General features: G+C 38.9%; 4 protein-coding genes and 2 long non-coding RNA genes across 11 annotated transcripts in view; 2 read left to right on the top strand and 4 right to left on the bottom strand.

Moving 5' to 3' along the window:
• The window catches only part of PKN2 (protein kinase N2), a 53,286-nt gene extending 3,670 nt beyond the window's left edge, over positions 1-49,616 (top strand). For all 3 annotated transcript variants that reach the window (XM_035332663.1, XM_035332665.1, XM_035332664.1), the window contains exons 2-22: positions 20,463-20,763; positions 28,583-28,734; positions 31,835-31,952; positions 33,638-33,783; positions 33,879-34,092; positions 36,738-36,923; positions 37,233-37,342; positions 38,750-38,893; positions 39,031-39,106; positions 39,440-39,614; positions 39,834-39,963; positions 40,390-40,526; positions 40,622-40,697; positions 40,785-40,876; positions 41,856-42,032; positions 42,702-42,764; positions 42,851-42,927; positions 44,219-44,361; positions 45,348-45,455; positions 47,023-47,103; positions 47,184-49,616. In XM_035332663.1, the coding sequence (XP_035188554.1) occupies positions 20,463-20,763; positions 28,583-28,734; positions 31,835-31,952; positions 33,638-33,783; positions 33,879-34,092; positions 36,738-36,923; positions 37,233-37,342; positions 38,750-38,893; positions 39,031-39,106; positions 39,440-39,614; positions 39,834-39,963; positions 40,390-40,526; positions 40,622-40,697; positions 40,785-40,876; positions 41,856-42,032; positions 42,702-42,764; positions 42,851-42,927; positions 44,219-44,361; positions 45,348-45,455; positions 47,023-47,103; positions 47,184-47,387 (2,910 nt within the window). In that variant the 3' untranslated portion in view covers positions 47,388-49,616. The remainder of the gene's footprint in view (positions 1-20,462; positions 20,764-28,582; positions 28,735-31,834; positions 31,953-33,637; positions 33,784-33,878; positions 34,093-36,737; positions 36,924-37,232; positions 37,343-38,749; positions 38,894-39,030; positions 39,107-39,439; positions 39,615-39,833; positions 39,964-40,389; positions 40,527-40,621; positions 40,698-40,784; positions 40,877-41,855; positions 42,033-42,701; positions 42,765-42,850; positions 42,928-44,218; positions 44,362-45,347; positions 45,456-47,022; positions 47,104-47,183) is intronic.
• A 3,804-nt stretch (positions 49,617-53,420) lies between these two features.
• Positions 53,421-74,136, bottom strand: GTF2B (general transcription factor IIB). Its single transcript, XM_035332669.1, has 7 exons — positions 74,007-74,136; positions 71,909-72,015; positions 62,872-63,005; positions 56,607-56,753; positions 56,341-56,470; positions 55,462-55,743; positions 53,421-53,909 (listed from the first exon to the last, which is right to left on the bottom strand). The coding sequence occupies exons 1-7, from the start codon at positions 74,021-74,023 to the stop codon at positions 53,776-53,778; spliced, it is 951 nt and encodes a 316-aa protein (XP_035188560.1). The 5' UTR covers positions 74,024-74,136; the 3' UTR covers positions 53,421-53,775.
• On the bottom strand, positions 58,703-61,397 carry LOC118170439. The gene is made up of 2 exons (XR_004752717.1): positions 61,226-61,397; positions 58,703-61,179 (listed from the first exon to the last, which is right to left on the bottom strand). It is a non-coding gene; the product is annotated as an uncharacterized LOC118170439 (long non-coding RNA).
• On the bottom strand, positions 66,121-71,899 carry LOC118170438. Its single transcript, XR_004752716.1, has 2 exons — positions 70,035-71,899; positions 66,121-68,318 (listed from the first exon to the last, which is right to left on the bottom strand). It is a non-coding gene; the product is annotated as an uncharacterized LOC118170438 (long non-coding RNA).
• A 2,887-nt stretch (positions 74,137-77,023) lies between the features above and the next one.
• KYAT3 (kynurenine aminotransferase 3) lies at positions 77,024-99,567 on the bottom strand. Of its 3 annotated transcripts, none has more exons than XM_035332666.1 (15): positions 99,485-99,567; positions 96,034-96,078; positions 95,069-95,169; positions 91,793-91,851; positions 90,437-90,581; positions 87,321-87,470; positions 86,627-86,713; positions 85,351-85,473; positions 85,141-85,261; positions 82,211-82,287; positions 81,207-81,296; positions 80,507-80,693; positions 79,928-80,001; positions 79,429-79,515; positions 77,024-78,008 (listed from the first exon to the last, which is right to left on the bottom strand). In XM_035332666.1, exons 3-15 carry the CDS (start codon positions 95,165-95,167, stop codon positions 77,946-77,948), a joined length of 1,362 nt encoding a protein of 453 aa, XP_035188557.1. In that variant the 5' UTR covers positions 95,168-95,169; positions 96,034-96,078; positions 99,485-99,567; the 3' UTR covers positions 77,024-77,945. The 3 variants fall into 3 exon arrangements, with proteins under 3 accessions (XP_035188557.1, XP_035188558.1, XP_035188559.1); XM_035332667.1 differs by lacking the exon at positions 99,485-99,567 and adding an exon at positions 94,730-94,839; XM_035332668.1 differs by lacking the exons at positions 95,069-95,169; positions 99,485-99,567.
• A 10,432-nt stretch (positions 99,568-109,999) lies between these two features.
• LRRC8B (leucine rich repeat containing 8 VRAC subunit B) lies at positions 110,000-131,164 on the top strand. Of its 2 annotated transcripts, none has more exons than XM_035333007.1 (5): positions 110,000-110,144; positions 123,406-123,460; positions 124,135-124,230; positions 124,901-127,059; positions 128,053-131,164. In XM_035333007.1, exons 4-5 carry the CDS (start codon positions 124,924-124,926, stop codon positions 128,323-128,325), a joined length of 2,409 nt encoding a protein of 802 aa, XP_035188898.1. In that variant the 5' UTR covers positions 110,000-110,144; positions 123,406-123,460; positions 124,135-124,230; positions 124,901-124,923; the 3' UTR covers positions 128,326-131,164. The 2 variants fall into 2 exon arrangements, with proteins under 2 accessions (XP_035188898.1, XP_035188900.1); XM_035333009.1 differs by lacking the exon at positions 110,000-110,144 and adding an exon at positions 110,501-110,623.
• The last annotated feature ends 13,015 nt before the right edge of the window (positions 131,165-144,179 follow it).

The raw sequence follows: 144,179 nt of genomic DNA, 5'->3' as shown, positions 1-144,179 counted from the left end.
ACTCAGTCAAAATCAGGTATTTCTAAAGTTACAAGACACTTACAAAAATGTCTTTATTTCTGGACTGGTCAGAATAAAGGGATTTTATTTTTTCCTCGTTGATATTTTGTTTTAATGGAAGCCCTAGTCATCTAATCCACTCACTATGATGCCATAGCCAGAGCTCTTTGAACTATAAATGTCACAACAGTTGTGTTTAAGGGCCATTGCTAACTTGTTTTATGTCTAAAGGAGTGATAACAATACCATGACTGAAATAAAGGTAAAATGAAGTTTACACTTGCTTGGATGGCACATCCTGTATAGTTTTTACTGTTTGCTTTTATTTTTCTATTTCATATCTGTGACAAAAATATCCATAAAATGAATGTGTTTGAAAAATACTTGGTATTTTGTTAGCCTATTTGAAATAAATTGGACAGTTGAGCTTCAGAGTACACAGCTATGTTTTACGTAGAAATGTGCACAAAATGAGACACTTGTACCTTGCCATGTAGGACTAAACTACAAGATGTAACTGAAGACCTGCATTTCCTTCCAGGTTGCTCTAGTCTCTGCTAGGTGACATTAGGCAGATGACTTTGCTTGCTCATGTCTCAATTTCACCATCTTTGGAATAGAGATAATGATGCTTGCTTTTTTAGAGATAAAAATGTACTGGGTATTTATTATTAGCTGTGGTCAAGTGCCTAAGGACACTTTAAAAAGGTACAAGTAACCTAATTAATTTGTTTTGAACAGACATTGTAATTAGGCTGGATATTCAGCAGTAAGACTACCTTCAAATACTGTTCAGCTACGACAGATTAGCCTCAGATAATTTTGAATTACTCTTGTTTCTTCAGAACAAGAAAATGTCACATTCAGGTGAAATTATCCTAAACCATTCTATAGCAGTTTAGACATGAAAATGTGTGTACAGCTGCTTGGACTTCTCAGCTCCCTACAAATGCTTCCAGAACTGGTGGATTTAGGGAAGCACTTCAGTTTTTTTCCATTTGTGGATATATATTACTCTTTAAACAGTACTCTGTTCAAAACTTGTATTAGTAAAATATACATCCTGTCCTCAGTGGAACATAAACAGTCCTTAAAATACCTTTAGGTAGGTGCATGGGTAGGGCTTTTGGTTTGGTTTTTGTTTTGTGTTGCCTTTTTTTTTAATCCTTCCACATCTGAATCCTGTCAGTCTGCCTGTTAACGTTACAGGTTTATGTATGATGTGGACTTGTATACATTTGACTTAATTTTCTTTGTCAGAGCAGATGTCTTTCTAGGACCCTGATCTGTTATTTTAACTGAAAATAAATCATTAGTGACGGGTAGTAGAAAAGTAGATTTAGTTACAGTATGCTTAATAGCTCTGCTGGAAAAGTTTACACGCTGAATGGTCATTCATTATAACGTAACCTAAAATCTGTAGCAGAATAACTAGATAAACATGTCCTTTACATTGGGGAATGGTGGTTTAAGGGCTTAATAATGGGATTAGGAATCTCTTCCTTCACTGTCTCAGTGCTTTGCCGAATTAGAGGCTCAGACATTACATGGCCTCTGCTTAGATTCAGAGGAATAAAGCCTTATGGTGGGTTACATGCAGCACAAGGGGCTCTGCCTGCTTTTTCTTTTTTGCTTTTTCCAGGATCACTTGTACAACCGGTACAAATTGGTTGGTGGTAGTTTTTTTTTTTATTTTAAATATGTATGTATAATATTTCCCTTCATGGATCTAGTAAGTAAATGAGTTCAGGAACAGACTGAGCTGAAGTTTCTCTCATGAAGTAGTTTCTGTGTAGCACAAGCAAGGCATTTATATAACATTTTGAAGCAAGCTTTAATTATTGGTATGTTGGTTTGTATTTCTGTATTATTTTGTTGTTGTTGTTTAGTTTTTTGAAAACTAAGTCTGCAGTTCCTACCGTAAGGAAAATAACTTTTTTGCTAGTAATATGTTTTTTTTTGTTTGTTTCCTTTTCCCCCACAACAGAAATGAGATTTATGTTGTAGGGTCCAAAACTTCTGCTGTCTTGAGATACAATTCAGAAGTACTACATGGGAACAGGAACTAATAGCACCATTAGTCAAAATGCATTGGGCATGTCCTTACAGTAATGTTATATCTGATTAGTTTGTTTATTTGGAGTGCAGCAATATAATTCTGTCAGACTGACACAAGTCTCTGCCATTTCTTGTTACTGCCATTTTGCGGTTCCTTGTTGCTTACTACGTTTGACAGTTCACCAGTGCTTTGAATTATTTGCATGGCAGTCTCATCATGCATCCTATGAAGCAATGTTCTGCTCTGAGGGTTTTCTCGCAGTGCTTTTTGGGATGCTTTCGAGAACCTTCAGGAATCCTGTGACTGTGTCAGACCAGTGCAGTTTTGTGGCATTGACTTTGCCAGCCCAACTTCTGGCAGCTGGCATGGGGGATGTGGCTGAGCTCTGTGGTGAGCGGACACTAATCTGAACAGGACAGCGTGCAGCTGCGGAGTTCTGTTCCCCTGTGTGGATCAGCTGTGCTGGGAGCGATGCTGCTGGTGACAGAAGAGGCGCTAAGCGAGCTGCTCCAGCTAGGCACTTACCTTCACAGAGAGGGCAAGTGATCAGTTGCTGTGGCTAACTTGTTGGACCCTGAAGTAGTTGTAGTTTGATTGCGTTTAAGAATGTGGCCACAACGTCTACTTTGTTGATGCTAGGTACAGATGCAGGTTCCTGTGCTGGGCGTGAAAGACATGGCTGCCTCGGTCGTGGTTCCTGAGTGCTGCTGCAGCGGCGCACAGAGCACTTCTGGCATGGGTGCACTGTGATGGCAAACTGTGCTCTTGTCACGGTACTCTTTGACTTGACTCTTCCTGGCTGCCCAGGGAGAAAACAGGAACATGAGCATAAGTGTAATTCTGCTAGGACAACTGTCTCTATACTAAAGGCCTTTGTTACACCATTATAGACAGTTATTTGTGTTACTGTGGTGTCTGGGAGCTCATTCTGGGTCAGGATCTAGGCATTGCTTAACACACAGCGAGTAAGAGTCTGTCCTCAAAGAGGTTACACAAAAAGCATGCAAAAAATGGGTGATGTAAATTCAGGGAGGAAAAGAAAGCGCTGATACAGGTGGTAGTGCCTGAGCATCTCAGCCATTCGTTTGGGGACATGTTGTAGCAAGGAATTGCTTGAAGGAGTGTTGGAGGGAAGTGGCTTCATAGGTGTTGGACTGGAAATCTCTTCCAAGGAGTGAGAGATGTGAGCATGTGTTGTGGGCGGTGGAGAATGGCAGTGCAGCCTGATCAGAAGGAGAAATAACCCGAAGGTACCAAATAAGAAATGACTGGGAAAAGGCTGAGCTACGGAAGATTAATAATCTTTCCCTGTTCAGGGTGTTTTTGTTGTTATTGTGGAGGAGGGTTGTTTGTTTGGGGGTGTTGTTTGTCTGGGTTTTGCTATAAAGAAAGGCTGGTGTGTGGCAGGACACAGAAAGTGTGTACTCTGGCCTGTTAAGTAAATCCAGAAAACTGGGCTGTGTTGTTTTTCTTCTTTAAAAGAAAAGAAACGCAGACATGGGTAAATTAGCTAGATTTTTCTGCCTCCAGTTCTTGTGGGTTTCTGTAAGCCTTCCTACATCATTGGAGACGTGTCGGGTTTTAAATGACAGAGAATTCCTCCTTCGTTCTCTACATAAATACAGATCAGAGAGCTTGAATTGAAGGCCTATCTGTTTCATGGCTGCAGTGTCATGAGTGGTAGTGAGTGCTGAAGCAAACTAGGCTTTCTGCTGAGGGTTTTCAAATGGCTGCAGTCCTACAGCATGGTACAAAGACTCAGAGATACTTAAATTGTGTTAAACAGAAGAACCTGATAATGAAATTATCAGAACCAATGGCTGTTTTTTTTATATATATGTTGAGAGGAACCAGGCAATAGCTTTTTACTGAGTTCCAGGACAAATCTTAAGGATGATGCTGTTAACATGACAGGAATACTTAAAAGCAGATCAGGTCAGACAGGAGAACTTCTTATGTGGATTATAAGTCCACTAGACAGCAGGAGTAGTTTTCTGAATTAGTGCTGGGCGTTAAACATGGAAAATCTTGTTCAGGTCCCAGAATGTAAGAGCTTTATTGATGTCTTTTAAAAGTTAATACTCAGAGCATGTAAAGATCCCCATAGTGTGCGATATACTTATGTATGTATATTTTTTTTTAAATGTGAACTTCTAGTAATTTGAGGAGAAATTGGGAGTTGGTGGCTGAAAGAAGCAGAAAAAAGGTTTTTGTCTTTGTTTCTGTTTTGAGGTCCCAAACACAAACAGCTTTATTAAGCAAGAAGTAATGTTAATGATATGGTTTAGTGTGTCACTGGCACTGTAGTTTGCTTTTGAACTTAGGAACTGAAAGATACGGATATCTGAAAACTGTAAAAAGGTCGATTCAGTTTGTTTTATTGTTGTAGATTGCTAAGACACAAGGCAAATCTGTGATAAATTTAGGATGGAAAAGTTCTAGTTGGTTCATTGTCCTCACTGTCTGCTATAACTGGAAGTTTTGCCCATGCAGACTTAAGGCTGTTCAAAGAACGCGTCAGACTTTGTCAGCTGGTGCTGCTGCTAAAAGCGGTTCTGTGCCATGCTGTGTTGCTTTGCATTTGCACAAACAGCTATACAGTGAACAGATTTTGTTGTTGGTTTTGATTTGGTGTTCATTTGGTGGTTTGGTTTTGTTTTTCCTAACTTGGTTTTCAGCCAGATCGGTTTCACAGTCCAATCCACTATGTGGCCCTATAAAGGTTTGCACTGGTGTTTGTCAGGGGCAGGAACAAGCCTCTAGGAGAGGTTAGGACTGCTGGTTCTTAAGTGTTGGGTTTCTGTTGTGTGCTTTTTTTGGTGTGTTTTTCTTTTTTTTTTTTTTTTTTTCTTCCCAGCAATGCTGGTTTATGCAGTAAAATGTTTATCAGGTTACAGGCCTGGTGCAGACAGGTTTACTCTGTGTATGTGGCTTTTGCTAGGCACTATGAAGACAGTCCAATTCTCCTGCAGATGGATAGGCAGATAATGAACATCCGTGCCCTGTCAGTGGCAATTCTTTTCTAGCTTCACATTCTTCAAGCAGAAGGTCTCGTGGTATGCTGCATGGGAGTGTAAGAACCTCTTTGTCTGAGAGAGCCTTGAAAATAGGATTGATTTGTGCATCATGCATGGATGGAAGGTGTAGTTTCAGCTAGCTTGATGTCAAAGGCTGAGAACAGTGTTAAGGTTTTGTAGCAGTATGCTAGGTGTATGTGGGGATATTACCACGACTTTATTTCCTGGCCTTCAGTAGTTCATGTTAAAGCTTTTACATGCCCAGGGCAAAGAGTAGTTTTGAAAAATCATGACTTCTTTTGTTATTTCTGTAACTAAGTGAAACAAAAAGCAAGTATACAATTAAAACAGTTGGGATCAAATTTTGGAGTGAAGAAAAGTTACTCTGCAAATAAATAACATTACTTATCCATAAAGAAAGTGAAGCATGTGTTACAGTTAGGTATGGATGTGTTTGTTATTAAATAGCTCAATAACTGTGAGGCATTTGAATATTTAGTAGGAGAAAAAAATGATTGCAATAACAATACCTCTGAACGGTCATACGAGCATCAATTACAACAGCCTTAGAGGACTTTGAAATCCTGAGTATAAGACTGATGCTGTGCATCAGAGGTGTAGTCAAATTTAGGGGGGGAAGGCCTGAATATATGGTACAGAAATAACAAATTTGAGGTAGCAAAATAAATGTTTTTCAAGTTCTTACGGTGTCAAATTCACTTGTAAAATTATCAGTTCTTTCTTCTCTGCCTTGTACACATTGGCAAACTCAGTTTGTTTGTTTGTTTTTGTCATAACTCAGCAGTGCCATTAGAATTTAGGACATGATTTTTTTTTGAGCTGTGCTGTTGGGGTGAGCAGTATCTTCAGAACAAACACGGAGAGATTTTGGTTTTTCAAATCTTCTAAAGTGCTCTACTAGCAACTGGCTTATCTGTGTAATGTGGGCAAGAAACTTGCTGCCAGTCCAAAAATAAAGCAGAAGAAAAATTGCTTAGTTCTGTTCTCCTGCCCACCTTTATTATTTATCTTTCTATGTAAGCAAAGCATAGCCCCGGTTATGGTAGATCTATGACTCAAACTGTTCACATCAGATTATTAGGTGTGTGATTGAAATTGCTCTTTCATCATTGTGCTGCATATTATCACTTGGATTCTTAAGTAACACAAATCAGAAGCCTCCCAAACTGAGAACTTAAACTTTGTGGCCTGGCTTTTTTTTTTTCCTTTTTCCTTTTTTTTTTTTTTTTTTTTTTTAACAAGCATGGTGTGTAAAGCCATCCATTGCTTTTCAACTTCATATGTTTATTTTTGTGGTAAAACTTTGCAAAACAATGAAGTAGAATGCATTGTAGGAGAATGTTCCCTGCACAGATAAGCCTGCACGTGACATGACAGGACTGTTTCTTCCCTAATTCTTGCATTGCGTAGGCTACACTTAGAAGAGAAATGATGACAAAGAAGTGTCAGCTTCTTTTAAATACAAAAGACAAAAGTACATCAGTTCTCTGCATTAGTGATGAGGTATCCTACTGACAGCCCATTCGGAGTACATGAGTAACTGCCTGGGCGTGATGGCGTGGGGGGAGAACACGGTACGCTAGCTCCTAGCAAAAGGTTATGGAAGACGGTCGGGCTGAAGGCAAGGTCTCAAAGGCCTGTATTGAAAGTACTAAAATAAGTGTACTACAGATCTGCAGAGCACTTTAAAATCAGCAAGGCCTTTTTGTAGGGCATGTTCTAAACTTAGTGGCAGCAGTAGAAAAGTAAAAGTACTGTAAATCGTACATGCCTGACTACTAGTGTAGCATTCTTGAACTGCTGCCCATTTAGGACTCGGCAATCTCCTTTAATGGAAGCATGTTTTCTTCGATATTTGACTTTGTTTATTGCTTATAAATAAGCTCATATGAAGCTGGTGTTTTAGGCTGAGAATGACTGGATGTTGAAAGTTATCATTTGCAAATTCTAATTATCTGTATAATTAGAGAACCTCAGGAAGATTATTTAAATTTTGTTCTTGAAACTTAACCCATTATTTAATGATTTTCTCTTGAAGAAATGGAAACATGAAACTTTGTTAAAGGAACATTTTAAATTTCAAAGTAATGTAATGTTAGTATAGTTGTTTTTTTTTTTTATTCTTGTTCTCTACTTCCTAACTTATACCAGTTAGCCAGACTCCAACTATTTATCAGTTGGGAGAAAAATTTAATCAATTTTAATTCTTTGTCTTTATCAAGTTAGTTCAAATATGATCCCACAAACTAACTAATATTTAAACAGCTTCACAAACTACTATCTAAATCTGGCTTTTTTCCTTTTCATTTTGTATGTGCACTTTTCATATAAAATGAGTATCTGTGACAAAGTGCATGCCATTCAACAAAAGCTAATTTTTGTTTTAGGGGGCAAACTCCTTTCCTGAATTCTGTCTTTGTTTCTGCATTTTACAGTATGTTACAACAAATTTGATAGTTAGCCTAGATTCCTTCAAAACTGATGTTCACCTACACTGGAATCCTGTACAAAAGAGGGAATGTGTTATCAAGCTTTAATTAAACTACTTTAACAAATATTTTTAAAAAATCCTTAGAAATGTAAGTGTAAAAGGAAAAAGAATGTGGGTCTGCTGCAAAGTAGCATTCAGTATCATCTTCTATTTTGCAGGCTAACAGCCAGCACTAATATTAAAGTGCTCTTTCTGAAGAGTTTCTTCTTGATGGGAGTAACGCAGTGACATAGGCAGGGCAGCAGCTGCCACACACATGGGAATTGGTTTCTTTAACTCCAATTTGAGTCTTGAACCAGATGACCTTGGGTATGAAAGAAAGGCAAGGGAGATGCAAGTGCTGTAAGTGGCCTCCCATTTTTGTAACTCTTTCCTTTCTGTAGTAGATAATACTGCTTATGGATTTGAAAGTAAGATTTTCATTTCTTCAGCATTTGCCTGCCTTCCTGTCTGTTGCATTTACTTGAAGTAATTTACTGTCAGTTTAAAGTTTATGCAGTTGTTCAAATAAGTACACTTTAAACTGAACTACTGGCATCTAGCACATAGTATTATCTGCAAATTTCCGTCTCTAATTTGTCTTGCACTTTGCTAACCATATATGTTGAAAACGTCAGATGTTCTAATTACTTTTATGAGTTTTTCCATTGTTATAAATTAAGCTGTCTACTGTCCCAAAGTATTTAAGTGTTTCTTTATTGCAATGAATATACTTGAAGCTTAGTACATAGTCAAGTATGTGTACTGGAGGTTCCTGCAAATCTGAGTTAGAGCAGCAAGAAGCCTATCAGTGGCATGTACTGATATGATGGGGACGATTGCCAGTCTTAAGGGAGCAAGGGCAGAAGGAGTGGGCTGGTGTGGTTCTGGCACACTCAGGAAATGGGGAGAACCTGTGCGCTCAAGCACTAGCTGTACCCCCAGAATATTTATTTAACATCTGTTTATTGCATACTGTCTAGGTAAAGCAGTGGGAACGGTGTGAAAAAGAAACCAGTAATGTTCAGAGAGGTCAGAAAAATGTACACTTAAGAGAGTGACAGTGTGAGCTAAATAGCATATGTTATTTTAGATGATGATATAGACAGATTAAGACCAACATCTATTGTCATATTTTTTTATTATTATCATTGGGACTGATCTTTATGTTTCTCTTGTGTCTTAGCATTTTGACATCTTTATTAGAATGCTTGAGAGAGCCTCGGTGCACGCCCATGGTCCCCCTTCTTTCGAATACAGCAGGGAGATGCAGCCTCCTGAAACCATGTGTTGAGTCAGAATATGTTGCTCTGATCGAGTAGAAGTCATCTTCCTGATGGTATTTCAGTCAAAAGTTAGTTTGTATATTTCTGTCTGCTAACGAAGGCATGCTTCAAATTAGATAGCTCATTATAGGGAAATGCACAGTAGATACTCAGGGGAATGCAGCAGGTTAAACTTCAACCATAAATAGATTTCCTTCTTTAGCTTGAAGGACTTCTTGAAGGTTTTGCTGAATGTCATATCTAGAGTAGTCTTTGTAGCTTCTGGTTGTTAATAAGCATAATATTCCCCTACATGCTACAGTTTGGATTGCTAACTGAAGGTTTTCTCGGAATGCTAACTAAAATGCTTCTGAACTGGAACGAAGTGGAAATCCTTAAAAAGTTATGAGCATGTCAAAATCTGTTAGACCGAAATATTGGCAAGAAATATGCCTAGAATATATTTTTTTTTTTTAAGTGTGAAATAGGATGAGGCTTGAATATTTAAAAAGAGATGAATTTAGGGTGAGAAGAGGTTAAATATCATATGAATGGAGTCTTGAATATGATTGATACTGGAAAGCACACAAAAATGTATGTATGTTAGCATCCAGTCTGAAAAAGGAAGTGTGTTGAAGTCACAAGCAAGTATACCTCATTGTGGGCTTTCTGAATACTAAACGGTGTAAAAACAATATATAATTCCCCAAGTTTAATGCAGGTGTAAGGTGATTTATTATTTTTTTTGCCATCATTACTTAAACTTAGCTTTATAGCATACCCAGGAAGATCTACTTTTATGGTCACATGTATACATGATGCACGTAAAAGCTGTTGTTTTATGCTGTTTTATAACGCTACGTTAGAGGTCTCATTGGTGAATTGGTTATTTGGAAACTGATACTTCCCATTTTCATTTTAGCTGATATTGAGACTTGGTAACAAGAGCTGCTGGAAGAGCCCTACACAAGTGTATATGCAAAGTGGAGAACAGCTTGTTTGAGAGATGATTTGGATCACTGTGCTGTAGGTCAGGAGGGGGATCGGGGCTCCTAAAAACTACAGAAAATGTAGAAAGCTTTAAAAACAAAACCCATAAGCAGATTTGTATTTTGAAATGTAAATGTATTAAGACTTTGTGTAGTCCACGTAATCAGTAAGTGAAATCACCTGCCTCTTTCTCACAGCTTTTGCATACGAAGCAATTGTCAAAAAATTTTCTTCTTGCTTGTATTGTAGGTTACAAGAAGTTTCCGGTTCTTTGGGACTTCCATAATACCTAGGGAATTCTTAAATACAAACTGGACATTGGGAGCTAGTGAGAAATTTCATACCATGTTTCAAAGGTCAGAGAAAGAAGGATTGCAAAAACACTATTCAAATGTATCACAGCATACATCAGTGATGCTCTGTAGAAGTCTCAGACAAATGGGGATGTGAAGTAATGCTTCTATAAATAACTCACTGTTCATCCATAAACTTTTACTGGAAAGGCATGGAATGAGATGCCTGCATCTCTGGAAATGGAATTTTGGGTGTGGCAACAATACTTACCCTGATACCGAAATGTGAGAGGTTTTGGTTTGTGTGTGTTGGGGGTTTTGTTTGTTTGTTTGTTTTCCCACTGGCCACCTGAAAAGATGAGGAAAGGATTTAAGGAGGCTTTTCCATCTTTTACTGCTGGGGATTAACAGCAGCAGCTTTTTCAGCTGGTTGGAGTGGAGGATGTGAGCTTTCTCTTAACTAACTTCAGAGATAATAACTAAAACTACTGTGAAAGAGTTTGTAATCCTACAGCATTGGTCCTTGGTACAAATCAAAGTATACATGCCATTCCTGTTTCAAAATAAGAAAAAAGAGATTCAGCTACCAAGATGAGGAGCCCACAAGCTGTGGTGAAAGCACTGCTAAACAGTCCTAGAAAGCAAAAAAATCTGGTCCCTTCACCAAGATCTTGTATATAGCCACCTGGCTTGTTGCCTCCTAAAACAGATGTTAGTATTATCTCTGATATGTATTGCTGCATTTATAATGTACAAAATAGTTGGCCGCTAAACATGATGGCTCAATTAGAGTGGAATGTAGGCTCTCAGCTCTTCCATTAGTTTTGCAATCGCTAAAAATAGCTCTGCTAAAATATAGAGAAGTTAAATGGACTAACCTATCAGTTGTCTGTGCTGGAAGCTAGAATTGCCAGAAACAAAGATATTTTTTTTTTCCAGTCAGAGTTACCAGTGTCCTGACGTTTGTATGTGTTACTGAGAAATTCCTGTTTAGTAGCTGAGGATTTCTTTTATATCATTTCAGTGACAAAATTTTTAACCTGCACTGAAAGTACAGAGACGTCCCAAATTGTACTGACTTGTGTTTGTAGTAAGGCATGATAGCATTCTTCTCCAGCAGTTTAGTTGGAACGTGGAACACTTTTATGTACTGCATCTTACAAGACATGGTAACAGCTGATACTGTGATTTGTGGATGGACAGAATGGTCAATCTGCTGAATTATCTTAGCTAGCTAATAATACATTTTAATTAAATAATAGCTACAATTATTTAATTCATTTTTACCATAATACAAGAAAACCACCTTACAAGTGGGACTAGGCCTGCTTGTCATTAAGTACTAATAACTGGGGGGGTTGATTTATTATTGTTATTTTTTTTTTGGCTTTTATACTGTGCTATTTTGATATTTCTGCTCAGTGATTGAAACTTCACAAGTAGAAATTTAAGCATACGTGTTTATCTTAGTGCTAACATTACAGCCGCCAAAAATGGGTGGTTGCAATGGTAACTTTGCCTTAAGGTGAGTATATGCTTTGGATGCGTGCCCGAGTGTATAACCTTTGTACAGCGTACATTGTATTTGAGGAGGAGTTACCAAAGTCATAAGGCATGATTATGACTCAAGTCTATTAACTGACCTTTTTACCTTTCAAAATCTCTTCCACCAAGTAAAATATATCCTGTAGCTTGTATTATATAGTATTACTATTTTTTCTTAACATCTTGACCTATATATAATGTTACTCTGCTCTGAATGTTAGACAAAATTAGATAAATATTTTCTATGAAACATCAATAAGAGTATTTATATTGGGGTAAAGTAAAACAATTATGCTAACTTTCTGTAGCAGCAGGAATGCTTTATCCTAGGTGTTTATTTCAACACCTACTTCAACAGATACTTGACTATAGTTACTGCTTGTTTGGGGAATGGGGAGAGTGGTTGTCTTCTGTGGACAGGTTACTATCTCCTGTATTACATGTACTTAGAGGCAAATGTATTTTAGAAGTCCATATTGTATATATTCAATAAATTCCAGGTCATTAGGATGAAGATGTTTATATATATATATATATATATATATACATGATAGAGAAAATTACAGATGATCCCATGAAGAAAGCAATGAATCCCTGTTTATCTGAGTGTTTTTTTTTTAAAAAAAGTAACCCTCTTTCAGTGCTTACTTTTACTATTAGTTTTAAAATGAAAAAAATATCTTTTCAAACTAGCCTCTCTGTCACACACAGAGATACTGATTTCTTTGCCATTTACCAGTCTTCACTTTATTTGTGAAATAGAAATTAAGATATTTTTACCATATTCTGTCAGAAAAGAAGATTATATTTTTCAGTTTAAATTTGGTAAATGCAAGATCAAGTTTGTGCATGGAATTCATTTGTTGTCTATAGGTGATATGACATGCATGTAAGCCCATTTTGCTTCCCAGTCCAGTATGCTAAATATCTAGCTGTAGTTCAGAATCTGTGACTAAGGGACTTCTTTTCGTCTTAAAATGCATGTGCTTCTTTGAACTTGCTTCTCTTTCATTTATCAAACTGTCATTTAATCCACCTGTTTTTCCTCATCTCTTAAACCAGACTGTGCATTTATTGAATTATCAATACATGCTATTATAATGTTACAGGAATTAGATGAAAAATCATTATTTCAGTGTTTTTACTGAATGCATCTGTGCGAGGCTGCATTTGAGGGGGAATTACTTCGGTCTCCTGGGCACAATTCTATGATACATCATTATTGGAGATACTTCCAGCATACAATATGGCATTAACAGTTCAGAAAGTCATTTTCCCTTTATCTTGAAAGATCTAGTTTATATTTTGGCATTTAATAGAGCTTCTAGTACTGCGTGTGGTCTGTTTGAAACCATATTAATTATGCTAAATGTAATTTTCCTCTGAATGTGTTCAGCTTCTTTGTCTTGTTATGCTGACTCAGTTACAGTAGCACCCCTGATACCATCAGTGTTTCACATGCACCTAAAACTGAGGAGCTAAATTAAAATTAAGACAGCAAGGTCCCATAACAGAATAGAGGAACGACATTAGTACAGGCTTAATTTCAGAACATGACCTTGTCCCTGGACACACGTAATGAAAGCTGTGACAGCAGGCTGTATTCATTGTATCCAAAGTTTGTGCTGTTTCTGCCCTCCATCTGACAGTAGGCTCGGTAAGGTTCGGTTCCACTCTGCTGTGCTCCGCTGGCACTTCTTTGTTGGGAGCTGCAAGTTACAGACAGAATTTGGGAAGCTGCTGCAGTATCTGCACCTTGCCCGTTGCCAGAATATACAGTCATGTTTCTTGGACAGTGTGGCCATCTGCTGATTTCAGATTCAGGTGCTCAGTGTTCGTGGTGTGCCAGAGCCTTTGTCAAGTCCTCATTATTGTGAGGAAGGAAGCTGGGGGTGGTTCTTTTAATGTCCTTTCTTTGCAAGCCTTCTTGCAGGTCCTTCTAGTGTAAAGCCTCCGGGAGCTGCTGCAGTGAGAAGCAGCTGAAGGCAATGTTTCTTAAAACACTTCCTTCCCCTGCCACAGAAAGGAAGCTCTCTTCTGCTGCTTGCTGTGATTGCCGTTGGCATGGCGCTGGCACAACTTCCAGCTCTGCAGGCGAACCTTTTAGGAAGTGTACTTCTTGAGTCAGTAAGCTTTGGCCTAGTTGGGCATCGCGTGTGGCTGGAAGCCTAGGTGGTGGTGAGGAACCCTGCACAAACAATTGCTGAGTGTTTAGTTTTGCTTTTGTTTTGGAAGGTTTTTTTAGACATAGAAGGGGAGGAAAAAATACCACTTGAGAAAGTAGCTTTGGGAACACCAGCAGTTGTATTTTGTCCTCCCAGTGTAGTGTTCACATGGTGAACAACAACATAGGGAATTCTAATACCTGTTTGGGTGTGATGCTGGGGCTGAGGCAGGACTGTCGGTGCAAGATGAGGCTGTTGGCTGCAGCCCTGCTGCTGCCACGCTTCCCTACTGGATGTTCATGGGGGCAACATGGGAGAGGGGCAGACAGGACCCCACTGATCAAGGGCTGTAGGTTGAACATCCCTATTTGAACAAACAGATTTCATACATATTGCATCTCTGATAGGTGCAGCCAGGCCCTTGCTGAATGCACCAAAGAATTGAACCCCATTTAATGAGTGTCCTACTTGAATTTATCCATGTGTAATGCAATGCACTGCAGTTATTTGTACCTTAAGCAGCCTCTTGTTACAAAGAAGAGAGCTGTGACTTGGATTAAATTTAAATCCTGATTTGCGACATATTAGCACAGCAAACTAATGCCAAAATCTATTAAGCCTTCAAAGTTTTTTTGTTCTTGACGTTGGGTGAGTGCTGAGATCTTGACCACAATCACATTTGCTTCTGGGCAGGAGGAAATAGTCCATGTAGTTCCAGTAATCCACACAAGCCGTCACATCTGGTTTTCTGAATGACTTCGGGGGGAGGAGGGAGGGAGGACAAGGTTTGCAATTGATTAACATTGTTCTTAAAATCAAAGACTACTGTAGTTTCAGAAACTACTCTTGGAGGGCTTCAGGGACCTTTGGCAGTTGGTTCAGAAAAACAATTCCAACCCCACCCCCAAAAAAAAGATTATTCAGAAAATTGTGCTAAGAGACCTAATAGTTCCAAATCTGTATTTTCAGCTCCTCAAAATGAAATGAAAAATGAATAAACATTTAGTCTTCCTGGATTATGGTAACTTTAAATTATACATGAGATTATTTTCATCTTTGTCTACTTGAAATGAATATGCTTGCATTAAACAACCAAACATTTTTGACTGTACTTGTCAAACAGGATTTCTTATTCTTTCAACAGACTGTAATAGACAAGAAAATGGTACCTATAATTCAAAGGTATATAGAAATGAATGGTAATACTTTTAGGAAAAATGTACTCAGTTTTACTGTGAGTTCTGACATGGCTTTTTTTTCCTGAAGGCAGACTGAGTGCATGTTAGTAGCAAGTCAACGTGAAGTGTAAATAATATTGTGCATAAGTACCCAGCAGGTGTTAAGCATGCTGTAGTTTAAGGCTCTGCTTAAGTTTCTGTAAGAATTCCTGCCAGAACTCAGCAACCTGAATTCTTACCCTGTCCGATATTCTCTCAAGTGAACACTGGATCACCCAGTGCCACTGTACGGTGCTGTTAGAAGCAAGTCTTGGGCAGTTATTAATGTCCAGGATTTTAGGGTTATTTCTTCCTAAGTTGTACAATTTGAGGATCTCCTTTTAAATTGGAAGTCGTTCAGTTTATCAGACAATCCGTTTCAGTTGCATATATTCACCTTCACGGTAATTTCTTCTGTTCAGCAGTATCAAGTTCCATCATTGAGACAAATTCAGTTTGTCAAGGCACTTGCCTCATCTGTTACTTGGTGCAGAGTTGACCTGAGGAAATGTGCAGGGACGTGATGGATTTTCATAAACAACGTTGCTGGTGTCTCTCACTGCATCAGCCAGAACAGACTTTGTGTATTAGTAGAAGACATGCCCAGACCACTACCCAGTATTTTCAGCAGCTATACTTAAAACATTTCCCAGGAGTACAGAAAGCTGACGTCTAGCATTTGTCTGTGCAAGTAGCTGGTCTTTGAGCCAGCAATCAAAGTGAGGTTGAGTCGTTAGACCATTGCAATAGGACAGCTACATATGTGGTTTCCTCGTCTGTTTCTCTCACACACACTTCCTCTTTTTGAAGCACTAATATCTAATTTGTGGTTCTTGATAGTTTATTGCATTAAACATAGCTTCAGTTTCATTACACGCCGAAATATTTCAGAAATCTCCAGTCTGGCTCTTACGCATGTATTTTCCCACTGCGAAGTATGCCTCGCTGCCTGTAACTGCGTCCCCTGCAGCAGCACGGGAGCAGGTTGTTGGGAGCAGCACGGAGCGCCGGCTGCCCTTCCTGCTGCTGGCGCAAAGCAGTGGTCCTGGGCAGGTGGTGCAGCACCGGGGGGAAGGATGCCGTGCTGTCAGGGGTGCGCTCCTGGGACCACACAGGGGGGAATGGCTGCTCCCTTCTAACCAGCAGTCAGGGAATGACCAGAAGTCCAGAAAGGAAACTGAGCATCAAAAACTGGCTGCCCATTCTTTTGTCTTAGAGCAGGTCCCACTGCTTTAAAAATCTAACCTTGATAGGCCAGCAGGAGTGGTTTATTCATTACTTGCTTCTTAAGATAGGAAATGCTCTGATGTTTCACGTTAAGTGATTCTGGGAGGGAGAGTAAAGGAAGTAGCCGTACAAAAAACGTTGACGGCTTCTTGGTGTAGAAAATGTGAATGACTTTTTTTTTCTGTCTTTGCACCCCTGCCTGCTTGAACAGTGCAAAGGAAAGGAACTGGTTCCCACCTCCAGCTGATCTTTCTTTCCAATTAGTGAATTTTCAGGCGGAGAGCGCAGAACAGCTGTCTTCTGAAAGATGTGAGGCTCAGCTGGGAGGGAGTTTATCCACATTGGGAGAAATAATTTTTCTTAAAAAAAAAAAAAAAAAAAAAAAAAAAAAACTCTAACAGGAGGCTTTTGTAACAGGTTAACTCAGGTACCATCAAATAAAACTGGAATATCTTGTGTTTTAAGTAATTTCTCAGTTTAGTAGAGTTTTCACCTGGGGGGTTGGGCAGATGCCTCTCTCAAAGGAAAAAAAAATTACTGCTCTTTCTCAACTCTGAGACGTTCTGCCCAGTGGTGTCCATCTTGGCATCAGCTCCATTTTGAGATGGAGCACTGCTGAGGGTGCTCATCCCTCTGGCACAAGGTCCTGTCTCCAGCCCTCGTTGCACCTCAGCAGCAAAACATGTCAGAGCAGCAGCTGAGTGACTTTACTTGCAGAACACCCTCTTGCTCTGTTCATGGTGTTGCTGAGTCCGTGCTTTCCTCCTCTGAAGCCTGTTTGCTTCCCAGTGACCTTTGTGCCCAGTGAGATGTCTAGATAAGTAGGTGACAGGATGCTTTCAGTTCAGAAGTGCTATTAGCTCAGGATGACGAGACAGTATCATCCATGGCTTTGCTTGGGGTTTTCTTGTAGTAGCTCTAAAAAGTTGATGGTCTTGTAGCATAGCAGGCTTGTTGGACTTGGCATAAAACACTGCATCCCGAGGCACTGGCAGCCATGTGGTGGTGGTGTCTGTGGATATGTATACAGAGAGATAAGCAATATTATATATGTGTATGTATAAATACTTAGTTCCTTATAAAATTTTGTAACAACATTGAAATAGATAGCCTCTGTTCATAAAGCATGTTGAAAGTTGGTGCTATGGGGTCAGCTCAAATGCGCAGAGGACGTTACCTGCTACCTGTGTCAGCATCCGTGCTGCTGCTGTCTCAGAAGCAGGCTAAAGCTTCTGTGTCCTGAAACTCCAAGTCTAGGAACAGAAGGTGTGCTGAGACTGCTCAAACTGAGGAAAACTTTACTTTAGGTACTAGAGATCTGGAACGTAAATTACTACTGAATGTGAATATTGAATTGAAGACTTGTTGGAGACACTAAGCATCTGGAACAGGGGCTGCATAAACCTCTTCACTGAAGAGCATAACCTCCTTTTAACAGGTGGGATGTTGGGCCAAGGAGGGATTAAAAACCTGCCCTGTAACAAAATATCTTATTGTTCGATAGATAAACAATTAACTCGAGTCACTTTGGGAAACCCTAGTCTAGAATATTTCTGAATTATTTATATTTTAATTACATTGTTCTGTTTGAGAAGTGCACGTTCTTGGCATATTCTTAGCATACTTTAGGTGCTATTATGGAAAAAAGGTTTTTTGTTTTGTCTTGCATTTACCTTTCTGCCTGTGAGCTTTGAAAAGTGGGATATCATGCTTTGAATGTGGTAAGATGATAAGTTTATATCTAGGATTCTTGCAGAGCAAGTGTAAATGGTCATGACTTAAAAATGCAGTTTTCGTATTTGCAAACAGTTTTGATTTGGGTTCGTAAAGGCTAAATAGTGGTATGCTAATCTTCAAGCTCTTTTTTTTGTTTGTTTATTTTACATCCCTAAGTTTTTATCTCTTAGAGCAAACAGGGAAATCAGAGTTAGTAATCTAATTTGGACGTACTCATTTAAACACCGACATATTATGTAACAATTCCTATTACGCATCTATTTTCAGTTTCAGTTGTTTCTCAACATGCACCATTCAACGTGTGGTTGTTGGTTTTCTTTGTGATTTGATGCGAAGCCTTATACGAGTTGCTAATTGCTATTGATTATTCTTTAAAAAAAAAAAAAATCTTTATATGCCTATATGGAAGCAATGTCACGTATTTCCCAGTACAACTATTAATAGGCTCTCTACATATGCATAATAAATTATTTATTTAAATCTGCACTAACAAAAGTGTACTTGCAGGAATCACGAGTGCCCTTTAAATATATATTTGCATGATTTTTTTCCTTTTGCATGTCTCACTCGGTTTGTCATCTCTAAATTGCTTGTTTGTTGTCTCTTTCACAAACAGACAAATCCCATGGCAAGGTGGTGATTCCAACTATTTTTAATAGTTAAGAATCTTTCAATTACTAACTTTGTATTAAAAGTGACAGCTGTAGATGGAAATGTCTTAATAACAGGGGTCTAAAGATGAGTTAGTAAGCTTTTATAACTATACTTAGAGATTAGTAGATTGGATCTTACTTACAGAAGGCATTATCAGTGGAATGTTCGCAGATTTATAGATTTTGACCAGCAATATCTGTTGACATGCATGGCCCAGGCAGAACCTTCTTGACCCACATTTCCCTAGATTCTTACAAAAGCAAACCCCGAAGTACATAACACAAAGCTGCAGGGAATTCTTTATGGTTGTTAGTCATAGAACCAGAACCTCAGAGCTTTCCCACTTTTCATTTTTTGAAATGAATATATCAGTACTTGAAGCCACAGAATACCATTCTGACTGTTTATCAATGTACAAATGTGACTTTTATAATGGCTTTTATAAATATTTCATAATTATTCATGTGGGGTTTATTTGTTTGGGATGGGATGGTTTTTGTTTGTTTTTTTGAAGAAAGATGTGCATGTCTGTAGTCTGAGCCTAAAAAAATACAAATAGCTGTAAACTATATCTAGAGGTAATGCGCTCTGACCTTATTACAGTTTATTAGACTGATGCTGTTCTTTCTGAATTCCTTTCCAAATGGTGGTATTTTGAGCAGCAAATAGTGATGACAAATAATTTACCCCAAAACTTAAAAAATTCTAATCATCCCTTCAGATATCTCACCGTCTGGCCAAGTATCTAGGCAATTTCTTTATCATGTCTAGGAAAATCTACTAGAATTTTGGTCTTTTGGTTAGTGAGCTTGCAGATCAGGCCACACATATGCTAAGTGCATCCTGAATCGACAGTGGATCACATTCTGAGTTCAGGAGAGAGACACGTTGGTCGTCACTCGCTTAACTAGCTTTCGCTATGACTGTGGGTGGGACCTAGTGTCTGCTTGTTGAACAGGGTCGTTGTAGAAGACGACACAGGAAGAATTATTACGTGTTGTTGTCTTGGTGTAGGTTCTATAACCATGCTCTTCGTACTTGTGAGGCACAAGCATGACCTCCAGCGGTACCGGGCATTTCATTCCCTGTTCCCTTATTACAGCAACTCCTACTCATCACTGGATTTATTATTATTGTTATTATTTCAGCCTAGTTTTCCTGCACAAAGAAAAGAAAATATTTTTTTGATGATTGTTTTTAAGTGAAAGGCTTTATTTGAGTGTGTAAAGAAAAAAGCTAGCAAGCTTACTTTCAAGTAACATCTTGATACATCTTTATTGTCTATAAAGATGCCAGTTGCCAGTACTTAAACATGTGTAAGCATCATGAAAGGTTTTCTTCCTTTTTCCTTTTTTACTAAAGAAATATATTCTAATGAATGTATAGAAATTCATCGTAGTTAATAATTGTTAGAATTTAGTCTTAATTCCTATATCCATTTGCTCTATTAAAGCACACAATTAAATCTAGAAAATTACAAATGTGAGTCATTAGCTCTGAGGCATATAAATGCCAGGCAGGCAGCCATGACAAATCCAGAAGTATTTAAATCTCTTGCTGTTAAAAATAAGCACACTAAATTTAAAATAAATCTGTTGTAAAACATAACTCCAGTTAACATGTAATGTCTTCTGATAATGTTGCTTTAGGGCAACATGAATGTAGACCCATGGTCAATAAATGGTCTGAACAAAGTGAGCATTTAATATACAGAGGCCAAAAGTCTTGTCACTTCAATTTTTCAGCATGTGTTATCAAGTAACCATATTTTCTGGTAGTTATATTAATGTTTTTCTTTCTAGGGGGATGCCAAAAGTCTTCTAGTCTCTGAGAATCTAAGCACTGGCCAAAAGTTGGACTTTTCAGATACAATGGTACAGCAGAAGCTGGATGAAATAAAGGACCAAATCAAGCGGGAAATAAGGAAGGAACTTAAAATCAAAGAGGGAGCTGAGAACCTCAGGAAGGTCACAACGGATAAAAAGAACTTGGCATATGTGGACAACATTTTGAAAAAATCAAATAAGAAGTTAGAAGACTTGCATCATAAGTTACAGGAGTTAAATGCACACATTGTTGTAACGGATCCAGAAGATGTTACAGGTACCGTACGTTATAGTGAAATTGGTTTTTCTTAGCTTAGATCAACTGTAGCCCATTTCACTTGAAAAAGTTCCTTTGGGAATAAGCAAATCTGTAGGTGGAGAGTTCGTTCACCAATGTATGCTTATTTATTTTGACTCACACAGAAATGTCTAGTCTCTGAATTTTAAATTGTTTTTTTGGGGAGCAGTGTTCACAGACTATCTGATGGTGTTCTAAAGACTAACTTAACATGTGCTAGTTCTTCATTTTGGTTATTACCATATTAAAGTATTTTCTGAATCTTTGTAGTAGTTTCTAGTAGCTTTTCATTATGTAATAGTAAGGTTTGGTATGAAATAACCACAGTGGGGTTGCCATTTTTCAAATATTTTGCAATTGGTTAAATTAGTATTTTCTGTGGCTTGATGATGAGCTGAGATTAATTTTGAATAGACTTTTTTTACAATACCAGTCCAAGATGGAATGTTTTAAAAGTAAACAGTCCTTTTCCAGTTTTACAGAATGACTTAGGAGGTGTTGCCAGCCTGGTGATTTCACATTACACAGACTCTTCTTGACAAAGACTTAATAAATATACACATGCCATACACATGCCATTGAAGGTGTTTGTAAAGTGAATGCCAAGCCTTAAGAAGCTTGGGCAATAGTGTAAAAAGACTGTGTGATCACTATTTTTGAAGTAAGCTTGGTTAAAGTGAGAATTTAGGAAAGTATTGGCACATAGTATCAGGAATTCATAGTATCTGGCCCTGTGACATGCTACAGAAGTGTTGAAGTGTCTATGGTAGACTTGCACAGTGTTCTCTGCAGTTGTTGCTTTTGAGGTTTGAGAGAGACAATTTAGGGGGAATGGAACTAGCGAGGCAGAGTAGTTGCTGCAGCATGAGATAGGAATCCAGATAACATGCTTCATAGGTAGCCATGTGTTTTTTTTGTTTGTTTGTTTGAAGTTGGCATGAAGCATTCTTTCATATTGGCTAAGGTTTATGAAAGTCATCTTTGGTGTTGAGAGTAGTGGGGTTTTTAAAGGAACAGGGAGAAGAAAGAAAATTGGATGCAATTTCTGTAGAAACAAATATAAAAATCTGTATGTGTGAAGTTACTGTAGCAGTGAACCTTGAAAAGCAGATGGCACAAGATGATGGCACATTGGAGCGCCCCTTCCAGTGCAGCATTTTAAAACTTGCCCCAGTGAGTTAATCAGCAATGTTGTCTGTGCGCATGGCTCAGGAAATACAATAGACCCTAAGAAAGCACTTAGTTCTAAAGAGATTGAGATCTTTGGGTGCAAATAAATAATTAAACAATGCTGTTTGGAGCCACAGTACATGGCTGAAAAAGACGGTAGTGCCCATTGCTTTTGGGAAAACAGCAGCAGCCAGGCTCGGCCAGCCTTCTGCTCAACAACCAGAGACTTCATGAAGGGCTTATGGAAGAGATCAAAGCTGATAATCTTATGTGCTTCTAAGTGCTTTTGATGCGTACTAAGCCCCTTAATGCTATGTTTTAACTTTTATTCTGTTCAAAGCATTGTTGGCAGATAGCCTTTACAACCTTAATAATTAAAATGTGCCCTGAGAAAAGTGCATTATTTCTTTACTACTTCAATTATTGCAGGTTACAAATTTATTAAAAAGAAACTTAAAACTTTGTGGAGATCTTTACATTAATTATTTAGTATCAGATCAGGTATTCCTATATAAGACCCATTTTAATACAATATACTTTACAACCTACTTTAAAAATACATATACATCTTTTTTTAGATCAATGATCTAAAACCTCTGAAGTAGAAATGATTGAGCTTTTGTGTGTTGTTTGCTTTATAATTTAATTGCCTGTCTCCTTCCTCATTCATGGTCACTAACTCATGCGGGAGGTGTGCTATCGATAAACATTTGGTCTAATTTCAAACTAATGGCTGCATGTCATCTAGGTGATATTCTGATTTTAATACTGAAGTCCTAGTTTTGACTTGAGCTATTAGTGAGATAAGCCCTGGCAAAATAAGGTTGGTAGCATAAGATTTATAATACAGATGCAGTGTTGGCTTAAGTATAAAATATTTATATAATATTCAACAAATACGTAGAGAGATGGCCCTAAACATCCCTGTCATCTGACAGTACAGCTCTGCGGAGAGGTCACAGCTCTCTGTCTGGTAATTCTTGCTTTTGCTCCAGAGTGATATAGTGAATTTAATAACCGTTTATTGCTGAATATGTGAGCTTCCCAAGTATAAGTGAGTTATTTCCAGAGGTTAGTTCTATTCTAAGTTACAGCTTTTCACTTTAGCTCGTATTTGACCTTTTTCTGATTCAGTTAAAATGGTTCTTAAAAGATAAGGATGTATATGGGAAACTTTTAGACTGTGCAAAGCATAAATACTGAAAATAAGGTAAAATGTGTTCAAGAACTGTGGGAGTCAAGGCTTGTATTCTCTTTATGTAGTTACGCTTCTGTGTGTGTGTGTGGCCCTAGGTTTTCCTAGTCTTCGGCAGTATGTTACGTAGGTTATGGAGGGCTCTAAGTAGCGAGGTCAGGACTGAGATCCAATGAGAAGTAACAGTGAGAATGTCTGTAAGATGATGATCCTTCTGACCTGTCAGGCCTGACCTTTGAAGATTCTTGGACTGTTTCTGTTGTTTCATTGAAAATTCATAGTAGCAGCTTGGAAAAGTCATTTATTCTTTTCCAGTTCCAGTATTTGAAAAGTGGGTGTGAACATATGTTTGTGAAGTGCTCCAGATTTAGAGCTGGGAAGTGTCAGACAAGCTATTGTGACTCTTACTGTTGCTTATGGTATCAGGCATCGGCCTACGTTACTTTTTTTTTAACGAACCACTAATTTGTAGTGCAGCTATTTTGTAATCAGTACAGTGTAATCAACGTGTGTTAAAACCATTAAATGTAATCTTAATGAATCTGCTGTAGAAAAATGTGTTAATATCAGCCCATTTCAAATAAGTTAAGATATTTTGGTGGTAGCTTGCCTAGAATTGAAAGCTTCCTATGTCCTAATGCCATAGGAAATTATTTTCACAACTACTTTTTGTTTAAAGTTTAATACCAATTCAAGTGTAGTATGCCAAAAAAAAAGCTATATTACTGAATGTGAGGATAGACTTGGCAGCTGATGTATGATTCAGAAACAACTATGACCATAATGTAGGCTTACTTTCCATTATGGGGTTGTTGGTAAATCTAGATTTGTTTTAGAAGCGAGTCTTTGTACCCAGGCCTGTCCTTATCATGCCGTGCATTAGTCATACTAGGATGCAGGGCTTCAGAATTTGTAGGTCAGCACTTAAAAGGGAAGCAGAGCGCAGCAATAACAGAGTAGGACAAGCCTAGTGACCACTACTACTGAATATCTGAGACTTATTTGAATATATTACATGGGGATGATTACTTCACTCTTAGACATGAAGATTTCATATCTTGAAAATGTACTTCTACAGAGTAGCACGGATTAAATTGATACTCTTTTCATGTGTCTAAAATGTAGCAGTAGAGACTGGGCTTTTTAATATGATTCAATGAGGTATAAGGTTGAACTAGCTAACCTGCAGTATGTCCCTGGTTTTATTAGGCATATAGTTGATACGCAAGTTATATAACATATATACACATATAAGTATAATATATCTACAAATTTATGTAGATATGTAAAAATTGAGAAATGAATTTGGTCCGTAGAACTAAAGTAAAGGGAGGTGAGATGATAAAGAAAGCTTTGAGAGAATTGAGGAGACTGGATAGAACATGCATAATGTGAAATCAAAAAGACTGAAGTTCGCTCTTCTTCCATTCTCCTATCTCTTAAACTGTCCATAGCATATTTGGCTGAAGAGGTAGGTCACAAAGAAAATACATTCTCAGGTTGAAGAATATGAGTAGGTGACAGAAGAGAGACTACTTTTTTTTAACCAAAAAGTCCATATAAAAGACTAGTTCTTGAAAATTGATGGGGTAGCAAGCAAGTTGGTCAGGTTAGTGACTTTTTTATACAGAAGATGCTACCTACAATGCTGATATCCATAGGAATGTCAAGGTAACTCCTGGGAACCTTAATGTGGAAATTCAGTTTGACTTTAGCAGTTTTCAGGAGTTCAGTGCTAGATGTTCTTTGTGTGTACACCATCTTGGACTTACAGACAGCTTAGTTCAAGTGTTGTTGTAACCATCTGCCTCCTTGAGACATGCCTGATGAAGATGCCTTTTTTTTGGTGGTTTGCTTGTTTCTTTGTTTTTCCCTAGCAATGCCTGAATGTACATCACAGGTATTTCTGTTGGTTAAGACATTACAATTAAAAGTCCTCAAATAAATTAAAATTAACTATTTACCAACTTGCTGCTGGTTGAATAGCGTAGCAGTGTGGTAACCAAAACTCAGACAGTTACACGGGATCCTAGATTTCACACTGATCTTGTCAAATAAAAATCATATACCTACCATGTGGGGAAGAGTCCCTAGAGTAATGAGAAGCAGTCTAGAAAAAATAGAGCTGTCACTACTCTAATAAATATAGTTTAGACGGGAATGTTGGTAAAAGGCAATTTAGAAGCAAGGAGTGTATGCTGGTAAGCGTTATGCAAAGACTCAGTCAAACTGAAGAGGTTTTCAGAAGAGCAAGATAAACATTTCAAGCTGAGAACTGCCATTATCCTGATGCTGTCCAGACACTTAAAAAAAAAAAATCCATTAAGCATCACTTTTAAGTTAAGTCTTATGAGTATATTTTCATGAAAACAGGATATCACAGGTACTGGGGAAGCAGCATCACTGCTCTTCCAGCAGCCTGGATGTGTGTTACCAGGCTACAAAAAAAACATTAGTGCTAAGCAACAATATTCATAGCTGATCAGCAAAAGTAACCTAGTTATATGAAATGAAGTCTAGTTCACTTGAAATACATGTTACTTAATATTCACAGTGTCAAGAAGAAAATGCCTAGGGGCACTAATCCATAGCCCAGCAAAGCTGTTACTGTTTTATACAAAGTTGGACTTGAATGTCACATCCAAAGTGACTAGTCTTGTACTGTCCTTATTGCCCAGCAAACTTGGCAAACTAAAGAATCTGTCATTTTCCCCAGTCCCTACATACCTGCTAGAGTGAAGTATCAATTTGGTGTAAGTACTTAGCTCTTGTTCAACTTGAAGCATGTACATAAAATCCCATTGCTTGCACTTAACCTGGATGGATGTATTGCTTGTTTGTATTAGGACGATGACTAAATGTCTCCAGATGAGATTCAAGACCCTCTGTACGGTGCTTTACACAAATAGATAATCACTTCGGTATGGCTGGTTATCTCTTACAACCTAAGTAGACATACAAATAGAGGGAAACAGATGGAGCTTGTAGTGCTGCTGCTAAGATTGTCAACACTTTCCATAATAGGACCAGTTAGACTGGCTGACTTAAACTTTAATCTGAATTCAGCCTCAGGCTGTTTATTGTAATGGGGTCGGGGAGGTGGAGGGGGGGGAGAGGAGGAGTCACTTGGAAGCCATTTCTGAAAAATTATAGTAAACAAATATACAAATTTATATATTTGTAAATAAACCATATTTTTCCATATTCAGGAGTTTGGCAAGCAGCTATTATGTCTGCAAGTGTGTTTAAAAAAATGCAGAAAAATTTCCTTTGCTGGTTACTAACAAAATATTCAGTAGCTCCATTTAAAGTAAATGGTAGAGGGGAATTTAGGTCCACAAGTGCAGACCCACTCTTTAGATGACCCAGGTAAGTGACGTGGTTAGACCTTCATGGTGCAGACAGGCAAAGGGAGATAATAACAGCTGCATGGGCAGCCTGAATCGTGGTATCTCTAATTAGTGCTTGACTTGCAACTGGGTGTTGTTTTAATGCAAAGGAAGAGGGCTGGTTTGCATCTTTAAAAGCTCTGAAAACAGACTTCAGGAGCACCACAATCTTCCACATGCATCATCAGAGGACTGGGATCTTTAAGTGGCAGAGGCCTGCATCATAAATCTGAAGTTGGTAAATATTCATTTACACAATTAATCTACTTTATAAGGAGACCTGACACTGTGACTTTCAAGTTCCATGTTTGTTTTAATTTTGAATAGATTATTAGGCGAGGATTAGTTAAATGTAAAGACACAAATGGGGGAAAAGTGTGTTGCTAATCTTTGTTTTATTAATGACACATTTAAGCTAAATCTGTGCAAGTGTAGTGTTTCACAAACCAAGCCAAAACGCAGAGGAGAGGAAAAATGAGAAAACAGATGCAGAATAGAACAGGCGGGTGTTTTTTTAAAACATCTGGTGTTTTCTGTACTACCTTTAAGTAGTGAGGGTGCAGTAAGAGTCTTAAAGTAGCTTGAACTAAAGAGTGAATTAACAGCAGAGGAAATTAAAAGTTCTCCTTACATGAAATCAGTGTTCAGCCTCGTCAAAGACTGCAATTTAAAAGAAGGAAATTACATGGCAAACTTGAAAGTAAAACGTATTCAATCTCAAAAATTAGTTATTAGAAGCTTTTGTAGAAGAAATATGAAATGGCAGATAAGACACCCCCATCCCCCTGATAACTCACCGTTAATAATTTGTAAGTTACTGGTGCAATGCCTGTGTTTTCTAATAACTGAGGATTTCAGGAACTTGATCCATCATCCTACTTTTAATTCAAAGAAAAATAATTAAAATTTAAAAGGACCATACTGTTGATGTGAGATAAATATTATCTTCCAGGAGACCAACTCATGTCCTTTGTCTGTAGAGAAAGTATTCTCTCAATTGTGAGGGTAAAAGAAATCAACAACAAAAAAAACATTATTGCAGTTGGACATAATTTATCCTCTTTTACAAAAAGTTTGAAGGAGATGCCATTGGGGCTGTTCGGAAAGATAATCAGCTATAGCTAAAAGGCTGGTTTTGTTAGAAATGACAGAATAGTTAACCACTAGGAAACAGTCCAGTGACCACGTGTTCTCGGTTCATTAACAGTTCATGATGCGAAAGCTGAAATGTGAACCAGTGATTAATAGACTTTTCTGGAGGAGGATAGCAAAGTTAAGGATTTTGAGTATGCAATTTGATTGATTGAAAACTAGCATGCATTCTGTTTAATTAATCCAGCAAGATGGAGATCTAAACATGGGGATAGTCTCAAACAAAAAAAAAAACTCTTCTTCCCGCAGATCATAGCCATTCAATTAACTGCCTGTATATCCAATTACCCCATGATCTGGTTAGGATTGCAGAGCAAAAATCGTTCAGTCCTATGTCTGCATTTTTTAAGGAAAAGAAAATACATTATTCTTAATTCTGTCGTAAGCTGTCTGCAGTGGTGCTAGCCGAAATAATGCATTCAAATCAATGAGGAAATGAATCTTTATTTAGGCCGTGTTTACTGGTACTGAATATCATTGTCTAAGTTAGTTTGTTATATATTTCAAATCAAGAGTGTAAGAAAGCTTAATGATAAACCAAATTTTTATGTGACTTGAGCCATGGCAGAAATAAATGTGTCAAGGAAGAGCAGACCTCGCAGCCATCCTGCCTGCATTACTGCTGCCGGAAGTGATTCAAGGGAATTGGGACGGGTGTGGGAGTCGCTCTGCCTTCGCCAGGCTTTTCATGCTAAGGCGCATTTGCAAAGTAGCTCAGGACAGGACGGTCAGTCTTAAGCGTGATGTTCCAGCTTTGTTTAATCTATAACTTAATAGAATAGATACGCTTTTGTTGTTGGTTTTTTTTTTGTTTGTTTGTTTTGAGCAGTGGTGGTGGTTGTTTTACTTTTTCTCCTTGCTGCACACACTACATATTGCATTTAATTCACAGATTGTCCTAGGACTCCTGATACTCCAAATAGCGATCCTCGTTTTTCTACTAACAACAGATTGATGGCCTTAAAGAAGCAATTGGATATAGAACTGAAGGTAAAACAGGGAGCAGAAAATATGATACAGATGTACTCAAATGGCTCTTCAAAGGTAAGGCTTTGGAATGCTTAAGGAACATGAAAATAATTGTGGATTTTCATATTGCTATGGTGTGAACATCCGATGTATAAAGTGTATGCAGTCTTGGTGTTTTGGGGTTGGTTTATTCTTTGTTGTTAAGTAGCACTGTAAAGTCTGCTACAAATTGTTATACTGTTTTTGTTGTCCTTTGATACCCACTCAGGATGCTTGTTAAATGTGGTTGTTTTATCAATTTGTCCACATGCAGTTCAACTTAAGTAATAAATCCGGCTTACTAAATTTAGTACATCTAGTAATCTTTGATCATGTGTGATTTACAAAGCAGAAAAGCTTGGTATGACATGGAATGGTGGCTGATGCTTTTTCTAGCTCAACTAAAAAAAAAAATCCATTAATTTAAAGCTGTAATGTGCATGACAATTATATAAAAGGTGGCATTGCCAAATATACTTCTGAAATGGTCATCTAGCTTTAGTTGGCAGTAAAAAGACTTGTACCAAAAAATTATTGTAATAAGAGATGCATAATATTCAGATAGATTTGTTATAATCACCATTAGAACACAGATGCATAAAATAGTTTGTTAAAATACTTTTTCCCTCTCCCCCCTTTTTTTTTTTTTTAACAGAAGAGGGTATTCTAGAGGTAGTGTCTGACAGCATCACACTGAAACTATAAGAGTTCTCCAGGGGGCAGGGAAGTGTACAGGGAAGGGGCGTGCTAACACCTAAATGGGTCTGACTTGTTACACAGTCTGAACTAGGTAATAAAATTCATCAGACACTAAAAAAGTCCTTTAACACTGCTCTGAAAGACTAACCAAATGGGGGCAGGAGAGGGAGACTTATTTTCTGAGTATGAGGGAGTTCTCAAATGAGTAAAACTGTATGTGTGTCAGGGGGGTCCCTACTTACAGACCCTTCTGTCTTTGTTAGTTACTCATTACCTTTGCTTTCCATTTGCTTTTATTAGATCATTAGGGAGATGAAGTGCATCCCCAAACTAAGGGGGAAAAACAAACAAGGGTATAGCAAATAATACATTGTGGCTTGGTTAGCTATTTCTGTCCAGAAGATAGCAAATACAATTGAGATTTTTGAAGTTCTTAACTGACGGGCCCAACACGTAGCTGAGTCAGTGAACTTACTCAAAATAAATGTTTAATTGGAAGAGCAGGCATCTGGAAATTGTATTGCTACCATTTGTTAATTGATACTAACCAAAAAATATTGGCAAGGAACTTCATGTTTCTGAATGAATTTCTGCCAGGCACTGGCGGAGAAGCAGATGACTTTGTACCTGCCTGCTCTGTGACTTTACCCTTCAAAAACCACATACGCTGCTGTGCTCACTCCCCAAAAAATCATTTTAGACTAGATGGATCATAAGTACCATCAAGTTCATTCTGTCCCAGCAGCACTTCTGAGCCAGCTGGTATGCTGGTAGCCTTAGCTGAAAGTGACCTGTCACCTACTAGCCTGGGGCAGGTGGAAGAAATAATCTCGAGTGCACCTTATGACTAATGGCCTGGGAATGCTGTCCTTGCACTGCAGTCCCCAGCTCCTGGAAACCCTGGAGTCTGCATCCTCTGGGGCAGTGTACTTAACATCAGGTACGCTTAAAAATAATAATCAGCTGATCCAAATGGATCAAAAGACATACATGCATTATATCCCTAATAAGCCCTCAGTACATAACCTTATAACAGCCTGAAAAAACTTAACTAAACACTCAGGCTATAACATTAGACATCATTAGCAAGCTTTGATCAGACTAGGTAGAAGAGAGAAATTCTGGCTTGCTTTATGATTGAGGTATGTAATTAAAGTTCTTGATGGAATCTAGTACTTGCAATTGGTAAATGTTTACCAATTTAACAGGCACTGTCAGTTCTTCTGTCCAAAGAAGATGCCCTGAAATATTTTTATTCAGGCCCCAGTACTAAAAGAACTGCTAAGTATAACATCCATTCTGATGGCATGGATGGGATTTTCTTTCTCTTGTGTAAGGATATCTCTAAAATCCTAATTACCTCCATTTTACACATTGAAGTTCCCTCGAGCAAGCAAATCAATTTGAGTGACAGGATGTGGGAGGTGATCAAGTGCAGCAAGATGAAAAATAAGATAAAAATGAAGACAGAGACAAGAAATGCTTACAGAGTATGTGTGCATCGGAATGATGCACAAACAAGGCTTAAAACAGTATTCCAGAGTTCTTTGTAATCTGTTAGTTAGATCCTATACTCTGCTGTAGGCAGTGTTTATTTCAAAAGTTGATATTTGTATTTGAGAAGACATTGCTTTAAGAAATTCAGTGTACTGATTAAATAATTTGATAGCTAATACAGAATCCTCAACATAAGGACTCTAAAGGCCTAAATATGAAAGCTCGCAGAGTATTATTATGAAATATTGATTAATATTAAAACCTAAAAATGAGAGTTCTGATACTACCATATGCAGTGGTGCACAACTTCTTCTAATGCAGCCAAAGCTTCTTCCCATATATCTTGTGGTGTATGTACCCTGCAGAACATAGGGTAGTGTAAAAATATCAGAGTAAAATACATTAGGTACAAGGTCATAGTGGAGTTCTGTTAAGTTAAATTGTGAGCTAACTTCATATTTCTAATTTTGAGATTGAAATTCAACTCAAGTAAATTAGTACAGTGATTTTTGTATGGATTCAGTCTAGCAAATATGTCTGTTGGAAGAATTATTAGAAGTTCTCATCATCTTCACTGTACACTTGAGTCATCCTCCATAGCATGGAGGAGGTATTTTGCACTTAGTGTCATGTTCTTTCTTTAGAATCAGCTTACAAAATATTCATCTACGCACGTGGCGTTTCTAGATCGTGTCTCCTTTATTCAGCTTTAAACAGACACAGTCTCCATAGGAGCGGTTTGTAGTCTTTAATCAATCTGAAAATGTATCTGTCCTAACTTAATTTCCTCTAGTATCTTACCGTGGTTAGCTGAATTGGTCTGCTATACCTAATGAGCTACATAGACTTAGTTCCTATTCCCTAAGCATGTGGGTTTTAAAGCTTTTGATGGGTTTTGTTACATGAAGAGTTTACAGTTTTAACTTTTTTGTTTTAATAGGATCGAAAACTTCTTGCCACAGCTCAACAGATGCTCCAAGACAGCAAGACAAAAATAGAAGTTATAAGGATGCAGATTCTTCAGGCAGTTCAGACCAATGAATTGGCTTTTGATAATGGTGATGGAGTAGAGAAAAAATACGAATCTTGTTAATGTCAAATGCCACATAGATATGTACCCATATGCACACAGAGCTATGATAAATTTGTAGTGGGAAGGTTAGACAAACCTTGCATGAACCAAAAGTAATCAGAGACTAGGCATACCAGTGTTAGGATGCTAAATGCATCAGACTTGAAGCAAAATACCTTGAAGCTAAAGGACCAGAAATACAATTTCTCTTCATCTTCTTTATACCTTACACAATCCAGTCTTGCTTTGTGGTCTTCATTCTTGCTCTATGCATGTCTTCTTTTGTCTTGACAGTAACTAGCAATTTTATTTAAAGTTTATATAATCTTTTCACTGTCCTAAAAATAAATTCTAATACAGGTATAAAGCCTGTTATACTTGAATAGGTTGACCTTCCTTCTACTAGTAGGAATGCAGTTACAGGGCAACTTTTATGATCTTTATATTAGTATTTAGGCTTGACTGAGAAACAAATCATCACCTTCTCAAAAAATCTTTTTTTAAAAAGATGTCTGATTTGAAACAGGTATAATGCATTCAAAAATAGTTTTAAAATTGCTTATATTTATTTAAAAACAAAAGCAAACAAAAACTAACCTTGAGCTATAATAGCATGAGTATACTAAAAATTGTGGGCATATTGGTACATGTCTATGTTTTGAACTTCATTTGTATGCATCTCTGAGTACTGAAGTTGTATGATGATGCTTGTAATCAGGGCCTCAATGTGTCCTAGGTACTGAAATGCTTGTGTTTGTTTTGTTTTGTGGAGTTGGCTTTGTTTTGTTTGTTTTCACACTTAAAAGGCTTCTGGCTTTTGTAACACCCCATCTTAGTACATGGACTATGCTTGTCTTTTGTTCAAGAGGAAAACAAAAAAAAATCCTCAAAATGTATAGCCCCCTTTTTAATGCGGACTTGCAAGAAAATTAGCAGCATGAGCAGGGTAAAGTGTGCATCTATGAAGCTGTATATTGTTGTATCTGTATTATGTATTAAAGCTAGAAAGAGCTTTCTAATGCCTGTTCTAAGAACAGTAGGAACGCACAAAGTAAGGGATAGGAAACCTTTTCTATTTCTGTTTTTGAATCTCAACACCACTAAAAGTGGATATTTAAGTTCTTAACCCAAACTATTTGGGGAAGGCATTGTATGAAACTTTACATCCTCCCTGCTTGCACAACCAGATACCCTGAGATTTAGTGTGAAGCAAGAGAATTATCAGAAACTGGTGTGTGTGTGTGTGTGTGTATACATATATCAGGAATATATGTAGCTACAGAGTAGTGTGAAAGATAAATCCTCAGAACATGATTTGGAAATGTTTAAGTCTCACAACCTCTTTCTTGCCAGATGAATGATGTAAGGGAGGTTTGTCTTTATACAAAGGCATTTGTCCCATAACTCCCCTAATGACACCTTCTATGTCTTGCATCTTCTAGCAATTATCTTTCAAGGAGTAGTATTTGTTTTTTGGACTGAGGCCTGATTACTTCTTTATTTCTTCAAAATGGAGATGCTTAACATTTTACTGTTGCTTTTATGACATACTTTTACTCAGTCTACCAAATCTGCATTTTTTCCTCCTCTGTGTGCATGGGGGAGGGGTTAGTATACAGAAATTAAACAAGGGTGTGGTCTTCAATGAAGTTTGTTTCTATTTCTTTTCAGCAAAACCTGTAATAAGCCCTCTTGAACTCCGAATGGAAGAATTACGGCATCATTTTAGGATAGAATATGCTGTAGCAGAAGGTGCAAAAAATGTGATGAAATTACTTGGATCTGGGAAGGTTACCGACAGAAAGGCACTTTCAGAAGTAATTTATGTCATTCCAATTTCTGAAGAATTACTTTAAATGTTCTTTTGAGAAAGGAAAAAATATATATATTTTATTTTTTGTATTTTAAAAAGGCACAAGCAAGATTTAATGAATCAAGTCAGAAGTTGGACCTCTTAAAGTATTCACTGGAACAGAGATTGAATGAACTTCCTAAAAACCATCCCAAAAGCAGTATAATCATCGAGGAACTTTCATTGGTCTCTTCACCCACATTAAGTCCCCGTCAAAGCGTAATATCTACTCAAAACCAATACAGTACACTGTCCAAACCAGCAGCTTTAACAGGTATGATTTCTGGAGCTTTTTGTTTTTGTTAGATGGTTTACAGTAAGTCTTTAGTGCCAACTTTGATGCCTTTCTGGACATTCTTCATTGTTCTTTTTCTAGACTAAGGCATTTAGAATTTTCAAGCATCTATGAACCAAAAAATGCAGAAAAGTTTCTTAGATTTATTTGTTGACTGTTTTTTAATCCTGTTGGAAAAAAGTGAAGTTCTGCCCTTAAGTTAGGTCACTAGGGAATAATATTAATAGTGTTGACTATTTTTTTTTATCTTTAGATTATCAAGGACTTTTTAAAGTGGATAAGTATCATTATCCCCATTTTACAGATGGGAAAACTGTGGTGCAAAAGGGTTAAGTGACTTGTCCCTGGTCACTAGTATGGTACCTAGTGTGGCAGAGCTGGAAATAGGTACCATATTTCCTTCCACTCCCTGGATCACACTGGCTTCCTGGAAGGTGATTTAGGCTACCAGAAATTTAGGCTACCAGAAATTTAGGCTACCAGAAATCTCCCTCTTTGGTTTATAAATATAACTAACAAAAGTGCACAGGGCCATCAACCCCCCTGTTTTGGGGTAGATTTAATTTACTGCAAAGGAACATATTTATAAGATGTAACGCAGTTTTTCATAGTTGGGTTCACCTGGAATTGCCTTCATTAGAAGTTAACTATTTTAAAAGATGAAACATACTTTAACAAAGCTTTTAAATATTTACTTTCTGATGTTCTTAAAGAAAAGCAAATACTTTTGACCACTTTGAGAGTATGTTGGTTTACTAAACTTATTTAATAAGTGTTCACATAGGAATCATTTGTACAGGTAGTGTTTTGTTTTGTGTCCTAAAAAGTTGTATATGCAACTCTTACACCAACTGCCAACAGAGAAAGTTTGCTACAATCTCTATTTCAAATGCTACTCTCTTTACATGTGTATAATTGACATCAGAACTTAGTTCTGAAGTAAGGTTATATTTTAAAAGAAAAAAGAGGAACTCTTCTGCCAAGCTGAAACAATAATACAATGGAGGAAGTCTACCTGTCTTACATTTTGGTTCAGTAAGATGAGTAACAGAGGGTAAAAAAGATCAGAACTTCAGACAAGAGCCCTTGTGAAGATGCAGAGTGGTGAGATTCCATCAAAAAAAAGAAAATCCCCTCGGATGATCAGTAACCATGGGCACAAAGTATCATGCCTTTGTTTTAAAACAGCCTTTTAGTCTTTTCCTGTAATACAAAATTATAGTAACAAATAATTCCTCTTTAAAGAGGATCAACTGATACATATTAGGATGTATATTAGCACTTCCTAATAGGAAATATCAGAACAGAGCTACATGCTTATAAAGTTCTTAATGGTTTCACTTTCTTATTAGCTACACAAAGAGCCTTTGTATTGAACTGGATTTAAATGAAGAGTGTCTTTGTATTTTGTGTCTAACATTTTGTGAAAAATAGATCAATGCTACTGTCATACTTTTTAAAATGCCCTAACAGGACTTTCTGACATGTACCCACTCCTTTCACAAGATTATGACTTTTCTGTTTATTAAATTCTTAGGAAAATAAGAGTTTTGGAATGAAGTTTTCTTTTACCTTTTAACCTGTTTGGGGAGCCAATAGCATCTCTTTTGCTATGTCTTTGATTATATTATGTCCTCGTAGTATAACATTTAGAGCTGTGGCTTACGATTGTTAGTTCCTTACAAGATGGGATTTCTTCTCGAACTGCTTTGTCAGTGTCTGTTCTGTGGGCTTTAGTGCTGCCAGGCCATTTGCAGGTCAGGTCCGACTTAAAGGTCCGACTTAAGTTTCTGTTACAAAAGAGTACTTCTAAGTTTTGCAGTTAGGTACAGCTACCACAGAAGCTGTGTTACCCTAGGAGCCATGTTTCTAGATGACTATATGATGATGAACTGACTAATTTCACCATTTTTAATAGTCAACTTTGTTCCTGTTAGTGGTGTCGTAGTTGTACAGATGCTATCTTTACAGGATGAGGTAAGCCTACCATTCTTGAAACCCTCTGTTATGTTCAGATGCTTCTGTACTGCTGGAGGAAGATCTGTCAAATTAAAACTGAGCCTCTATACCTCATCTGTTTGAAAAAGTTGAAGAGTAGCTTCCTGTCTCAGCTTTTATAAAGCCAAATTCAGTCATGTTAGAACAATTCAATGATTGGAAACTACATACTAACTCCTATTTGACCTCAGTGTCAAGCAGGCAAATTTGATTTATTTGTCTTAAACAAATGCATAGTCACAGTAATCAATATGTACATTTTAATTATCTAAGTGATTTATCCAGTATTACATGGTTATGTAAGACTCATGGAAAAACTAATACTCTCCCATCAGCAAGGAGATCCATCACTTTAACTTCTCATTTTAAAAAATGACATTACTTACAACTTGAACCCAAGTCAGTTAGATTCCTAAGAGAAGTATTTCAGAGGCTAACATTATAGGACAAAAATTTATTTTGTGGCATTGTAGTTAACATAACATAATTGTAGATATTTCTGTTATACCTAGCAGGGGTTAGAATATGAGCTATTGCTATAAAATCAATCATTAGTCATTCACTTTGTGCACTTGAGCACAGGTTTGGTTTTGGTTTTTGACAAATTATTGTTTGCCTTGTTCTAGGTACCCTGGAAGTTAGGCTAATGGGTTGCCAAGACATTTTAGAAAATGTCCCTGGTCGATCAAAAGCCACCTCAATTACACTACCTGGTTGGAGTCCGAATGAAGCCAGATCATCTTTCATGAGCAGAACCAGTAAAAGTAAAAGTGGGAGTAGTAGAAACCTTCTGAAAACTGACGACTTGTCCAGTTCAGTATACTCTTACTTCTCATATTTTTATGCTTATCTTTTATTTACACTGTAATGTGCATCCTGTATCTTTAATTAAAAATACCAAGTTGTTTTGAGACTTTGAACATAGCTGTTTCTTCAGCTGTCATGTTGTGATGGATTAAAAAAAAAAAAAGCCCACACTATTATGCCCATAAGAACCAATTAAATATGAGTACTTTTTTCTTTTTCTTTTTTTCTTTTTGAAGGAAACTTACTAAAGATTTTTTTTGTTTGTAGAAAATCCTCTTATAGTTTTAATCTGAGTTTGTGTACTTTACTTACAGATGAAGTCTGTGCTGTACTGAAGCTGGATAACACTGTGGTTGGTCAAACCAGCTGGAAACCTATTTCCAATCAGTCATGGGATCAGAAATTTACACTGGAACTAGACAGGGTAAAGATGTGGTCTTACTTCATTGACAGCTATAGTTGATTATGTAGACTAGCGTCATGTTGCTTTATATCATTTTTTTCCTGTTGTTGTGATTATGTGCAAATTTCACATGTGCAAGCATTCCTGTGCTTAACAGAAGGGTTCCCTGGAAATAAGCTGATTTACTGGGTTGCCATTCTACAATTTTTACCTCTTCTGGCATATGAAGAGACATAATGTTTTTGTCTAAGACATAACACTTAGCATCTTTTTAGTCTGTAATGAAGGTACTTAAATTTTTATTCAGATCATCAGCTTCTCTTTATTTATCAGGAAATTCTCGTATTTGATGGTGTTTAGATATTTTGGGAAAGTTCTATCATAGAATTTTTAGTATTTATCCATAATACACATGTTCTCATGTGAAGCAGTTTCCTGTTAGTACTGCAGAACAAAACCAGCAGTTGTGGAGTCCTGAAGTCTTGATTATTTTCAGATTAAGACTAGAACTAGTTAAAGTTTTTTAGCTGCTCTTACCAGCCTCATATGGGCTCTCTATCTAAGAACTCTAAATACAAAGTGGCTTTTTGGTGCCAGAAAAGAATCTTCTTGCTGGGTATGGCCACATAGCTTCCCATGGTTGAGACCCATGTTCCTAATTGCATCGTGTTTTTATCTGTTGCTTCCTTTTAACTTTTGTTTCTTTGAAACACTACACCTAGCATATAAAGATAGAAAGCTGATGCATCATGATGAAATTAAATTGTGCTAACTGAAATCAGTACTATGCAATGCTGATGTATGGTGCTGCAGGATTTCTTGCAGCTTGTAGCAGCTTTTGTAACAAGCCTATGATACCCTTAAGAACATATAATCCCACCAGCAAGATACAGAAGCAGTTCTTGTTAATTTAAAGTTGTTGGCCCCTCTTCATGGCCATGTTAAAAAAAAAAAATGCATGTGTTTGTACAGATACTGTATAATCTTACATCATGATGCATATCCAGATACAAAAGTGTCACTGTATAGCCATGAAATGCAATTTATACTTGTTAATTAAATGGAAAACTAGCAAAGTTGAGCTTTCTAAACACAGTTTAAAAACCTCTTCCTGGAGCTTAAGCTAAGATGCATTCAACTAGCACTTTTGTTTGACTGAAAAAGACTGTGTGTTTGTGACTCTCCTTCTATGTTTGGGAGTTTTACATTTACAATTCTTATTTGGACACTGGATACCACATTTGAACTGAAGCAAAATGTGATTATCCTAGCCAGAGTTTGCTCTGTACAGTTAGTTAGCCTTGACGCTTGTTTTTAAAGTAAAAACTCTGCATCTTGGTCCTTGAAGCACTAGATCTTATGACTGTGGAGAGCTAACTATTGCAGAACAATTAATAACAAGTAATTTCCTGTGTGTGTTTGTCATAGTCACGTGAACTGGAAATCTCAGTTTATTGGCGTGACTGGAGATCTCTGTGTGCAGTGAAGTTTCTGAGGTTGGAAGACTTTCTGGATAACCAACGACATGGCATGTGTCTCTATCTTGAACCCCAGGGCACTCTGTTTGCAGAGGTAAGAACGTTTCATTGAAACGCTTGGGCATGCTATAAGCTATTATCTTGCAAAATAGTTTAAGACTTTTTCTTAAATATTTAAGAACACATTTTGTTCTGAAACTTAAATTATAATGTGCATTATTTGAACTGCAGGTTACATTTTTTAATCCAGTTATTGAAAGAAGACCAAAACTCCAGAGGCAGAAGAAAATTTTTTCGAAACAGCAAGGTAATTGTTTAATATAAATACATAAAGCTTAAAAGTTGTACATACCTGTGATTTTTTTTTTTTTTAGTGAGACCTAATGTTTGTCTGTGAATAAAACAGCTGATAATCAAGTATTTGCACTTAGATTGCACTTATAAATGTTTTGGTTTAGAATTCCTTATTATGCATTAGCATTTAATAGTGAATAATTAGGAATTGCTAAGGAATATGAAAAATTCAGTTTGTTCTTCATGAACTATAAACTAATGAATATGAATTTTTGTTTTTAATTATAGCTTTTCGTAATAAGTAAGGAAATTACTTGCGCTCTTTCTTTTTTCACAATATCCACAGGCAAAACATTTCTCAGAGCTCCTCAAATGAATATTAATATAGCCACTTGGGGAAGGCTGGTGAGAAGAGCTATTCCTACAGTAAATCACTCTGGCACCTTCAGCCCTCAAGCACCAGTGCCTGCTACAGTGCCAGTGGTTGATGTACGCATTCCTGAACTAGCACTGCCAGCCAGGTAGGCATATCTGCCATTTTTAAGTACTTCTAGGAGCAAAAGTAACGGTGAAACGTTTACACACTGATGTACATAAAATATGTTTTAAAATCCATTTTATAGACATATACCCACAAGATGTGCTCTAGGAGAAATACAGGTAACATGGTTTTAAGTTAGTTTTCATATTTTTAAAACTTTCCTTGCTGTATACTGAGGAGTTACTTATTTTCTTGCCAGTGACTCTCCTGTAGCTAAATTGGACTTTGAACTTGAGCCTGAGCCTCCACCTGCTCCGCCCCGTGCATCTTCCCTTGGTGAAATATGTGAATCTTCCTCTGAGATGAAGGCTCCTGATATGCCAGCTCAGGTAAGTAAATTGAAGAATTTGGGGCTATATAGTTTAACAAGGTTGTAATATCGGTATCTTTATGATGGACTTCTTCCTGTGCACTTCAGCGTTACGCTCCCTGTTGAGACAATTCTGTATGTGTAAGTTATGGATGCCCTGATTACTTGTCTCCATGGGTGGTGTGTATAACTTGCCATGTCATTGTTTGGTTCCATCGCAGAAAAAATAAATATAAAATTCATCAGAGTATTCAGGGAAAAAGCCCTTTTTATTAACAAAGGGCAGAATAATTGGAGGAACAGGTTTCATCATTCTGTTAAAACCTTGCTTATCTATATCATCTTGAGGTATAATGTTTTAGCTTAGATAGTTCTTGAGTTAAGAATTTCTGCATCTGTTTACTTTAGCAATCTTTTAAATTCTCAGACTTATTTTTCTTTCCAGGATGAAGTAACAGCTTTCGATTTTGAAAATGGCAGAAATAGTATTGTTCCAAAACTCCAGCCTGAAATAATCTGTGAGCCTGATGTTTCACATTCAGACATAAAATATACCAGTGTCCGAGAGCCTGAAGATAGAAGGTAAAAATACAATATTGTTAGTGTTAATTATGAATGTTTGTTGAAGTTAACAAACTAGAAGAGTCTTTTTAATGCTTATTTATTTATTTATACAGAACACAACAAAGGTTTCAGTTCAGTCTGAAGGATTTCAGGTGTTGCGCTGTACTGGGTAGAGGACATTTTGGAAAGGTAAATGTCAAAAGGCTGTATCAAATGTCAAGGTTATATCAAAAACTAGATATAAGACTTAAATATTTCACTTATCTTCTGGTTTAGGTGCTGCTGGCAGAATACAAAAATACAAATGAGATGTTCGCTATTAAAGCCTTAAAGAAAGGAGATATTGTCGCTCGTGATGAAGTAGACAGGTCAGTTTGTAATATTTAATACGTGCATTACCTGAATCAATTGCTTTCTTTCTGCATGCAACACAAGTATAAGCCCTACCAAACGGTAGTTAAATTCCATGAAAGAGCAAAACAATTCATCTCCCTGCACAGTTGGCTGTTACAGACCCTTAGCCTTTGTTCTGGGGCAAGGAGAAAGCAGTACTGGTTATTTTAGTGCCCCGCTTATCATGCCTGTGTTTTTAACCTTTTTCGTCCATTCAGATTATCTTGTAATCATTACTTCTAACTACTTGTTTTATAGACTTCCATCACATTCCAGGAGGACAGTGACTATGTTTTCTTTGCTGGCAGAAATATATGATGGTATTTCTCAACCTGTGACATACTGTCATACTCTGACCATCATATTTTGCCTTAAGTCCCATGTATACGCCATGATTATGTTTTGATCTCTTTGCCCAAGAAGTACGATCTTTCTCTGTCTGGAAGTGAAATGGCAGTTAAAAAACTGTCTAGGTTCAATGCAAGAAGATGCCTTTTACAACTGTTTAATAATTACTGTTTTCATTTGAATTGCAGGAAGACAGATAACTGTATTAAGAATAAGTTACAAATTAACCAACTGGCTTACAGAGAAATAATCAGAAATGATCGTAGACATCTGTGATATCATTACTCTTTTTTGACTATATATATTATACATGGTTAAAATAAAAATGGATTAAAGCTAATGCCACATGATATTGATGCATACTATTTGGAATTTGGAAGGAGAACTAGCAGGATTTAGTCTTTGTGGAACACTGGGTTGCCTATTTCATTTGTGAAAGACAAATGCCATTTCTTGAGTAATCTAGCATCAACTTACTATGTGTGGAAATATTAAAAGTTCTCTCCTAAAAGGAAAAATATTCTTATCTTTGAGGAATAGAGGAAAAAGCGTAAGATCTGTGGTTTTGGATTCATCTTTAAATTGTACTGATTTTTCTGTTTGCAGCTTGATGTGTGAAAAGCGAATATTTGAAACTGTGAATAGTGTAAGACATCCCTTCCTGGTGAACCTTTTTGCTTGTTTCCAAACCAAAGATCACGTTTGCTTTGTAATGGAATATGCTGCTGGTGGGGATCTGATGATGCACATTCATACTGATGTCTTCTCTGAACCAAGAGCAGTGTGAGTATCCATCCCTTTTTGTGGCGTTAATGGAAGGGCATTTTGTTCTGTTTCAGTGAACAACAACTGCAATATTCATCACCACACACTGTGTTATGTCACTTCAGAAAATACTGTTCAGTTTTCAAAAGGGGAAAGATTCTAGCTGATTTTATTAGAAAGATAGGTGTACAGGTTTAGCGTACCTGAAATCTAAGTTGAATGCAAAAATGGCATACAGATACTTAATGTTTATAATACTTTTTTGGTAAAGATTAAAAATTTAAAACAATAATTAAAATAACAGGCAAGGCCAAAAAAAAGTAGTAAGATAAATTAGAAATTCTTCAGTTTTCTTCAGTTGCATGGCAGTGAACACTACAAGAAAACTTACCTTCCAGCTTGAAAGCTGCAAATTCAAATATTTTTGATATTTGACTTTAAAATCCTGACCCTCTATAAAGATAATGTAGTGGGTAATATTAGTGGTAGGGGAACAGTTGAACCAGATGATCTTGAAGGTCCTTTCCAACCTTAATGATTCTATGATTTTCTGATTCTAATCTGTAGCTGAAAAGGCAAAAAGTATAATCTTCAGAGGATGGCTAATAAAAGATAGATTATGATCTTCACATTCTGAAAAGCAGGACTAGCATCCATTAAAACTTTAAACTTCAACTTTTTCAACAGATTCTATGCTGCATGCGTTGTTCTTGGACTTCAGTACTTACACGAGCACAAAATAGTATATAGGTAAGTAGTGATTGATGCATTTCTAACAGATGACTTTCAGCTATTCTGAACAGTACTAAAAAAATCATTCTCAAATATTCATTTAGAGATCTGAAGTTGGATAACTTATTGCTGGACACAGAAGGCTTTGTGAAAATTGCTGACTTCGGTCTTTGCAAAGAAGGTAATTGCTCTTAAATTTCTTTCTTCCTTCCTAGGAAGGTTCTGTCATCTCACTTGCTCTTGACTGTTCTGTGAGATTTGTGAACTGCCAAATGTATATAGAAGGAAAAATACATCTCTGATTGTACACATGGGGAGATGGAAGGAAGTTCCTTAGTGGGAAAATACCAAGAACACCTGAGCATAGCCTTTTTTTAATCTCAGTTGTGAGGAACACCTCTTCTGACTCTTAAATCATTTTCTTCATTCTAAAGCTAAGTTGACAATGAAATCAATCCACACAACTTTTACAATGGTTTGTTTTTCTTTACTCTCAAATACTTACATATAAGTATATAGAAATAACAGGCTAAATATACTATAGCTAAAAATGAGAAAATTATCCCCAATGGGAAGCTTAAATGCTAGAAGATAACTCTGAATACACCTACTGGCAACTACCTTTCAAATAAGACAAAATAAAGGATTTTTCTGCATTGAGGAAAGTGCCTTTGTTAAACCCCATTGGAGGATATGGGGAGGGAAGATCTGACAAGGCGTATTTCCTTTTCCAGTTTGTATAGCCTGTCTCCCAAATATTCCTCTCTTAGTTAGCCTAAGGGGGAGAAGAATTTTGTAAATTTGGTAGGTGGTCAAACATGATTATTGCTTTTAATATCCGAGGGCAAGTTGTGAGACTTCAGCTCCAAATTCCGCAAATGATGAAAGGAGATGAGGACCAAGAAAGCTCTTTAGTTTACTGACTGGTTTTCTTAAATGGTTTTCTTAAGCTTTTCATAGCACCTCCACACACACAGTGGCATATCAGTGCTTGTGGTGCTGTTTCTAACTGTGCCTCTCTTGCATAGGGCTTATTCTGTTCAAGGTCGTTTCACTGTGCTCTGTGTTTTACTATGTGTAGCCTTGCCATTGCAGAAGGATCTGCAATAGGCATGTCTGACTGAACTAGAGTACCACATTTTCCTGTACAAGCTAATAAAAACATAGCGTAAGATTGTTTGTATCTTTCCAAGCAAAGATAACTGGGTGACAAAACTGTAATTGGAGGCTTGATTTGTCTCATTGTATAGGGATAGAAAAACTTACATTGAAGCACACTTAAAGCAAGGGCATGAGAAAGAAGAGTTGCGGGAAATGTTTTATTTACCTCCTTTAGACTGAGGTAACTGAGACAGACCATGGAACCTCAGTATCACTTTGCTGAAGTTGTGTTAGAGGTTTTACATGCTGAAGGAATAGTTTATGGACTTGCAGAAAATACTGCTTGCTTTTCATTAATTGTAACCTTTCAGGAATGGGATTTGGAGACAGAACAAGCACATTCTGTGGCACACCAGAATTTCTTGCTCCAGAAGTGCTGACAGAAACTTCCTATACAAGAGCTGTAGACTGGTGGGGTCTTGGTGTACTTATCTATGAGATGCTAGTGGGTGAGGTAAGTTCTAGTAAAGATACAACGCAGTCATAAGACAAATATATGTTAAAAATATTACAAAACTATCATCCTGTCAACATCTAATATGCCCCTATATACCACAGTTAGATCAATATACAGTACGCATAGGCATACCTGGTTTTACCATGAGCATTTTAGTCTCATTAAGTAGGAATAAGTTCTGAGCAGCTCTTTATCTGATATTAGCAACTATAATGCTATAGAAATCAATTAGTCGTGTCAGGGGCTTGAGTTACCAGCTGCTGTGGAAGTAAATGAGTCATAGTTGGTCCAAGAATTAACCTCTAGATTTTTTGTTTTTGTTCACTTTTGTGAAAGATTATGCCAAATGCAAAGTTACTTATGATTGGAATTGCACATACACTTAAACAGAATGCCCCCAGTTCTGTGTAAATGAGATGGTAAATAACTACTCAGTTGTTTACTATTAATGCATACATAGCCTGGCCTCCTGGTCTGTTTTCTAGAGTATCTCCGTGATATCTCCACTTTCATATTTTTGATTATAACAAAGACAGTAACTCCTTTCAGGTTTAATGGGGGGAAGGAGAAGAAGAGTGTGGGCTGCATCTTTCAAGCCACCTTATAGTAGTTTCTGTTCTTAAGCTATAACATGCTAGAGGTATTACAAAAAAAAGTCTTCCACATGTTACTTGTCTCAAGAGCTAATAGAGGCCTTCCACACTTCCTGTGTACCTCATGTCAGAGTTCAGAAAAGATACTACTTCTAGGTTTTACTACTTTTAAAAGCATGCTTTAAAGCATAGTCCTTTAATTAAAAAAGAAGCGGGGGGAGGGTAATGACTTTACTCTCTTCCTTATGGAAGGACTGTGTATTTCTGGGACAACAGGAAGTTTAATTTTAGGGAGTTTAACTCCAAATTGTCAGCTGAATCTTGTTTTAAATTGTAAATGATTTTTAAGCTTGTTTAATAGTTGTGGGATTTTTATTACTTACATTATAGTCTCCTTTCCCTGGAGATGATGAAGAAGAGGTGTTTGACAGTATTGTAAATGATGAAGTAAGATATCCACGCTTTCTATCCACAGAAGCCATCTCTATAATGAGACGGGTAAGAAAGTAATAAGATATATTACAGTATTACCCTCTTACCCCGTTTTGTCTCCTACTTTAAGAAAATTAATCACTTTTACGAAGCACAAAGTACTCTTAAGAACCTATATGCAACAATTTTTTTTTCTACAATTATATTTCTTACTTCTTTATGCTGTGCCATGCTGTCTATCACTATTTTTTTTTGCCTTAAATGTAATCTGTGCCATTTCACTTAATTATTCAGGAGCAAGTTTTTCTTTTTGAAATGTGAAACGCTAAGATCTATTTTCTCCCTGAACTAAGTTTCAATATCGTCTCTAACTAGAGAAGTTCCAGTTTCATTTTCTAGCAGAACACTGCTGCATTGACTTGCTTGGTAGATTAACGTAGTCACATGAACATTTTAATTCAAAGACTTTATAACTAACTCTTTTTGGTTTCATTCCAACTGGGGTAGGGAACTCTATACACGTGGCATCTACAGCTCTGTTCTTGGCAAAGAAAGGCTGATTTTGATTTTTATTAGTGCTATTCCTTATTGTAATGTCTCTACTAGCTTCAGACATCATCTTTAGATGTCTCAGAGGCTTATCTGAGTTGATGGAAAGGCATTTCCTGGGGAGGGGTCCAAGGCTTGGCAAGCAGTATTGCTTAAGCCACTGAATACTGTTGGTCTAGCACCCAGTTCAGCAATGTGAAGCAGCATGAAAGTTAAAGCATGTCACAGTAACTGTTGTTACTTATTATTTAAGTTAGAGCATAAACAGCTCAAAATGAGTGCTTTCTTCCAGATTGTTTTCCTAGAGTAAAGAAAAAGGCAGTACTGGAAAAAGCTATTTTTATTGTGAAGTGCCTCTATCTACATTGGCAGGTAGAGAGAATACTGCTACGCTGCACCCAGAATGTGCATGCTGTGAACTTCATGTTTGTAGCTTACTAGTTTTATCTCTGTGTATACTGTTCCCATCTGAGCCAGTCCTATACTCTCCAATAGTGGGCTTTCATGGGGTCTTCATCTACAATTTCAAGTTGCTTTGTTTCCACTATGAAAAAAGACTTCAGTAACAAAGTAGCCTCAACTAGAGGCTGCCTAGAAAACTGCTGTATTTGGCTGGGTATGCAAAGTAGTATCCACCCCTCTCTAGGCAAACCAGCTCCTGTGAAGTAGCTGGACGCAGCAGACAACAGCCTAGTCTCTTCCGAGCCAAGCAAGCTGAAATACCAGCTTATATAGATTCTACATCCACTCCAGCAGAAATCATACTTTAGGATCTCTGTGCTAAACGCTAGCCCCACAGATTACCTCAGGTACTAAGATGTGGTACATATTTGTAGAGTAAGACAGGTGAGTTTGCTCAGTACATGTTCAGAGCTAGGCTGCTTAAAGAATCTTGCTGTGAGATCCAGGTGTCTTTAAAAGAGCACTGCTGGCTCTGTCTACAGCTTTGTCCTTACATGTTGAGAACCAAGAGTTTTTCATAGGTCAGGCAGTATAAACTTCACTGTCCATCCAGTCTTGGCATTGACTCTTACGCAGTAGCATTACTCACAAATTTTCATGCTAAAATATCACGTTTTGTCAGCTGCTACGAAGAAACCCAGAGCGGCGTCTTGGAGCTGGAGAGAAAGATGCTGAGGATGTGAAAAAGCATCACTTCTTCCGGGTAAGTCCAAGCTAGTGTTAGTTCTAACAACATTATTGAGTAGAGATGAGAAACTAAACGTCAGTTGGTTTATTTTACAGCTAATAGATTGGAATGCTTTACTGGCCAAGAAAGTGAAGCCTCCTTTTGTACCCACCATTAGAGGACGAGAAGATGTTAGTAATTTCGATGACGAATTTACCTCTGAAGCACCTATCCTCACTCCACCTCGGGAACCAAGGATACTTTCAGAAGAAGAGCAGGAAATGTTCAGAGATTTTGATTACATTGCTGATTGGTGTTAACTTCTAGACACTGTGAAATCCTAGCTGACTGGCTCACAAGAATGCCTCTCTCAGAAGAATACCAACCCTTCAATTGCTCTCTGTGCCACCTATAGCTTTTTTTTTTTTAAATCACATGAAGACCCTTTTAAGTACTGTTTTAACACTCTTGTGAAGAGTGGCCTCTTTGTATATTGTTTTTTATCTGAGCACTGGAAAGCAGTTCTATGGAGTTCTTAAGCTGAGTGGGTGAATCCAGCCTGTATTGAGCTTCCCACACATGGGCACACTTGGATCTGTACTTTCTCTCACGCTTCTACGGCAGATTACATTGGTTTTTAAGGATCTGCCTTAAGTGGGAAAAGCAGACTTTGAGCTAGGTAATCACTTAACTCTACTCAGCCACATGAAATAGAAGTTTGGGATACTGATGACACTCGCACAGAACACGGTTCTATCTGGAGAAGGCAAATAATTTCAGTTTAATATTATCTTGTGCAGTCTATAAAACTACACATTTCTATGTACACCTTCCTCTTGTGTTCTTAAAATAACGGTATTGAGAACAGCTATGCCTTGTTTTATAAATTTTCTATGGTATTTATTAGGAAAAATGTTAAATGCCTTGCCTCTGAGATAACAACAGTGTAAGTGCTTCCATTAAAAAGAAAAATTGAGGAAAAACCCAGGAAGTTTACCAAAGCCACTTGCCAAACAGTTCTGCCTTCAAGCTTTTTAAGCATGGCTTAAGACCCTGGTTGAAATGAAGAATGTAACAAGGATGTTGCTCAGTCTAACCACAAAGAGCAAAGCATATGCATTTCCCAAGCCCATCCACTTCTATACTCAATCTTACGCCTTTTCCACTCCTGCAGTGGACAGATAAGTTAACCATTCTGTATTTAACCACCTAGATCATCCTGTATCTGCTGTACAAATCATATCACCTTTAGAAAACATAAGGATTTTCAATGTATACATGCTGTGATCATGTATATGTGGAAGTTGTAATGTATTCTTATGTCCAGGCAAGTAATTTAATTATACCACTTCATTAATTTTGCACAGTGGCCGTGTGAACAACATAGAACTCTTGAGCAAAAAAAAATTCATATACTTTTAGGCCACTGAACTCCAGATCTTAGATTGGCAGTTACCAAGGGTAAAAGCAATATGTTGTAACAGAATGTATAAATATTTTTGATAAAAACTGTATATTTTATAAACTTCCTAACACTAAAGCTGTACCTCAAAAGTTGGAAAACAATTTAGACCAGACACTGTGTGTACTTGGAAACCAAGACCTGTTTTTGGCACCTGGTGTTCTGCAGGCAAACATGAATTCTTAGAAAATAAATTTTCCATGCTGTCCTTAGCTCTCACACCACTCAGAGTTTGTGTATTCAATCTCACAGGTGCATCCTAGCCAGGAGTTTGCTGTTGGTGGGCTAAGACAGTGAGAATCAGCACTCGAATTCAACACTCGAATTCAAAATCCCTAGTTCTGTTCATTCAAAGAAAAAATGAAAACCACTCAAGTGTGCAACACTGAGGTGGTTGTTTAAAATCATGATGCTGGACAGACCTGCAGGGTCAGGCAGAAGAAAGGCTTAAGGAAAAAAGGGGTAGTGGTTCTAAATCAGGCTTGCCCCTCCGTAGGAAGCAGGAAGGCATCTTCACCAGCTCTACAACTCATGTCAGGAAGAGGGAGTGAACTTTTCAGCATTACTTCTTTCCAAATTCTAATAAATAAGAAACATCATGTTCCTATATCAAGTGGAAACTAAATGCTAAATACTTTTGAGGTACAGTCAGCTTACCCCTTTTTGGTTCCCAAATATATATATGAGCATCTAACAGGGTGCTTAACGCTTATGAAAGTATCCTGAAAAATACCTTTTTGTAACTACATCTTGTACAGAAATTTTTTTTTTTTAAATCTAAGTAAATCACTAAAAAAAGTTAGATGGCAGGGTATGTTCACCCAGTTAAGCTGAAAGAAAGCACTAATTTTATCTCTGTAGTTTTTTAAATATTTTTAGGCAGATTAAGATTTTAAACCCTAGATTGTAAATATATTTTGCTATACTTTATCTGTATGTGGCTGCTCAAGCACTTTGTAAGGAAATTAGGATATTTTAGAATGGTACACTATGCATTAAAATGAAATGTGCCTTTAACAATGTCATTTTAAGTGTTTTGCAGTCATTAATATCACAAATTAAAGTTTTAAATAGAGTAATTTGTAAATTGTGTCCCAAACATGATTTTGCTGTTTCTTGAAGTGAGAAGTCATGTTTTTTTCTACAGGTAACTTCAGAAAACTTTCACTGAGGAAGGGACTTACAGAAAACCAGGCTCTTAGGGCTAAGTTCAGTGTACTCCTCCCACCCCCACACTTTTTTTTCAGTCTGTGAATAGGTGACCAGCTCTGAACATACCTTCTTTCAAATTGAAGGAAGGTCGTCTTCTCTGGTTTGGGTGAGCAGTCCTGAGCAGGGCAGGAGAAGATCCCATATGTTAAGTTGGCCAGCTTGACTCTGCCTTCTTCCCTCACAAGCTTCCTTTGAGGTCAGTGGGAGACAGCCCTCCCTCCTGGGTATTTCTTCATTATTTTCCCCCCCCATTATATAGGGCAGCTCTGTAAACAAACAAAAACCTGCACATAACCCACAGTAAACCTGTTCTTTAAGCAAGAATTAAGCTTTCTTTTCTGAGTTCATTTAGAGAATAAATCTCTTCTATTATTTTTAAGAACAAGCTAAAGTTTCATGAGGCTGTTCTTAGAGCCACCTAACTTCAGTACTTAGCTAGGCAGCCATTCCAGAAAGGGCTGGATCCAAACAAAGATTACAGGGAGTTTTAAGTAGTCTAAATGGCAGTTCAATTAACAGAGGAAGCACCTAAAGATACCAGGCCCTGTCCTTTGCTGTCTGTGCTGGATACAATCCTTCAGCTCGCCTGTGTCATCCCAGGCTCCCTGCAGGACCAGCTCCCCGCACCACCACCTGCACTTCTTAGCAGAGAACCCAAAGCCTACCAACGCCCCTCCCTACCTGCAGCTTGCCCATAGGCTCTGCTCATCATACAGGCTTGGCTGCAGCTTAGCTGCCGTCATACAAGGCAGTTAGCTAGCAGGCTGAAGTGCTCAGAGCCCTCTTTGCACCTGGGAATGTGCCCCAAATCAGGCTGCTGAGGTGCCAGGCCTCTTCCCACTAACAGGAACCACCCAGCTCAGAAGCACACCACCAAAAAGTCACTGCTCCCACTGCGCCACCATGGAGTGGCTCTTCCTGCCGCCCACCCCCACTAGCCTTTTCACTCGACACTTTTATTCAGGAAACAGGGAGAGCACAGCCTCATCATCCAGCAAGCGGTCACCTTCCGTGTTTAGCTCAGTACTCAGATTGTCCACCAGGAAGGCTCTGGCACCCCAATAATGGGTTCTTTTTGCTGTTCCTAAAAAAGCAGCATTACTCACAGCTTGCAGTTCCTGGAGGAAGCCTGTCTGTGGCCGTGTCCTTAGCAGCAGAAGGCAGACGAGCAAGGACATGTGCCTATTCGCCATCTATTGAGTCACCACACAGAGCCAGCTGGCTCCTGTGCCGCACCTCAGCCTAAGGGGGCACTGAGGCTACCAGGACAGCTCAAGTCCCAGGAGATAGGTTCTCACAAACAGCATCTCTTCAGCTTCACATCCATCTACCACCAGTCCAGCTCACAGCGACTGTCCGAGTCCCTCTTCAAAGGCAAGAAGCATCTGACCTAAATAAAACACACATGACGAAGTATGGTGGCTTGCCACAAGGACATATGTAAAGTTTAAACTCAATCAGAAGAGATACAGCTATCGCTTGTGGCTTTAAGGAGATTTAAGATGCCACTTTTCAAGAAGCTATGACTACTGCCCAGACCAAAGCTGCCTTTAAGTGACTGGAGACTTCCAATTTCTAATTAGTAACAGCAGTCTCTGCTGGACCAAAGCTGCTCCGACCTTCTGGTGCTATAGCCTTGATCATCTCTTCGTTTATACAATTTCCAATTGACACAAGGTAAGAACACACCTCCCTTTCACCAGCAGATGCAACGTTAGCATGTTCTCCAGCTGAAGACCTTGGAAGAACTTGCCCACAGAGCATCCTGAAGCACTGCATGGCCCAAAACCCAGAAGAGGAAGTCTCACCCTTCAGTACAGGGCCTGCGACTGCAGGGCAAAGGGTCACAGCTCCAGAGGTCAGAGGCGATTACAACAGCTACAAGAATGCAGCTCCCAGAAGCCATAGAGCTTCCTTATAGAACAGGAACCTTTTCTCCAGCAGCTCGCACCTTCCCCTGCACTGAACCGCTGAGGGTGAGCAGCCAGGAGCTCATTCCTGAAGGAGAAGCTCCTGTGAGAAAAGACAAATTTCTTACCTTCATTAAAGCAGCTTACTGAAGCGTTCATAACTGCCCAAAAACGAATTCAAAGTTGTATGATTTTTTTTCCCCCCAAAAAAATGCAATACATTAAGCTTAGTCTATTGGGATAAGAGGTAACTGTTCTCCCAGAGCATACAGCCCCTTCAAGCGTATTCCTCATCACACCTCTTCAGGCTGCAGTCAGCGCCATCTCCACACCACAGGAGGCACACGAACCAAACCACCTGCCCAAGTGCAGGAAGAGGCAGGGCCCAGCCAGGACGGCGTATCGCTGCCTCCATCTGCTATGTTCCCTTCTAAATTTCAATCCAGACAGCTTCTGCTGTATGTAACAAACTGCACTCACCCTTCACATGTCAATTGCTTATTCATAATACCTGAAAGCAATTCAAATAAGAGCATTACCATAAACCTAAGGTTTCAGGAAAAGTACGCTCGCTGTAAGAGGACTTCCACCTCTGCATTTCCAAGCTGTAACAGTGCGCTTAAGGCAGGACCTTGTCCACTCAAAGCATCACGCCTGCTCCCACAAAGGAGGCAGCAGAAGTATTGCAAACCAAGACTGGAAAAGGCCAGGTAACAGAAGAAGCTGCAACCCAGGTTAAGGAAATAGATGACATTAGAACCCTCCCAACAACAGGAACACCATCTTTTACATCTGCACCAGTCATTTTTCATGACTGCAACCAACTGCCTCAGTGCTGTGTAACTGCACAGCCTTTGGGATTTAAGAAGAAACGGTGAGCTGCCCCGTTTCAGTAGTCTTGCTTGGCAGAACAGGATAAAACCAAACCACCAGGAAAACAGCGTGGGCTGTTGACAATTGGTGCTGTCAGCTTTGGACATAAAGCCCTCCCTCCGGATGGCTCGGGACCAGATGTGAAGCAAGCTGACCCCTCAGCTGTTCAGTCTGGAAATTAAAATGAATTTGCACCTGTGAGGCAAAATTAGTTCAGGAACCAGTAGACTCCCAGTTAAGGATATTTGTTGCTTTGCACACAAAAGGAACACTGTTAAGAGGCAGCTAGTTTTCAGAGCTATTACAGTTTGGGGAGGGCCGAACAACTTCTGGCCTTCGCTTCTTAGCATCTGGTGCATCATTTCACAAGAGTTAAGTGCTCAAGTAGAACACTACAGTGCCAAAAGCTTAACCACTGGCCAGCCAGACTGCAAGGCAAAAAGACATGTCAGAACACTGAACAGCAGTATCAGAAATATTTTTGATCTTCCTTTGTACAACACCACAAAGTTGCCAGGAATCCAACCAAAGCTAAGCCTGCTTTGTCATTACAAATTCAGAGAAGCAAAGCACTGAGACATCAGTTAAAATCAAGGAGAGGCTGTGCCAGGACGTGACTGATCTTTTCAACACCGGGTTGGAGACCTTCAGCAGCAGTCATGCAAATATTCAAACTGCTTTTCACCAACTCTTTGCACTCTGGGTTAAGTCTTCCATAAATTGTAGCTCGCTACAAATATTAAAAAGACTGCAGAGATTCAAAATTGTCAGGAAGGTGAGCCTCGTGACTATGTCTGTAAGCATCAAGCTAGCTCTGCCATTCCATGGACTGCATTCCAGTTCTCAGTATGCAGAACAGCACGTGCACGTCAACTTGCAGTGACATTCACAAGATGTAAGTGTTTTTGGAAAACAGTTTATTCAGGAATTACAGAATATTTTCAATTTTCCAAAATACATTTTACTAGATCCCTACAAAAGAAATCTAAGTAAGTACAACAATATGAAATTAAGTTTGTTGCAACAGTCATTAAATATTTACTTCCACTAATATATACATACAAAATGCCACACAACGAGCTTGTTTACCCTTGGAATGTGTGCTGCGTTCTGGCAGTATCCTCCAGTTCCACAACATGAAGACTCAATATTAACACTTTGTACATCCTTTATTATAGGCAAAAAAAAAAAAAAAATCAAAAGTTTTTCTTTTTTTTTTGTTAATAGAAATTAAAGGAGCCTTCAGCAATCTCACAGCTGTGGTAGCTTGTCTACTGGGGTATCGAACTTGAAGTCTGCTGGGAAGAGATCAGGAGCCCGAGGATAGATCAGCCTGTACGACTGTCTGATCGTAACATCAGCCACACCAGCAATATCACCAATTTCTAAGACAAAAAGCAGAAAAATGATTAACAGTTTTTATTTTGTTGCCATTTTTATTGAAGAAAACAGCGAACATCATTTACAACTAAGTGCTAGACATTTAGCTTTGTTCCTAACTCTCCCAAAAGCCTGGAAAAAACGTTTTAGCCATGGTGACTACTACTTTGCATATAACGAAGTTGCTTTTCTCATATACCGTCATTCAACTTATGTTATCCATCTTGGATTAAAATCAGTTTCAAATTGATATAGGGCCAAGAGACCAAAACTCATTAAAACCAGCTACTGCAAAATCTACATACACCCAGCAATACTCTAATAAACTGCTGTCAACATCAAGCTCTTCATTTTTGTGCTTTAATTAAATACAAGCAAAAGCAGCAGAAAACTTGGGTATGGGCAAAAAGCAGTACCGTCAGCTGAACATGAAATGCATTTACCTTAAAATGCAAGAACAAATACTTCACAAGTACAGAGCAAACTACTGTTTAACAGGCAAGGAAACACTGAGATGTAAAGGAACTTAAATTGATTCAAGATTTAACAACAGTTGGGACTTCAAACCTTGAAATGCCTGAAAGCCCCAGCATTGTCCCAGGACTCTGAAGGAGTATGAGGCATGTATGTATCAACTGCAGGCAGGTGTATTTTCATTTAACAAAGACTCTTAAGAGAATCAAATAGCTCAAGGTGAGCAAGGACAACGGCACAGTACTGCTTGGGTTCTAGATCATTCCCATGCCCAGGAAACTGCCAACACGATCAAAGTTGCAGGGACAGAACGAGCAGCACTTAATGCAGAACAGAGCACCACAACCCGACAGAAAAAGACTATTGCTTATCTAAAAGAATCTCTCCTCTGAAGGACTGCTAAATTTTTAACATCTCTGATCTGAACTGGACTAGCCAAAGTGACAGAGCTTCTGTCCATGCAACACACTGAGACCTAACAATCAAGGCAGCCATTGCTCCCTTCCCTCCCCACACGCTGCCCTCCCACGGGCCCAGTTCTGTCGCAACCCAGAGGCAGATCACTGCTGTTCTGAAGCTCAGGAACAGGCCCGAGCTCTCTGCTGGCTTTCTAAGGGCTACCCTACCAGAAGAGAATAATGCTGAGCTGATCTATGGCCAAGCTGTCCCGCAGTCTAGGTGATCTGGGGCTGCCAGAACGATTTGAGACTAGGAGTGTAAGCTAAGGCCACAGTACCAGTTACAACTGCCACCGAGTTTGCATTTGGAGTATTCTGGAGCAGCAGAATGTACACATGCAAACGTTAGCATGGGTGAAGTTAAAATTACGCTCATCTGAATATACTTACTGCTCTGCTGCATTTCAGAATCCAACTCCTAGTGCCAGCACATGAGTTCAGTTTCACTGAGCACAGCTCACCGTTCCATTTTTACTGGTGGCGCCGAAGAGACGTCCTGGTTTGGTCTCTGCCACACACCATTGCAACGCCAGCTTACCACTACCTCCAGTGACTTCACCCAAGTTCTACAGTAACCTTAAGTTCTCTTTCAAGCAGTAAGACATGGAATACAGTGAAGTTTTACCTTTTTGTGTCCTTTTCTCTGCAGAAGCTTGTGATGCCATATAAATCGCTGCAGCTGCTACAGAGATAGGGCTTCTCCCAGGAACCAAATCTAATTCCACGGCCTTACGGGCAATGTGTGTGGCTGCCATTTGTACTTGTTTGGGAAGACCCAGATTTGAACAGAATCTTGACATGAAGTCTCCAGTTGTAATCAGATCAACACTGGTTTCCAGAGCTTTCAAAATGAGTTTAAAACACCGGCCTATTTCCTTCTTTGAAATCCTGGACACTGCACATATTTCTAAACAAAGAGAAAAAATGAACTTCAGCTTGACAGCATTTTCTCCCCCGAAATATGCAAATTTAATTCTCTATGCAACACCACCACAAAGCAGGCCAATGTGATTATGGACACCAACACCAAACAAGCTTTGCATACGTATGAAACTTCAAAGATCACTTAAGTCAGTGCAAATTTTTCATGAGGAGCTAATAAATAGAGGTTGCTTAGTAAGGGAGATTTGATACTCAACGCCAGAGTTGTATACTCATCAGGAAAAGGATACACATACTTACTGCAGAGCTGTTGGTTCAAACTCAGTTGGAAAAGTCCCCACTGTCCTCAGATAAAGCAATATCTTAAATTTCACTGACACTCAGAATGACTCTCAGGTGCCAATTTTTAAATGCATTATCACCAAAAATCCCCTGTCTGAGAGCCTTATGAACATAGCAGTTTTTTTCCAGACTGCCTTGCTCCTCCCCAGACCCAAGTAAGGTGGACCATAGCTGAGAACAACCAATTCAGCGAAGTCCAGAAATGAGAAAATTAACTTCCTTCAGTAACAATAACTAGATACTTCACAGCAAAATTGAATCTGTATCACTGAAAGCTTACCTTTAAATGTTCTTGGAACACCCTCTTGCCTACAGGCTATGTAGAGACAAGCAGAAGCAATAGCGTCATTACTCCTTCCCTTCAGGCTCTTCTGCTCATACACTTGCTTGAATAAATTATTTGTTCGATCCTTCAAAGCAAGAAGACTAAATTTAATTAACTCTAGGCCATTTAATTAGCAGCAATATCAAAAATTCATGTGCTCATTATATTATGCTAACTAAGTCAATGCCAGAACAATTAAAGAAAGAGAGACATGAACTTACAACTATATTTCTAGGGAGGTTGATTCTGTCTGCCATGTTCGTAATTTCTTTAAAAGCGTTCATCATTGCACGATCAGAGCTACTCATAGTTCTACGATTCTGGTACTTTGAATTCCCAAATTCATCAAAACTTGCTGCACCTGTGCCCTGAAAAGAAAGATTTTATTGTCAATAAAACATAATCAATTTGCTCCTCATTTCAACAACAAACAAGTTCCAGCTTTGTAAATCCCAATTCATGGCATTAGGTTGGAACAATTGCACAAATACACATGACTGAAGTAAATACACATGACTGAAATAAATACACATGACTGAAATACATCATACAATTGAGCACCATGCCAACCATCATGCTCTGTACGCTGCACAAGTCTCAAATCATGTATTGATTTCCAAGGACCACCAATTATATAAGTATTTTTCTTTCCTAATGTAACAATGGCTTAAAATATGAGTAACGTGTAGCCAGTACGCGCATTTCAATACTCCCATCACCAACGCTGAGGTCCAAGATTCAGTTTTACGCAACCCGTATGTCGCTGGGCTGCATCTGCAGCATGGCAGACTGGCAATTGAGAAAATCAAAACTTTATGGCCAGCTGGAGACCACTTGTTATAATGTCAACTCAAATATGTTAGTGACAGCATGGGCCAAGAGAACATCCAAATCAATGACCAATTCAAAACTAATTTGAGGCTTTGCCTACAAGCAGTAGCAAGAGTTAGTTGTGGCAAATGTAAAAACCCATATATTCTGCCTTTACAGAACAACCAAAGGTTTTCTTAAAAGAAAAGCTTCAAGTCTTAGGAGAAGTAAAAGCCACAAACTCAAAACAAGGAGCTTCAAAACAAGGTTCCAACAGGCATTGTCTTGTACCGTATAACTGATGGTGCAAATTGCGAACTTCTAAAAGTTCCCAACATTACCCAACTAAGAGGGTTTAAAATGTTTTAGGTGTTCAATTAGTTACCATGCTGAAATATGCCTTTAACAAATAAAGCCATGTCAGATTAGCAATGGCCGATAATGACAACGTGGCCTGTAAATTCAGGGGAGCAATCTCTGTAATTATACCACACCCTGGCACCACGTTACTCCCCTGAGCTGCCCAGGCAGAGCCAGAGCACTAATTTCTTCTTTCCCAACCCAAGTTCTCTGGAGCTGCTGCTCTGTTTTAAAGCAGCCTCTAGTTCTACCCTCTCTCCTTGTATCTGCATATAATGTACATTCTTTGGCTGACACTAACAATGCTCCCTCCTTACCATTCGCTTACACTGTTCCACTTCGCTATACCGAGGACTCCAGCTACATCCCATTCTCAACGAGCTCAGCGGATCCCTCTGTTATCAAGACCCACATCTCTGGTGCACACATACTTCGGTACTGCTGTGGAAAGCTAGGGCTCCAGCTAAGAAACCTCTCTCAAGTTTCCCTACAGGTTAGCCCCTTGAACAGGCCTTCTATGACAGCTGTTAGATCTTGGCATTTTTTCTACTCCTTCAAACATCCTTGCCAACGAAAGAACCAGAGAAACAATCCTGGCACCAACATAGCAGAGGGAGCTCTGAAGACAATCTTACTTCCCTGACTGGATGAATACCTCCACCTACCCAAAGGTTCCCAGGAAGGTTTAAAGGTAAACAATGAGCACAAAGAGGGCACAACAGCCGTCAGTCCTGTTCAGGCCTTTAAAGAGCTTTACAAACGCATCTGCAGCACTAGCCCTTTCTTTTAGAGCCCGTGCCAGGACAACATTCCTTGGCCCAAAACACGTCTCTGGTCAAAAGACTCGTTCCTGGTCATCACTCGCATCCCTGCTGCCTGCGATGTTCCCTGCAACATTCATGTGCATCACAGCCTCCTGGCCTATTGCTATGCAGAAATACCTACTGGAATGGCATTTGCTCAAAATCTCGCAAATAAGAGAGTAATGGCCACAGCCAAAGGTCCCCTGTCCCTGCTTATTCAGACCTCACACCAGGTAACCCTTTCCCAGGAAGCAGCACTCAGTTCTCGTGCCATGAAGTATCCCCTGTCACCACAGGGACTCTCACCAGTCCACCACACAGCACATGAAATATATATGTATTTCTAATGTTCTTGTTAACCTCCCCATTTTTAACTTTCTGTCTGGTTACCTTTTCCTCTGAACGTCTGCTTACACGTACCAAACCACCAGTGCAGCCACATGCAAGTACTGTTAGCCAGAGGACTTCACCCTGACTGCCTCAACACTTCCCAAGAGCGATCCCCAATACAGCTCACAACTATAAAAGGGTTGGAAAATACTCTTCCATTTCAACTGCTGAAGTTAAACCACAGCAATTCTCCCTGCATTTGCTATTTAAATGCATCATCTACTTTCCTTCTGAATCCTTCAATTGAGGGACAATACTTTGTTGGCTTCAGCTCCTCACAACCATGTTAGGAGTCCCTTCCCCTACGCGGGCAAAACCAGAACCCATCCAGTTTTAACTGAAATCCAAGAGGCTTTAAGAATTAGGCATCTTTTGGCTGTGTCCTTTATAAGACGTCTCCTCATACCTCAGCAAGAAAGGTGTCAAAGTCAGGAGTTCCAACTTTTGGCTTTCAAACAGAGCCAAAACCTTCATGCGCTATTTTTCTGTCCTGAAAACAGCCTCAAAAGACAGCTAGAGTCAAAAATCAGCTCAGTAAACAGCAGTGATCTCCGGAGACGCTCAATGGAGGTTAGGTTAACAGCGCTGGCATCCAACAGCTTTGCAGCCTAGTATATCCCCTTTAAGAGCAGAAAGGAGAAATATCTCCAGCATCACCGACTTGAGGCTATCCACAGCACCAAGGAATGCACTCGTATCAGGCAGTCTGCTTGCCCAGTACACCCAGCTCATTATACAGTCTGGAGGTAACCATGGATCCTTTCTTCTTTCACATTCATCAGCCCTTGATATCTTGCCACTGCTTATCAATACGGCACTTTGATATCCAGGCCACGCCGTCTGACAACACCCAGCTTCCTTTCAGAGGCACCTGATCAAAGGATAGGAATTCTATACTAAGAGAACGCATTAGTTTCCTGTTCAGCCAACCTAAATTCTCTTGTAGCTGCAGTCACTACAAAAAGGACTGAATTAACAACAAAGCATGACAAAAGACAACTTCTCCCACAAGATCTGTAGCAAAACTGCAAGTTTTCTTTTTAGACTCAGAGAAAAGAGGCTGATGAACGTAAGCTGCTTGCTCAGTTATTTCTCTTGAATTTTGTATGGAGATTTTAGAAATAACCATGATATCCTGGCAATCGAGTCACAACACCAGACCTCACCACGTCTCCAATTGATCTGCATTGTCATCAAATCAATCGCAGCACATTGCTTCAGAGGCATACAGTAGTGACAATACCCTAAAGATCTGTCTGAAGAATGCCAGCCACTTCCACCACAGCCAGCTATGCTATTCATCCTCCTCTTCACAGACAAATTAATCTTTCTTCCAGCACAGGCTTTTGCTACTTCAGACAGATGGGTCCCATAAGTACTAAAACCAATTAGGAATTAATCCATTTGTATGGGCAGAACAGCCTCTCTCCTGCTGCTAGCAGACACAGACCACGCTCTCCCAGCAGAAAGGAGTCCCAGAGCAGGACCTCCTGGCTCCAAAGAGGAAGGACTGGCAAACCATTTTGAGAAGCAGAACTGATCCCCTTCTTTTACTATTTCAAGTTCCATTGTAACTGGCAAGTGGTTCGGACTCTGTTTTCCCCTATATCCTCCAAAGTTTGCAATGGATGTGGTTTGTTACATGCTATGAAAATAATGAATCCCCTTCGCTTCTGGCTTTTCCACAACACAGGTTTTATTTCTGCTGCTGTTGTTTTGTTCGCTTGTTTTGACGATTCCATTGCCAACAGCTCTAGCCCAAGCAGACAGAAATAACTGTTTCCTGCCCCGTGTGAAAGGCTAAAGGGATTTCAGAAACACACATCTGGAGTCCACTCCAAGCCATTCTAGGAATTGTTGTTAACTGAGAAAACAGAATCTCATCCTGCTTCGTTGTCTGGAATTCCTGAAGGCTGTCCTTTCTTCTTTTGGATAGCACTTACCTTCCTCTTGATCACACCAATTTAATTGCTTGGCCACTCTACACATTCAGGTCAATTCTCACACCAGACTAGTGCTGGCACAGACTCCAGAAGGCTGCTTTAAAAGTGTGCTACTTGCTTGGTTCAGTTATTTTTGCTGCAAAATTCACTCTTCCTGCACTGACAGAAATCTTCTTCAGTATCTTCTGATAAACTATCCTCTTCCTTCCAAATAACTGATGAAAAAGGCAGCTCCTGATACAAAGTTCACATCAGCGAGCTCACATTCCAGAGGCCGTGGTTCAGTGGCAACACAAAGACAGGAACTCTCGTCCAGAACATATCCTGGCTTGTCACAGACAATTTCCTGTAGAAAACAACGTCTCTTCTTTGGTTCCTCCCCTTGTAAATGAAATACCCACAGCAGGACAGATTGTACCCCGAAATTCTCCATGGCAGTTCTAGGGCTTGGACATTTTCACTCATGGTTCTCATAGGTTGTATCATGCCTTTGACAGTCCTGCACACCAGCTTCACTAAATTGCACTCTGCTACTGCTAGTTTAGTCACATCTGTCTTGGGGTGTTCTGGTTTAACAACAAAGCTGTTTCATTCATTCAATCTTCATCTCTGATTATTTTTATTTTTCATTGAAAAACAAACTTTCACAGGTATTTCTCTAGGTCTTTAATTCTCTCATTGGGGCTGCTATCATTGTTACTCTAAATAAGAATGAAAACCCCAAGAGGGAGGAGGGTTAACAGCTCAAGTCATGGTTCAGCCAGATGTGAATGCTCTCTAGTGGAAACATTTGTCTTCTCCAAGATGCAGGTTCTGAGAAGGTCATCCTACCTACCGAACCAAACCAGGTTCCCAGAAACAAACCCTGTATTTGCACAGTCCCAAAAATAAGACAACCCCGTGTGAACAGGAGCAAACTGGCCCTTCCTCTGCCTGTCTATAAAGGCGCATTTCTGATCTTTACCATAGCTCACCAAATCTATGACAGAAATCCAAGCCCTGAGGATTATAATCTTTCTGGATCTATTAAGGAACCATTAAAACTCCAATAACTGCTTTTCCCATTAGGATTCATTGAAAAGAGGACTAATATTCATAAAGGTGCTAATGACTCTCTCTGAGCACCCACCTGACTGCTGCTGGAGTGGTCAATGCGTATATTTATTGCACAGTTATCTAATTCTTTCTAGGACCGTAGGAAATTCAGTCAGTTACTAGAAGATTAACCCAAACTTTGCACAGTTTTAAGAAACTAACTGTATTTCTTTGGTAATCATTAAATATTAAAGGTTCCCAATTAATGGCTGGAGACCACCTCTCTAACATGTTTGAGTATCTACAAAATTGCCACTTTCTTAAAAATAAATGGAAATACTCTACTAAGAACAGGCTATAATTGCATATGCTCATTTCATTAAGTTATTGTGAAAGACATCAGATGACATCTGTAAAGATCAGACAGCAAGAAACATTCAAGAAATGCACAAATATGAATTTGCAACTTGCAGTAGGAAATATAACAAAGTACAACAATGAAAGCTTATCTGGGTCACTATTTCATTAAGGGGAGTGTATTTGTGCTATTAATCTTGCTCTCTCTTTCTCATGGGAAACAGTAGGATAAGGCTGTATCACAAAACAGCAAGCCAAACATGCACTGAATACCTTCTTCTGCAGCTGTTATGCCACAGAAAATTATACATTTAGTGCTTTAATATAATATTAACTGAGAGAGAAGGCACAACATGCACGTAGCTCTCAAGGTCTCATCCAATACAGATTTTATTACAAAAAAGGTAGCTCGACTTGGCCATTGAGACCTCAAAACTATGTATCTGTTAATTCACAATTACCTCAAATCCACAAAGTATTAGAATGCTAAGTCACAGTATTTGTTGTTTTGTTGGTTGTAATTAAACATTACATCAGCTCTTCTATTTATAGCAGCATATCAAGGGGTGGCAACCAACACCCCAGCACTTTAAACTCTTGAAGTGTTCTGCCCCTTCCTGCAACCAGCCAGAGACAGCCCCAGCTACACACCACTGAAATGCGAGAGTCCCGTTTAGACAAAACACCTTTTTAAGTACGTTCTCTGAATAGTTTCGGTATGGACATACAAACACATACTTGACATTAAAATGTTCAAGCTCAGTAAAATTTTGTATTTTAAATTTTACCTTGCCAATCATTGTACTCAAGTCACCATCACTCAACAAAGGATTCTGGGTATCTCCAACTCGAGATGGGTCTTTTGTTGCTTTGTCATTGCTGAAAGTTCTCCACTCTGACCCAACGTCTATGACCCGATCACCTGAGATGACAGAAAGCAATAGGTTGCATTAATGTATTATTTTGAAACATCCCATGAAACATTAAGTTAGACATCTGAGCCCTCAGTTATAAAAATGCAGCCTTTGTCATTTGCAATCAGAACAGTAACTTGCAGGACACTGTACCAAAATGTTTAGGCTTTCCAAGTTAAGTAGAAGGCAATAGAAAAAAATATGCAACAGGAGCTGTGTAGAAAATTTAATATCTAGAGAGATGCATCCAGAACACCAGGAGTTACGGCCATCCTTAAAGAATACCATAGGTTATCTTCAATACAAGTAAGAATCAAGACCTTGATTTCCAGCTGCAGCTCATGGTTGCCTATGGACATCCTCAGCGCTTACACAAGTAAGTTATCTTACATTTTCCATGTGATACAAGTGCTTGTGAATTATCAGGCACAATGTCATCAAGCTGTAGCAGATCAGTTCTGTGCATGAGCTCCAAGTCCTTGGTACTCCAAAATGTATATGCCACCTTCTAACCCATAGTAACAACATTTTGCAGCTCAATTTTGTTCATTAAGGGAGTTCTGACCCTGTCCAGCTCCACTTCATTTATGATACTTGACAGAATCAACTCAAAATACATACACACAACCCTTTCTTAAGCTCAAACTACCCCTGGATTTGTATCTGGAAGAGTTTAAACACAAATTCAGGGCAAGGAGAAAAAGCACTAAACCCCCAGTCTCTGAACGAACGAAAACTTTCCTTGGAGTCCTCTCGAATTCATCTAAACATTCTTAGCAGCAGCTATTCAGATTGAAAAATATCTCCAATCAACACACTGATACTGGAAAAAAAAAATCACAGTGATACAAATTTTAAAATAATAATAATAATAATCCTGTTGGCAGTGAAGTTCATTCTATCCACAGGTCTGGTAAAACCTGTATCTCAAAGGTGGGGTCTCCAGAGCAACATTACAATACTACAGAATTTTTAGGAATGCATGTACAGAAAAGTACTAACAGAACACTTTATTGGGGTTTTGCAGTAAAACAGATTACAGCTCTGTGGAGGAGAGGTTATCAGCGGAAACTTCAATGTAATTGTCACCTCTGCTTTGCTAAACCTGAGGGAAAATTCACTTCCTTCATTGACGTTTAAGTGTGTCGTGAAGGGAATGTTTGCAAGAAATAAATAGTATTGACAGCAAGAAAAATTTCTGGTATGAAGTCCAAATATGAAACCACAAAGGCTGGTTTAACCTAGCGAAAACATAAGCGGTCAGACAAAAGAACTCTCCACCAAACAATGATAATGTAAGACATGAAGTGGGGAAAAAAATGCAAGAGCAATGGACAGAGTGGTGCAACTCCTAAGTTATTTGTGGAAAAAGAAATATCTAATCTGAATCTGAGGAACTTTATTCTTAACAAAAGATGATGAGAGGAGTATGTTTGAAATTGAAAGGTGTGCCTGAACCGTAAAAAGGTGCGACTGAACCATAAAAAACCACCACAGACTAAAAAGAATAAATTCAGATTAAAAGTGTTTGTCCACCATAACCACAGCTATGCTCCAACTTCATCTATTTAATGCTCTAATGAAGACCAAGAAAGGTTGTGGAAATACCAAAAGCTAGAAGATCAAGAGGTTAGCAAGGAGGCACAGATCCATTCTTTCCACCACGAAGGTCTCTGCCTTGCAAGGTTAAATTAGCAGACGGCATGCTGCTCTGGCTCCCGGACTCTCTGTAAATATTTGATTCAGTAATGCTCCTTCTATGGCCTAGCAGTAACTTCACTTTAAGACAACCCCCCAATACTGTTTACAGCATCTAAAAAAAGCAAAATGTACTTAAAATTCTGGCATGGTATAAATAGAACACTGAGTACAGAGCAATGATGTAATATTTTTTCCACACAAGTGGGAATGACCTAAATGACTCACTCAAGGAGCTGCCTCTTGTGAGTTATGAACCATTCCTGCTCTAACAAAAAAGTGTTATATCACTGCCTGCTTTGGCAAACACATTACAAACAGAGGATTGAGACTACTATTTCAGAGTGAGAAAAGATTAAGCAGAACAAATCGCTGGGTACAAAGCATGTGTGAGGATGAGGTATGCAAATACCTTTACTTTGCCAAGACATCTAATATTGCAGAAAAATGCTTTTCCTGTATATTCTGTTTTACTTAAAATATACAGAGATCCTAGCAATTGCATTCCACCTTTCAGAAGGCTTCTATAAAAGTGTGACACAAGCTAGAAATACCAACAAAAATGCAACAAATACGCCAAACATTTCCACAGATGGAAAACACATTCAACTACAAGCAACTAATTATCCAATTCCACACGCACAAAAAAAAAACACGGCATTCACTATTTTTAACTTTTCAAAAAATAAAATCCACTTGGGAACTGTCCTGTTAGTATAGATGCACTTAAGGCCCACCTTTAAGTGACAGAAACAAAACCTTAATTTACTAAAGTCAGTCTTACAAGAAGTAGTGCAGAAGAGCAGTGTTCAGAGAATGAGCTTTACACACTGCTCACTAAGCTGTCATTTCAAGCTCTGAGCTGGATTTCCTGGGTCATACCCTACTGACTGGCTGTCCCAAAGCACCCGGAAAATTGGTCTGGAGTGGCAAACACCAGAGTAACAAAAGCTCCCAAGAAGCACATCTGAATTCCCCCCTTACTATTATATGGGTTTTGGCAACTGTATCCAGCTACGATTAAGGATGGGAGTGGTTGCATATTCCCTTCACTGCTTCCTTCTGATGCAGTCTTTTTGAACAGAAATAAAATTCACTGAATATGGTGATATTAGGAATATCTTTTCTTAATTTTCAACAAAGAGATGAGTTCACCCCTTCCTCCCCTGAAGGGACAAGAACACAGCATACAGGACCAAATCCTTGTGGAAACCCATCTCCAGACTAACAGCATGAAGCATCTTTACGAACACGAGTTTTTCTTCACCACCCCATCTCATTTCATTTTGTATGCCATTCTTCCAGTCTAGAGATACTCTTTAAAATACAGTCTGGTTGACTAACATGTGAATCATACTGGAAATACAGCAACCTTCAGTGACTGCAGTTACCCACCATTGAAAAAAAATCAGTAAAACACAAAACTGCTGTTAGAAGAGAAGACTTCAGCCCAAAGTTACTTTTCTTCATAACTGCCAAATGCAACAAGCAGGTATGACAGAAGTGCAAGAGTAAACTCAGGCCAGTATCAAAAATGTAAATGTCATTTTGAACAGATTTTAATAATTACTTTTAAAAGTCTACACATCACAAATTATGTTTGTTTCCTTCCTCCCCCAAAAGAAAGTGCTTTATCACAGGAAAGCGTTTTCACTTGACAAGCTCTGACTCACAATTACATATTTTTAGATAAATAATACAAGCTATTTTAGTATCACACTCCACTCATGATACACGTGTATTTTATAACAAATAATACAAAATGCAAGTAGAGAATATAAATAAAGCTGCAATCTGAAGATGCTTAATCAAAACAAGTGGGATGAAATTCAAGCCTCAAATGTCATCCTCCATATTCAGCCTTGAAACAGTTCTGAGAAGTACGCCTTAAGTCTTTTTAAGAGGACTATAACATTAGCTGTACATTAAATCAAGTTACACACACTAACAATTAGTATTTTAATCTTAAATACAGTATCACATTTATTTGCACTTTAAAGTACCAGAATACCCACACCATTTGAACAGAATGTTTGTTTCATTCTTACAATTAGTTACGGAATCTGCTGCCATCTAGTGAACACATATGGAAACACATTTTACAATGTTAAATTTAAAAATACGTAAGAATAATAATTAATTTCTATCAGCTCCTTAATAAGGAAAGTACTGACATGCTGAGACAGTACAATGAAAAACTTAGGTGGCAGACTACAAGCCAAGGAGAATTGCGAAGACTTTCTATAGTGCCAAGAGACTTGTGAACAGGTTTGTGGAAACTTACCCTGCTTCCAGCAGAAACACAGCTGAAATGGGTTAGACTTAAGACAAACTATTTGAAATGCATACTGCTAAAGGGTAACGCACGGCTATTTTGGTAATACAAATTGCCTATGTAAATTAGGCATCCATGAATACCCATGCATTCAACTACTCAGAATTTCTGCAAGTAAAGGCATACTTTATAATGAGCTTTCCTGTGGATGCAAAGCAGTTTACTTGCAAGCACAAACTTGTCAAACACTTTTTAGTGCTCTGGACACCAAGCGCAAAAGCAGTAACCAGATGCTAACATAGCATCCATAGCTAAATGTTTTTGACTGTTCATTTGTTAAATCTTAAATTAAGATCTTCATTTTTAAATGTTAACAATACTTACAGAGAGAGGTAACCAAAAAAACACAGATACGAAAAAAATTGTCACCATTTTGAGGTATAAAGATATCAGAATAGCCCTAAGTGCCCTCTACTGGACCCAAGTCAGAAGTACTTAAGTGCCTTCACTTACAGGTTGCTCAAAAAATGTAATAAATAAATAGTTATTTGGTTTATTTTAAAAAAGAAGCACCTATGTACAGATGCAATCAATCTTATCTCTGACGACAGGCATCATAACATTCTGGCAGAGTAACTGGTCAGGCCACCAGACTATCATGAAACCCATTTCATCCTGTACTATGAAGAAAAAGTATCTGTGGTAAAGTTAAATCTTACCTATACCATGCAGACTACACCCACATTTAAGACACACCATTTAGATCTCAAACGCTTCACCAACATTAGCCATCCAATAATGTGTCAACTTTATAATAGCATTACCTCTCTGACCAAAAGCTGTTGAACGTTTTTCGCCAAAACTCACTAAGCATTCATGCCCGCACAGGAGATGGAACAAACATCTGAATACAGGTCACAACCCGATTCAAACCTTTAACAAGTTGCTATGCATCCAAAGACTCCCATCAGGCGAAAACAGGCTTCAACTTTTTTTTTTTTAATTATTTTTTTTAAATTAAGGTTATCCAGGAAGACTCCATACTTGAGCTTGCTGTTCTCCAAGCCATACCTGCCTACTGAAGCAGAAGGAGCTAACAAGTTCAAGAAAAATTTACACTGCTCACAGCTGCAACTCCTGGACACTTTGACACAGCAGTTTAAGGGAAGTCTTCAGAAGTACTCCTGCCTAGCCAAGACGCTACGCAGCTGTACAGTCTAACAGACTTAATCACCCTCTGACAGTCAGCTCATCACTTCCCTGCAGCAAGACAAGTCAGCGCTTTGTATTCCACTTCTGCTTTCTTCCACCCCTTCTGGTGTCAGCTGACTTCCAGCCTTTTTACTGCCTAAAAGGTAGCAAGCAAAATATTTACCTGCCAAGGAAGAGGATTTACTAGTCTATTAGCCTGTGTTCTTGAACAAAAGTCTCCCCCTCCCCCACAGTCTACCTGAAGAATGACATAGGGTCAGCATTTCTAAATTAACACAGAGCTATGTATTCCTCCAAAGCCTAAGTAAGAACTGTGTTCCTGAGATGTCGAGCCAGCACATTAACAATTACTGTACAGCGTACCCCAGATTGATTTGAGAAATTTAATGAAACACAAGATACACAACATCAAATAATCTAGGAAACACCCTTGTCACAATTCGAAATATATAAACAGCACAGATAATTGCAACGTAAGTCTCTGATGGATTTTCATGGAAAAAAAAAAAAGGCATCTAATGGGGGAAGTTAGCAAGTTCAAAACAGTTACCAGGAAAAGACAGAACACATGCTTTATCAGAAAAAGGCTGCAGTAAGAAGCTAATGAAAGTTTTTCATAGACAGAAACTATATTTCGAAGCCACAATAAAACAACCATCTGCTTCAGTTAAAATGTTCTTAAAATATTTGATTAACACTGCACAGTGAAGCAGCACTGTTTATTTAGAACAAGTGAAAATTACTGTGCAAAGAAGAAGCACCATACTGGATTTAACTTAAATTTTCACTCTCATTAAGACACTAAGACCACCTAATGAGTACAAAACAACATCAGGTAAAAATCTCTGTCAAAAATCCCTTCCAAGGGCAGCATTTCCAATATACAGCTCTAAGGAATGGCGTTCAACTATTGGGGGTGGGGGGAAAGCGAAGATCAGCTCCTACTTCTCCTATCCTCCTGCCCAACCTTTTCCAGCTGCTTCAGTCCTCCCTTTCAGCTACATACCCTATAAATGCGACCTCAAGCATAACACTAGTAGTACTGATTTCACCTTACACTCCCGGAACAGGCAGTTTTCAAACTTTGGAATCAATGTCCCAGCTATTTTAACCACTGACACACTGTTTTAAATAACAACAATCCAACTTTTTCCTCAATTACGTGAAATTTTAGTGTCTTGCCACAGCAAGCAAGAAAAACATCAAGCGGAAACACATTTAGTTTAGTTGAAGATTCTTTGACCTCATTTTCACCCAACCTGTACGGTTTGGGTGAAATCAGTCAAGTCACATACTACATGCTTTATGGCAGTAGAACATGTACAGATGCAGTATTTACCCTTCTGCCATACCAGTACACTGGCAGCACTCCTCAGGCACCAAAACCAAAGTATTTTTAAGTGAAACTGGAACATTTCTTTGAACACAGAATACATCAAATCTTGCCATTTTTTAACCTTTCTAATGGATCCCCTCCAGCAATCTCCCCAACTTCGAACCCACCTCCATCCAAACATGGCAGACCTAACTCCCATCAGCTACACACCCTGACCAGAAGTCTGAAGAAATCAGAACACAAATACGTGACTTCACTGTGTAGGAACAGGAAGTGAAATCACAACTCTCTTAAGGGGAACCTGCAACAAAGATATAGAAGCTTTACCATTCTGAAACTAAATTTTGTCTTCAACTTTACATATCCTAAAAAACATCCCTGTGCCATGAATCTCAAGAAAAACAGGCATCAACAATAGGAGCTGTTCTTCTCCCTCACTGAATTTCCTAACAAACCAAAAAAAGAAACGTGCAATGTTCACACCTCTGTTTGGTCATGCACTCTTCAATTATTTACCTTCATCCTATTTAATTAGTTTTCCAAACTAGCTGCTAGATACACTGGCTCATGAATTGGACATATGCAGGACGACTAAATTACTCAAGGATGGAAAACAAAATGAGAGCAATCAACACAACAGAAGTAAATGTTAAAACATTTTAATTATGAATCCATAGAAAGACCTGCTTAAAAAAAACCTCCATGCTTAAACACACATTTTTACCCTACCAGTAATGTTAGCTCTAAAGAAGACTAAGTTCAGTTTAAACACATTTTGAAAATTCCACTTAGTGAAAGCCTAGTCTAAGGGTTTTGCTCAAAAATACCGACCATTTCAACTAAGAAAAGCTGCACAGCTACTGAATCAGAAGAGACCAAAGAGTACATCTCTAAAGCAAGAAAACCTTGTGACTAGGTATCAAGAGAATACATGAAAGCAAGGTTTCTCACAAATTTCAAAGTTCCTGAAAAAGAAATATAACAACAGGCAAGCAAAACCTTTCCCTCTTCTTCTAAAGCGAGTATTATCTTAGAAGTTACAAACTAATCAAGATGGACTTCTAAACTTCGGTTCAACTTCCAGAGCAGCTGTGCCAAGAGCTGAGCACAGACCAAATTATTGCAAACAACAGAATAGGAATCTGACACCATGTTTTAACAGGAAACATTGCTGTGGATATTTGCATTTTCTAACAGCAGATTTATCACGGTTCATACATTTTCATGAGAATTTATGCAATCTAAGCCTTCTTTAATAATGCAAGTAACAGTGCTTTTTTTTCAGCCTTTTATATGGGTTCATCATTTTAAATAAAACTGGTACCAAAGTTAAAGTATTTAACAACCATTTTAATAACATATATGGAAGTTTGTTTTCTGCATGAAGAAAAATGCATATTTTAGTCACCTAAGTTAGTGCTGTTTGTTGCAACTTATTAAGCCTTTAGCTTCAAGCTAGAAGCTGTACAAGAACTTACTTCATTACAGGAGTAGAACCAGTATAAACTCATTACTGTCCAGAAGAAAGGGTTATGATGCTATCAGAAGTTTTTCATACTACTGAATTGATTGAATGTTGATTATTGAACACACACCCTCAAAAACAGAGTATTTTCTTTTGGTCACTGCATGTCTAAAAAAACTTAATAGACATAAATGAAGTTTAAAGAATGAACGTAACACAAGCACAAACAGCTTTCCCACGAAGAGAGATGCATAAAAATGAATATACAATATATGACAAAATTTTCTGTCATTTAAATAAAGACAACGCCTAAAAAGCCTTTCATTTTAAATATGCATTACACTTATAAATACAGTTTAGCCTGTGAACGTTGCTGCCACATGAACTAAGTAAAAGAGATCAGCAAAATTCCAGAGAAAAACTGGATATTTACTTTACTATAGCATTATAAGCCTTTGGAGAAGTAATTAACAAAAACAAGCAAGGATATAAAGAATCATCCTTCAGGGTACAAGATAACCTATAAACAGAGATATTTTTTTTTTTTATAAGCAAGGTATTTCACTAAGAGCTTTGATTACAGTTCTTTTACTCCTTTACTTCCCTATCTGAAATAGCAGTCGTGATTAAAGACCAAATACTGGACTAGACAGCACAATATTCTAGCTCAATATTGCAAAACACTTCAAGTTTTCACTCTTTAAAGCTAGTGTTTTTTCCCCCAGTATGCAAGTTACCAGAAGATGGACTATTCAAAATAGTAAGCTTTTAGTCAGCAGAATATCATAAAAGGAAACATTTAGGAATCAAGAAAAAAAAAAAATCTTTTAATACTGAAGTTATACACCATTCTTGTGGAAAAAACAGAACTATGTGCAAAATTTAAGTTACATGGTATGTCACAGAAACATGAATACCTACTTACCTACTACCAGCCCACACTCAGAACAAATCATATCACCAGCTCTGTAATCCTCTACCAAAATGGAGTCCGGATGGTTTGGACAAGTCACTCGTGGAAGTACATCCAAACTAAGGAAAAAAAAAGTATTAATTCTTAATCATGTTTAATCAAGCAGGTTGCATATCCAAAGTATGAGTTCCTTACCGAAAAAGAATGATTTAGTAATACTGGATTTATTGTGTTTTGAATGATTATTAACCCAAACACCTGAACTTCACTTTTTATTCAAAGGCCGTAGCACTACATTTGACAGTCAAGAGTTCAGGTCACCTTAAATTCCAGAATTTTTGCAACGAAACTCATATCAGAAACATAAAATGCCTCCAATTAGAGGATCAAAAACTTAAACACAAACATGATTAAGTGTAGTATAACTCACAGTCTACCACTGAATTAAGGTCCCCAGGAAGTCAGTGGTGATTGCTTCATTCTAAATGAATGTTCCTACTCATTCTTATCAGACCAATATTATTTATCAGGCCCTCTAATCAGCAAGTAATGCACATACACAACTTCTTTAAAAAAAAAAAAAAAAGAATACATGAATCTGCCCTTGTTTTTTCAAATATTTGAAGAAAACCACCCATTTTAAATAAGACTAAAACTAGATTTTGCAAATTAAGCAAACCATTGCGAGATCTTCATGGAAAAACCATCAGCTCATGAAAGGGACTGCACGAAAACAGATTCTGAGAACAGGGAACTGTCTCTTGCACAGCCATGCATATTCAAGAGCTACAGCAGATATAAAAATGTTCCCATAAAACATTATCGTTATTTAATCCATGTATAAACACAACAATTTTAGTTACTGGCTAGAGCAGTGACCAACTGTTCCTAGTCAAATGCTTTAACAGTAAATGGCTCGTTCAAACTAGTAGCGACTCCTCAGTAATTCCATAAGAAACGTTTCCTTACAGAACTAGAATCTTCTCTGCTTCCAGGTGTAATCGTTTACAATTACGTCCAACAAAGCCATTCTCCTTGAGCTGAAAACACTGGATCCAGAGAGTGATCGCAAAAAAAAAATCTCACAGGTGCTTGCCAACCTAAACATGATTGCGTCACAAAATGTCCACTCATCTTTTAAACTGGAGAAAATGTCCTATTAAAAAGTTTAATTAATCTGAGTTTCCCCCCTTCCCACTAGCTCATTACTTCAGCCTAATCTGTATACAGCCCCACGCTTTCATGTTTTAGGTATTTGTGATGTGTCCAGAAGAGAAAAACAACGCTCTAACATGTCAACCCAAGGGCTCTTTAGAAAACTTCAGCCAAAACTGAAAACCAACGGCAGCATTAATATTAAAAACCTGCAGAAAGAACGTGTTCGTGCAGGCCGTTCCGATGTAAATTGCGCTCGAAGCAGACACCAAACCTGCCCGAACCACCTCGCTGCTCCTCTCCCAGCCGGCAGGTTCACAAAGCTGTTGACAAAGCGCCGTGCCCAGCACCTGGCGCTCGGCGTTATGCAAAGTAACAGCGACACGCTAACAGGGAGAAGAAAACCTACGAAGCTTCAGTAAGCACCAACAGCGTTGCGTTGAGGAGTCGCCTTCACAAACTGCTGCCCAAAAGGATCTTCTTCTGTGCAAGCGGTAACTGGGTTATCGGGAGACACGGAGGCGCAGGGCCGGGGGCCGAGGAGCCGCTCAGCACGGGGCCCCCGCACCGCGCCGAGGGCGGCAGGGAGCGCCGCCGCCTCCAGGGGCCGGCTCCCGGCGAGACGCGGCCTAGCCCCGCTCCTGGCCCAGGAGGGCAGCGGCGGGCCCGCAGGGAGACCGGCACCGGGCGAGGCCTGGGCCCGGTCACCGGGAGCCCCTGGCAGGGCACCGCTCCCCCCCCTCCGGCACCCCAGGGCCAAGGCCGCGGAAGCCCGGCCGGCTGCCAGCCGGAGCGGCCCCGAGCCGCGGGAGGGGCAGGGCCGGGGCCGGCCCCGCAGCTCCTCGGCTGAGCGGGGCGTTGCGGCCATTTTGTGGCGCGGGGCGCGGAGACGTGGCGGAGCGGCCCCCCCGCCCCAGGGCCCCGTCCGCGCGGCTCCCCCCGCCCCGCCGCTCACCGGCTGGTGGACGCCATGTCGCCCTCCCGGCCGCGGCGGCTGCGTGGAGTCGGGCGGCCGCGCAGCGCTGCCCCTTATATAGCGTCGCCGGGGGGCGGGGCCAGGCAGCTCGCTACGGGCCGCGCCAGGGCACACACCGCGCCGGGCCGCGTGCGGGGGGGGGGGGGGGGCGGACAGGGCCGCGGGGGCCCTGGGGGGGCTGGGGGGGTGCTGAGGCAGCGGGGTGGGCCCGGGGGTTGCCACCGGGGCAGGGCTGCACCGTGCGCTGCGACAGCAGCTAGGGCCCGGTGCCCTTCCTCCTCCATACGTAACAATAGAAGCGAATAGGGCAGGAAGGTGGAGGGCTTCTGAAAATGCCTTAACCGGGTTAGCGCCGCCAGCTCCAGCCCTGCCTCTCTCCCGTCAGACACCGAGGCCTGCTCACACCACGGAGGAGCTCTAACAGGAATATTTTCCCCTAGGGTAGAGCAAAGAAGGAAATGCAGCAAGGCTGAAGAGTCCTGCTACTACTGCTATTCACATTCACACAACTTCAGAGCACACTTCTGCTTAGGGCTCTATGCATTTGCCCTAAAATCCTGTGACAAAGGAGTCAGAGGAAGAACCTTCACTTAGCCCTAAAAAGAGCTCTATGCTTGATGGGAGAGGCAAAATTTTGAACGCAGTCTTCAGGAAGTAACTTATAAATTAAAGACCTGATACAACTCTGAAATCAGTTTAATGCAGAGGAAGAACAGAGACCCCAAACAACAACTGCACCCAAAAACACACTTTCAGTTTTTGTTTTAAGAATGGACAACATGTTTATCTTTTGAACAATGCTGCTATGCCGGAGTGCAGTGTAGTATGCACACACTGATTCTAGTTTGAACTTGCCAACAGCCTCCTTTTACTTCAGATAAACAAACAAAAGCTTTAGGATAAAAAAAAAGCTGAACTAATAGAAGATACAGACAGATAAAGTTTACTTCTTCCCATTTACAATGACCCTTTTCACTAATACTCAACAAAACCAAAAGATGAAATAATACTCAAAGTGTTTGTTTTTGGTTGTTTCTACCCCATCTACCCTGATGAATACAACTTCCTATATTACATTTTCCTATAGCTTCCAAAATTTGTGTGTAGGTGTCTGCAACAGATGTGCCACATCAGCACTATCAGTCCCATCAAGCTTTCAAGGTTTGTCCTGTTCTTTGAAAAAGGGCTTCTGCTGACAGCCACTGTCAACAGCGGGTCCCTCCTAACCCTATTCTCATTAACGAGAATTGAAAGAGTTCAATTTCCAGTACAGAAAAACAATCATTTTTAGAACTGTCGCAAAAAATACAATAGATCATATCTCAGCACTTCTTTATTTCCTGTCTGCAGCAATTTTTCAAGTGCTTTGTCCCCAGGCAGCCAAAAAAAGCGGTTGATGTGGCAGATCAGAACAGCACTATTCACAGTCTCAGACTGTTTTCATAGCTTATGGAGAGTTCACCTTGCTATCCCCAGCTGTTTCTGTTGTTTCTCATCACTGTAGTCACAACAATAATCCTAATTTCAAACCATTCTACTATACTGGTCATTCTGGGGTTTCTTAAACTTTGGATGAAAGTTATCTCGTGGTGGCTACTGTCAGTGATGAAAGCATAATTAAATTGCAATTCTTACATTACTAACAATACCAGCATCATTCCAAAAAGAACGCAACAGGATATTCAGCTGCTTTTGTGAACACGATGAATAGTGCATTAATGAAAATAAGTCATCAGATCTTGTTTGTCTAAAGGTCCTTTAAAATTGGTTTGTTGATTTATCCAATGTTCATTTTGTTAAAATAGCAGATGTCAGTCAAATGTCTCAAAGGAGCAAACGAAGGAAACAATAGACAGCCAGAGCAGCTGAATTATGCTTGGTACATTAATTCATCCCTGTTACTATCTTACATGTTCAGACCTTTGATGAAACAAAAAGATTAGCACGTTAACAGCACCTGGACAATACAGGAAAAAAATTAAGACTAACTGAAGCCTAATACAGTGGGTCCCATAGCGTAAGAAAGATTTTGGGCCTATACAGAACGCAGAGGTATCTTCAAACATCAGCCACCTGTGTGTCCCCAGCTCGGATTTGATGCTTTAGCATGAGTTATTAGCATACCAATGAAGTGTTTGAAACACAGTAAAATGTAGCACTGGAAAAACAATTATTTTGCTGTACTTTTCTTAATTTCGTCTTGAGCCCTGCATACCATTTTTCTTTCATGCATATTCTAGACTGATTTTACATGGTATCCCATTTGCCAATGGGAGCAATATAAGCAGATATATTAATAGTCATGTGTTGTATCAAGTCTTTTGGAAGCAGAGAGGCTTTTGTTTACAGGGCAATGAAAACAGAGTGAAGAGGTGACTGGAAGAACCCTTAGTACCCTTCTACTTTCGTGAGGATGCATAACCTAGTTTATATGGGTGCTCACACGCTAACAACCAGCTCTCTCTGGGAATTTCTAGGGTTTAATATAGGAATTTCCATATGAAATTCATGCTGAAATTCCATTTAAGTCATTTTAATTACTAAATTGATTTTTCTACACAAAGACTACAAGCCCCCTTAAAAATATCAGGTAACAATTTTCTGGTGAAATGGCAGTGCAAGACAAATGGAAAGACTACAGAACTCCCAGCTCCTGGCCTCAAAATGCCCAAGAACTCCCAACAAAGCAGCCTAGCAGCTGTTCTCACAGCCCAGTTTCCATCCTTTATTTTTAGGCCTTGCCATAGTCACAGACTGATGGAATTCAGCTAGATTCCAGCTCTGTGACCACAGACCAGCTGCAAAACTAGCTATTGAATTTGTTCAGGCTTTCTACCATAAGAACTGTGGGAACAATGTAAAATAACGTGAAGAACATTAAAACAAACTTAAAAAGTTACCCACCTGGATTTCTTCTGCTAGTGGGAAACCATCCAGAGATTAAAAAGATCGCACAGACAGGAGGCAACAATGAAAGAATTCTCCACATTGATCTCTTTTGAATTAGTCCTTTATCCACTAAGCTTGAAATACTCAAAAGTTGATCGTGATAGCACAATATTAGGTTCATCTCCATGTTCCCAGATCTTAGGGGTTTAAAATAAATTTGGTGTGAAGTTACCAATAGCTTTTGTGAACATGCAAAGAGCGGAAAAGAGATGACAGGATTAATTCTCTCACTGTACATCTGATTGTGAAGGAGCCTCTATAGCAAGTACTTTTATTTCCCTTTGTAGGTTCATCCATGTAGTAAACGAGAGTTGACATAAACGAATTCCAATTCTAGATGTCACGTTTATGATTTTATTGAGGACTGAATACCTTCCGAACAGCATGACTACTGTGAGAAAATGAAATAGTGATTATACAACTTAGCATTTTATATCTTTCCTATATATAAACACTGTATTGACTTCACTCAATCACTTTACCTAAAAAGATGCAATTTGTGCACAGATATGGCAGGCAGGTATGTAGAAAGGCACTGCAATTACCTTATTTGTGATGTCTTAGTTTTCCTCCACTGCAGGCTATTGGGTTTCACAAATAACAAAGTTAAAGTCTCACCCCTAATTCCTATATTACCCCATACCAAAAATTTAAAAATACCTATATCATATATTTTTACAAAATCCCAGAAATCTTTGTCTTTCAGTAAGAGATGTGAATACCATTTTTGTTAAAGGAAAAAATAATTTTGAGAAGACTGAAAATAACTTGACTTGCATTACACATTTCAGTAAATCAGCATTTTGACTCCTCAGCAGGTGGCAGCACAAAATTATTTACAATATCATTAATTCTGTACTGCATTAATTACAAATTTAAGAATTATTAATTATTAAATTTGCAATAAAAAACTCTAGTGTAAGATAATTATACCAGATGGAAGAGTTAATTAAAATATACATATATATCTCAATTTTTCTGTTTAGTCCAGTTCTTTAGGATCACTTCAGCTGCATCCAGTGTGCTGTCTTCCTGCAAAAAATGGAATACCACTATTACTACAAGTACAGAGTTCTTGGAAACAGAGTAGTAGTCACCATTCCACGATCCCAAATCAGTATTTGGCAGTGTCACTTACATCCTGTAAATATCCCAGTCAGTTTTCCCATTAACAGTTATAGCTACAGATCTATACTACACAAAAAAAATCCCAATTCCTTGCAAATATTTATTAGATATGTTTGTTTAGAAGATAACATTTTCCTCAGCATTAGTATTATCAAATTCAATGATACTGGGTACTTCTTATATAAATGCTTGGCATTTACACAGTGATGTACTTGGCTGCTTTATTTTGAACATGATAATATAGTTTCCTAATCTTTAGGTGTATAGCTGGGGGTTTTAAATCTTCATGCAACTGAGCTATGCTGTGAACTACTTAAACATAACCCCTCTGAATATGGGTTAGTTGCATGGCTTGACTGCAACCTCGTCAGTCATACAAGTAGGCTTTAACTTGGCATGATTACTGCAGTTCATTCTTGGGAAGCCACGTTAACAACCAGCAAATTTTACCCTGGTTGTTACTGGCTCAATTTGTATCATAGTCTTTAAACCCCATCCTAAGAGCTATAACAACATACTCAGAAACTGCCCTTCATTATTGGTTCAAGCTAAGGTGCACATCATTATACTCTAACAGTTAAAGAGTTTGCACACATTCCATCGTGTTAAGTCTGTGACCAAGCAATAGGAGAAACATCTCTTTGGGCAGTCAATTTATCAAAGTTTCTGCACATCCACAAAGTCTTCCGTTTCAAGAACAGAAGTGGGTGAAACAGGAGGAAGAAAATGTGAAAAGCAGGCACTCACAAAATAGCAGATGTTACCCAAGTCACAATTTCTGTTTTCTTCTAAACAAAAACTGGTGAGATTCCTTCCTGTGTCTTTGTTTTCTTTTGTAATTTGCTGCCTGTGTAAAACCCTATTTTCAGGTAAGTGAGCTAAACTTGAAGCTGACCTACTTACTATTTTTGCTTTTGGAAACTGAATGGACATGTGGTACATACCACTCTGCTAACATAGGCATTATCCTTCATTCTGGATTAGAGAATCCACCTTAATTGATAGCATATCTGCCTCATACATGTTCACTGTCACCATCGGTCAAGAATGTTTTACAAATCAATAGAATAAGCTAAGAAAAGACTAACCACCAAGTTGTTTTCAGGCAGCTGCCCTTCTTAACCATGATGTCCACATTTATGGTTTCATGTCTCAGCAAAAAAACAGCTGAAGCTAATTTGTGCTGAATTTTTACACCAAACTAACCTTCTGCCTCTAAAACCTTCCAACTCAGATCCTGGGCAAAAACTTAACAAATAGCCTCTTACAGGTTTCGTACTGCACTGATTTTTGAGCCTCCGATCTTCCCAGAACACACATTTACCTTAATGAAGCAAAAACGTATATATTTTTCAAATTGCCCTTTTGTCTCAGAACCACAGAATGCTGAAAGAGGAATTGCTGAGAGTTTCTGAAGAATAAAACAGAAATATTTGCTTATACATACATACTTAAAAAAATAGTTTTAAGCCTAATTTTACTATTCCATTTCTATAACTCTCCCAACATTAAAAGGAAATACAAGGTTGGATTTTGTATTCACTAACTAGGCTTAACTAAATTCAAATTACTTTTCTTAGGCAAAACAGTTCAAAGGTACTTTTCTGCAACTAGCATTGAAGCCTGGAGAAAGAGCAAATGCTGGGACTTAACACAAAGCATGCTTAGCAATATTTTAGCCACATCACTTCCAGCAGTTAGTATAAACACCAAACAGTATTTTGAAAGTAGTATCCCTATGTTATTAAGTAAGCATGGTTGCACTGCTCTTAGTTTCATTAGAAAAGCACTTCTAAAAATAGAGTACAACTAGGATACCTTACCTTAGATTTTATCATCCATTTGACAAATTTATAATCATAAGGTTGATTCCCATCTACATCAGAGAGATCCACATCTGAAAAATAAATAAATTTAAAACAGACATCACATTGTTAAGACTTCCTAGACCCCAGCGGGAAGGCATTCACAAACAGCACTCTTACAGGTAATACTACAGAATAAAGATATATGATTTTATTTAAAAATATTATTAAAATTGTAACAATTAATGAGTACAAACCCAGGATATAAAGCCAGATACTTGGCTCCCAAACTTTTCATAATTGTAGATTTTTTTAAAAATAGAAATTGTTTTTATCCATCTCCTGTACCCTTCCTAAAACTCTACCAAAGCTTTGCAAAACAAGGACAGTAGTGTAGTTAGAATCACTAACGTTTTGCTAAAGCTTGTAAAACCTAGCTCCTGGCTGAAGTAAAATAGAAAATTCCAGTCTCAATTAGTATTTCTGACAAGTGTTATGTGAATATGAAATGAGAAGATAAGCTGAAAATTCAGCTTTCATTTTGAATTAACTACCCTATTCGCTTTCGACACACTTTTTAATAAGCTTTTTACTAACTTAATGTAGAAACATCGGCAATCATAAAGTATCCTCCATCTGGAATGACAGGCTTCAGTCCCACTTCTTGAAGTAGCTGAGCCATCCGATCACGCTTGCTTTCCAGCTCTCGAGACAGTGAGTAAAAATAGCAGTCTGGGTCATCCATGCGTTTATAGTCTATCCAAAGTGCTCGTGCCAAAGCCTCCTGGAAACACAACGTTCAGAACACTCGGACACACACTTCCTACTGAAATCATGTAGATTTTTCCTTGATCTTGTAGCAGGATCTGACCCTTATTAAGCACATCAGCAAATTAGACAAGCTACATCCAGTAGCATCATTTGTTTGTTTCTTTGTACTATGGCAACATCCCAAGCACCCAAGTACTCACTAGTCATTAATCATGTACATAGTACGAATTAAAAAATGTGATCTAACAGGTAGAGATAATGCTCAGTAAAACAAGACCTTATTGCAACAACTTTTACTTCTATTTTGTAGAAAACCACAAAGATTGTCATGTTTGTTTTACGCAAAAAGCAGCAGTTTGTAGCTGAAAGACTTCTCTTGTTCTTAAAAACATTTGGTGAGCTGATTGAGTTTATCTTCCTCTTTTAGCACCCCAGAAAATTCATCGCTGTGATTGTTTTATCATAGTGAGGCCTACAGACTTGCTATGCCCAAAATAATAACCTCCTCGGCTTCATCTGTACCTACCTGTAACGGAGTTGGGCAAGTATACAGTGTATTTTGATGAACAACTTGCAAATGCTTAATCAGGTTCTGGGGGCCAATAGACCAACCAAGCTAAGGGAAGAAAACATGCATGTGTTATAGTTACAGCAAAGCTGTTACTTCAAATTAACATTGAAGTTAACAAACGTCTTGAGTTTCTTTTTTTTTTTTTAAAAAAAAAAAAAAAAAAAAAAGAATTAGTCATGAAATATAGTTTTGATAAAGAATTCAGGAAAGGGCTAGTTTACGCAACCTGAATGATGCCATTAGGAAAGTCTAAATGTGAGGCGACAGTGACAGCTTCACCCATGGTACTCAAATGGTACCGAGCAAACTTTGATTCCTAAACCCTGTTATACGAAGAATTAAACCAAAGCTTTTATTAGGAATGCTATTCCTAATTGGTTTAGGATCTTTCCATCTCATAGGGGTCCACGTCCAGGGTAGTTTGAACTTAAAACAAGAGCTTGCTACTGAATCAAACACACCCTTAACCAGATACAACTCAAATGTCATGGGTCAGTTGGACCACAGATGGTGATGAAGAAAGAATTAGCTGCCAAACGGTTAAATATTTTGTTTACTTTCTGATATATAAAGTCAAGCAAAACATTATTATGGTTAATTATTTTACAAAAATATAAAACATTCTAAAACATTACCTCAACCTGAAAATATCACCACAAAACTGGAAAGTTAAAACATGATAGTGTTCTCCAAGAATTTTGTTTGAGTTTGAACAAACCATGCTGTTGTTTTTTTGTTTGTTTGTTTTCCCCTCACAAGATATTATTAATCAATAGATAGGAATATACTTAAAACATGGGTGTTCCAAGTAGACAGTTGTTCCAGCTGAATGGTATCTTCGCTTTTTGGAGGCACAGAGATCTGCCAGAAGCTTTCCAAAGACAGGTAACAACAACAGAGCATGATAGATGCATTCTGTAATTCATATAACTAAATTCTTTTCTATTGATTCTTCTTACCTTCCAGCCAGTTACACTGTATGTTTTTCCAGCACTTCCTATAGTTATTGTTCTTTCCCACATACCCGGCAATGTAGCTGTATATAAAATAAGATTAATTGGTTACATGTACACTCACGTATTCCATGTAATTAGAGAAATTGTACTGCCCCTAGCTAAGAACTACAATATGTTCATATACCACTGCAGTGAGAACATTCAAAATTACAGCAACTGTAACAAGTGAGAAAGAATATATGGGCCAATGATTCTGGCATAAAAATAAGATCAGAATTAATGAAAGGAGAAAGAAAAATATAATAAAGAGGCACGGTTAGTGAAAACTATCTTAGTCTTCCTCAGCTAAGATGCAAAATTATTCATAAGAGGATGCAATCTAGTAAGTGCTACACATTCATCTCAGTACAGCATTATTTCTGATGCCTGGTAACAACCCTATACACAACATGAACTCAAGCACTCACAGCCATTTTAACAGACTTGTTCAGCATCACTGGATGTCTCAGAAATCAGAAAAAGAAGGTTTCTAAAGACATCTAACCCAGAACTAAATGCCACAAAAATCAGAAAGTCAGCAGAGGGAGCGAGTAAATACATTACGTTTTGTTCTATTAGTTCAACAGGTCTAGGAAGCCTGCAAGGATTAAGGGATTCATGGAGGCCTATCTCCATCTCTGTATTTGTATGTTGTAGGACACCAAAACCTCTGTTTTCTTTCAAAGGAGGTGAAAGTGCAAAAGTCTTTTCTGTCAGCTTGCAATTTTCTTTTGTACACTGCTTCACAGTTTGGACTCTAACTCAACTCATGTCCAGTAGAAAAAGGTAAATCAAGACACACTTAAGCCCGAGAGAGAAAACTAGACAAGGTCATAACATTACTGCAGCTGCAGTTACAGTGCTCAGCACCACCTGACTCCACCACACTTGTACATTACAATGCTACCAGTGAATTTATCAATTGTTAAATTCCCTCTCTGGGGAAGCCAGTGAACGCAGATTTTTCCAAGCAAAAACGCTGTTTTTCATAAGGAAGTTTTTGCAGCAGTTACATTCATTAGGCATGGTACAGGTCTTTGCAATTATTTGAAAACATGCATTGTACTCTTCTGAGCACACTTGCCAATAAAAGAGCCAAAACAATTAGCAGGAAAGAAACTCATGTTCCTATTAGCTCACCCATATTCACTCAACTGCTCTGTGACCTTGAAAACAGAAAGGCAGTTTGAACAGATGCATCTTCTAGCTAGCTAGGTCAAGAGTATACATCACTTCCTAAAGATGACCGAACTAGTTCTCACAAACTGCAAGAAGACTTAAATTTCAAAGCAAATGCCCTCTAGTGATACTGTTTTACCACATAGTCATAGGAATTCAACCTGGGAGACAGAAAGCAACAGCATTTCAAACAATAGCTACAGCAAAAGGGCACAGAGGAAAGATCAGCTCCATCATTTTTAAAAGCAGCAGCTTTTAAATAGGCAGATTCTTTCATGCCATATGGCAGCATCATTATATGACACCACAACCAAGTCTGATTACAATTTATAGCTAAGTACAAACTAACACACATAAGCGTGTTACCTGGGCTTGCACTCAGCTTGTTGAGATGCTTGTTTTGAATCCTCAGTTACCATATGCAACCCCTAAATCTGCCAGTGCAACCCTAACCATTCCTTAGAGGAGGTTCACTGTTTTTACAGAAGTTGGATAATGATGAGAAACATGACTGAGTGCTCCACGCTTCAGAAAACTGCCTCAGTGACAGCAAAGACTGTACTGATTTTATGACCTGTGGCTAGCAACTCCATGATTTCTTAATATAATTTAACAGATCAGACACTAAATTGATGCAATAACCATTTTGTACCTCTTCACAAAGGAAGTGTCACTACATTTGATGGAATATGTAAAGGTTAGTATGGAAACAGGAGCTTTTAAATAGAGAAATAACAATCAAATTTTTCTTGTATTATCTTTTGGTAGACTTAAAGAAGTCTAAGAAACTGAAGTTAACAGATCTTGTTTCTTTTACTTAAATAATGCTATTTTTCACAGTTTTATCCTGAAGGTTTTACGGTCATTTTAACAATAAAGTTAAAAGATTATGTCATGGGATCAATTACAGAGTATATACTGAAACCAAGTTGAGTAACTTTCCAGGCTTTAACTTGCATTATCATCACAAGGGATTTTTACATTTTCTGCTAAACTACAGAATGTCTTTTGTTCAACTGTAAATGTTTTGGTTTGAAGCATTAACATGACAATACTGACACTAATGAACAATAGAGTTACTGTGTTTTAAGAATTCACCACCTGTCTACTAAGACAAAGCACAACTGACAACACGAGTGTTCAAACCTGCTGCCATGGCAAAGGAAAATGGATTACCTTACACCACCCACAGACACTTTGGTTCTAAAGAGATGGCTATTTGCATGAACCACCTGCTAAGTCCATGAAGAAAGCTTTAATCTAACTCATTTTACTTTGTAATTGGGACAGGATAAAGCACCAGTTACTGTGGTAACTTGGTATGAGGCACTAACTCAGATTACGATCACATGAAGGTATCTCTATCAAGCCACCACAACAGCCACAAAGTCAGGCCTTTCAAAACAGACTCAGCCCATGCATGGCCAATCCAATCAACACAGTACAGCTGTATGATCAGCAACTGTGTAGCTGAGCATTGCAAGGTCATTTAGATATATTTTTTTTGTTATGTGTAGGAATCTATTCCTACAGTAATGCCGTGCTCCTACTGTAGCCCTCACTAATGGAGGGCTTCTTTTACTGCCACTCTAGAGATTTTAAAATAGTAAAAGCTGTAAGTTTCAACTTCTCCCAGCAAATGTTATCTTTGAGAGGCACGTTTACGATACTATTCCACAGCCACTTCTACGATACCACACACAAAAAATCAGTACCTATTTTGATGTGCTTTTTTCCTTTGTACACCAGCCATTCATACACCTCATCACTGATGCACAGGGTATCATGTTTATTGCAGAGATCAGCTATTACCTGGAGCTCTTCTCTGTTAAATACCTGGAATGCAAGAAAGTAAGGGCAATGCATTAATAATAGCCTTTAAGGCATGCTCTGAAATTACAATAGCGTTAAAGGAGGACTCTTACCTTGCCTATAGGGTTGTGTGGGGTATTCAGAATAATCGCTTTTGTTTTGGAGTTAAATTTCTTTGCAAGTTCAGCAGGATCTAAGACCCAATCAGCACTGGATGCAGAGTTCCCATCATTTTTCTTAAAAATAAATAAATTAGAATTTAACATGCATTACTGGAACACAACATGTTACAGACTAAACAGAGATACCCAACTTATCACCCTCAGACACTTTACTAACCACACACAACAACTTATCCCACCTGTCCTGTTCTCCTGGGAGGAGACACCTCCAGAACAGGCAGGGAGGCCAAGAGCAAGGTATGTTTCTGTGACAGCAGCAGTCTTCACCTGGTCTGTCTTACACACACAGTGACCATATAGCGTGTGATGCAGGAAGTCACACGACAGGAGAGTTTATGGCCTTCCCATACACTAGAACAAGTGTGTGCATGTTTGCCTGGAAAGACTTATCACTGACTGCTGGACTAGGACTTCACATCTTTCCTTCCTTGTCTACAGGAAAACAGCCAAACAGTTAAAAATCTGTTCCACTGCGGCATTACGCGAGGATGATAAAAGTTTGGGTCAGTTGCTGCTGAGAACAACGAGCATGGCCATACTAACTTTCTGACACCTGTGCATTGGGAGAGGGCCAAACAAACAAAAGGCATGAAACAGAAAATACATGGAGGAAACCCGTCCCTAGAAGGAGGGCACCATGAGGAGTAGTCTCACCTACTCCCCTGGGTACTGCCAAACAGCCCCTCAGCCCTCTCCCAGTAACAGGACCAACACTTTACATCCATAAAATCCTTGCAGGCTGCCAATAAGGCAAACGTCTACCACATAAATGCTTCTTATTTAGTAAGTGGATTTTAGAAGAGAGAATGCATTCTATCACTGTATGAGTTGCTGAAGGAATCAGAAACCAAATATTTTGAGATGCGGCAGGTACAGGAATTGCACTGATATGATCATCCTTCCTGTATTTCTAATGAAAACATTTTCTGCTCACATCCACACAATGGAACATTAATTTGTGCATTCTGAAAGCTGATTAAAGTAAATGAGAAACACTGTCCTACTTTTACCAATACTAGTAAAATATTTTACCTGCTTTGGATTATCATCACCTTAGATCGCCATAGTGTGAGTCTATCTCATTTTTATATAACTGGATATTATGAAAAGCTGTAGAGAAAAGCATCTCCTACAAGGTGTTCATCAAACTGTATTAGGTATGGAAGAAAAGTTGAATATAACAAATGTATTTTTAAAAGCTACTCACATGTCTCAAAGGGATAAAAACAGGCTTTGCACCTGCCATCTTCACCATTGGTTCATAACAATCATAAAATGGCTCTATTATTATTACCTGAAATTATAATCATGAGTATCAGAAACAGAAAATCTTCAGTGTGTGATGCCATCATATTTCCAGATTTGCTTTAGTAATGTAAGTTGATAATGTTTCTGGCACTCCTGTCTGGTTTTAAAATTGCAGGATGTTCCTCCTCCATCACATAACTTCATATAAAAATGCCCTAAGTATGATAAGCACTTTTTTTTTTTTTTTTGACAAACCCAGACTGTTCTCTAGTTACTTTAGAGACGTCAACATAAAACATCAGGGATGCTTGGATCCTGCACAGAGACGTGAAATTGCAAGACAAAGATGAGAGATAACCAAAGATGGCAGATAAAAAAGAAACAAACAAACATGAAGAGCTAAGAGCAGAGAACTGTTTAAAAAAAAAAAAAATGACTATGAGAGCAACTAAAAAAGGAATAAAGGATACAGATGAGGATACAACATACGAATGAAACTGACAAAACACTGAAAGCAAAATGCAACAACAAAAGAAACTCTTGTCCACTGTAGGCACAAGGAAATATTCCCCCCCCCCCAGATTAATTTTACTATCATTATCAAAAAGGCAGAGAAATTCTCATTTCAGTGAGAATTTTAAATAAAAACTTACTTCGTCTCCCTCTTCAATTAAAGCCTGTATTGTACTAAAGAGAGATCCATAACCTCCTACTGTCACCAGGATATCTGTGAGAGGGTCAATCTTTCTTCCACAAACTCTCTCATACACTTGAGACAAGGCTTTCACCAGCGACGGATGCCCCTGTCCAAAGCAAAGAAATGCAACTGATAGGCTCTGTACATTCTCAGGAACACAACATTTTTTTTGCTGTTTTTTCCCCTCCCCACACGGAGGGAAATTACACATTTTGGATCAGAATAATATGAGATGGATGCTCAGTATTAATGGGTTTTAATAGGTGTTATGGTTTAAAGTTTTTATACGTGGGGGGGAAGAAAAGTTATTTGAATTTATTTGTATCTTCTAGGATTTTTTTTTATCTAGTTCTTTTGAATTTCTATCTTATCATCATAACTCAGGATAGCTTCAGGTAGCCTACAGAACAGCTAGAACAAGAGATAGGAGGAGAGAAGCAAATACTCTGACACCAGTTCATCCTCATTCCTTTTAGAGTCTCTTTTTTCCTACCTGACCAGATCTCCATCCAAAGCTCCTTCTGTTTCTTTTGTTATCTTTCATCTAAGGTTTTTTTGATGCAAGGGAAACTTCTTTTAATCCTTTTTATATACTCCTGATAAACAGAATTTGTGATTGGAATTCCGATTCATATAATGATACCCCAAACCTCAGAGCACCATTTACCATTTGTCTCCCGCAGGAACACAGTGGCTAGTGTATTCTGAAAACGTGCAAAGAACAAGAAAACAATGAAACAAAGACCACCTACAACATACAAATAAGGTGGCACACTTCTGTTTACTCAGGAAGACTAAAGATCTCCTGTTCTGAAAATCTTTTATGTTTTCTATCTTTATACCAAGTATGAAAAAACAGCTCTGTAGGAAAATGCAGCTATGTAACAAAAAAGCCCTTCGCTAAAATATTTAATATTGTACGTCCACATGTAAGGTATAAAATCATGAACCCCTCTGTAAACAAAAACATTACCATGAATTAAGGCTTGCAAATCATTGCTGATTCAAATGACAGCTATTTCTTCCCATGAGTGTGTCAACTGCACAAGAATGCTGCACCACCCAGCTCACATTAGGTCACTCTACAGACCATACCCCTGCAGTCAATGAGAGGCCCAAGCACTGCAGAGACTTGGGACAATGTCTCAATTATCAGATGGATGTGCATAATTCATATTCATCCCTCCCACATTTGCTATCCACAAATACTTGTGCTCAAAAGCCTTGGAATTGCAGAAGTTTGTAGAGAATGTACAAAGGCAGAAGATGAGAATATTGGTTAAAAAAACTCTTTAGTTACTATTCACAGTATAACTACTGCAAACATTCATAAATATCAGTGGAATTTAGAAGTAAGGAGCAAAGTGACAGAACTAAACGCTGAATAATTGCACACATTGGAAAATTATATTTATGCTTAATTTGCAAATTGTTTTAGGGAATCGGTCTGTGGTTATTTGCTCTACAGGAGACCGCAGCCCATTCTGTCTGTAACAATTCTGTGCCACGGCTCCTCCATAACCCAGTCTGCCTGGCAAGCATAGACTTCTCAGGTATCTTATTGTGGCTGGTAAACATATTCACATTTAGTCCATAAGGTCACTAAACTCCAGCTGTCTTTTGAGTGCCCCCTACATTAAACAATAGCTTTACACTTTCAGGATTTACATATATATACACACACACGTACAAGTATATATTTGCAATCAGCTAAAGGTGACTAAACAAAGTGACCCAGATAGGGATGATAATGAGACTGTATTCAGTAAGGGATTTTTTTGTTCTATTCTTATCGGGGTCCCAAGTGCCCTAATGAGATTCACCAGCCTCACCTGGGGCGTCTACCCACACAACTGCCCCTGGTCCAAGGGCTCCATTTAAGTGCTATGCCTTCGTATTTGCTGGCCTGCAATTGTTACAGCCATGCCTGTACCTGTCCATGGCCCCTGCTGATCCTAGGCCCCCTTCCTGTGGGCTGATTTCGTGGCTTGACCTTGCATCTGCATTCTTCCTCTAGACCTGCCCAGCGACCACTGGGTTGTGTGTAACTGTGGTTAACGCTGCTGGGCCTGGTTGACTGTCTGGCTTGACCTCAGACCACCTCACCACCACAAGCTTCCTGGCCATCTGGGCTCACCTCAGCTACCACCTCCTGGCCTGCCTTGCTCAGGTACCACAGCACTGGGTCCTGGCTGATGTGGCCTCTGCCCTGCTCATTGTGATAGTTTGTCCCTGAGGGAGCTGCGAGCCATTAATGTTCCCTCCCAGTTCTAATACATGCAGATTCTCAGAAAATCAGCGAGAAGTTACATTGGAATATATGAGCAATTGTGCTACAACTACCAACTCAATCACTGGCTTACCAGTCTATACAATGCTTTCCTATCACTGCTACATCATGTGATCATCCAGAAAAATGTTAGATTGACTCCTTAGGATCCTGTAGCAACCCTAACACGTGATTCTCAGTTGGGCAGTATGGTTTATCTTTACCACAAAAAGTGAGAAAGACAAACCGAACAGGAAAAAGAAAACCATACCAAAGGAGAGTAAGAGGCATTGCCTTGCCTTGGACAACGACAAATGCCACACGTTCACACCCAGCCCAAGACACAAATGCTACAAGACAACTTACACAACATGTAGTGACTGTCCTCCAGAGGCAGAACCTTACTCTTTCAACCACTTCCCCATCTCTACTAATGTTATGGGTCAAATCTTTTCTTGATCCAGGAGGTTGTCTCAGTTGATATCAAGTAATTCTGTCTCACTCTAGGATTAGCCTATCTGACTCATGTTTACACTGATCAAAATCAGTGGTAAATGTGTGATTTACAGTCTTTAACCTTTGAATTGATTTGTATCATCTTTGAAGGGTCATGCAATCTACCATTTTGCTCTTGCTAAAGGTTTCTGCCTTGAAGAAGCCTATACAGAGAACACTGGTTAGTAACTGATAAAGCTGTTAGGGAAACTTAATTTGAGACGTTAGAGTACAAACTACTGGTAAAACCAAGTTAAAGTCTTACATTTTCTCCCTGAACTTGGGTCCTCAAGTTCTACAGTACTTACAAAGCCTCGCGTGTACTGGTTTAGTCTGTCAACTGCTGCTACATTTGCCAGCTCTTCTTTAACATAGCTGGGAGGGGATATATCTGGAAGGCCTTGACCAAGATTAACAATTGAGGGATCTGCTGCCACCTTTGTAAATTCAACCCTAAAGGGAAAAAACAGCTTAAATTTAACATACCAAACAGAATTATCTTCTTCATCAACATCAGAAGACGAAAAAAGTATTTTGCTTTGCCAAACTCACATTAGTGTAAACATCTTTATGTAAGGATTGCTTACATTGAGAGATGGGCACTGGGACAATGGTAAGTAAGCAGAGGAGTCATGCAAGAACCCAGTAAAAGGTTTATTTCCTGACTCCACAGAACAACTTTCTTGCCAGCAGAACTGTACTTGGATGTGCAAACACACAAACATACAGTATCTCTGCACATGGGCAGAAATTAAATACTACCCTCTTTGCAAAATGAAGTAAACCTAATTAGAACAGGTATGTTAAATGATTTAAAGGCTAGATACTGTCAAGTGAAGGTGTCACTTAAACTGTACAGTCATCGCAGAGCACTATGATTTTGTGTGCGATTTTAGACAAACTGCTGCAAGCTCTTTATTACCTGTTCCTAGTACCCTGCCAGAAACTAATGTTAGGATTCTTGAACAACTACTTTTTTCCTCTTTTCATGGAGGAGTTTTACCTTTCACCCTTTCCTCACTACCCACATTGAGAGTAGTTAAACGAGGCATCGCAGTTCAATCAAAAATAAACACAAATTGCTAAAAAATTAGTCTGAGGACAGATGACAAAACACCTTATGTGTATATGTATGTACACACACATATGTACACACTAATGTAAGCCCAAAAAAACATCATCATCATCTAACAAAATCCCATCTTTACCAATGATGGCAATAGTGCTTTGAGACAAATTTAATACCAACAAAAAAAAAGTGTATTAAAATGAATGAATGAAATTATCAAGGCAAGTATAATGGTTTAAAAAATAAAATCAGATTAATTTGGGAAACAAAAAGCGAGTGTAACTGAAGTAATTATTCGACAATAGTCTCATTTAAATTTGAAAGCCAGTAATACTACCACACCCAAGAGCCACCCTTCTCTCATGTGGTTTACTAAATACACAGAATCCTAACCCTAATGTTTAAAGGTAAATTAATTATTATTTTTGAGCTTTAACAGAATTTGATTCATTGCTTTTTAAATAGGTGCCAAATATATTTCAGTAGAGACAGCAAGTGCTATGCATGTTCTTATTAGTAGTAACTATGAATTTAGAAAGAAAATACATCAGCCAAAGACATTTTCTGAATTTGCTGATATTTTCCTTCTGCTTACCACACATTGTTGTCAAGGCCTTCAATTCGTCTTGTGTTTTTGTGTCTGAAGGCCATTGCCTGCAAGATCGAAATATACAGACATAAGGGTTTTGTTAAGAAAGACAAAATACTTTACTGTTGGATTATGCAGGACAAGCCCTCTTTCATGATTTCTCAAATACAGCATTGCCAGTTGAATTCAGTTGTTACACAAAATTATAGACACGGTCTTTCATTAAAGCTTCTATAATAGCTTGAATACAGACTAACAAGAAAATACACAAAAATGGCCTGAATTCTCATTCATTATCATCTAAACCCACTGAACTTGCAGCAAGAATGGAGCAGAGGCATAATGCAGGTCAGTAACTTGAGAAGATGACCTAAAAATAAAATATTAAAAAAAGGATACATTCATTCTTCTTCTTTTATATTATACACTAAGGACTTAAAGACTGATTTATTTCTAGCCCAATCCAGTTGCAAAGTGTGTTTTCTATGCAATTTTATTTGTTAAATTGGTGGCTAACAAGAAAATAGGATAGACATTTAATCTTTTCATTCAGACTTTCAACACTTTTAAATATCTTATTACAACACAGCAAAATCACATTAGAGCATGTTTTTGCTGTGTATTCTGAACTTTAGTTAAGGCCTTAGAAAATATCTTTAGAATAGCCTTTCATTGAGTCCCCCCTATAAAGGCAGGACAAAACTAACTGACGGTTCAGGTATTTTTAAGCTAAAAAATAAATATATATTTAAAAAAAAAAAAAAAAAAAAAAAGATTTGTATCTATAAACAAACAAAAAAGCAGTGCATGCCCATTTCTATCTGTAAACAAGTTAGATACTGGGGGGGAAAAAACCACACACATAGAAAACAAGTCCCTCACAACTCCAGAAACTGCTGTTTCTATGAGTCAGACTACTTGTTTTAGTAACTTTTATGTAAGACTGCTTGTTGTTATCATTCTGTGAAAATTTAAAAAAAAAAATCAAAAAAAAGAAAAATTTCAAAAAAGCATTCTCCATCTAGCATACTGTGAGATGTCCAAGTTGCCATTACGCTCAAAGTTTCAGCTTTGAATTGATGGGATTAACTCCTAGTTGAAGCATTACACAGGCACACTCAACCTGTTTACAGTAAAAACAAAAATAAAAAAGCTACCACATCTGTAATGATTTGAAAAAAGGAAAATCGTATTATTAAGCTAACAGATACTTCTCTGCTTGTATGTCTTCTGCACAGATTTAATTCTGACCTCATCTGTAAAACACAAGTACCAGAGGAACCAAACAGTGACCTCCTTTATTTATCCTCAGGAAGAAAAAACGTGTATTTAGTAGGGTAAATAGACAGGTTAAGTTGTACTTCCTGATATGGAACATACAATATAATTAAGAGGGAGTTCTGACTAGGTGATCTGTACTGCATCTATTGAAAAACATGTATGGTTTAAAGAGATTAATCCCATTTTCCAACATTTGTCTTAGTAAATTAACCCCTGGCTGTACTATATAAATATCAATAACACAAGTATTATCTGAGCCTCCCTAACACACACTTTTTTTTTCCCACATGCCAGACTACTACTCATACTACAAGGAAAAAGAAATCTCACCTTGAATCTTCACAGTTAGAATTCTGTATGGTACAATGGGAAATTTGTTCTGTTTTCCACCTCTTCTTGAAATTGTTTCAATTTAGTAAAAGCTAAAGGCTTATCTACACTGTAGGATTTTATCCTTAAATGGAACATACATCTTAATTGCAGTAACTAACTTTCCCTTGCCAAAAAAGCACAGTCAAGAAAAAAAGTTTTTGTGTGTTACAGCCCTCATACTATCTTAAGTTTAAATACTTAGTATTTCAAGTCTTCCTATTTGATTTTTCTCATATGTTGAAACTAGTTTTAAAACGGAATAGCTGGACCTGCATTAATTATCTGGGGTTCAACTTACAGGAGAGTTCAGAGACACCTCATTACGTTGAGAAAGTAAACAAAATACCTTGCATTTATTTATAAATGATACCTTAAGGAGCATTCTTTCTTCCAGAAGGTCATGAAAGTCCTTCAGAATCTTTTTTGTTTTAGCCTAGTTACATCATAGCTTGATCATCTTCAAGCCATTTTTAGGTGCAAGGATAGGATTTCCATGAGTTTAAGATCAGCATTAAACAAGAGAGGCATGTCCTCATCAAGTTCTAATTCTGACCTCCTGCTTTCCCTAATGCTGATTGCTTTAGATGGAAAGTCAGGTGCTACTCATATTTATTTTTCTTAATACAAAGAAACTCGTGATTAAATTGAATGGGAATATGTTTAATGACAGAAGTAAATACTTTTACATGGTACGTAATTAAATTGTGAAATTCAATGTTGAAAGTTACAATGGAAGCCAAAATCTTAAGTAAATTCAAAAAGAAAAACAGGATTAGATTTCAGCACCGTCAGTAAGAACATCCAGGTACCTTAAGTAGAATACAAATACTTACAGCAGATGAAAAACTGACTCCGGTAAAATCCAGCCCCCAAAGTGGCTTGTATGTTAAAAGAAGCCTCTCATATGAGCAAACTATGCTACAGTTGTCTGCATAATAGTTTCAACACCTGCTTTGGGCAATCTCGTATGTGCGTTGGTTGACCCAAGCTGCTGACTAGATGAACTCCTGTTCTGACCTCGGAGCACAATTTACATTCCAGTCTTCTACATGCAACGCAGAGCATGACCTCCAGCCACCCATCATGTTGCAATGCTTTTTTTTCTCTCAGCAAAACTGAAAGACTTAAACTGGAGTTACACAACCTCATAAGCAGTTAAGCTGGGAAATGAAGAAGAATCTGTATAAAATTAAGTTTGAGGTACTTATACATCCCTTGTTATTGCAGCATCAAGAAGCACAACTACTCGTTTCATTAGCAGAAAACTGACAGAGGAATGAACTGACTTACCAAAAGTCTGTGAAAAAGGTGGGATCGAATCAATCTCCTATATTTCAGGCTAGTGCCCTAACAACTAGGCGATCCTTCTGGCCTGGTACCTGCAGCTCTGACTTTAAAGACTGAAAAGGATACACAAAGCAATGATTGCCAAACTGTTGTGCTAGTGTGGCTAAATATTTCAGTGGTTGGAATAACTTACTGTAGTCTTAATGTTAAAAGTTTGGGTCAATGTAATAAGAAGTAAAGAAAGTGCAGCTAATATATGTTTATTGGCAACATTACGAAATCAGTGCATCTCTAAACTACTGCATTAGAAATTTTTATCTATGAAGTTGATGGAATACTTACATCAGAGGCTGAAAGCTTGATGGATCTAGAAAGCAAGTATGTTCGTAGCTGGTGTGTTCTAATGCCAAGGCAACAGAAGCTTCGTGAAGCACATAGCATGCCTGCATGATAAATACGTAACCTGAAAAAAACCTTATGGATTCCAGGAACAAGTTTCCTAAACTAAGGCAACCTAAGTAAACTAAAGAATCGCTAAGTAATTTTAAAAGATAAGGCCTTCTTCTCTTCCTTTCAGCAATTTTCTTTCATTGAAATCAGCTCTAGTAAATTATTACCTTTTCATGTATTATAAACATCGAGGACGAAAGGGTATAAAAATGTTGCTGAATGTCATACAAAGGGAAGGTTTCCTCTATCTGAAAAGACTGTTTTGTTGTTGTTGTTTTCCTTTGGATGAAAACTAAGACTAAATGCATTTCAAAGTCTCTGTTAAAATTGTGAAAATATGTTTTTGCAATAAAAATTGTTACCAGAGTTGCCAGTATAGACGTGAAATAAAAATAATCAATATTTTTTTTAAAGTCACACAACATTAAAACTGGTCTCAATGTTCAAGTGTTTAAAATCATGCACTTTGCAACTGAGATACTCAAGATCACCAGTTACACTGGAGACGGAGGCCTACACAGCTTATGTAACTATACGAAGTTTTGCGTCAATGACTTGGAAACATCAAATATGTGCAATGGGAGAAAACAGGGAGCTAGGAAGGATGTTCCGTGTGGAGTAACAGACTACATTCACTGACTACAGAAAATGAGCCCTGTTAATCAACAACCATAAAAAAGAAGTAAGGGCTGGTACTTAAGGTAACTACTTCCGGGATGTATGTTTAAACACACGCATTGGATGATGTTGTCAAACTTACTGGAATTTGGAAGAGAAAAATATATAACCCACAGACTTATTTTAGAAACACAGCAAGCACACCAATATAATTATTAAATTTGTTTTCCAAAGCTTACTTATTAAAGAATAGGCAGTCCCCACTTCCCTCCAGACTCTGCTACCTGAAAACAGAAAGGAAAAAAAAGAAAAAATAATACACTATTTTTATTAGAAAATATTAATGTTGGCACACGTAAAACAATACCATGCAAGTTTTGCAGAGAGAAGCTGAGAGGGTAATTAAATATAATAGTACAGGATGAGTTTTTCATGAAGAATTGATTTATTACAACAAGAAAGTGTTCCTTCCATTTTAAATGTAAGCTAACATAATAGGTCCACAGATATTCCTTTTAAAGATGCCTCATTGAATGAGTTAAGTTTTAAAAGTATGTTCATTTTGCCTCTCTTACACCAGTGCTACAAACTCAGTCTCAGCTCTGAAATTACAAGCTTTCCCACACACTACTGAGTTGTAGCTAACTCAATTACCCTCGGTAATACCAGTGTAGGTCCATTTAGTGACATGCAAGTATGCAATTCACCGACATTTCCTTCAAAAAGAGAAACACTAGCATTTTCCTCAACTCTGCTGGCCTGACAAGTAGCAAAAATAAACAAGAATTGAATATTTTTGCATATACACTAGTCAGCAGATACTCTGAAAGAAACAAAAGAAATATATCTGTTTAATAAGACCTGCAAATACATTTTCAGTAATTTTTAATAATACACTTTTAATAATACACCGATATGCACTTGGCATATTTGACATAATCTCTCACAACTACAGAGTGAAGCCTTTCTCACTGCATATTTTGACAAAAACTATTTGCATAACATAAAGATATTATCTTACAATGTGACTGCAACAACAGTGCTGTTCTCCCAAGAGTCAGCCTTGTACTGCAAACAACTGCAGTAGTTACTGCAGTATGACAAATATGCCTATCTTTACCTATTTCAGTTTGTACTGAGGAGTAGCAAAATGAAATCCAAATTTTCCAAATCTGACACACAAAACTAACTTGCAACCTTAATAAAAAAAAAAAAAAAAAGAATCTGTAAATATTTCTCGCATTATTGCTGCATGAAAGACAGTGTGGTATTTGACAGGTCATTGTTTCATGTGAGGCAATCACACAAAACCACATCACATGAGGGGCTACACATCTGTATCACGTCAATGTCTGAAGGTACCTGAAACACCTGAATTAAAAATTTATATCCATGTTTAACACCACAGAACTGTAGAAATCGTCAAAACTTTATAAGGAACATAATGGAAAAAATATTTTGTTGAACGGCCTCAAAAAGCCAAGTCAAGGCCCCAGTATGGAAAATTTGTCCTGCTACATTTAAATCTTTATGATGCTTTTCCAGGAAATACTCTTCTCTCTGCAGTTCTGCAACACTGAATGCTTCCATTTAAACTACTCAAGGAAGTAAAGGCAAAGGCCTCCTTAATATACCCAGACAATCTCCCACACTGACGTCAAAAAGCAAGCACGACCTGCTCTTTTTTTTTCCACACACACACATTCCCCCTGTTATTTTATATGACATATTAACACATATTACAGGGCCAAGAGAATTATAACTTTTAGGATGATTGCATGCTTATTACCTCTACACGCTTTGTCAATTGGATGTTTTATAATGTCCTATGGTAAGCTTTTCTCATCCAGATAAGAGTTTCTTCCACATCAGGAAAGTTACACAGTGCTAGACAGATACAAGGGTGTTGCAAATCCTATTTCAACTCTTCTAAAAATTTGTAAGGTTCTTAAAGCACAGATAACACTCTGGTCTTTGTGGGGAAATGGAAAGGTACTCATTTTTCCTTTCTTAAATTTAATGTTTCCTTTTTAAATCTTGGAACCGGACACAGACTTTTTGTTAACATGTCTGTTAAACTCAGAAATAACATTTAGGAATACTTTTCATCCCATTCTAATTTTCAGTGTTCTGAAGTATCCATGCTTTTAGTCATAGTCAGTCCTTCTGGAATTTAGGCTTGCATAGTCATACAGAAAACAGGAAAGTCAACATCCTAGGGAAAAAAGGATAAAAAATGACTATTCCTGAAGCTTCCTATTTATTTATTTATTTGTTCAGGGTTGAGAAGCTGAGAAGGCTATTAGAAAGACCAACATGTCATTTTTAGTGGGGCTGGGAGGAAGATACACATGGTTTTGATTCTGGTTGTCAATATGGTTTAAACTCAGGAGATTTGGTGACTTCAACCAACCTAGAATATTTAAGAAGACTTTATCACGTGAACTCTGGGAATACATCTGTGCATTAACAACCATTTAGCTCATGCTGTGCTTCATAAGCACTCTAATAGAGACAGCCTCTGAGTTGCAGGGTCTCTAACTCACTTCACAGCAGCTGCACATCTTCCTGGCCATGCAGCGCCCTAACCTGTGATGCTGCTGTACCACTGGAAAATCTTTTGTGAAGTTACATGTTTCTGAATAAGTCATTTTTTTCCCCACTGAAACTATACCAAATGCTGCTGTCCTTTCATTTTTGAACCTCAGTTATACCATCTCTATAAAAATGCCTTTGAGATTGGAAAACTTATGGTCAGACCCCTTCAGCTGGTGCATTTTCTCCATGCAGCAAGTAGTCTCACTTACTCTGCACTCTCAGTAACAATCAAGTTATTAAAACCAGTGCAAGTCCTTCAGCCACCAAACAATCTAAATGCAATCACTATTATACTTGTGCTGGATTTAATATCCGTTGGATATGCAGACTTAGAAGTTTCTCGGCCAAATTTTGTGAAGTCTTTGAAGGACTGCATTTTCATACGTGCCCAGAGTGCAAAAGCTTCAGAGAAAGGGCGCCATCTCACCAGCCTCTCTCCACAGCTTTTTTCTGCCCCATAAAACTAATTCCTGACACGACAAGCCAAGAGAACTGTTGTTAAAAATGCTGGCCTCAGGGAAGCTGCTTATTCTTACTAAGGACACTGAACTTAGAAAGTGCTGTATGTGGAGATTTGCCACACTCTACAGCACTTTGTCACTTCACCTTCTGCAGCCTACACGAAATGGAGACAACCAAGTGCGGAGAAACACACTGTATATATAATGTAGAGTGAGGAGATAGATCAGGTTGGGTTTAACTTATCTCCCTCATACTGCAGCTGTGGCGCTTGGACATTTTACACAGCACTTGGCATGCTTTCACTGGCAGCTCGGAGCACTCCGAGTTCGCAGTACACAGTCTGAAAGGCCACAAAGCGCCGGCCACTAGCGGACCTCCCTCCCTCCCTGCGGCCCCTGCTCCATCGGCTCCCGGCTGGTTTCTGGGCAAACGCCCGGCGCAGCGACACGACTCAGGACGGATCGAGGCCGCCCCGAAGGCTCCAGGCCCCGCTCCCTGCACGGGGCTGCGGCCGGCTGCCAGCCCACCGCCGGCCACCCCACCGCCGGCCGGGAGCGGCCTACGAAGCTCAGCTCGCCCCGGGGCCCCTTCCCCCGCCGGGCCGGGCCCCAGCCCGCCGCCCCAACTCACCGCCCGGCGCCGCCGCGCTCCCGCCCGCAAGGGGAGGGCACGGAGCCGCCAGGGCGGAGCCGGTCACCGGCACGGCTCGGCACGGCCCGGCACGGCCCGGCCCTGAGGAGCCGGGGCAGCGAGGAGCGGGACGACACGGCGGCAGGCAGGGCCCGAGGCGGTGCCTGGGCGAGCGGGGGCTGTGGTGGGGCCGGAGGTTTCCCTCACGAGGGGAACGGGGGCGGTGAGCGCGAAATGGCTCGTTACATCGTGACAGGCAACCGAGTGGAACTGCACACGGCTCTTAGCGACGTGTGGTGAAACACCGGGTGAAAGGCTGGGGAAAGGCTCGCAGAGGTGCAATCGACTTGGCTGAACGTTTTAGAAAAGCCTCTAAATTTTCAAGTTTTGTTGCTTTTTTTTTTTCCAGAGTTTGATTTATGATTTTCCCAATCAACATGTGCTCAAATATTTCTGGATGTGAACCCATGAGCACACACAGTCTTCTGAAAAATGTAAGAATTGGTGCTAGGCTGGCGTAAACTGGGCTGGTTACCCAACTAGTTACCCTCTTAGGACATTCTTTCAGGAAGGAATGAAATGTCTAACATGTTAACAACAATGTCATATGCAATTTCATCCCTTATTGAGAAAATAAGGGGGTTGCAATTTTTTCAAGGTATTCCATGAATTCATAGGATTTACATTTCCAAGATTCCTTTTACATCCGCATAGGGCAAATAGAAACTTACTTCATTTTTAACTGAAAGCTGAGGTTGGAAGAAAAAAAGAGCTATTGGGGCACACCCTGATTGTTTCTGAAAATTGCTACAAATACGTGTATGTGGTTCCCTTTAATCAGCACCTCATCATCACTAAATTACTGAGGAAAAATGTGTTTCAAATGTCTTCTTTGCAGCCTTTTTCTGCTTCTATAAACAAGAACTTAGAACACAAAGAACTTAGCACTTTATTACTTTATTATTATTATTATTATTTCTGTAGTGCTTTTTTAAGAAGTGTAATGGTCTCAGCATGGTGCTCCTGCTGTGCCTGCACAGTCCTGCTCTTTTAGACATAACCTCTGTAAGTATCCATTGGAGGGCAGCAGATCACAAACCTTGTCAGCACCACGAGGAAGTTCCAAAAAAAAATCAAAAAAAGAAAAATTCAGCCTTCCATTGGCCATTCAAGACATCAATGCCCAGATTATTCACTTAATTTGTCGTACAAAGCAGACGTAATTGGGAAATCTGTACAATGACATATTCTCTGGGCTAACCTCTGCACAATAGCACTACTCTAGGTCCATGATGCACATAGTTGAAGAGATGTTAAGATACTACTGATTCATCCTCAGCTGATGAAACAAGCACTACTTTATTCTTTCTCCCTTTAAGTGATGCTTAGTGTTTACCAGATCAGCTGATACAGTGAGGAATAAAGGGGTTTTTAAAGCCTCATCTGCCCCATCTCCTCTCTGGTTCTGACACTTAATCTCTTGCAAGACATCTGATTATTTGATTTTAACAAACAACATATCTATAAAACAGAATCTGAAGAGAACATGAGAATAGAACACACTGTAGTTTAATTAATGTGGCAAAGGCAATATTGTCTGCTTTTTTAGTTATAATTCCATAGTATCTGGTGCAACAGTTTTGGTTTAAATTTCAGGTGAAATACCAAGAAAAACTTAGAGCAGGTCTGACATAAGCAACAAACAAAGCCCGCTGTAATGATAGACAACTATGAAAATCTTAGTTGCTTCTATACTGAGTAGCATTTTTTCAAGTTATCACCCAAAATTGACAACTTACTTAATGGAATTTTGTGCTTTAAGCGGGAAAGTCTCACTTCATATCTCAATCAGGTCTTGAAGGGGGCCTGTCTCCTGGCATTAGAGAAATCGATTGAATAGTTCAGTGTTCACAATGTCAGCAGTGTGAGGGCCCAAAGCTTCTGCTTCAAAGACTGCTAGCTCTAAAGTCTTGTCCAAGTTCTGGCATGGCAGGGAAAATAGGGACACTGACTGAGCCTAATGATTAAATACATTAAATCTTTTAAATTCAGCGTTCAGTAGTGTTCATAAAATGAAAATGGTCCAGGACTCAGTTGAACCATTAAATTTAGGCATAGTGAGGTATTTGCATTTTCAAATTCATCTCTTGTACTTGGAAGTAATATTTATCATCATATTTAAAATAATTTTTCCCTGCTCCCTCATTACATTGTTCTGGTTTTATTTAAGCACCCCAACTGTCTCATACTGACTTTCAATTTAGAGTCATCTTATTCATTTTGTGACTGCATTGTACAACCTGTTTCTGTTTGTTTTTTATAAAAGTCTTGCATGGCTGGTCTGGCTGTTTAATGTGTTCTCATTTTTTGGAAGTGAAAAATTATGCATTTTTAGATTATTTTCACAGAATCACAGAATCACAGAATTTCTAGGTTGGAAGAGACCTCAAGATCATCAAGTCCAACCTCTGACCTAAATATAACTCAGCTATGTCTTACTTTTTATATGTTTTTTTATTTTTTATATGTTTTAATATAACTCAGCTATGTCTTATTTTTAAAGGAGGAATGGTAGTCAGGAATCTCTACGCTTCACAACAGATTAGTGAGAGGCATCTCAGTTGAAGAGGAAAAAATTCCTTGGCAGGACTTGGATGCACAAATGCTACTGACAGTCCATAAAAAATCAGCTGACTTCAGCTAAGTTTTGTCTGCTGGAATTTTCTAGCCTAGCTGCAGTACATAAGATTTTAATGAACCTGTATATTGGTCAAATCAAGGTAGAGATGAAAAACAAAAAAAATTTAGATCAGCTTTCCCTTGGGGTATTGCCAGTGCTTTCCAAAGTGGTGTTATGCAAATCATAAAAATAAAAATTTTCACTTGATGGTTCAAAAAAGCACATATGTGTTGTAATTTCCTTTTTATTTGAATTTAGGACCCCAAGCTGTTTTTCCTTTTCCCACACCCCCCCCCCCCCCCTGGGGGGGGGGGGTTGTTTGTCAAAAGGAAAAAGTATTAAATTACTGATGGGGCATTCAGGTCTTTGACAGTTTTTTTGCTAACAAGAAATGATAACAAGAATGCTAACAAGATAATCCTGTTTTTCTGATCCTAAACGCAACTGGACAGCAGATGAGAGACTTTCTTGCTCATCATTTCTCTTTGTATTTTCTTCTATTCCTCTTCTTCCTCAGGACTGCACAACTATGTTGTACTTCTCGTCCTGCATTTCAAGCAAAAGTGCAGGAAGACATGCTGATGTCTGCAGCAGTTTGTTGCCCAGTCCTACACCCACGCCTCTGCAGTAGGTTAGGTGGGACACCCCCATGCCTTTTAACCACAAATAACTTAGAGTCTCTCAGCTGGGAGGTACCCTCCTTATTCCCAGCCTATTGTGAAGCTGACACTTTGCAGTCTGCCTTGTTGTGGCTGTAAACCCTGTTCAAGAAAAATAGTATGAATCTTTTCTTCAGGAACTGTTTATTAAAGAGATATTCTGAGAAATTAGTGCGCTATTTTAAATAAACTGTACAATAAGGCAGGTGAAGGAATACAGCCCAAATATCTCACAGCTTTATTGCTAAAGGCTGAATCCAGCCAGCATCTAAATTGGGGAAGAGGATGTGGCTATCTGAGTGCTCCCACACTGTGTGACTAACACTGGATTGCATCAGGGGACTCTACTAAGTGGAAATACTTCAGTGAGAATTTCCTGTATTACTCACAGTATGCAGTATTAAACAAATGCATAAGACTTTTCAGTCGTTTGGGGTGAGCTGTATGACTCGTGTCTAACTACATTTTTTTATGATTAAACATTCCAATTATGTGCCAAGGAACTCCTCATATCAGACTGTGCTTTACGCATTTATTATTTACTTTGATTCTCATTCAAAAATAATATTTGGGATTTGTGTGTGCTTTTTTTTTTTTTTTTTTTTTTTTTGTCTGGTAGGCTGCACTGTAACGATTTACTTATCAGATAGTAGCTACAGTATATGCTTGGCACTGTTTTAAAAAAGGCATCATAGCCAATTAGCTTGATCCTGGAGTTCAGATTATGCTGGCTTTATTGCCTCTAAAGATCTAATCTTAGCAGGTGTTGAGAACGCTCCAATTCTAAATGACCTCATACATTTTGTATATCTCAGAGAAAATTGAATACAATTGCAGAGTGAAGCAGGTAGTGGGTAATTCTGGCATTTCTTATCATTATCCAAATTAATATTAATGTATTTGGATATTGTTCACACTGCCAAGGCTGATTTTGTGCTGACAAATTCCAGAGGTGCCTTCTCTGTTTATAAATTTGGAAAGAGATGCTTCAGTCTAACTTACCTTTTCATGGTACCTTTTTCATATTCTCCAGAAAGAAAAAGGCGAGGTTCTGCTTGAGATGTAGGATCTGATCATCTACCAGAAAGTAAGTCTGTGGCGTTTTTGTTGTCAGGGGCTGCAAATAGCACAGAACTGGTGTTTTTACCTTCTGTAGGGGCATTGGTAATATATTTTTCAGATAAATCACTGACCAAACCACACTTCAGAAAAGAAGGCTGAAATGACCAAGAAATAAAGGCCCAGAATGAAAGTGTGCTGAAAGACAAAGAAATTGGTTATGGTCATTTGATCCAATATCTCTGAGGATCTGAGGCTGCAGAGTGCCAATCAAATCCTTCTATATTGTAAGGGCAAGTTAAATGGGAAAAATGTTGCATTGGGTGATCCCAATTTGTTTCTTTAATTGATCAGATCAGTTTTATTCAAACCAAACTGGGGAGTGACATCACACATAAATGAAGTTGCAGTTCTGACAGTAACTTCAGGTGAAAAAATAGCTGGAGACTACCAGCAGCAGCAGGAGGTTAGTTGAAAGAGGTGACCGTCTTGAGTTGTCTCAACTCAAATCAGAACTGCATGACTGTGGCCTAACAAAGCAACAGTGATTTCATAAAACAGCACAACAAGTAGTTTCCTACTGGAGAACTTCCGATTTCTCATCTGTGAACCTCTACAGTAAGCATAAAGCTGCCTCCAGACAAGTTCTGGATTAACTAGAAATACAAGACTTTGCAAGAGTGCTCAGCAAACAGAAACCGACATTAATGAAATAGTTACTCTGTAAAATTCTTTCATCTCTGTACAAGGCGAGTGAAATACAAAAACTAGCATAGCGTAAAAGAAGGTAAGACCTAGGATGCTTGTGAGAAATCTGAGTCTGCATAAGAATTTCCTGTGTTTTCTGCAGAAAAGTATGTGATGTAGAGTTTCAAGATCTAGAGTCTTAATTGTATTTTTATTGACTTGTAGTTGCAATGTACAGTATAGTCAAAGCATTTGTAAACAACAGAAGTGAATGGCACGGGAATCCCTAAGCACTGAAAAAAACCTTCAATTTTGTTAGTAGCTATCTAGTAGGCACTCTTCAATGATTAGTAATGCAGTATTGTGTCATGTGTGAACTGTTTATGCCTATAGGGTTACTAGAGCTAATAAATGTTTACTTTGTGTTGAAAACAATTAGGGGGCAAATACTCATAATTAGTTGTTCTGTTTACTAGGAGTCCACCTCATATGTTTTCTTGAAAATTATCAGCCAAGACTTCACAATTAGTCAGTAAGAATAAGATACCAGGAGACAAGAATGCAATGCCATTAAAGAGAAGCAGAGAGCAATCCTTATTCTTCAGCATTTAAAACACAGGTGATGACTGGAGAACATCCTGCTTAGAAAAGCATTGTTTATGCTACTTTATGCTGTACATTTTTTTTATTTCCTTTACCTCTTGCTGTTCCTTAGGATTTCACCTGGGTTCCAGCATTATGGTTTTTTACTTATTCAAGCCTTTTGGTTCCTTTCCACACTCTTTGAAAACGTTTATTTCATGAGAAATATTTCTTATACAATCTTTTCTAACTAGACCTTTGGTATGCTTAGTACAGGCCTTGTTCTGAATACAAATCAGGAATTACTTACTGTGCAATCACCTGTTTCCTGCCTTCTAGTGAAGGTTTATTCCATTTAACCTCAGCCATTAGCACTGTAACCTGTTCTACCTTTTAACACTGAGTACCACTTTGATCCAATCTTTTGATGATTTTTTTCTGTGGAACTTCTCTGCTTCCTGTTCCAAAGTAAATTTATTTGACTGGGAATGTTGTTTTAGGTTTATATCTGTATTGTCTACTCCCCTTCCCCCATGTTTTGTTTATTCATCATCTTCCTATGTTTTGATGTCCACCAAAAGCCTTCGTTCAGCAGAGTATGTGAATGAATTCTTTGTGCAGCAGAATGCTTAGTTACGATTTTAAGTCATGTTTGTACAAATGAGTTAGGAGCACATGTACTATTGCACTGGGACCAGTTCCTGTCCATGCAGAACATAAATGAAGCACATTTCTGATGTGAGCACAACTGAAGCACAAATGAACAAATGAAGCACAACTTCAGTCAGTTGTCTCCACAATCATCTCTCTCCCCTGCCTCTGACTCTCCCTCCTCCCTCAGTTGTGGACATTGTTGCTCTAATAGTAAGATTGGAACTCAAGCTATATCTGAATATGGTAATTTCCATCAAAAACTACCATAAAATGTCATACTCTGGTTATTACTAGCAGTTTGGAACAGATGGCCAGATAGGAAGTATAGCACCCAATTAAAATTCACTGTACCACTCTTTTTTTGGTTTCTATCAGAGTCATAAAAAGCGTGGCCAATATTTCTCTCTGAAAAAAGTTAACCTTTTCCTGTAGTGCTGTACTCCACAAAGAAATGCCTGTTTGTCTAACTAAAAGGTATTTTCACTTAGTTTTATCTGGCCTGAGTCTCCCTTTGTCACTTAAGAATAAAAACTCCTTAATTTGTCAATTAAAAACTGCATTGGCTGCACAAGAAAGCCTTTGCAGACAATGGATCCATATGTAGGTATTGTCTACAAAGCAGGGTTCATGCTAACAGCTCTGTATGTTACATGTTTCTGGTTTTTATGCTTTCTGCTCTCTAACGGGACAAAAAATGATGACATGCTGCTGTTGCTTTTTCTGTGCTCACTTCCTCACAGATGAAAAGGTATCAGCACAGATCAGGGAATGAAGAAGAACAAGCCTTCTTCTCAAATACCCTGTATTTTGCAGGATGTCCTGTGTATGGTGTCTTTCTTGGGATGCCCTAAGACCCTAATGCTTTTTCACTGAAGTACATCCAGCCAAGGATACATCTCCTATTCCAGTTCTCTTATGCTTAAATGTCTTTATATTATCAAAGTTTATCTGGTCTCTATTATATAAACTGCTGTGTTGCAGCTCAAGAGCCAACGCGTCTGGGTTTTAGCGTGAATATAAAATGTCAGGCCCTAGGACTCCTGATTTTATAGTAACATCTACAGCTTTGAGATACTTCTGTGTTGAACAGAAAATAAATTCATATTCCTGATCAGCTGATACTGGATTAAACTGATATCATATTTATTTGATAAATTAAGAAGACCCTTATTGGTGTCTTACTGTCCAAAGCTGTCTGGAAGGAGCAGGGATCCTGCCTAAGCTAGTGGCACAGGATTTGGGCAGATCCCTTCAGCACAGAGACAGCTGTCACTGCCCACAGATCCAGCAGAGGGAAGTGTTGTTCTAAAATACCCACCCCTGCAGTGAGTGCCTTATTTACAAACTGCAAGTCACAGTATTGCACCAGGAGATCAATCATCTGGAGCCTGTGTAGTATGTGATTTATAAATTCTCAGCAGGAGACAAAGAAGCTTTAGCAATGCCAGAAACAGTAAGCATAGTTACAACTGGGATGTGCCAAGGACTGAAAAGAAATTATCTTTAGATCTATTGAGCTTAAATGTTTTTTATTCCCTTTAGGAGAACAAATGTTTGTATGGCATTTTAGAGGTTGAAGGGTTATGATCTGTTGGTTCATGCTTCAGCTAACTTTGAAGCTGTAGCCTTTCATATGAAAAGATGGGATCTTGAAAAACAGATGGTCAGGAGTGTACTTGGTGATCACAAGGCAAGTCATCACAGAATGCTTTATTCAAAAGGACTGGCCCTGTTTCAGATAACTGCTTCCAGAGCAATTATCAATCACGCTGCTTTTGCTCCTGCAACTCCAAGTGCTACTGGAGGGTTAAAAGTCAAATATAAAATCACCTGAGAAAGAATGTTTATTTAGAAATATTTTAAAGTGAAATTTCAACTCCAAATATTACCCTCCTAAGTATACAGGATGCTGCCATGTACCTTTCCCTTTCTTACTGCATCAGATTTCCCAGAGTTGTGCATGTGGAGGGACTGAAGTACATGCTCAAGACACCCCTTAGTCACACTGAGCATAGCTTTTGAAACTGTTAATTCTTTTGAGATTCAAAGCTGATTTTGTAACATCTAAATATCAAGTTAAAAAAGATGAGGGGATGGCATGATGTGTGAAATGAAACTCAACTTTTCTTGGATTGTCAAGCTGTTGTTTTTCAGTATCTTATAAATGTCTGTGACGAACAACTAGAAAGGGTGTTAGGACTTGAAGAATGTTTTCTGGATAGTGCTGCTTGAAAAAGACTGGAAGAAATTAATCTTAATGTAATAGCACTAAGATAACTCTGAAGATGAACTTGATCTGCTGGATTTACAGTCAGGAGCTGCACAGCTAAAAAGAGCATTGGTTTTGAGTAGGCAGTTAACAGAATATTGCCTTTGCTCAGGTATCATCACTGGGAGATTTGTGGGGAGTGACTGGTGAGAGGAGTGCTCCCCTTGTGGATCCCCAGGAGCCACTAAGGAGCAGAGTAAATAAGAACCAAACCTTGAAAGTTTGGTTTCAGTCTGTTACTCAAGCAATTATGAACATTATAGCCATTAGGTTTTGTGTTCTGACTTAATATTTTTCCTTTAATTTTTAGCACAACAGTGTTCCTGGTTTTATAATTTAATTAAATGTAAAATGCCTTCCTAGCCTATTGCTGACAAAAAGAAAAGCATGGCAGATCATGGAGACAGACATTTAATTTTAAGTAAGTAGATATAAAGATTATAGAATAAGACATACTTTTATTTAGTTTGCTCACAGAAAGGGTAAACAGTTCCAAGAAGGGAAAACGGATGAAATCATTAATAAGGAAAATGCTAGCAGAGCACATTTTGATGGTGGAAGTCAAGATACATGAAGGCTATGAAGGTGGCAGGTCAGGAGACAACAGGGAACTGGTCTCTTAGGAAGATTGCTGGCCTAGCTAATGTTTACCAAACTTTAAGAATGATTCTTAGAGAAGAAATTGCAGAAAATGCTGCACTATTGTCACCTCTGAGGTTAAATTACTATTAATCAAAGTGTATCACCGTAAGCCTGAAACAAATGCAAAATAAATACATCCATTATGCTACCAATATGGCTGCAAATTGGAAAAATAAACGTGTGCTTTTTTTACAATGTACATATTTGCATTAGCATTTCTGTACGTTTGGGTTAAAACACCAGTTTCACTTTTATTTGTAAGTAGTTTCAGTTTTGGCTCAATGGCAGCGTTTGTGTTCCAAAACTTGTTTGCACAAAAGTATGTTGTATTTTAATAGCTCTTTTAAGTTGAAACTAATAATAATAGATAAATGTGCGCTCCACACGATTTGTAAATTATTTTCACAAAATCTAGAGTCTGTGCTGTTTAAACGAAGGGGGATTTGTAGAGCTGTGAGGAAAAGGATTTTGTTGTTTTATGGAGAAAAAGCAGTATGTTGAAACCAGATCCTGTTTCCTAGCTGATTACTAGATTAACAAACATTATTATAGCAGAATGAATGTAAGGAGTATAATTATGTTGGAAATATATCTCTGAATAGATTTTTTGCAGTGGGGTGGCTAAGAATTAAAATATTGCAGGAAAATTTCCTGAGCAGACCGAGATGGTCGTGCGTGTGACTAAGAGGAAGCAGAAACACCCCATTTGCTGAGATATTGGGAGAAATCTAGGTAGAAATCAGCCTTTTCTTTCAGGCTTTCACGCATTTACCCCTGCAGAAGCAGCTTTTCAGACACGGCTGAGGGCAGGAATTGCACTGTCAGCTGGAGAAAGAGGAAGTGAAGTAGGAAAGTCAAATAACTTACGGTGTGTGGGTTGGTTTTTAAGCGTTGTGCATACTTGTTTTGTAAAACGTTATCTCTTTTTGACTGGACTTGAGTGGCCACGGGAGGGTCTGGCCCCGCAGCAGCGCGGCTTTGGGCTGTCCCTCTCAGGTGGAGGACAGGCACCGCGCGCACCCGACCCGGTGACGGGACCGCTGTCGGCGTGCGGAGCGCTGCCGGACGAGCCTGGGTGTGTCCACAGGGCCCCGCGCGGTCTCCGGAGCCGGGCGGGACGAGCCCTTCACCTCGGCCGAGCCTCCCGCCCGGTGCCCGCCCGGCTCCCCTCAGGCCGGGCCGCAGGTGCGCGGCGCCGCCTTTGTCCGCCCAGGCCGCCGCCGCCCCGGGGCCTGTCAGCGGGCCCGCCGGCCGCAAGCCCCATTGGGCGGCGCGGCCGGTGACGCGCGGCGGGGCGGGCCTGGAGCCGAGGAGCGCCGGTTGCAGCCGGTGCCTCGCGCTGCGCTGCGGGCTGACGGGCGGGCAGGCGACGGGCACGGCTCGGTGAGGGGCTCGGTGTGGCGAGGCGAGGCTCGGCGCCGCGGCCAGGTAAGCGCGGGGCAGCCTCCGCCGGCAGGTGCCGCACCGCCACGGCCTACGGGGAGCGGCCCCGCGCCCCCCTGCCCCAGGGGAGCGGAGGTGGGGCTGGGGCCGGCGGCCACCGCCGTGCGGGTGGGGCCGGGAGGAGGCGTCGCGCCCGGGGCCGTTACTGCTGCGCGCCCGCGTCCGCCGGGCCAGGTGTGGCGGCGGCACCTGCCGCTGCCCCGGGCTCCGCTGGGCCCCAGCCGCGGCCTCCTCGCTGCCGCCCGGCCCGGCTGCTCCGCCCGGAGACCGGGGGCACCCTCCTGGCTCCCGGTAGCGGCGTGTCCAGGGGGCGATCAGCCCGTGCTCCGGGGGTGGGGGGTGAAAAGCACCGAAACGGGCTTCCGCGGAGCTCGGTTCTACGTGGAGGTTGTCATTAACCGTACTGCTCGGCTCGCTGTACTCGAGTTAGCACCTGGTGCGGTCCTTTGAAACAGCAGCCCTGGGTAACGCTGCAGCAAGCCGGGAGCTCCGTGCTCACTTGCGTTTTCGAGCATTTCAGTGGTGTGTTCTGCTGACTCCTGGCTTCCCTTGCGTGCTAGCTGAAGCGATAAGATAAGGCATCGCCCCTTTCCCCGTGTCTCAGAAATCTCCTCTCTCTACCTGCTTTGCAGGGAGGGTGACTGGTCAGAGGATTGCTTATCTGTTTTGGCTGCATTCATAAAGCTTTTTGGGGGGAGGGAGGGAGGGAGCTCACAAGGCTTAAGTAGCGTCATCTTACAGGATATCACTCATATAATTTATTATGTATTGTCTTTGTATATTGCATGCATTTTCTTTGCTCTGTGCAGCCCAGCAGGCCCTAGGGGGAACGGAAGAGTTCTCCCAAGAAGCACTTTTCTTCAGCAGCTGTGGTGCTGACCAGAGCGGGGGACATGGTCGGAGAGAGAGCAGGAGGGAGAAGGGCTGCAGCGTAGAACCAGGAGTTAGGATAGGCTACAAGTTCTCTTAAGGGTTTTTCCTAGTGTTTTTAAAACATCCTGTTGTAGCTAGGTAACACTGCTTATCACAGAGTTTCATGCTAGCACATATTTTACATATTAACCGTTTCAATTTCAGTAGGTTTCATGTAATTCATAGAAATTTGCATGTTTATTCTCTTACGCTCTTGAGAGAAAAAAGTTGCTGGTCTGACCGCTTTTTTTTGTTTGTTTGTTTTTGTAAGGAAGATAGCATTATCACGGGGATGAAAATAAAATTAATTTCCTTTTGTTTCTCACAAGATACCTGTACAAGTGCTCTTTGCAGTTGGTGACAGCATGTTGAGTAAATTTTAGACAGAGCAGTAATACTAAAGAGGCATCCATGGGTAATTCAGCATTATAAAATGAGCCTCATAGAGCCGTATCTCACTGCCAAAGAAGTGTTCTTATAATGGATTTCTTGAATGAGAGAAGGGAGGAAGAAAGTCTTGGGTTCCTTTAGTTGCTTCCGCAGTTGCCCTGCCTGCCACGCTAGAGGTAGCAAAGGAGGCTGTAGCTCTAGTAATACTACTACAGGCTGCTAAAGCCATAAAGCTCTACTCTGCTGGGATAAGAAATTGATATTTCATGTGACTAAGGGGATACAGCATGGTTTGTAGTGGTCTCAGCTGCCTGTTTCACACTGCTGCCTTTATTTCCTGCGCTAACCTGTGGGCTGAATTTATCCTTCCTGTAGGCATCCTCATAGCAGCTGTTCAGCTGTTGTCTTGCAAATAGCATTATTCTGCCAGTTGCTCTTGCAGTTATTCTTTTTTTCTTTTTAAGATGTTAGAAGCTTGTGCTATGATTATGGAGATAATTGGTTCAGATTACTAGAGTAGCTACATAAAAGGAGAGGGAATGTAAAGTGGAATTAATATTTGAATCTTTAAAAATGCTGGAATGTTAATGTTTGAGTGGGATAGGCTATGTTATTTTAGGAACAGAGTAATCTATTCTTAATTTTCTAATTAACTAATGAAATGTTTGCTTGATTCTTCTTAACTGTTGTCAAGCTATGGCATGTCCTATCTGACAAGGGTTTGTATTCTGTATGGAGTGAGTTCAGAGCCACACACTATGCCCTCATAACTCAGCTTTGTTGTAGCTGGTAAATGTAGCTGAGAGGCTGTGGCCTGCATTTTATTCACCCTCCCCCCCCCCCCATTACCATGTGGATGTTCAGTCTCGTTAACGTCAGGTTATGAATCGTGGCCTTAAGTTATCGATCACTAAATTGCGTATTTTTGTGCACTGTATTGTGTCTATGTCCCAGTTAGACTTGCAGCAGGCTTGGTATGCAGACTTCATTTCATTGTAGTTAGGCTTGGGTTTGTTGCTTCTTTTCACTGAGATGCTGGTGTGCTATGTGCTGGTTCTGGATTCAGGTTCTAACTTGTTGAAACCAAATTGTGTTCTATATTGAACTAAAGCTTTAGAATACATTTGAAAAGCTTCCCCAGTTAATTGGTATGAGAAGACTGATTTCTATTGGTGTAGTACTTTGAAAGAAAGGTAGACAGTACAGCTATCAAGAAAGCCATTGCAAATGCAGTTTGGTGTATAACACAGGCATGCCCTCCTCCAGTGTATACCAGAGAGGATTCTAGGGTCTTTCAACAATCGGAAAGGAATTGTGGAGGGAACACCTAATGGAGTGTCTTCCATTTAATTCCTACTGATGCCATTCTGTTTCAAAGTAGCACACGCCCCGAATTAGATGGTGTGAGTGCACTTCCATGAGAAGTGATCAACTTCACATTGTATTTGTAGTATTGTAAGCTGGAATGCAGTTTCTCATAAATAAATTGTGAACTTTCAGTGTAGGAAACCGGCATTTTTGATCTCTTCAATAAGGAATCCAGTGATAACAACAACAACAAAATGTTAGCAAAGCAATCTATTTTTGTTGCTGCTAATTGTTAGTAGGTTTGTTGCTGCTAATTGTTAGTAGACTTGTTTTGGGTTGTGTTGCAAACATTGCTTGCTTGCTTGGGATATACTTGCTTGAGTTGTGGCTTTTGTTTAATATGGAAGCAAAACTTCAGTTTTATGCAATAACATCTACAAAGCTATGGTCGTGTAGTTCATTTAGCAATAATTAGTAACATCGATTTTAATGCTCTCACTAAAAACCTAGGAAATATAACCCATGATTTCCCAGACCTTCCTGCTATAGTTTTCTGGGGAAAATGTTAGTATTCTGTGAGTAGCTGAGGTTTTCAGATACTTATCCAGGTATTTTATGGTAGGTAAAGTTCTCCTGCATGCAAACGCAGATGCCTACTGAGCTGGAATTTGAGAACTGCAAATTTAGATTCTTTTGTTAATGTATTTAACCTTTAAATTCTTTCCTGTGAATGAAGGCAAAATCTTGATATGCAGTTGTCATGTAATCCAAAATACTTGAAGAAGGGAGGCACTTGAAAAACTTCAACTGAAACTGACTGTTTCTGGGCTGTTTAAATCATTAACAGGGATGATTATCTATCACTTTCCACCCACAAAAAATGGAAGTGTGAATGTGATTATTACTTAGCCAGTGCCCTTGCAAGTAAAAGCACGTGTTTTCTAAGTAAATGTCTTTTATTAAACATTAACACTGTTTAAATACTAATTTTACAATGGCACTGGCTCAAAGTCAGGAAAGCACCAAAACATTGCTTAGTTGACTCTGGGCACATCCTGTCTTAGTTCAAGTGCTTTTCCAAACGGGAGTTCAGTAACGTCGGCTTTGCTTGGAGCTATTATTCAGTTGCATATAAACTGGGGGCTGGAGGTTTTTTTTTGTTTGTTTGTTTGTTTTTTTACTTCAAAGCTCTTAATTGACTCTAGCAGTGGTAAAACCTTGACTTTTGTTTTTGAAGTTACTAGATTTGGCTTCATACTGAAAAGTGGCTTTTGTTCTTGTAGTAATGCTGTCTGGAAGGAAAAAAAAAAAAAAAAAAAACTTGCCAGTTGTTAGGTCTGCTCAGACAGCCTGCTCGTAAAGGGGATTTGGTGCGGTGGAAGACTGTTGTGTAGCACGCTTGGACTTGACAGAAATATAAAGAGTAAGTGTACATGCTAAGCTAACTGTCTGTCAAGGTATCAAAGCAGGATTACTGTAGGTTTATTGTAGCACTCAGTTCTGATCACTTGTACCTTGTTCTGAAACAGTACTGTTCTAGGAAATGCTTCTGGTAGTTAACTAACAGTGCTTTTAGCTCTCCCGATTGCATGCAGACGTGTTCTCAGAAAATGTAGTATTGCATAGTACATGCAATGTGGCAACTTGTCCTTCAGTCCTTCTATTTAAAGAAAAATGGGTGCTTGGTTGAATTGATAAATACAGAGCAATAGAGATGGACAGATGCTTAGGAGATTGAGGTGACTGTGCAGACAGCATGCACCCTGCTGGACAGTTAGTAAAACCTATTCTGCTTCCATTTCAGGGGAGTTTTGTATTAGACTACAGAGATTCACAAGTGTTTTTTTATTATTTTTATTTTTGACTTTGAGGTGTGGAGGCTCTTTAAAATGACAGCAAGATGAGTTCTGGGAGAATTCGCGTACACAGAGTAGCTGAGTTTGAATCAGATGTACGTTGGATATTTATCTGTTCTTGTTATTTTATTTTTTTTTAGGCATTTAGATGGAACATCTAGAATCGAGTGTTTCAACTTGTCATCTGGCTTTTGGCAGTAACTGTCTTTCCAATTAAACAAGAAGAGATACTAGCTGTGCTGAAAATGTGAATCAACTTTCCAATGTCAAGTAACAGAGTGAGATCGGATGCATTTCTATATGACTGCCCTGATAATTATATTTTCCTAGATGTAATTAAATTCTGGTCTGTGAAAGTAATAAACTTCCCTTCTGGAAAGTTCTTTGAAACTTATGCAGTATCAGGAAAACTTAAAACCAAAACAGCATTTTTTTCATTTGTTCTTAAGTCTTGTATTTATGTTTAAGCATGGTAATAATTGTCTTGCACAGGCAGAGTATATTTATTTTTCATTTGTAAACTTGATGATTCTTTTTTTTAACATCTGTTATCCTGATAGGACATGTTTGGCCTTGGCTGTCTATAACTATTGAAAAATCATCAGTTTCCCTAACTAAAAACTTTCCCAACACGAAATAATTACTTAAATACATTGAATTTCAGTACTCTGCTCTCAGCAAAACAGGCAAGATTTCCCATCATATGTAGCATGTTGGCCAATTCGCCCTTGATCTCAGTTCAGTGCTGCTGAATTCCTCCTAGGCCCTTTATCCAGAAGTAAAAAAAAGAAAAACAGAACTTCACCATGCTTAGCGAATGTGTCAGTACCCACAGTACTGATTTACAGCAGCATGTACGCTGCCGTGCTGCCTAGCTATAGCACCGTGATACCCTTGCGGATTGCAAAACTGGCCCCACACTTACCTGACTTCTTAGGTCGGATTTGTAGTCCACTCTGCTGTGCTGTGACAGCAGCACTGCTGGTGCTAGCTGGAAATACTAAATAAGAGCTAGTTCAGGTGTATATACATACTCTAAGGTTCCTCTTTCTCAGAATATTTCCTTATTTCATATTTGATTTCTGTAGCCTCACTGGAAACATGTTGGATACTACTAGGGTCTCTAGCCATTTAAAGTTTTTCCAAGAATCAGTTTATTGGAAAGTACACTGAAAATGGAAGAGCACGTCTGCACAGTTCCCTGCCTTTTCCCAGGAGAGGATAGTCTTTTGTTAAGTATTCTTAACTTTTTTATGCAGCTGGCCTCTCTTGTACTGCTCTTGAAGACTGAAGATAATAAACTATATTACAATTAAAGAATCTGCTGGTAGAGGAACCTTGTAGTATTTAAGTAATGACTGTTCTCTACTGTTATCTTGGTATGCTTTGCTTTCTGATGTCCTGAGCATAGCAGCTCAGTGAATGGACATCGTGAGTATCTGTCTGATTTCTGGAAACTAAGAGGATAAGAATTAATTTTCTATTGTAGCACTTATCTTGGTATGCAGAATTAAGTAGATACTATTGAGACTTCCTTTAGAGTGCTGGAGGGATCCTGCTGATACCATTGTTTTATGGTTATGTATTCACATTTCTCAGCATGAGGAAGACTCAGGAATGTGGATACAAGAATAAAAAGACATTAAAAGTGAGCTTGAAGATCTAGTTCCATGCAGATGGGAGATGTCTGACCGTACTAGCCATGTTAGTATTGGGATGAAAGACTTGGTGTACTGTTCTGTAAGATGGTTTCTGAGAAAGTTATAAAGGTACAGCATGCCACACATATCAGTCCCAGTCTAGACATGTTGAGATTTCTTCCCTAAGCAAGATTACACCAAAAGCATAGGTGAAGAGCCAAGGAGACTTTTTGTACTTAGTGATTCAAACTTGCTCAAAGATTTATTTGGAACTCAGAAGCAAGGACTGCTTGTAGTGTTGGCAAAGGATTTCTGTCTTCAGCATTGCAGTACTGATTTCAAAGCTGGGTCTTAAGGGGACAGCAAAGGAGTCCCGTTCTCACCTCTTTTTAGTGTTCTCACCTCTTTTTAGGTATCTCTTGAGAGTGTAATCTGTGCTGTTTCCCTGATACCTTCCATGGCACGCTTGGGCTGGAATGTCTGACTGCTTGATGTGCCTGTAGTCATCCCTGGAGAGAGTGGTCTCCTCCCACGCTGGTTGGAATAAGCATTAGCTGAGCACAGACAGGCTGTGTACATCTGACCTGAGAAGGCAGATGTGTTTCCCAGGCTGTTCTGTTCTCTCCTTCACCCTATGTCATTTCTCACTCATCTCTTCTATACCAGAAAGACAGCTTTCTCTAATCTACTTGCTTAAGAACCACCAGTCCTCTGAGCGTTCTTAGTCTTGCAGTCCTAATCCTGTTTTTTGGCATTTTTCTCCTAAATGAGACGATAATGATCTTCCATAATGCAAAGGTTAGTACAGGATGTTACCCATCTATGGTAGAAGTGTTTCTTTGGTATTAATGTAGGACAGCCTTTGCTGCTCCTAGGGCTGCATCCTTGGTGGTGTGTATTTTTCCTACCAAAGCTTAGTCCAGGCAGGATTTTTCCCCTCTTCTGGTTACTTTCAATGCATGGCTCAAGTCACAAGAAAAAACTGTAGTTCTTTGCCTGTTTTAATTCAATCTCTTATGTTTGGCTTGTTTAGAAAAACATTTACTTTATCAAAGAAATGCACCTAGCTGGGTTGGCAAGCTCCATTTAATTTTTACTTCTACATCTACAATGTTGACTGCCATAGTTTAGATTTTTTTTTTTTAAAGTGGACTTTTTAAAGTGTATGTGAAATTCGTGATTGTATGTTTGGGTGATAGCATGAGATGTTCTAGGGTGATGTTGATAATTAGAGTACATTGCTGAGGTCAATGTAATCTGGTACGTCAGTGCTGTCAATCCTATTTCACAAATCCATTAACAATTCAGAAAAAAGGTAGCTTGTCTACAAAGAGATCCTTTATGCGTTCTTTGAACATGCTTGGCTTCAAATTTATGTTTAAATGAGTCTCATGCACAGTTTGGGTGCTGATCCTGCTTATGTATTCATGTCCCCTTTTTGAGACTAATGTGAACTGACTTTTCTGTTGTATCAACTTGTGTACGTCATTATGGGCTAATGCCAAGCTTAAAAGAATAGACTTCTTTGCGTTCTTAAACGTGTGTATGTCTTCAGAAATAGCAGATCTCTTGCTAGCAGGAATCCATGCCCTTCTCTTATTTTTTTTTTTTTAATTCAATACTGAAATTTTAGTTTACTTGAAAACATTATGGGGCTGAAAAGGAGGCTGATGGAAGACAGTGCTTCACTGTGAATACTAACCTCTTTGTGTTGAAAATGAATGAATGTGACTAGACTGTGTGGTGCTGCACAACAGATATTTGGGACTTGTTATTTGTTGGGTGGTCCCAGGCTCCCCAATTTTCTATTCTAGTCAGGAGTGCTACACTTTGTTATGCTCACTTTAATAATAATAATAATTTAAAGCCTTGTGGAACACTGCAGTTACTTGTCACGCGTTAGTAGGTTTTGCTGTTTCTTCAGAAATTGCCAAGCAGACTGTTGATGGTAGAGTTTTAAGGGGCTGATATTTTTAAGTTTGGAATACCAATGTGAAGCCTTTGGTGCTCTATCATTTCCTTTTACAGGGGAATATGTGAAATGTACAAGTGTTTAAAGAAATGAAAACTAATGGAGTGCAAAAAAAATCCACTCTGTTTTCTGTGGAAAAAGTGCTAGTTTCCTTTGAGAATACAAATTAAATAAGTTGGTTGAATCCCTAATTAAATATTAGGGTGAAACAAAACCTGTCTCTAAATAAATTTACCATTTGGCTTCTCTGTATAACCAATACAAAGCTCTGCCTTTTCCATATTGATTGTAATCCATATTTTAGATGCTAATACATCTTTTATTAATTTTAAGCTAATGTATTTATATTTTTAGTTAATTAAAAGGATGAGAGCACAAGCTGAAAATAAATCCATAGTCCAGGGAAGCTACTGCATACAGCTTGGCTGAAGATTTACATTGCCTCCTTAAGGAAGGAGGAGGCCACAACACTAACGTCGGTCTGCTTAGTGAAAACCCTTCCTCTGTTATACTGCCATCACCATCTGATATAACCTGAATTTATATATTTTTTAAATATACATGTCTGAGTTTGAAAGTATTGCTGGGCCACTGAAGCTGTACTAACTATTGCTCACAAGAAAAGTACATCAGAATTGATTCAGAGTCCAGATTTTGAGTGGGTTGGTAGGGATCTCAGAAAGCATCCAGCATAGTGGTAAAGCATCCCTGTGAGGATCACTGCCCAGAATACAGAAGGCTTACTTTCAGGGAGATCAGTCATAATGCAACAACTTGCAAGACAGACAAAGCACGTCTACTTCTCAATTTCCTTGCATTTTCTTTACCATCAGGTTGCTGTTCAACTTGTACGTGCCCATCCAGAAGTCTAGCTTTTTGCCTACTTGTGACTTCTGTTCTGCAGGAATTTTTCTGTAAGCTGTCTCTCATCTACTGTCTGTCTAGCCTTAAACTTGGACTTAAACTGCTCGGTGGTTTGTTTTCATTTTTAGCTTGCGTGCATAGATGTTTCTCACCAGTCCAAGCGTTTCTAGGAGCATAGGTTGTGACCTTCTATTTTGGGTAGAAGGCAACATCTTCAGGAGAGGGCTGGAGAAGTGCTTTTCTAAAGCTGAAGTGTGTATTTAGAATTGTTCTCCAAGATAACTTAGTATGAGATTAGAAGTACTGTTTTTTTCCTAAATGTATGTATCTTGTAGACTTGTAATATAACTTCATTACAAAGTTTAACCCTCAAAATATTTAACTTGGTTTCTTCTCATCCAGCGTTGAGAATTAGGCCCAAGTAACTCCTTGCACTTGGGCAGACGTCACTGATGCAATCCATTGCCATGTGCCTACGGGCAGGTAACGAGAACTAGCTGTGCGACCAGACTGCTGGGAGATGATCCATCTCCTAGTGACTGTCTGACCAGGGACATGTTTTAATACCACAGACTAATTCTTTATTGGACTTTCTTAAATACAGAACAGATTCAATCCTTGCATATTGGTGGCATTTAAGGAGAAGTTAACTATATACGATTTGAGGAAGACAGTGGTCGTCTTAGGAGTGCTGCAGCATAGCTTGGAAATGCATAATGTGTTGTAGGTAATCCTGCTCAGTCAGATTTCAAGAATAAGCCTTTTGCTTGTAAAGCAAGTCAATTTGGAATAAAACTTCTAGTTTAGATTAGACAGTAAGATGAAGTATTTCTCCTGAATTAAGCGTAGTAGTAGAGAAAGGAAGTAACAAAAATCAACACTGATACTGTGTTTAGGTGAAGCTGCCTTCAAGACACCTTTTTTCAACTACGCAAAGGCCTTCTGTGTTGATCCTAGGAATGTGCAAGCTATCAAGCAGTTGGGGAAACTACTTACTATATCCTTGCCAAGTTGCACACTAATCTAGTTTCTCAGCTTGCAGAAATTTTGGTAGTGGCAGTGGTAGATAGTTTAATTTTGCAAGGCTTTTTTTTTCTTTTATCACCTTGTGTGCTTGCAGTTAACTTTGAAGCAGTAGCAAGGAAGGATGGTGACCCATGTAAAGTGAAAATGTAAGCATAGCCTAATTTACTAAATTTTATACTAAAAACATGTTTATGATTTTCCAGAAATGAATGGGCCCAATAGCTTGATATAAGTAGCCTTCTCTAGAGAGAAAGGACTGCCTTAAACAGTGTAAGACTTTGCAGTTACTGGTCCACATCTTACGTTCAGCAGTGCTGTCCTGAGCACAGCAGTGCTTAAGCTAATCCATACACAGAGAGTTGAGATTGCCTAGTTGTGGTTAAGATCCTGTGGAAAGGTCTTCAGGTATTTAATCATTTGAAAGTTTGGAAAACTTTTAACACTATTGTTACTGTAGTCTTGAACATCCTGTGCTTGAGGAACGTTTATTGTAGAGTTTGGGAATGTGTTCAGGCTTATTTTGAATACAGAAGGATAATCACTTAAGTTTAATCATCACTTGTGACCTTGTTCAGAAAGAACTAGAAAGAAGCTTTCTCTAATCTTGTTTGCCTGTTGTTTGGCATTCAGTGGAATGCAGATGCAAAAATACAGTGCTCATCTAAAAGATCCTAAAACTAAATCTCCGTGCATGCAAGTGGTCAAAGTACAGGTTTTGGAAGACCATATATCAAATGGATTGGATTGAGTGTTCTATCACTTGGATTGAGTATTCTATCACTTCTCAGCAGAAAGCTGAAACAAAAAGCGGTAGGGGTGTGAAGGCATCTGCTGAGGCTGTGTAGCAGTCGTGTTCTTTGTGAATTCAGACCTGTCCTAGGACTCTTGCAGTACCTGGGCTTTTTGTTGTTTAGGGACGCTTAAAAAAGGAAATGGTGGCATGCCTATAGAATGGGAAGCTTTAACCAGAAAAGATGTGTTGGGGGTGAATTGGTAAGGTTTGTTCCTTTTTCCTTTGGTAATATTCATGAGGATTTACTTATTTATCTATTCTAGTGTCACTGGGATACCTGTCAAAGTACACTTTAGTTGTATAAAATATATTTTGATTAACTGTCAGAAACATCTGTTCAATACTTAAGGCTATTTTTTGAATTGTGTAAAATGAAACCTCCTGCCAGGTATTGGCTTTTGTAGCCCATCATCATCTGGGGAGAAGTGTCATGTATCAGAGCCCCCCCTAACCAAGTGTGCCTACAATTATATAAGCAGTGACCAAGTGGCAGAGTAATGTAACATTAAGCAACCTTTTGGGGGAGGATAGAGTTTCTGGTGGTAATAGGTAATATTTTTCAGAATGGTAGCTTTACTCATATACTGGATTTGTTTGTATTGAAGTTGTAAGCATGAAGTAATTAAAAATTGCCTAGATAGTAGTGAATGTTATTACTTTATTTTTCTGGCCTGAGGCATGGTTCTAGCCTGGGGTAACTCCTGAAGTCATCACTTAGCTTGGGGCTAAATTTCTTTCATCTTCTGAGAAAGAGTGCCAATTTAATTAGGCCACTTTGAAAAGCTTTTATGGCTCTGATATGGGTTGAAAGCAGCTGGAGATGAGAGTCATCAAGCCCTTTACACTTCAGCTTTTTTTCCATTTGATTAATCAGTCTTGGCATACGGATAAGATCTGAAAGAAAACTGTTTTGAGCAAAATTATCATTAATAATTGACATGTTTATATTATACTTGTATATACTGTGTATTTCTCCAATAGGGAAGTTTATTTTGCATACATGGTATTGTAATAAATACACATTTCATCAGGAGGTTTCAAAAGTGGTCATTAGGATAACCAGAGTTTTAAGTATCTAAGTGCTTAATACTGAGACGCTCATTTTCTGCTAGCAACTGTTCTCAAACCCCAGTAGGAACATTTTTTTTTTTTTTCCTAGGATATGCAATAGGGACTAACAATTTCCTAGTGTGAGGCAGAGAGGTGACAAAGAAAGCCTTTTTGTAGGAAGCAGACCTTACAGAATTACATGGGTCAGTATCACTTTGAGTCCTCTGACTACATAAGCACAAACCACTTTGAGCATTGCTTGAAGATGTTGTACTGGGTTATGCACATACTCAAATACAGACAGTATGTTTTTAGTAAAACTGATTTAAGTTCAGTTTTTCTTGTTTTCTTTATGTAATTTAAAAACAAACTTCAGTAACAAAACCAACCAGTGTTAATGGTTGTAGTATAACTTAATATTTTTTCATACTCTGAATTCTGTGCCTTGATTATTCCACAAGACAAGTCTGTTACCAGGAGAGTTTTCTCCCATGTATCAAAATACACATGCATTATTAAATTGTATTACTTGTAGCTTTCTCTAGGTGCTTAGTTATAAAAGCAATTTATTAAAATGTTAGTATGCGCCTGTGCCCTCAATAAGGCCCATGTGTTTGTCAGGAAAAAAGTACTTCCATCCTCCTGCAAATATGACTTTTCACATTGTTCCAAACTCTCAGCCAATTCTGCTATCACCTCGACTTTTCAACTTTTCTTTGTTAAATATATACTATTTATGTTTCTTTACACTTTTGTTTCATCTTGAACATATTAATCTCTTAGCATTCTTTACAACTTTAACGGGGTCCCAAATATTTATTTTTATAATAAAGTTCTGTTTTAATTCTAGGTTAGAAATGAAAAAGTATTTTTTTTTTGTTTTTTGACTATGTTCAAACCACGCACTTATGGCTTGAGTAGAGACAGTATCCAGATACTTTTAGTGGAACGAGAGCCTTAATTTGATGGGTTTAGAACCTCTCTGTGTTTTTACACCTGTGAATTTATGTCCAAGCCCCAATAATTATTCCAAAAGAACTGATTTTAAAGATACTTAGAGAGCTGTTTTTGCAAGTTGAGCTGCAGTGAATGAAGAAATTGCTATTCCTCAGCTGTGGTTATAACATCTCAGCTGCAGGAGTAGCAACTTCTTATGTAAATGCAGAATCGTTTGTGCATAAATGGCTTTTAGCACTTAAGTGACAATGACAAGGGCTGTTACTCCATCTCTGCTCCACAGAAAGCAATGCTTAGATAGTGACCCAGTAAATATTTCACAGGGGTGTTATCTTAAAGGATTCTAACTAGAACTTTAGCCTAATAAATGTTAGATCTTTAAAATACTGCTGTGGAAAGACTACTGAAGTGCTGTTGTATTACTCAGCTGTGGCGATCCAAATGTTTCATGATCTGATGATACCTTATTTCTCTCCAGGAACATATTACAACCATCCTGTCCTTCTTCAGCTGCTTTACCTTGAGCAGGCCTGGTAAGTTTCTGCATTTTGTTAAAAGTGGCCTTGTCAAATCAAGAAATACTAATTTAATTTTTGCCATTCCTTTCTCTTCAAATATGAATGTAGGATAAGAATATGGTTTTGACTTAGTCCTGCTATTTATATTTTTATAGCAGCTTGTCAGCTCTGTTGGAAATTAAAAGTGCAGTAAGAGTTCATCAGGAAAAACACAGAACAACAGCATTCCTTGTTATTTGTAGTGCTTAACAAAATTTTATACTAAGTTTTCCTCAAAGCTGGTAGTGTCTGCTTTTGACAGTGGACAATTTGTTTTACAAAATAAAATATGGCTCTCTGTTTTTGAGAAACCTACCTTTCTGCCAAACTTTGGTGTATCAAAATTGACTGAACTATTTCTCAAAGTCTATGTTGAGTATTTTATTTCCATAGAGCTGTTTAGCTGAAAAAACAACAACAACAACAAAAACTTTTCAGTGAAATAGTTAGCTGTAGGCTGTTTCCTCTCTTTTCTTGTGTTGATATGATGGTATAAAACTTTGACTTTACACTCTAGATGTTCATGTCCGAGTCTGCTCTGTTCCATTTTTTGTAGCTCTAGCAGTGCAGAGCTTAACAGATCCTGAATATTTGCTCTATATTTTAATAGCTTCACCCAGGTAAAGTATATTCAATGTTTTTCCATGCAGAATGAAGACAAATGTGAAGATGGCATGTCCAAGGAATTTTAAAAGGTGTAGACCTCCTGACTGAGAGGTGCTGTATATTTCATTCTCTTTAATAAAGTAAGTATTAATCAAATGTATGCTGCTAGGGGTTAAATTTGCCAATTACATATACGTGTGTGTATGTATATGCATGTATGAGAATGACAATAATGCACAATAACAATGTTAAAAAGCTACATTTTCAATTCTGTTGGTAGAAGGGGAATTATATGTAAGGATATATAATGCAGAACTGTTGTTTCAAGAAATTTTGTTCACTCTTTATTCTTTACGAATTGGGTGAAATGATTTAATTCAGTAGAAAATTCTAAATTACAAGAGCAATCCTGTTACCGTATTGCTCTGATTTTTGGTGTTCTTAATGAAAGAGAAATAACTTTAGTTACATAAATTTAGGATAGAGGTCAAGGACTGTTAATAATATCTCAGGCACTTCAACTCCTACCTGCTTGTTCTTTTTACTTGACTAGTACCCAAATGCTTCATCAAAGCATTTCTTCTAATTTCTGGTGCTAGTTTAATATAAAATAAAAAAATAAAATGAAATCATGGCTATGGTTAAGTACCAGGAATTCTTGGATCCTTTTGCTATACTTTGAATACTAGGCCAATATTTCATGTTAGACCTACAAATCATAAAAACAGTGATAAGCTTCAAGTGTGTAATAGTGCGATAAATTGTTTTTAACCATTCTCTAAGAATGTCTTTTCTTTTTTCCTCTACCAGCTGCTGTCTCACAGGTGAAAGTCATGATCACGCTAACAGAACTCAAATACTTAGCAGATGCCCAGTCATCCTACCACATACTAAAACCATGGTGGGATGTCTTCTGGTATTACCTCACCATGATAATGCTGCTAGTTGCTGTGCTTGCTGGGGCTCTCCAGCTTACTCAAACCAGAGTGTTGTGTTGTCTTCCTTGCAAGCTAGAATTTGACAATCATTGTGCCGTGCCTTGGGATTTAGTTAAAACCAACCTTAACATGTCTGCTAGCTCTACAGCACAGATAATCATCCCGCTTAAAATCCAGAATGATCTCCATCGGCAGCAGTATTCCTATATTGATGCAGTATGTTATGAGAGACAGCTTCATTGGTTTGCCAAATTTTTTCCATACCTAGTGCTTCTGCATACCTTTATTTTTGCAGCTTGCAGTAATTTCTGGCTTTACTATCCTAGTACAAGTTCCAGGCTTGAGCACTTCGTAGCAATTCTTCAGAAGTGTTTTGATTCTCCATGGACAACACGTGCCCTCTCAGAAACAGTTGCCGAGCAGTCTGTGAGGAAGTTGCCAATAGCCAAATCCAAAGCAGTGATTTCATCACCTGGGAGTTCAGTAGATATAGGGGCTAGCAGACAGTCCCTGCCATATACGCAGCCTGGCTTGGAAACAACTGGAAGAGAAAACTCCTCAAGCGTTCTTGACAAAAAAGAAGGGGAACAAGCTAAAGCTATATTTGAAAAAGTGAAGAAATTCAGAGTACATGTTGAAGAGAAGGATGTCATATATAAAGTGTATATGAAACAGATCATAGTCAAAGTCATTGTGTTTGTAATAATAATATTTTATGTTCCCTATTATTTATCCTTTATTACACTTGAAATAGATTGTGTAGTTAATGTTCAAGCCTTTACAGGCTACAAAAGGTACCAGTGTGTTTATTCACTAGCAGAAATTTTTAAAGTTCTGGCTTCATTTTACGTTGTTTTAGTGATCTTCTATGGCTTAACTTGTACGTACAGTTTGTGGTGGATGTTAAGAAGTTCACTTAAGCAATATTCTTTTGAGAAGCTGAGAGAGAAAAGTAACTACAGCGATATACCTGATGTAAAGAATGACTTTGCATTTATTCTCCACTTGGCAGATCAGTATGATCCTCTTTATTCCCAACGATTCTCAATATTCTTGTCTGATTTGAGTGAAAACAAACTGAAACAGATTAATCTGAACAATGAATGGTCAGTGGAAAAACTGAAAAATAAACTAGTAAGAAATTCCCAGGACAAGATTGAACTTAACCTTTTCATGTTAAATGGTCTTCCAGACAGTGTATTTGAACTGACAGAAATAGAAGTCCTAAGCTTGGAACTTATTCCCGAAGCCAAACTTCCTTCAGCTGTGACCCAGCTAGTCAATCTCAAAGAACTCAACGTTTATCATTCATCGCTAACTATGGATTATCCAGCAGTGAGCTTTTTAGAAGAAAATCTGAAAACATTGCGTCTGAAATCGAGTGAGATGGGAAGAATTCCCTTTTGGGTCTTTCATCTGAAAAACCTTAAAGAATTGTGCTTAACAGGATATTTCGTGCTAGATCATCACAACTCCATTTACAATGAAAGCTTTCAGGGACTAAAAAATCTGAAATCAATTCACTTAAAAACCAACCTTTCCCGTATACCTCAAGTGGTTACAGATCTTCTGCCTTCTTTGCAACACTTGTCTATCAACAACGAGGGAAATAAATTGATAGTGCTAAATAACTTAAAGAAGCTGGTAAACCTGAGAACCTTGGAATTAATCTGCTGTGATCTAGAGCGCATTCCCCATTCTATTTTTACACTAAACAATTTGCATGAGATTGACTTAAAAGAAAATAATCTCAGAACAGTGGAAGAAATAATTAGTTTTCAGCATCTTAAGAACCTTTCTTGCTTAAAACTCTGGCACAACAGCATTTCATATGTTCCAGTGCAGATTGGTGCATTATCAAATCTGGAACAACTGTATCTAAATTACAATAATATTAAAAATGTTCCGTTGCAGCTATTTCTTTGCAAAAAGTTGCAACATTTGGATCTTAGCTATAATAAGCTAACCTCTATACCCGAAGAGATCAGTTATCTGACCAATCTACAGTACTTGGCTTTGACAAAAAACCATGTAAGTAGAACTTTGAATTACTACTTAAAAAAAGAAAATCAAATATTGACTTAACCTCCCATTCTTTCTGGAGCAGTTCCTGATTCAAAATGTTTTTGTAGTGTTCATGATTGAAGTAAGCCAGGTAGAGCTGAAAGAAGGTGGTACTTGTTTAATTGTTAGAACTTTGGTGTCATGAAAGCTTGTTTAATACTATCTTGGTCCTAAAGTGCCTTCAGGGCTTTGATCCATAATCACAGATAGCATAGGCTGGGACGGGTGCTAAAATATGCCTTCCATTTCCCTGCGCCTGTGTATCCTATGTAGTATATTAATGGCAATAATCTATGTTAAATTTTTACCTGAAGTGGCCAAAGTGAAAGCTTCAGTGAATCAGCAGCTAAGTTTATGAGCAGTGCAGCCCTCTGATTGGGAGGAGGGAAATAGCTAGTAACCTCAGGAGCAGTGCTAAACCGGGAGACTTGTTATTGTAGAGTTTATGACCTAAGGACTTCTGTTCAGGTTTCAAATAGCTTTCACTAGTAAGGTTGTTTTTATATGTTAATAGTGTGGACTGGGATTAATTACCACTGCTGATTGTACAGATTTCACAGCACTGGAGCTGCTAATGTCTCTCCACAGATTCTGTGCTTTGTCTTCGTTAAATGGTTCTTAGGAGATGGCAGTCTGTTTATCTCCCCTGTCACCTACACATGCACGTTTGTACACAATCCTGCGTGTGCACACATGCATATGCTCTCCCCTGCCATGCTTCTGCCTTGACTTCTGCCAGTAGCTAAGCATTTCCTTAACGAAAAATTGCATATAAAATGTTGCAGCATTCTCAAGCACTTTCTCACCTAATGATAAAAGCATTAGTTATCCCTTCCATGTCCTTCCAATAAACTAAGAGCTTTCTTACCCTAAAATAAAATCAGGAAATGTGAAAACTTGCAGTTATGTGCAAGTTAACATATTTTGACGTAGGTTATTTTTGTTCTTTCCTTTTTCTAGATTGAATTGCTGCCTGATGGATTATTTCAGTGCAAAAAGCTGCAATTTCTTCTTCTGGGAAATAACAGTCTGATGAATTTGTCCCCTTGCGTGGGTCAGCTACTGAATCTTGTTCAATTAGAGCTTGTTGGAAACTATCTTGAATCACTTCCTGCTGAACTAGAAGAATGTCAGTTCCTAAAACGGAATAGTCTAATTGTAGAAGAAAGGTTGTTAAAAACACTTCCACCTCGTGTAAGAGAGCGTTTGCAGACATGCTCAGATAAGTGCTAAGCTTGAAATGAAACTCTACATCAGTGCACCCTGTAAGCCTTTTCACTCAATACTCTCTAAAGATCTGTATAGATGGAGAGAATAGCAGTTTACAGATCAGTCTTAAACTTACATGCATTGAGCAGAGTTGATTGTAGTGGAAAAAAAAATTGTTTGGACTTGAACAAAACATACAGCCTTTAACAGGTAATCATGTATTTGTAACGTCTGAAATATGAATTGCCGATTTGATTCTACTATTTGAAATAACTTAGTTAAATGTTTATGATAGTATTGGAATGGAAGAGTTGATTGCCTGGCTATAGTGAGTGTGTGTATATACTTTTTTTTCCTATGGGGGATTTATTTCTGTTGATAGTGATAATTTTAAACAGTTTCATCTCCTGCCATATGAGGCCTAAAAACTGTCTGGAATTAGTTTTTAAATGTGAACTCTTCACTAACTCAGAATATCTTAAATTGAGAATTTAAACTATTTGAGCAGTTCAATTGCATGGGATATACTGAAAATCATTTTTCAAGATACCTTAATTTTTGAAGATTTTTGACAAGTACTAAGCATTAATTTTATAATTGTGGAAGATGCCATTTATGTCTTGCTATTAAAACCAGTTGGGCAATAATATCTGAAGTCAGTTTCAGTATTTTTGTCTTAAATAGCAAGTACAAAACGTTGCCTAGAAATCGGGAGGAACCAGAAGAATCTGGAATATCTGTTGTGCACATGTACTAGTCAAATTTTACAGTACTGATTTTCATAGATAATGATGGCAAACAGAACACGATAAGGTTATAAAGCTGTCTTCTGTGTGTTGTGAGCATCCCAGGTGTCAGTGTAATGTATGTTGCTATTTAATGTTTTTTATAACCTCTCACTTACTGACTGCCTCAGTGCTTCTCCATGCCCAGTTATGGTATTTTGGTGGCTGAGGAGAGGAAGAAAGAGGTATGTGTTAGATAGGAACTGAAAAACAAAGTTAAAACAAACCAAATAATCACACAGTTCATAAGTACCTGGGAGTGAAAACCAGGAAAGCATTATAAACTTTGTCTCTTCGAGGGATGGAATAATTTCATAATTAATAGTGGTGAAATAAGTTCTTATGCCATCCTTAATATTTGCAAAACTGGATGGAAATAAAATGGTTCCTGACTTTATTAATTTTTCTGCTGTGCGCTGTTTTATTGTACTTGAAGACTTAACTCTGCAGACATTTATTATGCTCACTTAAGAAGTTCTGCCCCTGGAAAAAAAAAAAAAAAAAAAGAGCATGCTTTCCAAAATACACAGGTTTGAAAACTTGTAGTATATTAAAGTTTTCAAAAAAATCTTAATTATAGTAAAATAAATGAGGTAAATTGTGCTCTTAAAGACTTCATTGTCATCAAGTGTGCTAACTATACATTCCAGGTTGCAATAACAAATAATCACAGATAAGCCAGTTTTAGTATTAGACTGTTTCTAGTCATCTCTTGCTTCCATTTCAGTGCCACTTCTGTGGAGAGTAAAGTTTATTTTGAATGAAAATACCAAAAGTGAGTCTGATCAACGTGGAAGTAGATGTCTCTGCAGTAGCAGTGCAAGAGGTACCTCTTCATTCACTGTACTGGTGGTATTCCAAAGACCTCTGTAGTTAGAGCACTTTTCTTCTCAGGGAACCAAAATGTGTAATTATTACGTTTTTTGTAGTTCTAGCAATGGTTAGTATAAGCTGATTAGTTGTTTTTATGTGCAGATCAGTACAGTTGGAATAGTCTTTCATAGCAACCGTATGTAGTTCTCCCAAACTCTATTTCCGTCTAACTTTGAGTTGTGTAATAATTCCACAGGAATTGACATGGTTCAGAAACAGAGCCAGTCATGGTAGATGTGATCGATTAAACTGGAGTATGCTGATTTGCACCCCTGTGGCTGGAGCTTTGTTAATTGCAGATCTATGTTAGGACGTTATAAATTAACACTGGGGAATGTTTCATGCCATAATTTGACACCTGAGACGTGTGGCTTAGTAATTTTTTGAAAAAATAAGCAAGTATTTTCTTTAAAGCCTTTTTTTTGAAATTGGCAATCTGTATCAAAAATGTTGAATAAGCAAGTAACCATGTACGTGGTTTTGGCCAATAACTTCAGTTTTTTAGCAGTGAATCTGCCTTTTGCCACAATCAACACAACTGATAGGTGAGCAAATCTTAAGTATGCATTTTAGAATAGTTCTGTCAGAGTGAAATAACACAAAACTTTGAAAGGTACTTCATTTATGTAATGTGTAATCTCAAGTCCTTTAGGAAATGGTTTAAAAAAAAATGCATAAGTATACAAACGATGTTTTATAATTTAAGTAGTTTACATTTTTTCATTCAGACATCTTTTTCAGTGTGCACCACCTTAGGAGGGTTGTTTTTTTCACTGTATGTTTGAGTGTTTACAAGACACCCAGAGAAAAGCCAGAAGGGTTAAAGGCTAGAATTTCTAGCCTTCCTTTCAATCCACAGTGTGCCTTTTATTATCCATTTTCTACCATTAAGCCCAATCCCTATGTTTAGAAGTGAGGACGGAGACAAATACAACCCTGAATTTCTTGAATTTATTTCAGCTGTGACCTTAATATTCAGTATTTCTTCAAAGAGAGGAGGTTTTCAGGGAATCCATCTGAATACATTGTCATAAGCTTTATACAATAAGCGGTACTGGCATCTAGTCTTTGTATTAAACAATGGCTTCCAATCAAAAAAAGGCTTTTCAAGTTGTTTGTGTTGTGTTGTTGGAGAACTTTGTATTGTGCCCTTCCATATCGTGAATGCTTTTTAAAAAACAAATTAAATTTTTTTTGCATTACAATTCTATGAACTGTTCTTTATTTCCCAAATGAGATGTTGCATCTAATTCAAAGCTCAAGAGTTTGCTTCCATCTATCTGTATCTATGCGCCCAATAGGCATGTCTGCTTCAGGAAGGTGTGGGAAAAAATGGATGCTCTGCTCTTCCATTTCAGTGCAGTTCTCATGTTCTGGGCCAAGAGAGAAGTACTTGCGTTGATTAGAACTAAACTTGAGTCTTAATTGTTGTTAGAGAAACTGCAGGTCCCCCAGTTTGATTTTTGGGAGCTGGGTAGATAAGGAATGCAGCCTGGACTTGTACTGGGAGAAGTGGGAAGGCAACGATTCTCTTCCCAGCTTGGCTTTTTCCCCAGAAATAATGCTGTATGTAGTAAGCCATGCATATGTTTTAAGGATTGTGTATTCTGTGAGCTTGAGGATCTCGCATCTCTTGAGATACAAGATGGTACCTGATAGTGGTTGTTTTTTTGTTTGTTTGTTTTTGTGGGAAACTGTGGTTTGGCTCTTCTGTTATGAAGAGAAGGAGGCAAAAACAAACAAACATGCAAGTCATGTTACATGTTCAATTGCTAGCTTTATATCTTTCAAAATAAGAACCTTCCTAGCCAGTTTTACAAACTACCTCTATTTCTTCTTGGAGATGAAATTAAATAACTAATAAAAAATGACATGCAGCTTACTTTCTTGGAGGGTGGTAGTGTTAGTAAAATCAGGCAAATTTTCTTTCAGCTGTTGTTTCAGGCTTCTTCAGATCCACATATTCTGTCTTCATGTGAATTTATTTATTTATATTCTAATGACTTTTTTTTGCCAGTAGACTTTCATCATCGTTGGTATACAGACTTCTCATCTTCAGAATGTGAGTCGAAGTTCTCTCTGTAATCATTTATAAGTAAATCTTTTCCTCTTCCCTTTCCACCCCAATAACTGCTGGGATTATAGAGGGCAATATGGGACTAGCTGAAGTACAGTCTACTAGTAAGCACCTGATCCCAAATCCTGAAAGCAGAAGGCAGTGCATGGCATCCTATGGATTGCTTATATCAAAGATTTTACGGAACTCTGGGTATTTCTAGAGATTAGTAATTGCCCAAGCTCTTACTTTATTCACCTTTATTGAGTGGGCAAGTCCCTCAAACACCCAAGCGTGGCAGTTTGTTTCCCAGGGAGTGGTAGTGGCTTCACTGTAGTGCTTGAGGCTTTCTGGAGTAATGCTGGATGTTTTACGGTGGAATGGTTTCAGACATGGCTGATCAGGAAAGCCAAACGAAACCTTATTTTAATCAATGTGTTTAAACTAGCATTGAACATACAAATTGTGTTTTTAGCTTTGATTCATTCTTTTTTGTTTGTTCCCAAGGGTTGAGCTCTGCACTTCTGACACCCTTCACACCCAGTGGGAGAATTTGTGTATCGTAGTTGAGATGTAAGGTATTAAAGTGGTCCCATTCACTCACAGCAGTAAACTAAGGGGCTTCCAGCTCCTCAGATCACTTGCTCTGGGGCTCTCTGCGTGTAGGATATTTTGGGGGGTGGGGTGAATAGTTTTGTATGTTTTCCAGCTAGCACCAAAATGGTTCCAATCTGGCTGTTTCTGCCAACTAAAAGCAGGAGCTGTCACTGCAGCATACTGTTTAGTTCCTACTGGAGGCTGTTGGCAGTAGCTTGTGCATCTCAGAAGGCGAATTTCAATTGAGATGCAGAGACTGCAGCTTACTTGCTGTCACGATGGAATTGGCAGCTAACGTGGACTGGCAACAGAGGAGGGATTGTAGCTGACTGATAGGAAGAATCAAGCAGTAATACTACAGCACTGTACGATTGTAGGACATGGCAATGTCGCTGGAATTCCTGCGTCTGGAGAAGACGCCGTCCTGGCGTTACACTAAGAGTTTGGCCCTGTCCTCTGCTGCCAGGACGCGTAGGTGATGGAGGGGGCAGTGGCAGCCCACTCCAGGGCTGGACTGGCCTCTGAAAGGGCTTAGGCACTAACTCAATCTAGTGTGTTTAGTAACCGAGCTGTTAGGCTTTTGTCTTGTTGCTTCCTTATATTCCTCCATTTACATGAATATATCTGTTCTTTGTCCAACCTCTAATAACTTTCAATCCAGTTTATTACATTTTGTACCACAGTGTGCTGCTCTTTGCTAAGCGGCAGCTAAAACGTCCTTTGTCTTTTCCACTCATACTTGCCTATCCATTGCAGAACCAATGCTCTTGTCAAAATACTCTGTAAAGCAACTAACAGGATCAGTATTTGAAAAGTGTGCAAGGATGAAAGCTGTCTGTAGTGGAGGTCTGTAGAAATGCCAGTCACTGCAAACTCAATAGCAGCAAAACATTAATTATTTTGCTAGTTTTCTGCTGTTTTAACAAGCTAAATTATCTTGCTACAGTCTGACAGGCACCAAAGTCAATAGGAAAATGGGATAAGGACAAAACCTTCCATTGTGAGGGTGCAGCTTTGCACTTGCTTGCGAAGTAATCATGCTTTGCTGCTACTTGCTGGTAATGCCTTCTGTGGGTGAGCTATAATGCACATACGTATCTGGCTACAGGGACACACACATTGAATCTGGATCTGGTATTAAATGTGCCTAGGACATGGTCAGATACTGAATATGTTCTTTTATCTTAGTAACATCTTAAAGTAAGACATTAATGAAGTGGAAGGTATAAGCATAAAAGATACTTAAAACTTATCAGGAACTTATAGCATGTCTTAAAATAATTCTATTGGATGACACATGTTCAGTTACCTTGGCTGCAATAGTTGCCTAAAACTGTAGGAAAATGAGAGGAAGCCAGTCAGACCAATCAAGGTGTGCGACCTGCGATAGTTGGTTGTAAAGCAAGATGCTTCTACTCCTGAATCAGTTCCTTATTCTGGCTGGTGAGAGACACAGCCTGTTTTTATTCAAAGAAGTCTGTCTTGTTACAGAAAACACATGAAGTAACTTGATGGCTGTGCAGGGATTTACTCTGTAAGGTGCTGAGTTTCTGAGTAACTGCTCATGTGAATGAACTTGACTCCTACCCAAAGTCAGTGGGAGTTCAGGGTATTCATACTACTTCAAATAACCCTTGTTATTCTCAAAGATGCCTTGATAAAAGGGGCTTGTAAAACAATGATTTGTTTTCTGTCTGTTCTGTGGGTATAAATCGTAACACATGCATGAAAAGGAAATGGGGAACAGTTATCTCTTTTTACAAAATAGCTAGAAACAAGCAACAATGTCAAAGGAAGGACATATGAGTCTTATTTGTTTTAAATCTGTTTTCATGCCAAGTGTGTGTGGTTTTGCTAGCTTGAGAAATAAATCAACTAACTAGTCTTAACTGATAACATTCTTCCCTGCGTTGGTTCAGAGGAAACTTTGATATACTTTGGGTACAAACTCAGTTCTAAATATACTGAGTTTTAGCTATAGCTGTGTATTTTTCTGGATCTAGTAATTCCAGGGGTTTATGAAGAAGGAATGGTTTTCTGCTCATTTACATGGATCTATCAAGAGTGTAAGTAAGCCAAGCACTGTATGCCATAGCAAAGGAATCTGAAATTCTCCATCAAGCTTCTAGTTTCTCTAGGCTACAATACAGTTACATTATGTATGTTAAAAATGGAGGCTTTTAAGTTAAGCTCACAAATAAAAATTAATAAGTGGTACTTCAGATCTTGATGAAAAGCTCTGTATTTTTTATGCTGCCCTCACTCAGTTCTTGATGTATCAAAGATGTTTGTGTTGGAAATGCACAACTGTCAGTGAGAAGCTGGAGCAATAGGCAGATGGGGAAGATGAAAAAGCACGGGAACTGAGTGTACTAAGTCAGCAATGAAACAGCAAATAGTGCATGACAAGCTGTCTTCTAAAACTTCAGGCTTAATCAGTCAAGATCTCAGTCATTTGCTTCACTTGGAGTATTGCTCTAGTACCTTGCAGACTCAAGAAAGCGGAACTTGAGGATAAGACAAGTCAAGGTTCAAGGATCTTCCTTCAGTGGAAAAAGCTGTCGCCTTTTCTTTAAAGGAAAACAACGAAGTCGTGCTGCAGAAGTCTAGTATGTTCAATAAGGCTTTAAGTTCCTTCAAGTTGCAATATCCCTTTTGATTTTTTCGGAAGTCTCTATTTAGGGAAAACCTGTGTGCATGTTGATTTCAACCCTGCCTTTTCTCTGCAACGGCCCACTCTTGAGTGAGTTTTAGTGGTAGTTACAATTGCATAGGACAAAGGAATCCCTTACAGCTTCTAGATGTCAGTGAAAGTCATCACCCTTGTGTCTAGGTAAACAGTGATCTGGTTTCTGTGCCAAGGGCAGGGAGATGCTAATCGCTGTGGCTTCTGCTGCCTCCATAAGTGTCCAGCCATTGCTTACAGCCTGGGGTGTAGCAGCATTCATGCTTGTGCTGCACCAGAGAAGGAGCTGGGAGGGGCACAACAGGGCTGATTATTTTGGTGGCTGTGCCAGTTCATGTGAGTTTTGATTGTTTGTAGGTAGAATTGTGACCTAAGTAGCGTAGATTCCAAGTATAGAACATTGAGTAAAAAACAACCAGACTGGGAGGCAAACTCAGTACTTCTCTGGAAGTTGTCCCTGCTACACATTGAAGAAACAGAGATGGCAAAGAATGGTGGGGGTGGGTGGAGGGGAATACTGTTTGGAAGGGAAAGCTTTGGTTAAAGGGCTGAGTCCCTCCCTATGTGAGCATTTCTCAGTTTGCATTCTTAGCATTCAATTAGCTAACAGCTTTATTTTTGCTAGCTTCATAAGATTAAACCAGTAGCTTCTTTATTTAACGCTATCCAAGTCCATAGTTCAGTGGGAAGGGAGTAACGTTTACTTTAATTCTTTCTCAGCCAAAGTAATATACTAAAAAATCAGAGAGGTTTAGCATGAGCTGTACATGCTGATATTGGATTGGATTGCCAGTGAAGTGTGGGACATGCATCCTGCACAGCCAGTGACCCGATGCATTTGGATATGCTAAGTAATGTCTTTGCCTTTCCCTCCCAAAACGCTACATGTGCTGAGAACATAACCAGCTGGGAGAAAATATACCTTGGGGAGCCCTAGCAAAAGGATTGCGGTTATTTACAAACACTTGCGCAAACATATAAGGTATGCGTGCGAGACTATTTGTTAAAATTTGAAAATTAAGCTACTAGGTAAGAGTTCAGAAGTAATCAGTTATACCCAGAAAATGAAAACAAGTGTTTGCAGAGAATATTTCCTTTGTGCTCTTGCATGTTCGCATTTTGTTTTTCTTTTCTTTTTTAAATACCCTACTTAAATGACAGCTTAATTTTGTTTTTAAATGATACTTAAATGCTGCATAAGGCATTTCTTTGTAAAACTTCGCTCCTACCCGTGCTTCATGCGGCCCGAGGCATCCCTTGCTCTTTGTCTCCCTCTGTCGGCACTATCACAGGGCTGAACTGGTACAGCGAGATGCTTTCAGGCATGGAGGATCTCTTTGAAAAGACAGTTTTAAAATATGTTAGTAAATTCAATGCAAATAATTGAAGCAGATGCAAACTATAATTTAATCTTTCTGAAGTTTGGATGTAAACACACCCCAGATTTCAAGTTGCTGCATTATAGAGCAAAGCCACAAAATCTGAGAATGGAACATTTATGGGGCACGGCACTACCAGTTTGTCTTCATGCTGCCAGTTAACCACTGTGTGCAAAGCAAATGCAATACCCAAATAGCACACACAAAATAATCTTACATATTTGAGTGGCAAAATGTGCATTTTAGTTTAGTTTTTGCTGGCTGGCAGGGTGTCTTCACCCAGTTTGGAGTTAATTAGTGGAAGCAAGTAAGCAGTGATATTAAGATGGATGTTAAGCTTTATAAGTGAAGTTGTATAAGTTCCCCAAAAAGTGGGAGAAGTCCTTTTCCATTGGGAAACGGCTACCTTTAATTCAGGAGGAACTAGATTTTCTCCCTACTTAAGTCCATGTCCAAATTGTTACTGGTAAGCATGCTCTACTCACCTGTTTCCTTTTGCTGGACAGTCAGTGTGCCACTTTGCTGTGTTATTAGTTTGGAGTGTCTTCTCCTTCCCAATCCTCTTTCTTTAACTTTTTCCTGAAAATCTGTTTTCTTGGTATGCTTGGAATGGCCTTCCTGAGAAGAGTGTTTTTCTTCATTTCTTTTGAAGAAGTAGGAAAATAGAGTACTTGTTATTTTGAAACTGTGGCTAAGATCTGAGTAACTTCCAAAGAAATCTGTCTTCTGTACTTCTTAATAGTTATTATGAATATGCAGCATAACATACTGTACGTGATTTTTCAAACATAAGTAGTCCTGTTATGCAGAATGGATGAGGTTGAAAAAACAAGTGTATACATTGCTGACGTCTAGTATTTATGTCTAACTACTTTCTGTTAGTAATAATCTGGAAAAATGTTGTACCTAATAGGTTATGTCAGGTAAGAAATAGAAGAAACAGAAGCGTTCCCGTGCTGTCTTGCTTATTTATGGGAAGTCACAGTTACCTCCTCCTGCTTCATTTCTGTGTTTTGGAAAATTGATTTAAACCACCAGTTTCATGTCAGGTCTCTTCCTTAACTGACTCCTTACCCGCTGATATTCTTCTAGAACTATACGACAGTGTCTGTCTCTGGGGACTGCTTTGTCCAGTCCTCTCAGAGTGCCTTTTTCTCTCATGGTTGCAGCTATTGTACAGCTGAAGGCATCTGTGCGCCATTGTTCTGTATTCAAATATATCAGTGCATGCATAATTTATGCTGTGTAGCAGCTTTTCTGGGCTTATTGTTTCAGCTGGGGGTTTATGTTCCATCAGGGAAGGGATGTGCAATTATTCATCTGTGTGAGGAGGATGGCTATTCTTCTGTGCCAGCTTCACTGAAATTTTTGGCTAGCTGTTCGCAGAAATATTTTGCTGTAATTGTGTCACCAGGTATCCCCAGACTAGTCACTAGAGGTCAACATTATCATCTCCTAATAGAGCACTAACCCACACAATTAAAGGACAGTGTCTTTAGCAGTTCATGCTTCTATATGTTAGATGTTTGTGACAGGATGTTACTGATTCTGCCACTGCTCGAGGTTAAGAGGAGAGAAGTCGTAAAGACAGCTCGTCATTCCTTACAGTGTGGGCTTTTTAAGGATACCAGGAGCAAGGAGGGGTGGGGGGAAGCTGAAGGCTGTTGCTTGTTTGAGCCTGAGGTTGCTTCTGGTGAGTGCTTTGGAACACTGACAAAGGCAACAGGGCAGAGCAGTGAAGAAAACTCTTTTTCTGAGGCCATTGCTGTGTGTCAGATTTGTGGGGTCTCCCAGCTAACACATGTAGCCAGGGATTCCGTTCAGCATCACAAGAACTCCTGGGGATCCTGAAAATTTTCCAGATGCAGAAGTGTTATCTTTGCATTCCTTTTTTGAGTTTGTTTGTTTGTTTGTTTGTTTTACTGTTTCTAGCTTGGAAAAGCATGCAGGCTCTTTCTGAGGTCTCTAAGTGCTTCGTAACTGGATAAAGTTAAGAAAATGGAAATGAGGGAGGAAGAGCCCAGAACTACATCATTTAACAAGCAGCGGAAGGAAAGAAGCCTAGCCTACAGATCAGTGTCCCTGAAGATTTCCTCATAGTTCGAGTATTTAAAAGTGACCTCCCTCTTACAGATTTTCTGCTGTGTTCTCATCTTGCAAGCTTTTTCTTGGCTGGAGGACTTGCAGGAGCTTTGTCCCCTACATATCCAGTTGCATATTTTCATGCAACTCAAAGGAAATCAGTTTGAGATTTCTATTCTTTTGTTGCATTTGTTTGAAATCAAATAGTGCATTCAGTGCTTATCAAGGGGATGACGCAGGTCACATTATTTTAATGCTTTTTTGTTACCTGATTTCCTGTGACAATGAAATAGTCTTCACCCTAAGAAATCTGCAGGAACTCTATCTGTTACGAATGCAGTATTCTCTGGGCTAAATCATCCACTCCACATCTAATAAATTCTGGAAGAGGTAGAAGAATGCAACATTTATGGAGAACATGGATCAGAGTTTCAAGTGTGCATCTCTGTATACAAAATCTGTTTTCAGCTTGTAACTTTCCCTGGTAGGTCTAAGAGGAACATTGAAGGTGAGGGGGAAGAAGGGAGGATTGACCTGCCTAAAAAGGCAAAGAATGAGGCTGCCTGCATGGCCCTGAGTGTAGTTTTCAAGGCCTTACCTAGGTAGGGTTTTTGTTGCTGTTCCTTTTATTGTAAAGTTGCTCATAATTTACCGGGCTCCTGTTTATTCATAAAAGTGTGGTGTTCCTGACAAATTTATGGAACTTAAGCTGCTATTTCTTACACTGGAAGGAAAAGAACAAAAACAGTACTTTACAAACACTTTTTTCTTATAGTTGTTGTTTTCCTAATTGCAATCAAGAGACTTGCCAGGAGAAGGAATGTGAACTGCCCTCTGTTCTAACCGGGGTGTTGTGCCCTGCATTCTCATTCTTAGCTAATGCACCTCTGCTGCTTCTGGGCTACAAACTATGCCCTGGGCTGTGCCAGGCAGCGCTTCCAGCTCATCGGGACTAGCTCAGGATCTTTGCATGGCGGTGCCTTGCATGGGGGGAGTCGCACAGCCATGAGGAGACTGAAGTCCGTGCCAGAGAGATGCTGTGGATATGATGGCAAAGCATAGGTGCTGCTGGGAAATGTTCAGTTCCTATTTTCTGGTGCATCACCCTTGGTAGACTGACAGCTGTGTTTCTTCTGAATGCAAGTCTGGGGGAGAGCTGTTTAGCTGTCATAGAGTGTTGTTGCAGCTGAAATTCCCTGCATAGTTTGAGCTGGCATAAACTGATGGTACAGCAGAGGGAGGTAGCCCTGCTGCCCTCTTTCCGCTCCCTCCTATGTCTGCAAATATTTCTGCAGCTGTGTAGGCTACATGTGTGTGCATGGGTAAGCTAAATAGGCCTGGGGCAGAAGCCAAAGCACTCGCATTTGCTGTATCCACACTGCAAGTTGTAATGTCCACAGCACAGCTCTGGCCCAGTCAGCACCCTTCCCAACAGCGTGCAAGCATGGCTCTGGTTGGCACAGGCCAGCTGGCAGTTTGACTTCAGCCCTGGTGGTGGCAAGAAGGGAGTTCAGTCCTGTGGACACAGGCTGTTCTTTGCAATACATAGATACAAAGAGTAACTGTAGTATCATGTCACTGTTTGCTATTTAGGTATCAATAAGCTGTCTGTAACTGGTTGCATATCCTTGGACTCGTGTAAGTGGGTTTTCATGTTCCTGCTTCTCTCTGTGCTGGACCAAAAAGTGACAAGTAACAGAAAAACAGGCATCGTTGTATATGGTGAAAAGACGTCAGAAATGGCAGTGTGCAAGCACTGTGCAGTAAACATGAAGTCACCTGGATTTGATACTTTATTCGTTATTAGAAATTGCAATCCTTACTCACCAGTAGTCAGTTTCAGGACCTGAGCTGTGCTTGATAAAGCTGAGAAGCAAATATTTCCAGGGTTGAAAGCACACTAGATTTGCACACCTCTGACAGAGGCCACACTTCTGCTCATGCTGTGTGGTACTTTGCTTTGACAGTGCTCTGCTTGTCTACCTCTTCGGAGTAGTTTCTAGCCAGCATGAATCAAGGCAGCAGAATGGTTTTCTTCATTAACCTGAATGGACGTCTCCTCTTGCTTTTGCACCCCCAGATGCACTGATCTTCTTTCCTTTCAGAACTGCAGAGTTCACCTGTTTATATAAAATTATTGCCTCTGTCTTCATCTAATGACCACCAGTTACTCTTTTATTATTGCTGGACAGAAGCATTTACATAGAGCTCTTAACACTTCCATTAGCAATGAGTTCAAGCCTAAAAATGGAGTTGATTTCATAAGATAAAGTCATGAACAGCTAATATCTTATGCTGAGATCATTTTGTACTGTTTTATTTCATGGTTTGCTTTTGACATAAAGGCTTCCTGTTAGTCTGGTAAAGTATGCCTTCTTCATTCTTCTTTTCACAAACTAAAATAGCCTCGTAGTGCAGAGACCGTCAGCGTTACCTTTGTTCCCTGGTTCTGCCTGTATTTTACAAAATCTCCGGGAAACAATCCTATTCCTGGAAATCCCTCACATTCCACACAGTTGTGTGGCCTCGCTGATGGTGTTCTTCAACTGCTTAAAATGATTCAGTGGAGCTTCCATTTGTGTTTGGGATTCCTGGAAAGTTTGTCATATACAGCACGCTAAAAATGCCACACAGCAGATGAAGCCAGGCGTAGAAAAATGCACGATTCAGTCTCTTAAATTGTTACTAGCCAATCTAAAGGGGAAGTTGTCTACTGCGTAGTCTGCTGGCTATTAAAGGTCTCCGGTATAAACACATCTGTAGCCTTTTGCTGAACAGAGTCATCTTACAGTATACAGCCCAACCAGCAGCTAGCTTGGATTCCTCTCCTTAAGCCTGCAGTACAAGAAGCAATCCTCTCTCTCATCTCAGTTGCATGCAGGCTTGTTTTAGTAAGCATACATGTATGTACCCACATACATACAGCCTGAACTCTATACACTTCAGTGTGATAGCTGTTCATACAGATACAAACTTCTGGCAGTGTAACCTGGACTGTTTGGACAACTCTGCAAATCGCATCCACCAGGACCGCTAACAGCTGTGGGAAGGGAAGGATGAAGCCTTTGGATTGCACGCTTTCAGCTGTGTGAATGGCTCATAGCCAGTGCCCAGAGGACTGAAAAGCACTTCCAGAACTAAAGACAGACTTGAACGTGGTTGCTGATGTAGCTGAATCAGGTGTAGTTCCAGTGGAGAGCCAACCTTTAACAACCTGGAGAAAGTGAAAATGAAAAAGAAGGTGCGTGCCTTGTGTATGGTAACTGAACGTCTGGACTGAGTGTTGGTGTTGTCTACAGGTTGCTGTAATTGATGCCCACTCATGTCGAAAGGCTGTTACAAGTTCCCTCATGCTGCTCACTTTCCTGTGCAGTCACACTCTTCAGAGACTGTGCCCACTGGGGCTTTTTCACCAAAGAAGTCCTGAAACAATGAAGTATCCTGTCTTTTGGGTTGGTTCCCTCCTGAAGAAGCATGAAATAGCCAGAGCTGAAATTGTGAACTTCAGTTACTGTTTGTTTGTTTGTTTGTTTTTTCCTAAGAGTTGGATTCAAATTGATTGGTAGTAAAGTACAAGGCTTAAAACTGCGATTGAAAAACAACGGAGGGAATAACACCTCTTTACTGTGTGCATTGAAATACGGACAAGTCTGAACATTAATAGTTGGAGTGGGGTCAGATGCATTCCACGTAAGCAACTGTCAGTGATGAACAAGCACAAAGCCCAGGACAGGATGTATGCTGGCTTCCTCTGTTGGAAGTAGTGTTGGCCTGGACCTGTGTCATATGTAGGCAGCAAAGCATGCATCTGTTCATCCGGTGCGAGGGCCTCATCTAGCGACACAGGAAAATGTTGGGACCTGTCTTCTGCTGTTACGCTACCGATTTAAAGAATCACTGGCATTGAGCTAGTGTGATGGGGAAGTTTTCATTCTGCTGTGCCTCCTTTGGCAGCAGGATGGCCTGTGAGCTGTGCTTCCACACTGTGCCAGAGCATAATTTTAGTGCCTAGTATCTCAGTGGCATTATAAATCCAAGATGTGATTGCTTTTATCTGACCTGACACTTCTGCATCCCATGCAGAATCCCATGGCTCTTAGAGCTCCTGAGCTCACAGAGGAGTCACCAAAAAACACTTCACATTTTGTTCCTTACTAGCTACGTCTGTGTCAGCTAATCACCTTTGCGGGTAACTTGACTAGCTCATCCCCAGCCCACCAAGACTTCTCCACTGTCAGGCACCAAATTTCAGGGAATCATTTAGTCGTGTGTTTTTTCTCAGTGTTGATCTGTTCCAGCGATTAACACAAAGCATTGTTTATTTGAAGTTTAGGCAGCCAAGATTGCTGCTATATTTTAGTACTTTCTAATTCTGAGAGTCTGTTCTAATCCTGACCCTTTCCTGGCTAATAAGCATACCATATGGCTGATTACTCGGGTTCCCATGCAAAATAGGAAATTAAAAATTCCAGATGATCAATAAACATTTATTTTTGTTTATTTTGACATGTGTTTTAAAATACCACAAAAGTTTAGGGACCTGTTTCTCAAATGTTTACCCTATCATTGTTAGATTTGTAAGAGGATATTTTCATTAAGAGCACGCTGTTTGTTTTTCATTTGATTTATTGACACAGATTTGCTAGCAGCAAAAGATCTGCAAATAACTGTTAAAAGAGAGTGGACAGAAAGATGAGTAGTTTGGCAGTGGAATTTCATGGGGGGGGGGGCATAGGGAAAAAAATCCAAGCTGAGGTTGAATGACAAGAAAAAAAATGGGTTCATTTTTGAAAGATCCAAGCACAAAGCATGATGCAAAGTGTACCATAGCTGCCGGTCTGTTACCTCTTTCCATGATGTAAACCAGGGGAGTGTGCCACGGAGCCAGTGATTCAGTCCCATACAGCATCGCAACCAGGATACCAGTCAGGGTATGTCACTGTTCTGACAAACAGACACTCCCCTCTAAGTGGAGCCATTTTGAACTAATTTATAGATTCTGTGCATTAATTTGGTTACAAGCAGGCTGGCTCTGTGAGCATCGTGGTCTGGCTTTTGTGAGGGGTAGGAGGCTGTTGAGAAAACCAAGTATAAGAGAAAAGTCATCACCTGAGTTAAGCCATCTGAGTGCGTGTATGAGGGTAAGAGAAGGTGCCCATGGAGGAAAGGAAAAAAAGCTAGTACGTATTTGAGACCAACTCGAGCGGTTCAGCAGGGAGCGTCTGCTCCCCAGAGGGGGCAGAGGCAGGACCTCAGGCAGCCAAAGGTGTCAGGGCTGCCCCAGCTACCCGTCTTGTCCTAAAATCCTCCCCCCAGATGTCCTTGCTCCTGCTTGCTTATTTGGTCACACCAATGAAGATGCACTGGTAGTAATAAAAACAGCCATTGTTTGGATAGCAGTGTTTAGCAATTATAAAGTG

This window comes from Oxyura jamaicensis, chromosome 8, assembly GCF_011077185.1.
Source record: "Oxyura jamaicensis isolate SHBP4307 breed ruddy duck chromosome 8, BPBGC_Ojam_1.0, whole genome shotgun sequence".
NCBI classification, from domain to species: domain Eukaryota; kingdom Metazoa; phylum Chordata; class Aves; order Anseriformes; family Anatidae; genus Oxyura; species Oxyura jamaicensis.
The sequence above is the reverse complement of the archived record's forward strand: the minus strand, read 5'-3'. Positions and strand labels throughout refer to the sequence as shown.

Coding starts and splice junctions, on each gene's coding strand:
- LRRC8B (XM_035333007.1), top strand. CDS start 124,924: ATGATCACGCTAACAGAACTCAAATACTTAGCAGATGCCCAGTCATCC. Junction 127,060..128,052: donor TGGCTTTGACAAAAAACCAT/GTAAGTAGAACT, acceptor TCCTTTTTCTAG/ATTGAATTGCTGCCTGATGG.
- GTF2B (XM_035332669.1), bottom strand. Junction 63,006..71,908: donor TGAGTGTGGGCTGGTAGTAG/GTAAGTAGGTAT, acceptor CTGTCATCTCAG/GTGATCGGGTCATAGACGTT. Junction 55,744..56,340: donor TGTTCCAAGAACATTTAAAG/GTAAGCTTTCAG, acceptor CTCTTTGTTTAG/AAATATGTGCAGTGTCCAGG.
- KYAT3 (XM_035332666.1), bottom strand. CDS start 95,167: ATGCTATGTGCTTCACGAAGCTTCTGTTGCCTTGGCATTAGAACACAC. Junction 85,474..86,626: donor TTTTTATCCCTTTGAGACAT/GTGAGTAGCTTT, acceptor TTTATTTTTAAG/AAAAATGATGGGAACTCTGC. Junction 81,297..82,210: donor ACAGTGTAACTGGCTGGAAG/GTAAGAAGAATC, acceptor TTCTTCCCTTAG/CTTGGTTGGTCTATTGGCCC.